Genomic DNA, 121,896 nt, shown 5'->3' on the forward strand with positions numbered 1-121,896 from the left:
CTCACAGCCATCGCTCGCTGCGGACGCAGGAGCGTGGCTGTGTTTTCCCTGGACAGGGCCCCATGCCAAATAGGGGCCCCGTATAGGGCCATCGACTGTACCACATTCAGGTAGAGACGGCGGCAATTGCCACCCGGCCCCCCGATATTAGGCAGCAACCAGCTTAGAGCGCCGGCCGCCGCCATAAGACGAGGAGCCAGGTTCCTGAAGTGGAACCGGAAATCCCAGCGACTGTCGAGGTCAAGCCCGAGGTACCTGATGTACGGCCTGACCTCCAGACTGTGGCCGCTGACCACGAGACGGGCTCCTGGCGGCGGCGCTCTACGGGGCCCATGAAAACACAGGACCTCCGTCTTGTCGAGCGCCACCTCGAGCCCCAATCTCCTTATTCTGCCGACAACTTGCGTCACACTGGCGGTAGCCAACCGGGCAGCCTCCCTATAGTCCTGGCCCCGAGAGGTGACCAGCGTGTCGTCCGCGTAACATACGACGCTGGTACCCCGGAGCAGAGCGCCCCGCAGATTCCAATCGTAGCCGATGTTCCACAGGACCGGACCCAGAACCGATCCCTGTGGAACACCGCGCTGCATCTCCCTCTCTACCATCGCGCCATTCCGCCCGATGCACACCACCTTCCGCTCTTGAAGGTAGGCCCCGATCACGTCCCTCAGGTAGGGAGGCACTCTATGATGTTTTAGTGCCTCCCTTATACACTCGAAGGGGAGGGTGTTGAAGGCATTTTTGATATCCAAGGATACCGCCAACAACACCCCCCCTTTGGCAACCACATTCTCCGAGAGGGCACGGACTTGCGCGATCGCATCTATTGTGGACCGGCCCTCTCGGAAACCAAACTGATTCGGGGAAAGATCGGGACCCACTTCGACCAGGTGCTTGACGAGGCGGCTTACTATAACCCTCTCAAATAGTTTGCCGACCTCGTCAAGGAGCACAATCGGGCGGAACGCCGAGGGAGAGATGGAATCTACGGGGCGTCCCTCCTTACGGAGCAGGACTACCCTGCCCGTTTTCCATTTTTTGGGAAATCGTCCCGACTCCATACACTCGTTAAAGAGGCTATGGAGTCGGTCCCCAAGGGCACCGAGGGCCAAGTAGAGAGCGAGGCCGGGAACACCATCGGGTCCCGGGGCGGTGTTTTTGCCCCGGAGCCTGTCCACGGCCGTGGAGAACTCCGCCGTCGTTATTACTGGCACCCCAGCATCTACGGGACCGCCGTCGTCTTGTTGGCGACCGCGCGGCCCCATTGGGGGGGGTGTGAACTCCGGCTGCTCTGGAAACAGAGCTGTCAACACCCCCTCCAATTGCTGGGGCTGGAGGCTCTCTGCCACGGGGGGCGTCCAGGGGCGTAGTTTGCCCCTTACGCTCCTGTATGGGCGCCCCCATGGATCTTTATTGAGAGTCTCCAGGAGTTCCTCCTTGGCTCTCTCTTTGGCCCTGCTGATGGCGAGCTGCAGCGTCTTCTTCTTCTGCGTGTATTGCGCGTGCAGCTCGGCTTCCATAGCGGCGTCGCGGCCCCGCCTGAGACGGCGGTGCCTAGTGTACAGGCGTCTAGCGGCCATGCTTTCAACTCGCAAGGCCGCTATCTCTTCCGACCACCAGTACACTTGACGTCTCGGTGGGGGTGGGCGGGCCCGGGGCATGGCCGCATCACAGATGCGGGCCATGGCTTCTCCGAGCCAATTAGCTTCCTCCTCTACCTCCACAGGCCTGGATGGAGATGATGACCAGGCCTGCACTATGGAAGCCTCCACCAGCAAGTCTCTATTGAGACGCTTCAGTGCCCATTTGGGGAACGTCGGAGCGTTTCTCTCCGGGCGCTCCGGGTGCGGAGCTCCGGACGGGGGGAGAATGTCGAACCTGATGTAACGATGGTCCGACAGGGTCTCCACCTCGTCCATCACCTGCCAGCTCTGCACCCGGCGTGCGATAGATGGAGTGGCAAGGGAGATATCCACTATGGATTCCCCCTGCCATCGCACGCAAGTGGCGACCGATCCCACATTTAAAACCGCGAGATCAGACGCCACCGCCCAATCCTCCAGGACCGCGCCTCGCGCACTAGTACTGGGGGAACCCCAAGCCATGGATTTGGCGTTGAGGTCCCCCATGACGAGCACTGAACGGGCCGAATGGACACTTATAACGGTGGCCAGCCCGTTCAGATACTGTTCGAATTCGGCGACGGTCCTGTTGGGAGAGAAGTACACTCCGACGACGACGATTTCCCCCCAACTCACACCGACAAATCCCCTGCCCCTGAAGAGGGGCAAACAGGGAGGGGAGGCAGAACTCCCCCCGACTCGAACGACGGCAGCTAGGCCGTCGGAGTCGCCGAACCAGTTATTTGAAGATGGAACCCTGTATGGTTCGGCGACTACCAACAGGTCTACGAGCCACTCAGCCGCACTCTGGAGGAGCAGGTCTTGTGCAGCGGCCGAGTGGTTCGTATTCGCCTGAAGGAGACGGAGGGGACGAGGAGCCATTTAGGTGGCCGTTTCTTCTCCCAACCCCTCGTAACTGTTCGATGTTACGGTGGCAGCAGCCGCGGGAGGTGCGGGTGCCGGCCCCTTCTTCGCTTTTTGCCTTCCCTGAGAGCAGTTCTTACTACCCAGCCAATGTTCCGCCGGTTTCCCTGCGTCGCGGCAGATCGCGCAATTTGGCGCCGCTGTACAGCCGACGGATTTATGGCCGGGCTTGCTACATCTGTAGCAGAGGCCACTGCGGTCCCCCTCGTGCGGGCACCTTGTTCTTACGTGCCCACTTTGTAGGCACTTATAGCATCGCAGTGGCCTCTGTTTCAGAAGCTCAACCGGGGCCGACACCCAACCAATGCGGATGCGGGCAGCCGTTGTGATCCTTTTTACTACAAGAACCGGGGCCCGCACCCAACATGTACCGAGACCCGAGGGGTTAATGCGGATCTCGCCTGCTTTAACTTCCCCGGGTGTACAGCCACCATCCCTTGCTACCGCCTCCGTAACATCTTCCAGGGTAACAGAGTCATCCAGGCCCATTATCCGCATTTCTGCAGTCTTTGTGGGCCTGGAGACCTGAACCCCGTTTTCTCTCAGCACTTCTCGGAGCTTGGCTGCCAAAGCATCCGCCTTATCCCCGCTCTGGGCGCCTGGGATCTCTAAGATCCTCGCCCCAGTCGCCGCAGATTTGAAGCGGACTTCTTCTATTCCCAGGGAGGGGAGGTCTATTTTAGATTTTGCCTCCCTGAGGATGGCGGCGTAGTTAGTTCCCGCCATTTCCGCTTCCGGAGGTAAGGCGAGGACTACTGCCGCGGAGCGGGGAGCTTTTAATTTGCTGGGGGAAGGTGCCCCCTTTTTCTTCTTTCCCTGGGTTCCCGAAGGGCCCGCCTTCTCTGGTAAGCCCTTGGTGCGCCCGTTCTTTTTGACCACGGTTGACCAAGTTTCCGTGGTGGAGGCGGGTTTTCGGGATCCAGATCCAGGACCTGTCTTTTTAAGGGGGGCAGCCTGCGATTGTACCGCCTTTTGCTCCTTCTTCTTTTTCTTCTTCGCCTTTGTCTTTGTTGTAGCTGAGGGCGGGGACGGATCATTTAGATCGGCGGTCCCTAGATCTTGCGTTGGGACCTCTTCGACTTCTCTTGCTACAACTAATGGCTGCATCACCTGTGGTTGTCTTGCCTCCCAGGCGTCAAACCGGAGTTGGATGACGCGTGCCACTTCGTCTGCTATTGTGCGCCTCAAATCTTCGTGCTCTATTGGGCTCGCTTGGTTCAACTGCGCCCGGGAGTACTGCTCGCATTCCGCCTTAATTTGGGCGACTTGGGCTTGAAGGTTCTCGACCTGTTTTCGGAGGGTTTGGACTTCTTCCTCAAGTCGAGAATTTTTTGCCCTGAGGTGCTCGGTTTCCTCGTTGGCCGTTCTTTTGGCGAGGACCGTAGCAGCCTCGCTGATAGACGCCGCCGCCTCCTTGAGGGCACTCACGAAGGTCCCTTTCAAGTTCTTGGACTTCGAGGCCACGCTGAGCACCACCTGAATATTTTTAAGGACTTGTCTATTCAGGGCCTCTACTGTGACGTCACTGGGGTTGGTGTTAGCCCCATCTAAAGTCACCTTGCTCAGCCTGGCCGCCCTCGCCTCCGCTAGAAGCTCTTTTTCAGCTTCTGTATGGAGCATCTGTTTTTGGGCTTCGACCAACGCCTTTTTGGCATTGGCCAGCCCTACGTAGTCCCCAGTTGTTGGGGGTCTACCTCTCCCTCTCCGCGCTGGTTTTGGCCGCATAGCCCGCGCTTCTTTGATCGGCGATCCCGCTTCTGAGCGAGCCGATTCCATACTACTCGATTCGGAATCCTCCGAATCCCTCACCTGCACTACCTGTTTAGTTGATTTCAAGTTTTCCATATTGTTCCCACGAGTGAGGGGGATAGGTTGCGTAGGCAGCGTGGCCCCCTGCTACTGCCTACGGTCTTGTACGCCGGGAGGGCGACAGGTACTCCCGGGTTTTACGCTAGCGACAGGTTTAACGCCCCTGCCACCACTAGGCACTCCCTCGGCACGTAGACCTTAGAGTGGACGAATTTTTTAAAGAGGTTGTCTCCTCGCGGCCCGGGCGGTAAAGCCAAGGCCCCCGTTCCTGACTAACTAGGCTGATAGACATGACACCAACACCTAGCGTCAGGGTTACGGTTTGCGATCGGTGGCACGAGTGTGCCTGCCCGGCTGCGCAGTGAAGCACCCACCGGGCCCGACCAGTCTCACTCCTTCGTGTCCCTCTAGCTAGTAGAGGGCATGAGGAGGAGGCAAGCTACGTCGCAGACGACGACGAACACACAACACTAATACATCGTCGTCGTAACATGCAAAGTAGACGACGACAGAGTTACCGATGAAAACCAGTGCAAGAACGACGACGACGATAACAAACACAGGACTATTTACAACATTGAACATTTGGACATCACAATATGTACAACGCAGAATGTACGTTTATGTACACGGGCATGTGCCAGAAGCAGCACACACCCCCTGCTGAACGGTTTGATCGGGCTCCGGTGTCCTCGGCTGAACCGAGGCTTAGGAGCTTCCGAACTACCGACTTCATTGGATGGACGCCGATGGTATTTGTCCATCCCCTACTCGCCGGGCTACTGGCCGACATAGTAGCCGTATCCCGAAGGAACGTCTACTATCCCGCCCGGGGCGTACCAGAACCAAACCATTGCTCGGCCACCGTTCCCCGCGGACGTATCCACGAGGATGGGGAAGCCTCCCAATGGCAGGCCCATACTAGGAGGTTGCCCGACCACACGCCCCAACCTAACCTAACCTAACCTAACCTAACCTAACCTAACCTAACCTAACCTAACCTAACCTAACCTAACCTAACCTAACCTAACCTAACCTAACCTAACCTTTTTTAACCTTTTTTTTTTTTTTTTTTTTTTTTTTTTTTTTTTTTTTTTTTTCGAGGGGAAAGGTTTCAGTACCGAAACGTCCGCCTTTATGAAGGGGAGCGGACGAATACTGTGGGACTGGACGAATCCGACCCACCAAAACCCCCGGTGTTCCTCCTTTACAACCGCGTGAAAGCGCCGTCATGCGGGTCCGCCGAAGCATTCGTCCGCATGCCGGCCGCGGGTCTCCACTGAAGGAGCCGCTCGGATGCGGGCGCGGGGACCACTCCGCGCCCACCCTCCTCTGATCACTCTCCTCCTTGGAGCTTAGGATGCCCCTACATCCGCCGCCCCGAGTGTCTAGGTTGGGACTTCGGGTGCAAGCACCCTCCGCCCCCCTCCACGCCGGGCGCAAGGCGGTGGAACAGCAACACCGCCTGCCGCCCGGTGCCCCGACACGGGTCGGGGACTCTCTCACAGACACACCAACAGCGACCAGATTCAGCCGTTGGTGGTCTGGCCACCGGGCCGCCTTAGGGAACGGCTCGTGGCTTACTCACTAGGGGTTGTTTAAACACACCCCAACAAACATACATACCCCGGGTCGCCATGCGTTCCCCGGGATCGCACCTTCTCTCACTCCGGACACAGCGGCGTCGCCACCACCGCGCCCGGGGGCTCCCCTTTTTAAGGGGGGGCAACACACACTCATCGGGCCTCAGCCCGGTGCTCATAAGGAGCCACTACACCGCTCTGCCGATCATCCTTGCGGACGCCAGGCAAGAGCGGAGCACAGGGAGCTCCAGTCGTGCGACGACTAGACAGCCCCTTCGCTGGCAGGCGGACACGTAGTGCCCTTCTCTGCAAGCGTCACATTGTTCCGCACAGTAGCGCGGTCTCTCTTGGCGCGACACTTCGCGTCCCACACGATGTGGTTCGTATGGTTGTAGCCATACTCCACACAATGGAGGCAGCGCGCCGCCGCAACACAGGAAGAGGCTTTATGCCTTCTCCGGCCGCAGCGGAAGCACCGGCCACCATAGTCCACCTTCATCGTGCACACACGCGCCACGTGGCCAGGCCGCAGGCAGCGGTAGCACTTAACAACACTGTCCCAAATGGGCGGCTTACCTCCATAAGTCCCGGTAACAGCACTATCCCGTATAACGGTAGGCGTTCCTTCACATGGGCCCGGGCGTCGAGCGCGACGCCGGGTCACTACCGTCCATTCACTCTCAGCGGGCACCCGAGCACCCGAGTCCTTCGAGGCCGCCGCGGCCGCCGAGGCGGGGGGGGACTCGTCGGCCGGGGAGCGGGCACGCCGCCTAGAAGTCTGCCTCTTCTTACGCGGCGCCCGCGGGGCGGGCTCCGATGCCGTCGCCCCGGCCGCCGCGTTGACCTTGCCCGGTGCCTGGCACGGAGCCTGGCACGGCGCCGTCGCGGCGGGCGCGAGTCCCGCCGCGTCGGTCGCGGTGCCGACCGCCGCGCCCGCCGAGCAGGCTCTCCTCTCTGAAGCGAGTCGCTCGAGCACCGCGAGGCGGGCATCAAGAGCGACCTCGATTCTTCTCGATAACACATCGTCCTCATAGTACGGGGGGTCGGGCGATAAGCAGGCCGCAACCCGGTGCGTGACGTCATCCGACGCTCGCTCCGGGGCCGCCATGCTACCACGCGACTCCACCTCACATAAACGCACTTTTATAGCGCGTTTCTTCCTCGCTATTTTCATCCCTATCGAGACTTTCTTTACGCTCGCAAAGAGATCTAAAATCCCTGTCATCAGTTCAGCCATACTTTCCGAAACATGAGTAACGGTTTCTGGCGCCGATGCATTCCTCTCGATGGTACTGGTTTCAGAGTCCATCCTACGCCAGACACTCATCACTTTGTCCTCACACAACTTCACCTCACTTATTACATGGTCTAGTAACGACTTATATGTCCCACTAACCTGTGTTTCCGTCCCTGCAGCTTGAAGCCGCTGCTCAACACTAGACAGGAGTCGCAGTTTGTCTAGGAGCTTACCTTCTTCCGATGCATCCATCTTAGTGGTTTTCACCAACACTCACTGTACACACAATAACTCTCGCGCCGTGAAACAGGTTAGAACCTGTTTACACGGCGTTATCTAACGTGACGTCACTACGGCGCCGCTAGTTAGGCGGGCGACGCGGTCCGGGGTCGGCGGTGCGCGCGGTCCCAGCGGCACACGGAGCAACGAAAACACGTCCGCTCGCCACCGCGTCTCGAACGCGACTCCAACCTAACCTAACCTAACCTAACCTAACCGGAGGTTTAATTTGTTCTCTCTGTATTAAATAGAATTGTTACAACGAAATTACATCGCCTTCTAAAGTTGCTAGTGGCGCCATCTTTTATGCAATAGTGCTATCCTACTGTATATTTATGTGCTTATGCCAAGTATTGCATTGGAAATGTGGTGGTGTGTTAGGGTGGTCTGTTATTGTTAGTGTACTCTCGAGGAAGGTGGGGGGGAGGGTTATGCGACCTTGGACTGACATTATTCTTAGTATTAGTATTATTATTATGAACGAATCTGTGCATATACATTAGACAGTGTGATGTGTTTCGTTTCGTTTCGTTTCGTTTCGTTTCGTTTCGTTTCGTTTCGTTTCGTTTCGTTTCGTTTCGTTTCGTTTCGTTTCGTTTCGTTTCGTTTCGTTTCGTTTCGTTTCGTTTCGTTTCGTTTCGTTTCGTTTCGTTTCGTTTCGTTTCGTTTCGTTTCGTTTCGTTTCGTTTCGTTTCGTTTCGTTTCGTTTCGTTTCGTTTCGTTTCGTTTCGTTTCGTTTCGTTTCGTTTCGTTTCGTTTCGTTTCGTTTCGTTTCGTTTCGTTTCGTTTCGTTTCGTTTCGTTTCGTTTCGTTTCGTTTCGTTTCGTTTCGTTTCGTTTCGTTTCGTTTCGTTTCGTTTCGTTTCGTTTCGTTTCGTTTCGTTTCGTTTCATTTCGTTTCGTTTCGTTTCGTTTCGTTTCGTTTCGTTTCGTTTCGTTTCGTTTCGTTTCGTTTCGTTTCATTTCGTTTCGTTTTGTTTTGTTTCGTTTCGTTTCGTTTCATTTCATTTCGTTTCATTTCATTTCATTTCATTTCATTTCATTTCATTTCGTTTCATTTCGTTTCATTTCGTTTCGTTTCGTTGCGTTTCGTTTCGTTTCGTTAGGTTTCGATTCGTTTCGTTTCTTTTCGTTTCGTTTCGTTTCGTTTCGTTTCGTTTCGTTCCGTTTCGTTCCGTTTCGTTCCGTTTCGTTCCGTTTCGTTCCGTTTCGTTCATTTCGTTCATTTCGTTCGTTTCGTTCCGTTTCGTTCCGTTTCGTTCCGTTTCGTTTCGTTTCGTTTCGTTTCGTTTCGTTTCGTTTCGTTTCGTTTCGTTTCGTTTCGTTTCGTTTCGTTTCGTTTCGTTTCATTTCGTTTCGTTTCGTTTCGTTTCGTTTCGTTTAGTTTCGTTTCGTTTCGTTTCGTTTCGTTCCGTTTCGTTTCGTTTCGTTTCGTTTCGTTTCGTTTCGTTTCGTTTCGTTTCGTTTCGTTTCGTTTCGTTTCGTTTCGTTTCGTTTCGTTTCGTTTCGTTTCGTTTCGTTTCGTTTCGTTTCGTTTCGTTTCGTTTCGTTTCGTTTCGTTTCGTTTCGTTTCGTTTCGTTTCGTTTCGTTTCGTTTCGTTTCGTTTCGTTTCGTTTCGTTTCGTTTCGTTTCGTTTCGTTTCGTTTCGTTTCGTTTCGTTTCGTTTCGTTTCGTTTCGTTTCGTTTCGTTTCGTTTCGTTTCGTTTCGTTTCGTTTCGTTTCGTTTCGTTTCGTTTCGTTTCGTTTCGTTTCGTTTCGTTTCGTTTCGTTTCTATGTAGGTAGTCAGTCAGTATACAGGTGAAATAATTGTACTATTCGTTTGTTCACTAATAAGTTTATTGGTAGTGTGCTACATTGTTTATGCATAACGCACTTACAGTCGACGCGACGTCGGGACGTAGACTGATTTTACACTTAACTTAAATCGACATATATATGTTAGTGGAGACGTAAACTCTGGAAGGGTCTCAAGTGTCCACAGAATATTACAAGTGTAGGCACACATTGTTTATAAGGACTATGTAGAATTTTGACAAATTATATTTTACATTATAAAACACGCTCTCTTTCATTAACGACGACAATCTTAACGGTCGGCCGACAAGCAGACCGTTCTAGTCGTCCTTCGCGACAATCTTCAACTAACCTATGTTGCGGACATGAAGACAAGCGAAGATGACGACAATACCGACGGCGCTGCATGCTACTGCTGACCACGACGTGAACACGACCGACAGTCCGCCCACAGTAGCCGCCAGCCCTCACCTACACCGTCCGCTCGGTCCAATGTGTCAACATCGAGTGTGGTAAGACGACAACAACTCCTACAACTGCAACTACAAGCCGCAGAAGAGCGCGCCTTAGTACAGACCAAACTGATTGAAGAGAGACTTGCAATAAGATCACAGGCGCTGGAAGACGAAGACGACTGCATCACGCCTAGCAGATATCCGTCCCGCGAATCGCTGCACCTGCCTACAACATCAGGTATGATACATCACGACAGTATGCCTCAGACCATGCCAATGGCCGTCAATAGTAATCCTCAGACACAGCCTGTCATACAAACCGTACCACAACACATTCCGCAATCGCCACATAACTGTTCATGTAAACTAGAGAATGATATGTCCAAACTCTTAGCCAGCTAGACATGCACAAAAGAGTTGCCTATGTACAGCGGTGAAGATTGGGCATTGTTCTATAGTCACAGTACAATTCGACAACATACTTATGGGATTATAGCGACGACGAAAATATTGCGAGATTATGACGCTGCCTAAAGGGTCGTGCACGTGACGCCTAGGGTTCATGATTTCTCGAGCTTTTCAATTTCTCGGGTCTCGAGAATTCTCGAGGTTAATTTCTCGGGTCTTCTCGGGTTGTCGAGAAATTTACATTTACGTACGTTTTCTCATATTATTTGGTTCCAATAATGTCAAAAAACTCAGTGGTTTCATTTGAGACGAAAACCACTGCATTTTTTGTTAAATATTAAATATAAAATTTAACTATAAAATTAATTATAAAATTTTTATTGAGTAGTTATATTTAAAAACATTATACATATTATGAATAAACAAATTTTTTTTTAAATACTGAAATATATTAATTTCCTGTAGGAAATTAATGTATATGAAATTAGCGTTTTGTCATACTGGCCACATTGATCTTAAATATCTCCTCTTTGGTATATCTCCTGTTGTTTTTCGAAAACCGTAATAAATATGCTTGGTTTTTTCTTTGGGTCACTCAACTTACAAAATGGAAAACTTAAAATATCGCGTCATTTACAAGTACATACGAGTTCCGCCATGGCACTAGTGCTGCAGAAACGGCTCGAAGGATTAATGATGTGTATCTTCAACAAAACATTTTTGGTTCCAACGTTTTCGTTCTGGAAATTTCGACCTGCAAAACAATCCCCGTACTGGAGTCCGAGGTTGGTAATGAAGAATTGAAGGCTATTGTGATAGCAGATCCATCGCAAACCACGTCCGAGTTAGTTGCAGGTTGCAGTGTTAGTGACAAAACTGTATTAATCCACTTGTAGCAAACTGGGAGGGTGAAAAAGCTTAAAAGATGGGTCCCTCATAAATTGAGTAGACAATTCGCGTTTCGATCGACAAACGCGTGTAGACTGCTGCGTTACATTAGTCAACCGGCATAATAATAAAGGGATTTTAAATCGAATCATTACCTGTGATGATGTGGATCTTGTATGATAATTGGAAACGCTCATCGCATGAAGGTACCAAATCCTGCCCCAAGCATTGACCCAAAAAAAGAGCGTTTAGTGGACTAGTTCCGGTGTTGTTCACTTCAGCTTTCTTAAATCTGGCCAGATAATTACGGCAGATGTGTGTTGTCAGCAATTGAGAAACCATAATGGAAGACAACCGATGTCAATCGCCGTAGGCTACTGCTGCTCAGGACAACGCTAGACCACACACTGCACAACTGACATTACCAAATTAGAAGAGATTCAATTGTAATGTCCGAGACTTTACAATTGCTCCCTGGACTTTGATCCAACAGATTACCATTTTTTTCGAAATTTGGATAACTGATTAGGAAAAAATTCAAATCCGATGGGGCAGTCCAAAGACAAAGATTTTATTGAATGTCCAAATGTTCCCGTTCAAATGTTTTTTTCAGTGACAATGAAGTGACCTATGAGATGGCAAAAGTGCATAAATAGAAATACAAGTTTGATTAAATAAACATGTAAAAAATACTTCAGGTTACTCCCTTACAAAACACCACTTTCATATGTTAGGACCTAATATTATTCAGACTTATATTTATAATGACAGCACCATTTTTGGCTGGTTATTTAGAAAAAATCTACCTTAAACTTATAAACAAAAATAGTTTCTGTAAGCCAAAAAAAAATTACATGAAAGAAAACCTTAATATCTTGAATTATTGCGCCGCCAAACGGCAAATTAATTTCTATATAGGTACTTGATTTCTCGAGTTCTCGACTTTTTCCCGGGAACAAAACCCAACGATTTCCCGGGAATTCTCGAGAGACTGACGGCTGGTGGACGACCATTCCAGTTTACGGGCTTGGATTACTTGATCCCATGCTGAAGTATACTAATATTATAAAGAGGAAAGATTTGTATTACTGTGTGTATGTTTACATGTATGTTTGTAATGGATAAACTCAGAAACTACTTTGCCGATTCTTAAAAAAAAAAAATTCTTTCACCATTAAAAAAAAAGCTACTTTCACGCTGAGTACCATAGGCTATATTTATTGCTAGAAAATATTGGGAATCCTTACTAAAACTTAAGTAACGTAACACAACGAGTAAAAAAAAAAATGCTATAATATAACTCTAACCGCCTATATTAATAGCCTATAATAATATAGTAACTGTTGGTGATAGAACAGAAGTATGTTCTACAATATTGAAGAACATATCAATAACTACTAAAAACTTGCTATATGTCCAACTATCATCGTTATGTTACAATAACCACTTTTTACATTTTAAAAGTTGATACAAATACCGATCAAAATTACACCATGTTATTCATACGTCTGTTTAAATCCTTATCTAAATAAATCCTATTGTTTTCAAAACTGTTCAACTTGTGTATATTACTTTTTGAATTGTTCAAATCGTCTACTCCATTCAATAGATATTACAAATTTAATAAAGTTACAGATATAGAAACAATAACGTCGCGTTGTACATGTTATTCATACGTATTTATTAATCCTTATCCAAATAATTTATTTTGTATTCAAAATTGTTTCAATACCTTTGTAAAAAAAAATATTCAAAATTGTTTCAATACGTTTATATTATGTATAATGTATAATATATGTGTATTTGCTTATACCGCGTAAATATTTAATGACCTAACCCAATAAAAGCCAAAGATTACGTAGCTTCAAAAAAAAAAAAAATCTTTCATATCCTTATAACTATCTTTATACGATACGTCAATAGCCACCTATATACGAACGGGCCGCGACACGTCAATAATAATACGACACGTCAATAACTGTCTTTATACGACACGTCAATAGCTGTCTTTATACGACACGTCAATAGCTGCCTTTATACGACACGTCAATAGCTGCCTTTATACGACACGTCAATAGCTATCTTTATACGACACGTCAATAGCTATCTTTATACGACACGTCAATAGCTGCCTTTATACGACACGTCAATAGCTGTCTTTATACGACACGTCAATAGCTGCCTTTATACGACACGTCAATAACTGTCTTTATACGACACGTCAATATGTCTTTATACGACACGTCAATAGCTGCCTTTATACGACACGTCAATAGCTGTCTTTATACGACACGTCAATACGACACGTAAAATCTTGTTCTTAATATATATTTACGCTAAAAATTAAACAGCTTCGTCAATTTAAGTAAATTACTTACAACCCATTTTCTTTATTTATATTTAATCAACAGCCTAAAATTCAGTTTCAGGCTTTGAAAATTGCGATATATCCATACACCCTTGCACCTACCCTTTCAATCCCCTTACATCCATTTTCTACATTATAAAGTACCCTATATCCATTCTCAGAGTCTAGATTACGTGTTCCAAATTTCATTTAAATCGGCTCAGTAGTTTTGGCATGTAAACGAGATCGAGAGTTATAATATTAGTGAGGGATTTAATAAATAAACCCAAAAAAGTCAATGAAAACGGTTTCATCATTCTAGTTTAAAAAATCATGAATTTATATAAAATCTTTGAGCCCCTATTTGATTTTACCCCCTTAAGGATAAAATTATTACAAACTTTGAATGTCATATTTATTCATATTTCATCACCAACCTGAAACGGCTTATATATTTTTACATAAAAACTTTCGGGATATTTAAAATTTTTACAAACTTATAATGGATATTTATTTATATTTAATCAACGGACTCAGTAAATATTTAGCTGAGCTTCAAGTTTTTTATCATTTATTAACACATATTTGGACATTATAAATATAAAATTTAAAAACTTTGTTTCATATTTATGTATATTTAATTAGCAGCCTCACAAATAAGTTTCAAGTTTTTACCACGTAAATATTTAATGACCTAACCCAATAAAAGTCAAATAAAAAAATTTCATCGTTTAGCTTCAAAAATGACGATTCTTCCATACAATCTTTTATTCTACCCTTTTTTCGCGTTTGTCAGAGTCTAGACTATCTGGCATTTAAATCGGGTAGTTTTGGCGTGAAAGCGCGCGATAATAGTTAATTCGCCACACATATATATATATATTTAGCGTTTTTATTGTTACCGCTATTATTTATGTTTATCTAGTGCCCACGGGAAAGAAGAAGGTGAAATGATGAGCAGATTGTTGTTATGTACATATTTATAATTACGAAATATTTACAATGGTATGTACAAGAAAGTGATTGTATGAATTGTGCCGCGCGATAATAGAGCCACATATATATATGTATGTATTTTATTTTATAACTATAAAAGAGAATTGTCCTGAGATTAATATTATTTTATAACTATAAAAGAGAATTCTCTTTCATAACAACAATACCATTTCATACAATAAGCATTTCATATACAAAACTTTTTGGCATTTTACATTTGAAACAGTAATTACAAAAAAAAAAGTATTTACATTTTGTATTTAAATACTTTTCTTAAACTACATCGTTAATTTGTACATTTATGTATGGATTTCACTAGACAGAAACACATTGAGTAGAATCTAAGCATTCAGCGTGCCGGTAAGTGCCGATGAGTAGAGCAATAAATCTTAGTGATTACTTGCACGCTAGTGACACTTTATTATCAAGATAATAGTAGAAAAGAAATAACAACTTAACCTTTATTCAAATAAACTTAGTGTAAACAAATATGAATCTTTATAATTTTAAATTCTTCCAATCATTCGGAACGCATCATAAGAAGAATGAGCAAGAAACTTACATATACTAACTTTTAATACATAGTCGGAAGTATTATTATTATTAAAATACAATAAAAGACATAAAAAGTAAATACATTATTTAATAATAATATATTTACTATTTATGTCTTCCTTTATTGTGTAAAAAAAAATATGGCCAAAGTGCTTGAATCCCATGTTAGAAATGTCGATATGTAAAAAAAAAATTTGTTCAATCACTTCATTCGTTCTTTTAATTTTTTTTCTCTTTTACCTTTCGTTTGGCCATCCAGTCAACAAATAGGTTAGTTTCTTGTTAATTTGTGATTAATGTGAATTTTCTTCTGGATACCGTGTACAGTGTATATTATTAAGTGATTATTTATTTCAGAAAACCAAAATGCAGAACGACGCGGGTGAATTCGTTGATTTGTATTGCCCAAGGAAATGGTAAGTTTTTAGGTTAGATCTGTTACACGTTTTTGAGTTTATTGTAATGGTATACCAAAATGTTAATGTAAATTGTTCGTGTAAATTTATTGCATAATGTCTGATTATTGGTTGTTCACGATGTTATTTTGATTACAAACAATATTACTGTGTGGTAGATGAACCTGCCTTACAGGCGTGCAGCCGTGCACACAAAAAAAAGTAATATGACAGTATTTACTTGATGTTCCTCTAAACAATAATATAATTTATTTATATATATCTTGTGGTACATTGCTGGATATAAAGGGGAATTAAGCTTGTCAGTTTGAATGTATAAAGAGGGTAAATTCTACAATGACTACGTGTATTAATAAAAATATATTCATCATATGAAAAATATTTTTCTAGATAGACGTTGCTATATGTTTGGACGGTTGTATGAATTAATGGTTTATATGTTTTTGTTATTACTCTGTGCTAAAACTATCTGAATCACTGCAACCTGTATAGATCAGTTAGTAGTCCTCAAAGTTACAAGGTCAGGGGCAAGGATTTAAAAATATTCTTAAAGGCTATGGTTTTTATCTCCTCAGGATAGAGGGTCTACTTTCCAAAGACGATATTTAGTTTATGCATGAAGGGACTACAACCACATATAATGTGTTGTAGTCCATTCATGCATTTCCTCTTCAACTTGGCAATTTTTTCAAACTTGGAATAATTTCAATAATGTTAGTGATGTTTCCTCTTTAATTTGTCAAAATCTGCATATGTTTGTTAAGAAAAGGCCTAAGACTGCCAAATGTTTATTAATTGTCATTTGTGTACAGCTCTGCGAGCAACCGTCTCATCCACGCCAAGGACCACGCGTCGGTACAGCTGGTGATCGCGGACGTGGACCCCGCCACGGGCCGCGCGGCCGACTCCTCCAAGATCTACGTGGTGTGCGGCGCCATCCGCCGGATGGGAGAGTCAGATGACTGCATCGTCAGGTTGACCAAGAAAGATGGCATACTGACTAAGTGAGTACTCACATCTCGTTGACAATATTTGTTACTATTACATCAAATAATAACAAAATAATTTGTTTTGATATATGTCTTAGGGTCGCTCTTTTGTATGTATGATAATTGAATGTTGCACTAACGGCTTACTCTGGTGGGGCACCAGTGGAGGTTGATAAGATGAGCAATGAGGTCAGGTCAGTCAGCCCATCGTGACAAATTCACTAAGAATTTATCACGATAGTTTCCAGGGGGAATCATGTGGAGGTCAACCTGACACGGTACATTGCTAGCAATAAGATCATCAGTCCACATTACTAACAATCACCTTTCCCGCCACTCTTTTGTTTATATTTCTACTTTACCAATCATTATCTTATAAAGAATGACACACACTATGGTATGGTTGTGGAATGTTATTCTGAAGTGTAATCAGTCATTGACTTTAATGCTTTCAGACCTGAAAGATCCAGGCGTGATATTAATATTGCCTTTATAGCTGTAGATAGATAAGTTGTATAACTAACAATTTACATCCCAACTTCATTAATATTAAAATAGTCTCTCTATTATTCACCTTAAGATAAATATATTCAATTTTCTTATATTAATTTAAAACATAAAAGTATATTTGAAAATAATAAGAATTAAATTATTTATCAATGAACATAACATACAAATGGAAGTAATATTTATTTAAATAAACTCAATAAAAGCAAATTTCCTTTTAGTAGTCATATTTTCTTATTCTACCACTAATTCAGAATGCAGACTCGTCACAAGAAGAATGAGCAAGAAACTTGGGTGTTGCTTTTTTTAACATACCAGCGAGTTCCAATACCACCACCTACGATATATCATTCTAGTGGTTATGTGGTACAGCACTCACAGATGACTCAAAATTTAATATATTAGAAATATATGTATATTATATTGTTTATTGCACTTTTAAATAGAGTAGAAAACTTAATTATATACAAAGTGGGCAAACATGGACTTATCTGTAAAAGGAATATCTCTCATCTGAAATAGTTAAGCAATTATATTCATATAGGACTCATTTGTTCTATTGTTTTATTATTTACTAGTGTCCCGCATATGCACATAACATTTTGTCACAACATCTTTTTAGTGTGACATTTATTTGGAATATATATTTATCTGTATATTGGCTCTCTCTGGTCACAACTTCTGCATTGTATTCTATATATTATTGAATGTAACACACTGCTTTTTGTTGTTTCAGGAACTATTGATTGGTTTAGTCATGTAAGCACTCCTATTTTTTAAGAGAAAAATAATAAAAAAAATACAAAATTTACTATTCGTTTTATTTCTAAATAGTTACACAAAATCTAATAATATGATAACATTAGTCTGTAGTCGAGGATCACTATTTGATGTATTCATTATATATGTTATGGATTCTATATAACTTGCTCTCAATTAATAATTTTTTTCAAATGATAGTTATAAGGCATGTACAGATTACAGCAATCCCATTCAACCGTTGACTGATACATCTGCTTGGTAAATAAATGTCCTTTTCAAAATACGACCACCATTCATTAAATTTTACAGTTTACATGAAAGTCCGACAGCAATTAAAATATCTTCTGATACGAGTTTAGCGTGCGGTCACTACTGCTAGGGGTTTTCTGTGTATGTTATGTATGTATTCATAATAAAATCTAACCATTTATATGAGTTGTCTGGCGCCCATAACACAAGCTCTGCTTAACGTAGGTCTAAATAATTGAATTCTCCAGGTACATTTTTTTTCAATATATTTCTATTGAACACATTTGGAATGTAGTGGTATTGTGGTATTACCTTTATAAATGAGAGTATAGCATGTCATTAGGGGGATATATCAATTGGTGCGTCCGCCGCAGCCCGGCCTGCCCCCCGGCGGCGGCCGGCAGATGGTCTTCTTCTTGCAGCCGAGCGCCGCCGTCACCAGACACATCAGCCACCACCACGCGCACCACGCCACCGCCCTCAACTGTCACCACCGACACCAACAGAAAACTAACATGACATTACGAGTAGGTACTGGGGGTTAAATCTGCCGGTAGACAGCATCGATCATAATAAAATGACTGGCTGCGTATAGGGGGCAACGGTCACCACTTGACAGATGGCAGGATAACGGCACTGTCCCGTTCCAAAGAGCACAAAATTAAAATGTTTTAATAAAAACAGACCTTTAATAGTCATTTAGGGATTTTATTTTTATAGGTCGTCTATTAGAATAGAATAGAATAGAAAATTATTTATTCAAGTAAACCTAATTTGAATTGCTCACATTATTGCTATTGCTCACTAGATGGCGTTATAAAAGTAGACGGCGCTATTTAGCTGTGCTTACTTTCAATAATATACGTATTCGTTAAAAATAGACCTTATGCATTATAGCTTTAAAGTCTATTTTAGGTTTTATTTAGGAAGTTATATTAACAGACCGATTTTGTCCAGTGCTCACTAGATGGCGTTGTAGAAAAAATAAATGGATACTATTAACATGTTCTTGCTTCATTTTGAACTTTTGCCTCAATTTTGAACAATTTACAAAATACGAGTACTATTAATTATAACACGAACGAGCTTCTCCATATCGGCGGATTCGGACGGATTTTTAATTTCTTTTTGCTATTGACAAACTGTTCTTGCTACGCTGTGACGGCGGGAAAGGCATTTGTTAGTAATGTGGACTAATAATTGTTAGCAATGTACCATGGCAGATTGACCTCCACGCGGTTCTCCTGGAAACCAGCGCGATAAATTCCTAGTGAACTTGCCATGATGTGCTAACTGATCTGACCTCATATTCATTTTATCATCCTCCACTGGTGCTCCGCCAGCGTAAACAGTTAGCGCAGAGGGGCACACCATTCCATTATCATCATTAAAAAAACAAAAAAATATGCTGTGGCATAGAGTTTTGTGTTGTGAATACATTTCATAGTATACATACCGTCATCATTGACAACCAAAGAATTCAGTAGTGTCAATCTGTGGTACTTTGTGAACCCAACACTTGAGTGTTGTGGTCACCAGTACTTGGGCTTGCAGCCGCCCGGACACCGCGGGGGACGACACGCACCCTTCCTCTTACAGGCCAGAGCACCCACCACCTACAAATGGTAATACAATAAAAACTAGGGGGAGGGGGTGGTTAGTAATTTGGACTAAAGATACCAGTTCTAGTAATGTCATGACAAGTTGGTCTCTATAGGATATCGCAGGAAATCATCTATACATATAAATACAATTGGACTGTCTGTTTATAATGTTGAAATAGCCGTTTTTTACTACATTTATACGCATATAAAAATGATTATTTTGGTGTATGTACACACCAAAATAACATTTTTTTCAATTTTGTACTGGCTAATCTCTGAAAAGGCGGGACCGATTTTGACGGGACTTTTTGGCAGGTAGATGATGTAAAAAAGAGTAACTTAGGCTACTTTTATTTTAGAAAAATATAATTAAATTCTACGCGAACGAAGTCACGAGAACAGCTTGTCTGTTAATATACATCGTCTCAATCTGCAACAGTGGTACATCGTTACCACCTACCTGCACCAAGATACAGATCAGCCACCACAGACCAGCTCGCGAGTACTTCATGTTGCCACACCAGCTCCGCGGCACCCGCTACATGTTGCTATTGTGTATTCCAACACTAACAATTTCCATTGTGTCACAGCCGAAAACTTCTTTTGTTCTGCTTGTGATCAACTGTCACGTCATACAGTTTTGTATTCGTCCGTTAGCCATATTTTATTATGTTTTCGGCCTGATTTCAGAACGAAGAGGTTGGTATTTACCTTTTGGCATGAAATTTCGAATATTTATTTAACATAGTGAGAGTTACGTATATTGGTATAATATAGTTGGTATTGTGTGACGCTGGACTGAGCACGTAGGTCAACAGATATAGAATAGAATAGAAAATCATTTATTCAAATAAATTAAGCACTTTTGAATAGTCATAACAATTTTATTAATCTACCGCTCATTCGGAAAGCTGTCTCATCACAAGAAGACGAGCAGGATACTTGTGTGTTGCTCTTTTAAATAATTCTTGTAAGTTCACATTTTACAATTCGAAATGTGTGAATACGAACTACCAACCAGCACTAATTTACTAGGCTCAAATATAAATATACAATAAGATTAAATCAGTCGTAGTGATAAGAACAGACCAGTCCCTACAAGCAGCACACGTTCACGAGTATGACGTATGAGCCAGCCATCACTGCGCTCGACCATATTTTAGGGAGCCCAATGACCCGTATATGTAAATAATAAAGAATTTATATAAATAGTTATTATATATGCACCTAGTAGTTTTAGCGGTGTGATATGCATGCAATGTTTGGGCTACGAAACGAGCGTACTGCGTCGATTAATTTCTAGGTAGTCGGTTCACTATAACGACGCGCAAGTAGTCATTTTAGATCTAATAAAGGAGCGGCATATCATAGTCTACTGTATCCGTTTACCATCAGATGGGCCGCATGCATGATTGCTACCATCGTAGTATAAAAATTACCATTTGCAATCGACCTTATCGTACATTACCATCTTCAAGAATCGATTCAATTTAATAATAATAATAATTTCTCACACTCTACGGTGTTAAAAATAAGACAACAAATTCAGAACGTAATGCATATAATAGTATGATATAGCTAGGTGTGCCCCCCGGCGGGGTGTGCGTGCGGGCAGCACAGTATCTGCACGGCGACGTAGTGCCGCAGGGAGCGCCAGTAGCCGCGGCACAGCGCGCACAGCGACCGCCCGCCGCCCCCCGCACCGCCCCCCGCACCCCCCGCGCCCCCCGCACCCCCCGCGTCCTGAGCGCCGTCCGCGCCGACCCCCCGCGGCCTACACTGTACGCTGCGGGCGCGCCGCGTCCCCGCGTGTGCAGCTCGCAGCCTCTTCGCTTGCGCGTACAACTGACAAACCATATTTTAAAAGAAAGTAAATTATATACAATTTACTGCACTTATAACTTAAAATAGCACACGATTATTAGAAATATTGTGTGGCAGGGGTATCTGATGTGGGGCTGTTCAAGTATTACGTAAGCAGATTTATCACAATTATTTACCCCCCATCCCCTGTTGTCAGCAAAAGTAAGCAAAGCTCTTACCCCCTCACCCATGCTTACGTAAACATCTCTCAATTAATGTTTTGTTTTTTTAACAAAGACAATGTGAGGGTTGCCATTCGTGTAAAAAAGTAAATTACGACCGATGACGTAATCATCATACAGACTCCCCCACCCATCCATGTCATCCAAAATAAGCAAAGAAAAGACCCCCCGCCCCCCTATAGTGCTTACGTAATACTTGAACGGCCCCTGTGTATGTAGCTAGTTTTTAATAAATAAAAAAACTAGCTATCCCCGCGCAACGTAATCGCCACAATTTTCCCATTTTTGCAACATTTCTCATTGATGATGCTCCGTCGATTAGTGTTGCCAGGTCTGATTTGATTTAAATCGGTACACGAGCTCAAAAAATTCTGTGGATTTAGTGTTGCTGATCGGGACAGTAAATAAACAAGGGGCTTTTGAGTCTGCGTTTAATTTGTTGCGTTTTAAACTACTAGTGCAAGTATAGTATTATATTAATTACCTAAATCAAATATGTATTTAAACTTACATAACAAGTAATCAGTCTTGTCTAGTCTAGTCTTAATCAGACATTTATCGGTACAAATCGGTTATCGGTTAGATCAGGTACAAATCGGGTCGCGTTCCCATACTCTTGAACATCGGGACGTCCCGCGCAAATGGGGACACCTGGCAACACTAGTCGTAATATAACTAGCTTACGAGTACATGCTTCCTCGACGAGTTACTCGTACCTCCGGTAAACCAGAGTAGCATAGATATCAAAAAGATATCTATTCATGATCCATAAGTAAATTATCAACTAATAGACAGCCAGTATTTATAAATGTGTTAATAAATTCAAAAATCATTTATTCATGTAGGATATTTTAGCTAAAAATTTTTATATTATGTATTTTTTCAACTCGTCCAGTTCGGTATATAGATCCAATTGAGAAGAACTGGCAAGAAACTCAATTGCATTATCTTTTTTTTAAGCTTTTTTAAATTTTATTTACAATGTATATTTATATAGGTGTCTATGTCTAACATTAAATTAAAATCCCGTACATGAACAACTATTGGCATGCACGCTCGTCATTCAAGTAATCGTTTAGTGAGTAATAGGCTTTGCTCAGTAAATATAACTTAACAGATGTTTTGAATTTATTTAAGAGTAATCCAATTGTGATTACTGTTGATACTTACATGAACAGGGTCGTCGAGGTCAAACGCGCAGTGTGACTCGCGACCACTGCCATCGGAGCCCTCCGCGCTTGGACCGTAATCTACCGCGCTGTCACACAGTCACTCAGATATTAGTTATATATTTACTATTAGTCCGCAAGCAAAGCATCTCACAGCAACTACTCCGTTTTACACCCAAAAGGTCATGAAATCAACTTTGACCGACAACAAAACAGCTTTGTATGTTTATTTGTACTTCAGACCTATTTACCTAAAATAGGTTTGGTACTATTCTATTACCTAAAATAGGTCTGATAAATTGAAAATTAGTCCAAGAGAAGGCGGTAGTAGGCTCTCTATGTAGGGGGCTCGCCATGTCGATTTCCAAAATTTATAGAGGTGTTGCGTTCACAATGACGCCGTCCATAAAAAGCGCCTCTGACTACCCCCATATAGGATAACTGTCGTGAAGGTCTATTTGTTATTTTGTAATAAATAAAAAGCTCTCGATCTGTGTCTATCTGACACGACATCTCCAATCGATCCCTCGTCCAATTCACACGTAGATCGACATTACGACGACCAGAGCCGAGGTTCGAACCCCTAGAGGTGCTCTCACATTAAAGTCAAATCCGTCAGGCAGCAGTTGGTCTTCAGGCGCTCCATAAATCTTTCCTCGGGTTCTGAGTACCACCTACACTCGCCTCCTATCGTCCGGTGAAGCTGTAAAGGCCAGCTACGTCCAACAGCATTAGAATGGTTCGAAAAAGAAAACTTAAATAAATGTGGAGTGAAACTTTGAACACGTTGTCTTTTCTACAATTTATGAGTACTCTTATAAGTGTTAGTGATGTTTCACCAGTATAAAACAATATCGTAACGTGATACCTGGTGTAATGTTGTACCACGTTGGGTCGGTGGTGCGGGGCAATGTCGAGGGCGTACGCCTGCGTCACGGCGCACAGCTCGGGCCGCGGTACGCTGCGAGGGCTCCACGGATCGCCCCTGCTCGCTAGGGTGCTCCGCTGATGGCCCACGCTCGTGCGGGCGCTTCGCTGGTGGCCTGCGCTCGTGCGGGGACTCCACGGTTCGCCCACCGCGCGCTCCACTAGCCGCGGCGCGGCTGTGTCACCGGCAGGCTTTTCCGTTGGTCCCTTAATGGAATTTAAAATTGGCGATTGCATGTCAATAATGACTAAATGTGTAAAACAAGATATGATTTAATATACCACCACTACACACCACCACAACTTGTACCAGAATTTATGCAATAAAATCTCATTTTGTCTCGTCTCGTCTCGTTTCATCTCATCTCAACTTGTTTCGTCTCGTCTCGTCTCATTTCATCTCATTATTTTTATTTGTAATTCTGAATAATTTGTTTAGACAACTACTGCATGCAACTGCATTTGATGGTAAGTGGTAATAGTCTCTTCTATGCATGGACGACATCGTATCAGCATGTCATCGTGGTAATTGCTTGCCATGCCTACCTACCAAGGTGTCATGCCTCAGAACTTACTCACTGCACAACAGTCTCACAATTTGGTCCTTCGAGCCGAAGAGAGAAGAGAGAAAAGAGAAGAGGAACGCACCTGCGGGGTGGTGACCCTGGCGTCGGTGGCGACCAGGTTGTCGGAGCGGGCGCGGGGGCGCGGCGCGGGGGAGCTGCGCGCGCGCGCCGCGAACAGGCGGTTCAACTCGTCCAGTTTTGTCATTATAATCTTATAGGTCTTGCATTCTTCTGCCTATAGAATAAATATCGAAAATACAACAAGACAAATGAACAACTGCCACTAATTTAGAGACGTAAATCATTACGTATGCACATTTCTGTTGAAGAGAAGAATCTGTGTCCTGTTCCATAATCTGAATGTAACCGGAAGGAAACTCCTCGCGAGACCACCGTGTGGGGACGAAGTCCCTGTCGATGGCGGTGCAACGGTAAAAGGTAAGGCATCATGTCGAATAATTCTTACGAACACAATCCATTGTATATCTTGTGGGAACGTCAACGTACTCTGTGCTTGTCCTTCCGCCTGGGGTCCCTGGTGCTGCGGCTGGAGGAGGAGACGTCGCTGGTGTCTGCGGTGGGCCGCCCCCGCTGTCCGGCCTCGAGCCTCTCACACAGCAGCGCCACCCGTGCCAGCTGTCGCTGCTGGTCTCTGAGCGCGCGCTCGCACTCCGCACGGAACGCGTGCATCGAGCTGGCGGAGTCCTTCGCCACGCGAGGAGACACATTCGTGCCGTCCAATGCGTTTGTACGTCTGGAAAATCGTAATAATAATAACCCTGGACAAATCACAACAGCATCTAGTCACAAGGTAAGCAGAGTTCGTGTTATGATATATGGGACACAGTGTATTTGTTGGTACCTGTGCAGGCGGCGCGTGCGCGGCACGTAGCTGTCGTCCGAGAGACCGGAGTCATGCGAGTGCCGCTTGTGGCGCCCCGCGCGGCGCGGACCACCGCCACCACCGCCGTCCACCACCAGCCGTCCGCTGTCGACACGCGTCCACATCAAAACATAAGGCACGCCAAATGCTTACAGTAACACCTGTTAACCTTTTTTTGACGTTGGGTACATCCCTGCCTGTAAATCTTAAGGGTCGGAAACGCGCACGTGACACCCCTGGTATTTCAGGTGTCCATATGTTACGGTAACCGTTTACGGTATACGGTTTACCATCAGATGAGTCGTATGCTTGTTGCCACCTACGTGGTATAAAAAAAAAGGTTGGACTTTCCTTCTCCGGCGGATCAGAGGAAAGATCAGACTTGCGCTACCTCTCCACCGCTTCCTTCCTCGTAGAAGAGGCTTATCGCCAGCCACGATCTTTCGCTACTTGTAACCTTAGCATCATACTGCTGATGTGATCAGATCCTTATGAATTCGCCACGAAGTGATGATCTGACATAATTGTACCCATCTGCGCTAACAGTTTACTCTGGCGGGGCATCAGTGGAGGATGACAGGATGAACATGAAGCCAGATCAGTTAGCCCAACGTGACAAATTCACTGGGAATTTATCATGTTGGTTTCCAAGGGGAACCGCGTGGAGGTTGACATTGCTAGCAATAGGATTGTTGGTCCACATCACTAACAATCCCCTTCTCCCAGTTTCATCCACTAAAATGTCTGTATTGTTACCGCATGTCGTGCCCGGAGCGCCGCGACAGCGAGGGCCTCACTCCGCGCATGAACCGGTCCAGGTCGATGACGTCCACGGCGCCCCCTCCCCCGCCCCCACCGCCGCCGCCGCCCCCTCCCCCCGCGGTCGTCTGCGACCAGGAGCCCGACGAGGAGCGCGGAGACATCGCGACTGCCCGCTACCTGCACACGACGCAACATGTATGTACGACCACTAGCTGAGCTTGCAGCTTTCTAGGTACTTGTATCTACAACTTTATAAGTTGTAAATCGGTTGGAATAAAACCAATAAATAATATTATGTATGTTTTAATCGGTGATGCCGTTTCTGAGCACGTCCAACCGTCACAAATACAGAGACAAAAATTCTAGCAATCATTGTTTTGGGTTCATCTTTTTCGTTTCTTTGGAATCAGACAACTGACAGAAATACAAACAATCATACTCATCAACCGTCGATCATATATGCCATGCCCATACTCGAGGTATGATCAGTATATTTAAAACTAGCTGTTCCCGCGACTTCGTCCGCGTGGAATTTAACTTTATTAGTCTAAAATAAAAGAATTTTTATAAAATAACAGTAGCCTAAGTCACTCCTACCTCTCTAGATACCATAGACTAAGGTCAGTCCACATAACGACTCCGCGTCGAATGTACATACACGTTACTAACAAGCCATACAGCACAGTATCAAATAAACTTACTAACGTTCAATAGATACTACAATTATTACACGTGTATACTCAATACCTACATACTACACCTCATCACATCATATATAACGCTACAGTGATGAGGTGATAACCATCGCGGTACAAGGCCGTATGTGTACTGACCATATAAAAATTTCAAATTTCTGAATTACACTAGTACTAGATATGCGATATATAGTACTGGTGTAATTAAGAAATTTGAAATTTTTTAAATTAGACTTTATTTCCACAGTTATAAAGTGGACTTTCCAAAATTTGTAATTTTTGAGTTAAGCCAGTATTATAGTAAGTGTGCGATGTTATCTGTGGTACTGACCGAGGGGTGTAGGTCCTGAGACGAGGACGTTGCGTTCGGTCGGGCTGCATCATCACGTGCTCTCCGCCACGCTCACCACACACATCAACACAGTCACTGACGCGGTTAATTTGACAACTGTGTCAATACGCATTTTTTTTAATATTCAGACAGATTTAATGTTTACATTGAGTATTTATGTAACATTAAAAACTATTCGATCTGAGGCAAGTCTATGTATAAATTTTAATAACAATCGTAGTACAACACTTTTGTAAATATGTTATTGTTATATTGTGGCTAAATCTATACATATACCTAAATAAAATTAGAGTGTCTGTTTGTAATATTGAAATAACCGTTTTTTACTATGCATATGAATATAAATACGTATATACACCAAATTACATTTTTACAATTTTTGTCTGTCTGTTTGTTCCGGCTAATCTCTGAAATGGCTGGACCGATTTTGACGGGCCTTTTATTAGCAGGTAGCTGATGGTGAAGGAGTAACTTAGGCTACTTTTATTTTAGAAACATATACTTAAATTCCACGCGGACGAAGTCGCGAGTATTTAATATATTTAATCGAACCAGGTGTTATTTTCCGGAAGTCCATTTCACTACTTGATAGATTTATATTTTGTTTAATTCCGCTACAATTAGCATGTATAAGACCACAAATATTCGGTGTGGAAACTTGACTACCGTTACGACCTTCTCTAGTGGAGATCAAACTCCGACCGTTTTTGAGTCTACACCCATACTGCTAACGACTGATTAATAGTAGAGAAGGTCGTAGAACGTCGTAACGTGTGCTGCCACTGGTAACCACGACGATGATGGCTTCATCGTGGTACAAAAGAAGAGGCGCACAAACAGGGTCAATAGGAATCATTGTGGCACTGCACTCACTGGGCCCGACTTTCTGCTGCGTGCTGCTACACCGACCACGACAATGTACCTGTCCAGTCTACATTACGCCACTAAGGAGCAGGACATTGTCGATTATATTCGTACCAAGAGTAACCTGACATTGAGGGTGACGCAGCTGAAGTCGAGTCACAACGCGAGTTTCAAAGCGTTTATGGCCCTGGTCCAAACGGATTTGCTGCCCACCTTCATGAAAGAGGACTACTGGCCGAAAGGTGTGGTGTATCGGCGCTACCGTGGCAAATTGCCGTCTTCAGTGCAGTGATCACACAGACAATTTCATTGTATTAGTTTTTAAATATTATATTATATGTATGTTAGTCTATAAGGTATTTATAATATGGGCTTAGTTGCCTGAAATAAATTAATAAATAAAGTAACGGTAGTCAAGTTTCCACACCGAATATTCGTAGTCTCACACATGCGTATTGTAGCGGAATTAAACAATATATAAACCCATCAAGTAGTAAAAATCCATCGCGAAACATACAGATAACAAAAAATGAAACTACAGAATGTTACGGCAAGTTATTTTAATTTCTATTTATTCAATAATTACTTTACATTAGTTCATGTTAGCGGCTAATTACGACCGACGCGCTGTTGCGTGCCTTATAGCGTACGAATTAAGGTTGAGAATCGGTCGGCACACGTGTTCGCTTCTAATAATTTTACATTAATTTTATTAATGTGATATTTATTTACATTATTCAAACATAATAATTGCATTGCTCATTACTAATAATATTTCTTAAGCTAAATTCACACTCGTCCGCTATTCATTCATTCACACGAATATCTCTAAATAATAAAAAAAAACGCTGTCCACATCTCTATGTACATTCGTTCTCACATCTATGATCTAAACCACTATGGATTTTAATATATTTCACTGGATTTTTATTTAACAGAACAATTGTATTTATAATAAAATATATGCATATTAGAGATAAATATATACATAATCAACATAGAAAGAGCCAGACCAATACAAACGATCATATTAATGTTTGTATCGTGCGGGAATCGAACTGCAACCATCACTGACGACAACATTCTTAACAATCAATAACATCAAATCCCCACAATTTCATTGTCAGATAACAAAACTTTAATTCTAATCGTATAAAGTAAACAAAACTTATATCACAACAATTTATATCGCCAATAACACAAAGAAGCTACTACTTCATTTAGTCGGTTTATATTCTGTGATGAAAATGCGCGCCAAAATATTTCTACCTAACCTAATCTGTATAAAGAGTAATAATTACTCTGTGTAGAGGTCAGTTCAGTGCAGTTTACGTTTATATGTATGAACTATTAGCTTTTACCCGCGGCTTCACTAGCATTGAATCCATTTTTTTTAATAAAAGTATCCTAAGTTCTTTCTAATAGCTCAAAGAACATGTGTACAAAATTTCATGATGATCGGTTTAGTAGTTTTTGCGTGAAAGAGTAACAAACATCCCTACTTCCACATTTATAACATTAGTAAGGATTTCTTTTACTGTCACAATAAGTGAACAGCTTTGGCATGTATACAGTTTTAAAACTCGTAAATATAATATATATATATAAATATATAAAACTCAAAGGTGACCAACTGACAGAGTGATCTATCAACGCACAGCCCAAACCACTGGACGGATCGGGCTGAAATTTGTCATGCAGGTAGATGTTATGACGTAGACATCCGCTAAGAAAGGATTTTGATAAATTCCACCAATAAGGGGATAAATTAACTCGAGTGAAGCCGCGGGCAAAAGCTACATAAATATATTCCAATTGAACTGACCTATACCACACAGAAGTAAATATATGAACTTTATTTTTTTTATTGTCATATTCAGAGACTTATGAGGCATGTATAAATTTAAAAAAAAATTGTACTGCGCTAGTCCCGAAATAAGCAACTTGTGTCACAAGCAATAAACAACAGATGGACAAACAATACATTATTACACATTTATTATATATTCCACTATGATGACAATCAATTAAAAACATTGGAAACTCATGAATAATTTTTAAATTATGCAAGATCGAACCGGCAGTCATCAGGTGTCCAGGCAGACTGTTAAACTACTACACCCTCAAGATTGCCAAAATAAATGTAATTATTACACATTATACAATTATGTAGGTATTTTATACCTGAAGTGGCAACACTAAATTTTGAAAACAATTTTAAATACACACAGCATGAAAAAACGAGAAATATTAATTCTTAGAGCTATCTAAATATAATTTATAATCATAATACAAGAAAATACTCATCGGTAAGTCGTAGAAAATCTAAAGCATTTATTCAAATCATATTTTCAGCCAATTACTAGCTTTTTTTCTATTTTTTCTAATGATGTTATCCGCAGCTGGGCTTTACAGCTTTACCGGATGATAGGGGGCGAGTGCAGATGGCACTCCAAACCAAAGGAAGGACTTATGGAGCAGTTTAAGGACAAATCCCGCCTGACGGATACGACTATACGACAGTCTGAGGGCACAACTAGGGGTTCGAACCTCGGCTCAGGTCGTCGTAATATAGATTCCCGTTAGAACTGGACGGGGGATCGATCGGAGGGGACTTATTAATTGACAGAATAGTTATATATTGTTTTAAACTTGACGCGGTCATTATTTATACGTATAATTAGTAAAAATCATGAGATCTTACCACGTTTTACATTTGCTGACTTTACCCGTGATCATGGTGGTTGGAACACTGCCGGAATATCGGGAACTAAGCAAGTAAATATAAAACGTGGTAAGATCACGTGATTTTTACTAATTATACGTTACAGAATAGTATTTCAAGCATGTAAATGTTCAAAGAGAACTATAACCATAAACATCTTATATATAAAATTCTCGTGTCACAGTTTTCGTTCCCATACTCCTCCGAAACGGCTTGACCGATCATGAAATTTTGTGAGCGTATTGATTAGGTCTGAGAATGGGCCAACATCTATTTTTCATCCCACTAAATGTTAGGGGTGGTCCACCCCTAATTTTTTTTTATTATAAGGCAAAACATAGTTTTCCGGGACAGCTAGTTTACATATATATTTAAGTACGCTATAATCTAACATGAATGAACAAAACTACTAAATGTGTTTAAAACTTTTATAAACTACTCAATGAGATTCACATATATATGTACAACGATTCGAATCCATTTGTATAATAGCAACTCGCCCCTTCTTCGGCCGGGTGTACATGTATTATATATATCAACCTTCCTCGTGAATCACTCTATCTATTAAAAAACTGCTTCAAAATCCGTTGCGTGGTTTTAAAGATTTAAGCATACATAGGACTGGACAGCGACAGCGACTTTGTTTTATACTATGTAATGATATACTAATAACAATTTGTCTGTTGGTTTGTACCATTTACTGGTATATTAAGTCTAAATTCACAGTATCATTATTACATAGTATAAAACAAAGTCGCTCTCGCTGTCTGTCCGTCCCTATGTATGCTTAAATTTTGAAGCGGTTTTTTTTAATAGATAGAGATTCAAGAAGATTTATGTATAATACATGTACACCCGCGTGAAGCCGGGGTGAGTAGCTAGTTTTCCTTATAAAAGTAAAAAATGGGTACACCAGTGAAATATTAACATAAAACAACTCATACGGTCAGTTTGTCTGTAACATAATATATTTATGTACACTAATAATTTGCATTTAATCTCAGTCGGTTTGGAGAGGCGGGGGTGGTGTTGTCCCGCTCTGTTACATTCATATCACAGTATACTGTCTCTTTCTATCATTGAATGGTATTCAAAGCTATAAGAATGAAACGACGACGACTGCAAATTGTACTCACAGTTTAGAAAGTTCCGGAATATTCAATCTTCGAGTTACTTAAATCATTTATTTACTAAAAACAGACTCGACAATGTTCCCCGCCTTGAAATTTGTAGAGTACTAAACTTAGCATACAACTAAATATTAAAATATGGCTTCTCGTATTTGTTACAAAAGGAGTTTCAATCTTATAACACGAATACGCAGGAACGTGTTCAGAACGCCGCCTCTCCGACCTCTCGACGTGACACATGTCTGGACATGTCGCGCGTGGCGTGTCACATGTTACATGTAGACGCGTTACATGTTCTGACATGTCACATGTGTCGTGCGACGCGTTACATGTCGTGACATGTCGCGTGCGGCGCTCCGTTGTCGCCGTCGGCGGTATGTCACTGGCTATTGGCGAGCTCGTCCATACGACATCTGAAAACAGCAAGAAATACATCACAACATTTTACACAACAAACATATTCACCCACAAAATAAGTATATTTTTTACTACAGCTATGGGGATTATTTCTTGTGGATGATAATGGAATGGTGCACTCGTCTGTGCTAACGGTATACGCTGGCGGGACACCAGTGGAGGATGATAAAATGAGCATGAGGTCAGGTCAGTTAAACCATCGTGGTAAATTCACCTTGAATTTATCACGATGGTTTCTTGGGAGCACCGCGCGGAGGTCAACGTAATATGGTACATTGCTAGCAATGGGGTTACGCGTCCACATTACTAACAATCCCCTTTCCCCCCAGCTATGGGGATGGACACAGTACCATGTCATTGGGATCATTATTTCTAGAAATCTGTTTTCATCGATAAATTTTTGTGTGTGTATATGGACTTCTCACCTGACAGCCATTTCAGCGACTTCTAGGCTCGGGTAGTCCAGCTCCTTCACCAAGCAAAGTACCGCCGATAGCAGGTTCGAGTTCTGCAAACGACATACAACAATCAATAAATAATTTTATTGTGTAATATGAAAATATTTGTAAGTATTTCGTTAATACAATAGTTCAAATTTCGTTATAATACGAATTTATTAAGACTTTTTCGCACTGCTATGACACAATGTCGTTTCTTTACCACCCCCCCCCCCACCCCCCCCCCCCCCCCCCCCCCCCCCCCCCCCCCCCCCCCCCCCCCCCCCCCCCCCCCCCCCCCCCCCCCCCCCCCCCCCCCCCCCCCCCCCCCCCCCCCCCCCCCCCCCCCCCCCCCCCCCCCCCCCCCCCCCCCCCCCCCCACACACAGTAGAGTGCGGCACCGACCCTGGCGACGGGGCGGCGCGTGAACCCGCGGTGGTCGGCCATCACGGCGGACGAGAACTCGCGCGGCTCGCGGCCCCCCCCGCCCCCTCCACCCCCCTCCCCCCCACACACAGTAGAGTGCGGCACCGACCCTGGCGACGGGGCGGCGCGTGAACCCGCGGTGGTCGGCCATCACGGCGGCCCCCCCCCCCCCCCTCCCCCCCCCCCCCCCCCCCCCCCACACAGTAGAGTGCGGCACCGACCCTGGCGACGGGGCGGCGCGTGAACCCGCGGTGGTCGGCCATCACGGCGGACGAGAACTCGCGCGGCTCGCGGCCCCCCGCCCCCCTCCCCCCACACACAGTAGAGTGCGGCACCGACCCTGGCGACGGGGCGGCGCGTGAACCCGCGGTGGTCGGCCATCACGGCGGACGAGAACTCGCGCGGCTCGCGGCCGCCCCCGGCGCCCCCGCCGCCCCCCACGCCCTCCCACTCGCAGCGCGGCACCTGCTGGTACGGCTCCGACCTGCAAACAACAAACAAACAGTCAACATTACAGTACAATGATCACCTGCACTTACAACACTTCCTCAGACACGTCAATACCTGTCTTTATACGACACGTCAATAGCTGTCTTTATATGACACGTCAATAGCTGTCTTTATATGACACGTCAATAGCTGTCTTTATATGACACGTCAATAGCTGTCTTTATATGACACGTCAATAGCTGTCTTTATATGACACGTCAATAGCTGTCTTTATATGACACGTCAATAGCTGTCTTTATATGACACGTCAATAGCTGTCTTTATACGACACGTCAATAGCTGTCTTTATACGACACGTCAATAGCTGTCTTTATACGACACGTCAATAGCTGTCTTTATACGACACGTCAATAGCTGTCTTTATACGACACGTCAATAGCTGTCTTTATATGACACGTCAATAGCTGTCTTTATATGACACGTCAATAGCTGTCTTTATACGACACGTCAATAATTGTCTTTATACGACACGTCACACGTACCCGTACACTTATCGACTGTTGATGCTACTGAACTTTGGTTGAACTTATTTATGACTGGAACCCACGCAGAAGTTATTTGAAGCCATCCTCTCTGTTAGAGGTCAATTAGGAGTTTTTTTAATTTCAATTGCGATTATTGATTTTATTGATTATTGACGATTGCGATTAACCGGGTCTATTAAGACCCGGTTAATAATTTAAATAATGTATATTAAACACGAAAGTTTAAAAATAACTATATGAAAATACCATCATGGTGTTCTTATTTTATGTCCACAAAATCAACTATGATTCAGCTGTTTGTGTATATATATGCAACGGTTCCCACTCACCATCAAGTGACCCAATTGTTTTACACTTTTAATTAAAAACAAACAAAGAACAAATGATGTCAGGCGCGTAATAGTAGACGTAGTGAGTGTGGTGAAGATTATGATAGTGGTGAGTGTGGTGGAGTGGTGATGGTGGCGGTGGTGATGGAGATGATGATGGCGGTGGTGTCGTGACCTGTCGCTCCGCTCGTAGTACTGCTCGTGGTAGTTCTGCGGCGACTGCACTCCGCGCTCGCTGCACGTGTCCCGGTCCCGACCACCTCCACTGCTGCCTCCACTGTAGCGACACTCGCCGTTGGAGTATGAGTATTCCTGACAAACACAGTAACTTTTTATTGCATACAGTACAATACATATTTACCTCTATATATGTATGTGTGAAGGGCGAACGTATCTACTAAAGTACTCTTCCAGGAACATTTTAATATCTCATAGGACAGTGTATTGACTGAAATGATGAACCACTAGTAACAACATTACTCCAATAAACTCTTCACAAGTAGCACAGAAACTATATCAAAATAATAATTACATTTAATAATGTCTAGTAAGACAAATTCAATATTGTGTACTAAGCACTGCCGTGTCTAAACTGTGTCACCCCACCTTACATTTTCCTATTGTTATTTAGTATATAAGATCAATATTTGTATGTACATATTGTCAGACTATCATCTGTAATATACATCGTATCATTTACCCGCAACATATAACAATAATAAAATAAGCTCAAGATTACAATCCATGATGGCGTAGTTAGAGACACTGTCAAAAGAAATATAAAAAAGAATAAGTAATGAAATGTTGTGGAGGTCGCAACATTTAACACAATATGATTTAACTCAAACATGTCAAGGAGCAAGCTGTCTAAGACGTTAGGTGTTCTGGTGTTATTACTTATATAAATGTATGCAACCTTTTTGCTACATTGTATTATATAAGTTTAAAAAAAAGAACACAGAACACTGATTTTAATTTTGTCATTCTGAGCTATATCAATGGAGGGAAAATACAAAATCCTTTACATTAGTACAAAATATTTGTTTTATTTTCACAAGAACAAAAGTACAGTACAAACACAAGCCTATATCTGAATCTCGGATTAATATAGTTTACTAGCTGTCCCGGCAAAACGTTGTTTTGCCACATAAATTAATAACGTTATAAAAAATCGGGGTTGGTGATAGAAGGGTGGAAATTTAGGGTTGTATGTATTTTTTAATGACACATAATAAGAAAATATAAATAAAAAAATAATGTTAGGCTTGGACAACCCTTATCACTTAGGGGTATGAAAAATAGATAGTAGCTGATTCTCAGACCTACTAAATATTCATATAAAATTTCATAAAAATCGGTCAAGCCGTTTCAGAGTAATATGCTAAACATTGTGACACGAGAATTTTATATATAAGATTATCGGTATATTTGTTACATTCAAAAGCAAAAAAAAATACATAACAAATATAATTTGTTTACTGAATTTTAAAACAACAATATCCCTGTTATTCTAAAGTTCAGTACATCACTCATTTAAGAATTACGTTGTAATATATTTAAAGAATTAATCAAATTAAAATATCTTCATTCATGTAGGTCTATTACAGACTCTTATGATACATCAAATCTACCATCAGTTCTGAATGCTAGCGAGCTGAGAAGGACTGACAATAAACTCAGCTCGTATTCTTTTCAAATAAATGTTGTACATGTTTACAATAATACAGATACATTTTTAAATTCAAATTTGGGAGAATAGAGTGACCACCAGCATATACTATTGCAATTTAGTCAAAAGCAAATAGTGTAATCAGTGTTCGTAACCCGAACAAAGCAGATCTACAATATGTATATGTACGTAATACTAGCAGTATGAACAGCATCATCATAATATTAATATTTTTATTGTTACTGGGTTATTATTAAGCGTTATATGTAGTCATACACCGCCACCAGGAGACCAACAACCTTACAAACTTACTTTCCAGAATAGTAAGCAAATCATGTTTGATATCACCGTCATCACTTGATGACATGATGTCTGTAGTGCTGGTAATATATAGGCAATGGTCACCATTTACCATCAGGTGGGCCGTCAAATTATTTTCCATTCCAATACGTATTTTTTTAAGATAATTATGTTAGTTTAAATAATAAAAGAATCATACACTTAGATTGTGGAATGAAATTCCTGCCGACGTTTTCTCACGAGACTACAGCATGGGGTTTTTCAAGAAGGGTATATTAAGGTTTCTTAAGGGTCGGCAACGCGCACGTGACACCCCTGGTGTTTCAGGCGTCCATAGGCTACGGTAACCATTTACCATCAGATGGGCCGTATGCTTGTTTGCCACCATCGTAGTATAAAAAAAATCATCCAAATGAGTTCACATAGAAGTGTTCAGAGATAACGCACTGAAATAAAGTTATTACTGAAACCTCTGCTTTTTTTTTTGGAATTGTATGGATATGTATGGAAGGTGTACATATACGTGTTGGGTTTTTTTGTATGTGTAAGTGTGTATATACCTTGACGCTGTGTTCGGAGAGCGAGTGCGGCAGAGCGGCCGCCGGCGACCGCAGCGCGGCCGGCTGCAACACACGCACGCTCACTACACGCTCACTACACGCTCACTACACACCACGCACCACGCACCACGCACTACACACTTAGCTCTACTCCATCACTGTCATATGTTTCACTTAGAATATACAATGAAACATTTGACAAATAACATAATACTGTACACATTGTATGAACGTTATCACGGTACGTACCGTGATAATCATATTTACTAGCTGTGCCCGAGTTTCGCCCGCAAATTTATAGCCTATATGTTATATATCTAAATATATATAACTCAAACGTGACTGACATAGTGATCTATCAACGCACAGCACAAACCACTGGACGGATCGGGCTGAAATTTGGCATCCAGGTAGATGTTATGACGTAGGCATCCGCTAAGAAAGGATTTTGATTAATTCTACCCACAAGGGAATAAAATAGGGGTTGAAAGTTTGTATGAAACTTTGTCAATTTTAAACCGATCGGGCTGAGACTTTGCATGCATAAAGCTACTATGACGTAGGCATCCCCTAAGAAAGAATTATGATAAATTCCACCCCTTAGGAGATAAAATAGGGGATGAAAGTTTGTATAAATTTTCTTAGATTCTCGACTGATTGAACTGAAATTAAAGATTGGAGCTACTATGATGAAGACGTTCGCTTAAATAGGATTTTGATGAATTCAACCCCCATGGCGTTAAAATAAGGGATGATACAGGATGTAAATGTATTAGTTTTATTACTTCTATTTTAGAAAAATAAAGTTAAATTCCACGCGGACGAAATCGCGGGAACACCTAGTTTTGATATATAAGCTACGTTTTATTAAAATCCATTTAGTAGTTTTGCGTGAAAGAGTAACAAACATTCATCCATCCATACTCACAAACTTTCGTGTTTATAATACAAGTAAGATTATTCATTTTTATATACTAACATTCTCAATGTTATAAATATAAATAGTACTGCATAAAGAGTGTACTAAGTTAATATAAATAGTCTTTTAGATATATTATAGCAACAAATAGATATATTAAAACAGACAATTGTTACATAGTTAGCCACTACTGACATAGTGATCTATCAACGCACAGCCCAAATCACTGGACGGATCGGGCTGAAATTTGGCATGCAGGTAGATGTTATGACGTAGGCATCCGCTAAGAAAGGATTTTGATTAATTCTACCCCCACGGGGAAATCTTCTTAGACTTTGTAGGCCCTAATTTTTTACAAACGCTAAACAAAAGTAAAGTCGCAAAAACTACACCTAATTAATAATAATACTTACGCGAGCGAAGCCGCGGCCAAAAGCTAGTCAAATATATAAATATGAACAATAGCAGAGAAAGCTTATATAAAGTTGAGTTAAATTTTAAAGTTATTATAAACTACTGTGTGTGCTGTGCCCGCGACTTCGTTCGCAAGGAATACAGGATGAATGACTAATTTATTTTACCCCCTTGAGGGTGAAATTTATACAAATTTTGAATATCATATTGAAAGTCAAAAGCTTAAAAAATAAGTTTTAGGCTTCTAGCTTTAAAAATTACGATACTTCCACAGAATCTCCCTTTTCAACCCCTTACAATCCTTTCTTAGCATTAAAAAGTAGCCTATGTCTTTTCTCAGGGTCTAGACTATCTGAATATCAAATTTTATTTAAATCGGTGCAGTAGTTTTGGCGTGAAAGCGAGACAGACAGACAGAGTTACTTTTACATTTATAATATTAGTAAGGATATTAATTCAATAGCCATGTACCATATTTAGCATTTATAAGAAAGAGAACATGTAAAATTATTTAGAAGAAGTACATACAGAAGTAAAACAGCAAGCAAAAAAAAAGAATTAGAGGAGGTATGATAGTGGCGCCGGTGTCTGAGAGGTTGAAGAGTAATCGTCTATCGTGGTATGGGCATGTAATGCGTAGGAATGAAGATCATATCCTAAGGACGATGTTACATATGAATGTGGATGGTTATAAGGGCAGAGGAAGGCCGAAAAAGAGATGGATGCACTGTGTGAAAGATGATATGGTAAGAAAGGAAGTAAATAACGAGATGACTGCGAACAGGGATGAATGGAAGAGAAAAACATATTACGACGACCACAAATAAATGGGATAAGGAAGAAGCAGATGATGATGATAGAAGTAAAAGAGCATACAGATATTGAAAATCACACGAAGATTGCAACGTGAATACAAAATTGTGATTCAAAATTAGATTTACTTTATTCCGTTTGTATTTGTGTGTATGAGAGAGTGTGTGTGTACAGTTGTTTGTGTAACTATGAATATGTGTTCATCATAGATGTCCAGAGTTATGCATACATAACGGTTTTTTTTCGGACTACCTTAATGCTGTTTTTTATTTATTTAACTCTTTATTACACCAGAAAGACAAACAATTTTATAAAGAACAAACAGATAATAAGTAATAAGGTACAAAAGTCGGTCTTATCGCTTAAGCAATCTCTTCCAGACAACCTTTGAGTAGAGGAGAGAAGACAGAAAGTGGTAGATGGCGCAAGAATGGACTAGAGAAATAAAAAAGCTGTTGTCCGTATCTGGCCTGTAGAGCTTCACCGGACGATAGCGGGCGTGTGCAGATGGCACTACGAACCAAAGGAAGGACTTATGGAGCGGCTGAAGGACAACTCCCGCCTGACGGATACGATTTTATTCTGAGGGCACCGCTATGTGTTCGAACCCCGACTCAGGCCGTTGTAATTTTAGGATCGATCGGAGAGGCAAGCCAGTTAAGAGGTTAAATGCGCGTAATAGAGTTTCTTTTACATTACAAGGTGTCCAGTTAGATGCGTGTATTATGTGTATCTCAAGAGAGAGAGAGAAAGAGAGAGAGAGAAAGAGAGAGAGAGAGAGAGGCAGAGAGTAAAATGTATACATTTATTATGGCTACATAATATAATGTAAATTGTAAATTGGACTATTATCCGCAATGAGCATCTCATCTGGGCCGTTGTGCGTGTAGAGCCGAGACTAGTGAAGTAGCCAGCCGAGATCCTCCCAAAAGCTTGAGGGTATATAGTGTGATGCAATGTATGTACGAAAACACGAAATCGACATGACAATGAACTCATTTTCACAAAATGATATGCTATTGACACGGTGCAATCTTAATGTGAGTTTAAACTTGGTGGTGACGGGGAAGCGATTGTTCGTAATGTGGACTAATGACCCCATTACTAGCAAAGCACCACGTCAGGTCGACCTCCACGCGGTTCCCCCTGGAAATCAGTGGAGGGTGATAAGATGAGCATGAAGTCAGATCAGTTAGCCCATCGTGATAAATTCACCAAGAATTTATCACGTTGAGCTAACTGACCTGACCTCATGCTCATCTTATCATCCTCCACTGGTGCCCCGCCGTAAACCGTTAGCGCAGGCGGGTGCACCATTACATTATCATACATAAAAAAAACTTGGCAGAGAGCACAGAATGTACCACACCGGTAGTGTGGTGTGTGTAGGTGCGGCTGGTACTCACGTCGTAGTGTGAGCGCGTCATGGCGGGGTGTTCGTACCGCTCGTCGTCCGCCGGGTGACCACCACCGCCGTTGGGAGCTATGCCAGCCCCGACGGCCACCATGCTGCCACTCATCGCGCGCCGCGTCGGAGACAACGGACACTGCACATTAAATATATTTACTTCATTTACACTATTAAAATTGATATGATAAATAGATATGGTCAACTGCAATATGAGTTCAGTTAGTAACAAATGAACATTAAAATGACCACACACATGAAAGCAAGCTTTGTATGTATTATATATACATCATATTTATTGTTTAACTTTAATAATTTTAAAAATAAAGTTAAATTCCACGCGGCCAAAGGCGCAGGTCAGTCTGTAAATTTTTTTGTAGAATGTAAAAAAACAGGGTCTCCTGTTTTTTTTTTGGACTACTCTAATACTGTCGGCCGCAGCTGGCCTTTACAACTTCACCGGACGATAGGGGGCGAGTGCAGATGGCACTCCAAACTAAGTAAGGACTTATGAAGCTGCTGAAGGACAGCTCCCGCCTGAGGGATACGACTTTAGTCTGAGGGCACCACTAGGGGTTCGAACCTTGGCTCAGGCCGTCGTAATTTCGATCCCCGTTTGAATTGGACGGGGGATCGATGGTGCGGCGAGGTGGGTGTACAATAGAGGGTGTGTGTGGTGGCTCACCTGCGGCACGTCTGCTCGGTCGGGGGGGTCTCCGGCGCCTCCCTCCGAGCTGTCGCTGGCCTGCACACACCGCACCACATATTATATATATATTATATTTATTATATACATGCAGTTAACCCTTATTAATATTATAAATGCGAAAGTAACTCTGTCTGTCTGTCTCGCTTTGACGTCAAAACTACTGAATCGATTCAAATGAAATTTAGTATACAGATAGTCTAGATCCTGAGAACCAACATAGGCTACTTTTTAAGACGAAAAAAGGGTTGTAATTGGTTGAAAGGGGAGATGCAAAGCTGTATGGATTTTTAGATTGTTGACTAAATGTAAATAAATATGACATTCAAAATTTGTATAAATTTCACCCTCAAGGGGGTAAAATAAAATCCCCTTTTTATTTTACCTCCTTGAGGGTGAAATTTGGAATGGAAGTAGTATGAAATGGAAAATACAATTTTCCAAATTTTATTCAACATCTCCTAAATATATTCATTTACAAAATTTAGTGTATCTGATTATCATTATTTAGATCGAAAGCATTCCGAACTGATGGGAGATTAAATATATTTTGACGAATAATATTCTTTATTAGTAGCGACCAGCATTGTTATGTACAATATGTTGGGTGATGGCGGTGACATTGGTGGCGAGGGTGGTGGTGGTGGTGGTACCTGTTCGTGCCTGTCCCTCGGCTGCTCCCGTTCCGGACTGGAGGAACACGAACTGCGGCGACACTCCGCGTAAGACTCCTGCACACAAACACACCCCCGTTATACACTTGACGGCCGGTTTAGCACACTTTACTTCGGTCACAGGTTCGATTCCTCGCACGGTACAAACATTTGTATTCATGAGTAAGAACGTTCGTATCTGGATATTTTGTAAGTATTTAGAAAAAATATGTATATAAGTATTTCTTTCGGTTGTCTAGTACCCATAACACGAGCTCTGTTTAACTTACTAGATGGCGCTGTGTAAATAGTCCAGGGCTAGTATTCATATTAATTACATAATGTACCTGAGACATTGTACATACTATCCAGGTATAGATAAAAAGTTTTAATCAAAAAACTTGATCTTCATAGGTAAAGACTAAAATGTCTTTATACTAAACTTAAAACACAAATATATAGGTACGTGTGGGCACACTACTGTAGTTCAGATACAAATAGTGTGAGAACGGAAACTGCATCTCAGAGATCATTAATTTCATCATCATCATCATCATCGCAGCCCGGAAGACGTCCACTGCTGGACATAGGCCTCCCTCAAAGATCTCCACTACGATCGATCCTGCGCTGCTCGCATCCAATGCCTTCCAGCGATCTTGACCAGATCGTCGGTCCACCTTGCTGGAGGCCTTCCCACGCTGCGTCTTCCGGTCCGTGGTCGCCACTCGAGGACTTTATTAGCCCAACGGCCATCTGTCCTACGAGCTATGTGCCCTGCCCATTGCCACTTCAAAGTCGCAATTCTTCGGGCTATGTCGGTCACTCTGGTTCTTCTGCGGATCTTAATTTAATTGACCATAATTTGATTTTGCTACACCTTCATCAGTATTGCCTGCATGTCAATAATGATGAGGTCGATGATGTAGATGATATTGTCGATGATGATGATATTGGTGATGATGATGATATTGGTGATGATAGTGACGATGAGGTCGATAATGATGATCACCCTGAGCACAGACTGGCGGCCTCACCTGCTGCGGATATCCCTCGTCGTCTGAGTCCGGTATGTGAGCGCCGCGCCGCATCGCCTCCTGCACCTGCAACCGACACAACAACACAGTTACACACGCATGGTTAACAGTCTTCTGATGTACTACTACCACTTGCAACCAGAAGGTCGTGTGTTCGAATCTGGTTGATGATGAAACATATTCGATAAAGATGCCATTCAAAAAATGTTTCTTCAGATAGTGCTGAAAAGATAATTCGGTCACTGATGAATTATTTATTGTAGGGTGTTTTATGGGACGAGTATTTATTTACAGTACACAAAATAGCCTAAATTTCAAAGATATAAAAAAATGAAATTACGCTGTTGAACTAATCGCTTTTGACACGTGCGCGCTTATTTTTTTTAATTTATTTATTTAACTTTAATACAAAAAACAATGTGTCCATATGACGGACTTAATACCACGTGGCGTTGCCTACCAGGCAACCATGAGTGGTGCAGAGAAAGATTGTTGGCGGTGCACTAATGTAAATGAAAAATGTAAAAAAAAGATATATAAATATAAAGCAAACTATTTTAAATATAAATTTCAATAAAAAAACAAATAAACATACATAAATATTACTTATAATATATTTACCTCCTCTGCTTGGACGGACACATTGTCGAGTTTCTCGAGATTGGGCAGATTTCTGAGTACGGTCATTCTGTATCTGAAAATATAATAGAAATAGAAATAATCTTTATTCAAATAAATTAATTACACGCACTTTTGAATAGTCATATATTGATTCTACTCACTCATTAGGAATGCAGACTCATCACAAGAAGAATGAGCGAGAAACTTGCTCTTTTGAATAGATGTTTTTTTACATAAATAATTACACAATAACAAGTAAGAGGCATGCGATAATCAACATAGAAATCACTACGCACTTATTATTAGTGTAATCAGATAATATTGTCAGTGCTATGGATTTAAAGTTTTTCTATAAATAAAACCATTATTATCGTTAACGAACTCTTCAATTTTATAGTAAGCTTTTTTACAAAAGAATAATAAAATATAATATAATAAAAAGAATATAATATAATATAATAGAAAGAAATATCTATACAATATTATGTTTTTAAAATTTAGTTTTAACCGTTTCTTACTACATGCATATGAATATAAATACGGTACATATACCAAAATAACATTTTTTACAATTTTTGTCTGTCTGTCTGTCTGTTTCTCTGAAATGGCTGGACCGATTTTGACGGGACTTTTATTGGCAGGTAGCTGATGTAATAATGAGTAACTTAGGCTACTTTTATTTCAGAAAAATTATTTTATTTTAGATAAATAAAGTTAAATTCCACGCGGACGAAGTCGCGTGTACGGCTAGTAAAATATAAGTGTCCCATTTTGATTACTCATTAATTCATACGGATTTATTATATTTTTAGTAAAATTATACATTATGGGGTAGTAATGGTGATGACTCACTGCGGGTGGTGGGTGCAGGGGTTCTCGTCGAGCCAGAGACTGGTGAGGTCTGGCAGGCGGCGCAGGTGGCGGATCTCGCGGAGGTCGCGGATCTCGTTCTTGCGGATGTACAGCTCGCGCAGCCGCCGACACGCCGCGAAGTCGCACAGCGTGCGGATCTTGTTTATACTGACAATATACATGCACATCATTAGAGTAGTTACGGGTTCTAATCTCGCACAAAATAACAACTATAATATAACAATCTATATTAATGTAACAATTACGAAAGTGTGTCTGACTGTCTGTATAGATATAGATACATCTATATAAATAAAATTCCAATATTTGTTTGTAATATTGAAATAACCATTTTTACTACATGTATATGAATACAAATACGGTACATACACCAAAATAACATTTATTTCAATTTTTGTCTGTCTGTCTGTTTGTTCCGGCTAATCTCTGAAATGGCTTGGCTGGACTTATTTTGACGGGACTTCTTTGGGCAGTTTATTCTTTACACAACGGATTTTGGAGCGGTTATTTTTAAATAGACAGAGTGATTCAAGAGGAAGGTTAATGTATGTGTACAAAGCCGGGGCAAGTAGCTAGTTTAGAATATAAAAATATCTAGAATGTTAAAAAACCTATGATAAGGCTGGCAACCCTGAGATTAATCAACACATGCCATTAGAAGGAACGGGGAATTTCTGGTCGCTTGTTTTTGGTCGGTGTATTTTTTTAGTTGAGTAATATAATTAGGTAGGCCTCTAAATAGATTTAGCCCAGGGCCCCACAAATTCACGATCCGCCCCTGGACACGATGCCCATACGTAACGGTCAAACGAACGTGATTGGGTAACGGACGCGCACGCTCGCCGCTGATTGGGCAATTTTGGCGCGCTACGCTCTAATTGGCCTTCGCGTCCTTGCTATTTGCTGTAATTTTGGAAACTACTATTTAGCAGACAAGAACAATTAAGCATTTCTGAATAGATGTCGGTTACTGAGCTCGTAAAATTAGACTTTGTTTTTTTATTACTCAACTTCCACACTTAGTTGTAAATGGACAAGTTTTTAACCTAATTTCGTGGTATAATTATCAATGACACACAGTCTTTCTGAAACTCCTCAGAAACGACTCATTGACGCAAAAGGAAAGAGACAAACTGGAAGCCTTTGAAATGTGGTGTTGGAGAAGAATGGAAAGAATTAGCTGGAAAGATAAAATAAGGAATGAAGAAGTGCCCGAAAGGGTTAAAGAAAAAAGACAGATCATAGATATTATTGAGAATAGGCGGGGAAAAATGTTGGGGCACTTGATACGACACGACGAACTAATTAATAAAATTATTGAAGAAAAATAGATGGAAAGAGAGGAAAGGGAAGACCAAGACACAGCTATATCAAGCAAGTTAAAGAAAAAGTTGGAGTCGTGTCGTATCAACAATGTATGACAAAAAAATAACATAGGCTATATTTATTACTAGAAAAAATTAGGGATACCTACTAATACTTCAATAAAGTAATCCGGGCAATGAAGAAAAATATTGTGCACTGAATAATACAATAATAAAAAAAACGCATGTAAATATGTATTAGCGGCTAAACCAAAGCAGCCTTAAGCCTCACTTTAAACAATTTCTTATATATAATAAAACACATTATTTCATGCAAATGGTTAATATTCTTTTATAGTTTATTATGGTTGACAAAAAAGTAACATAGGCTACATTTATTACTAGAAAAATTAAGAATACCTACTAAAACTAATAAGGGATTATTAGTAGTGGACTGATACTCTTATTGCTAGCAATATACCATGTCAGGTTGACCTCCATGCGGTTCCATCTGGAAACTATCTTTGATAAATTCTTGGTGAATTTGTTACGATGGGCTAACTGGCGACCTCATGCTCATCTTATCATCTCCAACGTAAACTATTAGCGCAGGCGGATGCACCATTCCATTATCATCATAAAAAAACCGTTCACCATCATCATCATCTGCTTGTTCCTTATCCCATTTATTTGTGGTCCTCGTAATATGTTTTTCTCTTCCATTAATCTCTGTTCGCAGTCATCTCGTTATTTACTTCCTTTCTTACCATATCATCTTTCACACAGTCCATCCATCTCTTTTTCTGCCTTAACCATCCACATTCTGCCTAGATATATAAAATAATAATTGCATTTAATAATGTATAAGACAAATTCAATATTGTCCACATCTCTGTGTCAACACCTTTTTTCCTACTTTTATTTAGTATATAAGATCATTATTTTTATGTACACATTGTCAGTTTATAATCATCTGTAAAATACATCGTCTCGACCAACAACATCGTATTATTCAACCGCAACAAACACCTTCTTTAAAATATTATCTTCATTCCTACGCAGACGATTACTCTTCAACCTCTCTGACACCGGCGCCATTTTCATACTTCCTCTAATGTATTCATTCTTTATTTTATTCATTTTTGTCACACCACACAAAAAAAACCGTTCATCATCAGTATTATAAAAATACCATCGACAGTATACTGTATAATGTCTCTACTACAGGCACTGGTTCGTTTGTCACGTACCTACACGTGTAATTAGGGTACGCACGCACGCACGCACGTCGTGCACGTCGCGCACGCGCAGCCACCTAACACGGCACCATATATAGTGGTACACCAACGGAACACCACACCGGTGGCTATTACACGTGTCAAATTGTTAAGTTATTTATTCAAATAGCATAGTAATAGTATAGTCTTCACAATTTTAATTACAAGATATTTTTTATCTGTATAATAAAGTATGTATATGTTACATATTTTATTATATGCATGATTATTCTCTGTTGTACAAGTTCTTGACTCACTATCAGCATGTCTATACTTCAATTCAAATTAAATCATTTAATAATGTAGGACATTTTAGCCGCTTGTGAACGTAATATTTTTTCTTTACCATCCAGTTTATACAGATTCATTTGAGAAAAACTGTTAAGAAACTCAACTGAATTTCCTTTTTATTACATCGTGATATATGTGTTGTGTTAGTTATTTAGAGTCCACAGTTATTTATTTATTGACAACTCCCGCCTGACGGATACGACGCCAGTCTGAGGGCACCGCTAGGGGTTCGAATCTCGGCTCAGGCCGTCGTAATATCGATCCCCATTTGAATTGGACGGGGGATCGATCGGAGTGGGGAATAACATCGTACTACAAACAAGTCTTGAATGGAATAGAAATAATCTTTATTCAAATAAACTCATTACAAGCACTTTTGAATAGTCATATTTTGATTCTACTCACTCATTCGGAACGCAGACTCATCACAAGAAGAATGAGCGAGAAACTTGTGTTTATCTTTTGAATAGATGTTTTTTTTACATAAATTTTTTAATTTATGATAGCAGTTGGCCGGCGGTTTGTTTTGCATCATTATGATAACTTGATTTTAATTTTTGTATCTATAGTATAGTAGTATTTATATTGATATATATATATATATATATTTGTATTTTTTTTTACTGATAATCAATGTCTGATAATGATTCAAGAAATCATCTTTACACACTCATTATTAGTGTGTTCAGCAACGAACTCTAGTGCGCGCCGTAACCTGAATAGCCACATTGTAACTCAGCACCATGGAGAATATTGTCAGTCGAATACCATTGATGCGATTTAAAGTTTTTCTATACCTTCCAATGTAACTTACCTGGTTATATTCTGTTACGGAACGATCGCACTGACAGGCGGGGTGGTGGTGTAGCCATTTATCTACGCAGTGGTTTTAATTATAGTTTATAGCTCACCCCACTAGGCAGCGCAATTTATTCGTGGCGGTTGATATCAGGGGTATTGGGATCGTTCTTGGTGTTGTTTATTGTCCTCCTTCCATAGAAAAAAGACTGTTATGGCGGAACACACACATCACATTATTATGGGTGATTTTAATACTGACTTGCTTCGGGACACTTATAGATCTCGTAAATTGCGTGTATCGTGGAATCTATCTCGTATTTCATAACATACAATAGACTCTCCTGATACTTGGTTGGATCACAACAAATCGATTGAAGCACGCATCGAGAATTCTCCAGATATATATTTACATTTGTTTAGTTTTAAACCAAAACCGGACTGCTTCGTACGTAACTTTTCGAGAGTTGATAACTCTACAGGATGCGATTGACGCCGATTAGTCACATGTGCTGTCTGCCTCTTCTATTAACGACAATATCATAATTTAACAATTATTTGTCATGGACAAACAGACCTTGTTATGTTAAGAGACAACCAGCTCCCTGGTTAACTATGGAATACGTAATACGTGACCGTGCCTTTAGGACTTTCAAGAATAGGGACCGTTGTGTGAGAAATTTCAAAATTGCTCGGAACCGCTGTAACTATATGGTAAGAGCTGCCAAACGCCGATATATCCACACGAATATTAAAAAAATGGAATATATTGGGCTGTGCAAACAGTCTAATGATTTTCCTTCGTAGTGTCATTAAACGACTTAAACAAGCATTTTTTATATTTTTGTGTTAGTTCAAAAATCAACTACATTAGCCGAGATACTGTAATAAATCCTGTGTGTGTGTACTGATGTGAAGTCCGCAAGATAATATCCTCTATCAAATCCAATAGTATTGGTTTTGATGATGTGAGTAGGATTATGATTATTCTCTTACTTGAACATTTGCTTCCTATCATTTATCATCAATTTCTCTTTACTTTTCCAGTTTCCCACATCCTGGCTCAAAGCTTTTGTTCTCCCTCTTCCAAAAATATCGTCACCACAACTTTTTAAAGATGGCCTATCTCTATTTTGCCTTTCCTCTCCAAATTATAAGCTGTAGTCCACCGGCAATTATCTGGCTTTATCTCCATAAACAAACTATTAAGCACCTATCAATCAGGTTTTCGCCCTGGACACAGCACTACTACTGCTCTATTGAAAGTCACTGAGGATGTAAGGGATGGAATGGAAATCTAAATTAACTGTTATTGTAAGGACTTTTAGCTTTTAACATCGTTGACCATGATATCTTACTCGCTAGCTTTCTCATCTTAGATTTCATCATCAGTTGTTAAATGGTTTGCCCGATCTTCGTGGACGTCAAGGCGATTCGTGTCAATCAGTCACTATCGGATTGGTGCGAGCTGGAGTTCCCCAAGGCAGGACTCGATCTATCTTTATTGAGATACTAAAAATCTTAAATGCTCTTACCATTTGTACCGGATGATCTTCAGTTATATTCGTCTGTTGTGTCTGACCTTGATGATGATGATGATGAATATTGATCTTGAACATATTCGTAATTTGGTCTTCGGTTTATATAATCTAAGTGGGGAAGTTCTAATAGCAATCAACATCAACAAAATTTCTCCATTTACCTCCGTTCTTTTCAACAATCAACCAATCATATACATTAATCAAGAATCTTGGTTTGCTAATTTTCACTCTTAGCTGGAATAACACATGAGATAAAGTCACTCTTACACTACGTAACTTATACAGACTAAAAAAAAATTTCCTTCCTGTAAGTACCAAAATCCTCCTTGTCCAATCCTTATCTCCCCACCCTTGATTATGCTGATGTGTGCTGTTCTGTAACGTTGATCTTCTAAATAAATTGGATCGTCTTCTGAATAATTCTATCCGTTTCATCTTTAATTTGCTATTCTCATGTCTCTTCTTTTCGTTCTCAGCTTAAAGTCTATCCGTTATCGTCGTAATATACCTATCAGCCGCTATATTCAATTCTATACGATCCTAATTATCCTGAATACATTGTAATAAATTTCATTTCCATGGGGACAACACCAATCGCTCTACGAACTTCGAAAATTCTTACTTCATATCCCGGCTCATGATGAAATGGGCTATCAAACTCTGGAATGACTTACCTCTTGATATCAAGACCGCCACGAGTAAAATTTCGTTTAAAAATGAAATTGTTGGAACATTATTTAAATTTGTAACTTTTTTTTACTGTCTTTCTACCTTTTAACATCTTTCTGATATTTTAGTCTCTCTATATTTATATATATATATTTTCTTACTGTGCGGCTCTAGTTTTAAATATTATCAGATAATTATGTATTTATTTATATATAATATTTATATATATGTTTATATTTATATTTATGTATGTTTATTATTATTATTAATTTTGATTGAAATTTATATTTAAAATATTTTGCTTTATATTTATATATATCTTTTTTTTTTTGACATTACTTATTTATATTAGTGCACCGCCAACAATCTTTCTCTGCACCACTCATGGTTGACTGGTAGATAACGCCGCATGGTGTTAAGTCCGCCATATGTACACATTGTTTTTGTGCATTAAAGTTAAATAAATAAAAATAAAATAAATAAATAATTACACAATAACAAGTAAGAGGCATGCGATAATCAACATAGAAATCGCTACGCACTCATTATTAGTGTAATCAGATAATATTGTCTTATGGATTTAAAGTTTTTCTATAAAAACATTATTATCGTTAACGAATTCTTCAATTTTATAGTAAGCTTTTTTGCAAAGGAAGTGTTTATAATGAAAAAAAAGGTAATAATAAATACAAAATAAACTAAAAATTGTGTAGTCATACTCGTAATGTTAAATAGTTATTGTATCTATAGGTATAACAAATCGATGAGACGAGCGAGGACCGATATATATCTCATTGTTTATTACCCGAGTGCTCGTATACTCCTGGGTAATAAACAGTATGTTACTGTAACAATATCATAATTTACTATCTGTCCTGGCAAAGATTGTTATGCCATATAAATTAATATCGCTATTCAAGAATAGGGGTTGGTGAAAATTTAGGGTTGTATGTATTTCTTAATGACACATAAAAAAAAATTGTCGAAAGAATGAAAAATACTTTTTTATACGTGTTATAAAAAATCCTTAACATAGGGGTATAAAAATGTACTATAAACACAGGTTTTAGATTTTAGGTAGTGAGTTTTGATGAAATTTTATAAAATTTTATCAAAATCGGTCAAGCCGTTTTGGAGAAGTATAAACACGAAACCTGTGACACAAGAACTTTACATATATATATTAGATAGATCCAGACATTTACATATCTCTCGGATTAGCTATATATGGATATATATCAGTTAACTAGGGGATATAATAGGGAAGAAAGTTTGTATGAAACTTTGACGTAGGTATGCCCTAAGAAAGGATTTTGATAAATTCCACCCCTAAGAGGATAAATTAATGCGAGCGAAGCCGGGGGCAAAAGCTAGTTGTTTATATTTTTGTTTATCCTCTACTATCATGATACTGTAATAAATCTGTGTGTGTGTATGTGTCGTGCCGCGTGTCGGCGCGGTGTGGCGTGCCGTATGCCATTAATCAATTTCCATTTTCCACGCTACCGGCGTGACTCCACTGATGGACGGAGGCTACAATATTATAATTATAGATAAATTCAAATTCAAGAATTTGTACTGGCTCTTGGGTAGAAACTACAACCTCTCAGTAGATAATAAGTTAATTCTCTATGTGTGTGTGTGTGTGTGGTGACAGGTGGACCGACGATCTGGTCAAGATCGCTGGAAGGCATTGGATGCGAGCAGCGCAGGACCGATCGTCGTGGAGATCTTTCAGCTGTGGTGGACGTCTTCCGGGCTGCGATGATGATGATGATGATGAAGGTAGCCATCAAACTAATTTGGATCTACGGCATATAACTGTGGGGAAGTCCTAATAGCTCCAACATTAAAATTCTCCAACGGTCCCAGAACGCCATCGTAGCATTATGCTGAGTTGGCTGCCTTTTCACTTTTGCGGCACATAAAGTCACCTACATTTCTTTTATTAATTCGTGTTGTTTCTGTATCTCATGTATGTTATGTGTCTGTAATTGTGAATAAAGAATTTATCTATCTATCTATCTATCTACATACTAAAGTCATGGGGCGGGAGTTATCCTTCAGCCGCTCTATAACCCCTTCCGTGAGTTTGGAGTGCCATCTGCACTCGCCCGCTAAGGTTCGGTAAATGATGAAATGGGTACTAGACAACTGATGCAGCTGTGAGGCTGTAAAGATCAGCTGCTAAAAATGTCTGTTGGCTAACAGACTTTTTAATATTTTATTTGTTTTGATAAACAGTTAAATTCCATGCGGCTAGTTTTAAATATTTAGTGGTTTGAGAAACAAAATAAATCTGTATGTTTGTTAGTCATTCACGCAATAACTACTGAACGGAATTTGGTGAAACTTTACAGTAATAGAATAAAATAGAATAGAAAATCATTTATTCAAATAAACTTCATTTCAGCACTTTCGAATAGTCATAGTCTTATCCCAAGAAGAACGAACAAGAAACTTGTGTGTTGCTCTTTTAAATAGTTATTGTACTTTTACATTTCCAATTTGAAGCGTACGAATACGAACCACCAGGGGGAAAGGGGATTGTTAGTAATGTGGACTGATGATCTTATTGCTAGCAATGTACCATGTCAGGTTGACCTCCACGCGGTTCCATCTGGAAACCATCGTGATAAATTCTTGGTGAATTTGTCACGATAGGCTAACTGACCTGACTTCATTCTCATCTTATCATCCTCCACTGGTGCCCCGCCAGCGTAAACCGATAGCGCAGGCGGGTGCACCATTACATTATCATTTATAAAAAAAAAAAATACGAACCACCAACTACCACAACAATTTATTGACTTTACATATTAATACATAGCTATATATAATATACATCAGACTAACATATAGGCTATAAATTTCCTGCAGATTCCAGCGCGGACACAGCTAGCAGTCATAATGATCAGTACAGATCAGTGACTATCAAACTGCAAATTGTTGCGTGATGCATTCCTGCAGGCGTCTCTACCTAGTGATATATTGTTGTTCTGGACATTAGTGATACACGCTGAGCTGTACACTCTGTGTGTGTGTGTGTGTGTGTGGTGACAGTACACGTCGCGCCCACACCCCACACCCCTCAGCGGTGGGGATGATAACGTGTAGGTATAGGTGCGCCGCAATGCAGCACAAGACGGGTCACGACCTCCGGTAGTGTAACCTGGCGGGAAGCCTTCCAACCTTCACACTCACACTGTCACATTCGATATTGTATCTTCACACAACACATTATAGTTGAACATCACCTGAGCAATTTTTTGTTAGACGGGGTAGGGACTAGGAACTGTTGGTGTAGTATCTTTAGGGGTCCCCATAGCAATGTTCTTGCTCTTTAGAAACCAACGTTAATAACAATAACTTAAGACAAATCACACGGCGCAATTTAGTCCCCAAACTAAGTATTATGGGTACCAGACAACTGATAGAAATATATAACTCAAAGGTGACTGACATAGTGATCTATCAACGCACAGCCCAAACCACTGGACGGATCGGACTAAAATTTGGATGCAGGTAGATGTTATGACGTAGGCATCCGCTAAGAAAGGATTTTGATTAATTCTACCCCCAAGGGGATAAAATAGGGGATGAAAGTTACAGTTACATAAAAAACCATCCAGTTATATAAAAATTAGAACACATATAATGATAAAAATCTCAGGACAATTCACACAGCGCCATCTAAACCCAAGTTAAGCTAGCTAAAGCTTGTGTTATGGGTACTAGATAACTGATACATATACATAGATATTTCGTTTTGTAAATACATAGAAAACACCCAGACCGATACAAACAATCATACTCATGAATACAAATGTGCCGTGCGAGGAATCGAACCCGCTACTATTGGACGTAAAACTGTGTGCTAAACCACTAGACCACCGAGGTGGTCGTGTTACACACAACGTATAGATCATTACCTGAAGGCCAGTACTTCAACATTGGGCATCCGTCTGAGTAAACTGACGTCTCCAAGTTCCGCACCCCTGCAACAAACACATATAATACTATTAGCGACAAGAGCGTCGTGGATTAGTGGTTTAAAACACCTACAAACACCGAAAGGATTTGAGTTCAATTTGAATTGAGTTCAAGGGAGTTGTTAGTAATGTGGACTGATGACCCATTGCTAGCAATGTACCATGTCAGGATGACCTTCACGCGGTTCATACCTGGAAACCATCGTGATAAATTCACCATGAATTTATCACGATGTGCTAACTGACCTGACCTCATGTCCATCTTATCATGCTCCACTGGTGCCCCGCCAGCGTAAACCGTTAGTGAAGGCGGGTGCATGAAATGAAATAAAATGAAATGAAATGAAATTTATTTATTTGTTATAAAAGTAGTACATAATAGATGGTATGGTTATTTATGTTATATAGATCTCACTTTTAATCTTTACAGACATGCAAATACATATTTGAATTAATCTATTATTATTCTTTTATACAATTCAATTAAATTACATCTTATACATTTATTATTATTATAGAAATAATAAAATTATGTCAATTTCGTATTGTCAATATATTGCACCATTACATTAACATCCCTTAAATAAAATATTTATGCTACATACTTATAAATACGTGTAATAAAAAATGACAATAACTTATAATAAAGTAAACATTAATTTTATTTTGTATTTTTATTGTTTGCATTTTTCATATAAAATGCATTTACAATGTTAATATATGCTAACATATGAACATAGTGTCTCTAGATCAGTCATTTCCAAAATGGTCTATATCTACCCCCAGGGGTCTATGACAAACTGCAAGGGGTCTACGACAGCGGTCATTTTGTTTTTACACTAAACTTTACTACAGTTAGAAATTTACAAAAAAACAAAACCAGGTAAGAATGGGGGGTCTACCCAAAACTGAAAAATATGGCAAGGGGTCTACGACACAAGTTTGGGACCCTCTGCTCTAGATCATGTTCCACATAGCAATTGTAAGTAGCTTTGACGTAGTCTAGTGTTTTGAGTAGTCATGCTCACTAAAATGTCCAGACTTGTGGCGGCGTGGTGGGCCGGGTCATTGGGCTCCCTAAAATATGGTCGAGCGCAGTGATGGCTGGCTCATCCGTCATACTCGTGAACGGGTGCTGCTTGTAGGGACTGGTCTGCTCTAATCACTATGACTGATTTCCTCTTATTAATTGTTTAACCAGTTGGTTATATATTCAATATTATTTCTATTTGAGTATTTAATAGAATTAGTGCTAATTGGTGGTTTGTATTCACACACTTAAACTTAAAACTGTAAAGTAATAATAAAATTATTTAAAAGAGCAACACGCAAGTTTCTTGCTCGTTCTTCTTGTGATGAGACAGCTTTCCGAACGAGCGGTAGATTAAAAAATGTAATGACTATTCAAAAGTGCTTCAATGTAAGTTTATTTGAATAAATGATTTTCTATTCTATTCTATTCTATTCTACATTGGCCACGGGTCCGTCTTGGTCTCTCATTGAAACAATCGACAGTTGACACACGTGCGCCGGCCGCATGTGTCGGATCACGCGACCCACCCACGCATGTCATTTATTTACTAACTAGCTATTCGCCCCGGCTTCGCACGGGTGTACATGTATTATAGATATAAACCTTCCTCTTGAATCACTCTATCTATTAAAAGAAACCGCTTCAAAATCCGTTGCGTAGTTTTAAAGATTTAAGCATACATAGGGACGGACAGACAGCGACTTTGTTTTATACTATGTAATAATAATGATACATGGATACAACTATATTCACGTAGCGTATGTCCTTTCTCAGGTTCTAGACTATATGTGTACCAAATTTCATTAAATCGGTTCAGTAGTTTTGGCGTGAAAGCGAGACAAACAGACAGACAGACAGAGATATTTTCGCATTTATAATATTAATAAGACCTACATGAATTAAGATATTTTGAATTTGAATTTGAACATGTTCAGTGTGCATTGTTATTCTCGATGTAAATGATGCCAAGTGGCAGCTCGCATACTGTACAAGATTTCACTTTCGCGCAGTCAACGACCCGCCAAGGATGCTTCGATGGATGAATCACTTTTTGACATTGAAACTAGTGTCAACCGACATTACAAAGTGTAATTCTTTTTTTCTTTTAAAATTTACGTACTTTTGTACAATCTAAATAGGCCGTTCAAGTATTACATAAGCACTATGGGAGCGGTGGTCTTTGCTTGGTTATTTCGGATGACATGGAAGGTAGGGGTTTTTTTTATGGATGATAATGGAATGATGCACCCGCCTGCGCTAACGGCTTACGCTGGCGGGGCACCAGTGGAGGATGATAAGATGAGCATGAGGTTAGGTCAGTTAGCCCATCGTGACAAATTCACCAGGAATTTATCACGATGGTTTCCAGGGGGAACCGCGTGGAGGTCAACCTGACATGGTACACTGCTAGTAATGGGGTCATGAGTCCTTCCCCCCTAGGGGTAGGGTTGCCATTAGTGTAAAAAAGTAAATATTGTCTTTGCATGGTACATTGCTAGCAATAAGACGATCAGTCCACATTACTAACAGTCCCCTTTCCCCCCTAGGGGGTAGGGTTGCCATTAGTGTAAAAAAGTAAATATTGTCTTTGCAAAAATAAAACAATACATTAATTGAAAAATGTTTACGTAAGCGTTGGGGGAGGGGGTGAGACCGTTGCTTACTTTTGTTGACTTGGGGGATGGAGAGGTAAATAATTGTAATACGTCTCCTTAAATAGAAAAATGTCAGTATTCAAATTGCACATTTTTACGAGACAAGCAAAGTTTTTTAAATTTATTTAAATTATTTTTTTCCTTTAAAATTTTAAATTTACACACAAGTATTGTATATCATTTTAAAAGTATTTAGATAATGATTAAAATGGCGTGGTTCATTTAATTGACTTATATACAAGGAGGCAATTCTAGGTTCTAATTTTTTATATAGAGGTAATTCTAACTTCTAATTTTGAGAAATCCATTTTTCTATTTAATCGACGATGTCAGTCCTAGTGTACCCAAAAACTATAACATCAGTCAGTTCAGTTAGTCCATCGTCGCAAATTGACCAGGAATTAATAATAGTTTCAAGATGAAAATATTTATTCAAATAAACTAATATTGAAGCACTTTTGTATAGTCATCACTTCTTTTTTTTTTAACTTACCGCTCTTGCGGAAAGCTGTCTCCTTACAAGAAGGACGAGCAAGACACTTGCGTGTTGCTTTTATAAATAATTTATTTGTAACTTTAAATTTTTAAGTTGAAATGTGTGAATACAAACTACCAACTAGCACTTATGCAATAGACTCAAAATATTAAATTCGACAGCCTCCGTGGTCTAGTGGTTTAGTACACCGGTTTAATATCCGATGGTCGTGGGTTCGATTCCTCACACCGTACAAATATTTGTATTCATGAGTATGTTTGTTTGTATCGATCTGGGTGTTTTCTATGTATAATGTGTATGTATTTAGGAAAAAAAAATATCTATATACTTGTATCAGTTATCTAGTACCCGTAACACAAGCTTTAGCTAGCTTAACTTGGGACTAGATGGCGCTGTGTGAATTGTCCTGAGATTATTATTATTATTTTCAAAATTGCATATTTTTCTTTTTAGTTTTAATGGAGATCTTTGGGGGGGGAGGCCTTTGTTCAACAGTGGACGTCTCCCGGGCTGAGATGATGATGATGATGACGATGTACCATTGAAGAAAATGTCCGTTCACCCAAGTATGAAGTGGCGAAAGGGCACTAATTATTTAGAAGCTTCTCTTGGCAGTATTACCTAACTAACGTATGTAGATTTTTAATTAAATTATTTCTTTGGTATTCTATGACACAAGGGGGTCGCCAGAATATTTTAACCCGCAAAGGGGTCGCGAAATCAAAAAGATTGAAAAACACTGGAGTAGTAGATGAAGTTCTACCATTCGCCATGTCTAGCTGCACCTCATAACAAAGTGATATACAGATTGTGATAGTAGTACGGTCCCTACATTACTTACGTTTGTATGTTTCATCATAATAACTTTCGTTTTTTGGCAGCGTCGCCGCCCGCGGGGGAGGGGTGACAGCAGCGAGGGCCGGGAGGGGGGCGCGGCGGGCCGCTACACAATCAAATCATACCGTACCTACGCCAACGTCCAAATTATGAACTTTTACTTTCCAGTTTGAAATGCGCGAGAGTGATAAACACAGACACTTAAATATACATTTATGAGAAATATACACACATATATACATACATACAGCCGAAGACGACTGTTGCGAAATGATACCTGAATTAAATAGATTTCTACTTAAGTACCATATATAAATATGTGTACTAGCTACTCGCCCTGGCTTCTCACGGGTGTACATGTATTATACATGTAAACCTTCCTCTAGAATCACTCTATCTATTAAAAAATCCGCTTCAAAATCCGTTGCTTAGTTTTAAAGATTTAAGCATACATAGGGACAGACAGACAGTGAGAGTGACTTTAGTTTTATACTATGTAATGATACACATACAGCCGAAGACGACTGTCGCGAAGTGATACTTGAACTAAATAGATTTTTACTTAAGTACCATGATATTTTTTTTTCGGACTACTCTAATGCTGTTGTCCGCAGCTGGGCTTTACAGCTTACACCGGACGATAGGGAGCGAGTGCAGATGGCATTCCAAACCAAAGGAAGGACTTATGGAGCGGCTGAAGGACAACTCCCGCCTGACGGATACGACGCCAGTCTGAGGGCACCGCTAGGGATTCGAACCTCGGCTCAGGCCGTCGTAATTTCGATCCCCGTTTGACTTGGACGGGGGATCCATTATTATGTCATCCACTAATGTATGTTCGTTGACACGCCCCGAGTATATGCAGAAGAGATTAACTACATATAAAACCATTCAGCATAATAACAGAGGGGGAATACGGTTAATTAACTGACATATAAAACCATGTCAGCATACCTAACGGGGTTCCACCTGGAAAGCATCGTGATAAATTCCTGGTGAATTTGCCACGTTGTACTAACTGACCTCATCTCATACTCATCTTATCCTCTCTTAGCACCATTCCATTATCATATATAAAAAAAAACAATGTACCTGACATGTCATGTCACGTTGACCTCCAGCAGTTCCCCTGGAAAGCATCGTGATACATTCCTGGTGAATTTGCCACGTTGTACTAACTGACCTCATCTCATACTCATCTTATCCTCTCTTAGCACCATTCCATTATCATATATAAAAAAAAAACAATGTACCTGACATAGTACCATGTCACGTTGACCTCCTAGCAGTTCCCCCTGGAAAGCATCGTGATACATTCCTGGTGAATTTGCCACGTTGTACTAACTGACCTCATCTCATACTCATCTTATCCTCTCTTAGCACCATTCCATTATCATATATAAAAAAAAACAATGTACCTGACATAGTACCATGTCAGGTTGACCTCTAAGCAGTTCCCCCTGGAAACCATCGTGATACATTCCTGGTGAATTTGTCACGATGACAATTAGCCTGTCCTGAGCTCATGCTCATCTTATCATCCTCCACTGGTGCCCCGCCAGCTTAAAACGTGACTGTACCTAAAATTCAATTCAAATTTATCACGATGGGCAAACTGTCTGAGGCTCATGTTCATCTTATCATGCTCCACTGGTGCCCCGCCAGCGTATACCATTAGCGCAGGCGGGTGATCTATTCCATTAGGTATTTAACAGTTATAAAAAAAACTAGCTGTGCCCGTGACTTCACCTGCGTGAAATTTATAGCTTATAATATTTCAGATTGCTATTGCAAACTCATTAAAATTCATTCAGCCGTTTTTACATGAGATGATGAGACTAACAATGAAATGAAATGAAATGCAATTACCAGTATTTTGTTTCATGAACATTCATTTCATTTCATGAACTACTAACCTGGACGGATGTATGAGTGTTACTCACAAACTTTCGCTTTCTTTTAACAATTTTTTCTTTCTTTTCTTACTTTCTTTCATTATATTAGGGTAATTTTTTTATTGACTTACTAGTTCAGTAATGTATCATTAAAAAAATTACTCGATGGTTTAGTAGACAATGTATTCATATTGATAAACAGGCCAAGCCCTGGGGCGTGTCGGCTTGTAACATCGCTCCATCTACTCTACCTTCCACAGTATTTTATACCTTCTAAATATAAAACTAGAGTCGAAAATCCAGTCACAAGTATATACGACCTTCTCACTGCCAATTCTGACTAATCATAATTTCGCGAAAAAGCAATTTCAGTTGTAAAAGCTTTTGAATACAGTCCAATTTTGATGTTGACAATGCAAAAGATTACCGTCTTCGCAGGAATAGGGGGCCCTGTGTTCAATGAATCCGACAATTTGTGGTATGGCGTCATGGCGTGACAATGGGGCAGCGACCCGTGCCGCTGGTGCCGGGTACCGGCCACCGGGTAATGGGTACACCACGCCGTTACAACCCATTACGCGGGTATTCTAGTAGTAGTGTAGAGGCATGAATTCCGCCCGATTTTTGAAACGCTGTACAAAGGAAACAATAAACATTTTTACTATATTTTTTTTATCATTTGTTTATTGATGCTTTATTAATACATTAGGGTCGGTAACGCGCACGTGACATCCCTGGTGTGTCAGGCGCCATTTACCATCAGATGGGCCGTATGCTTGTTTACCACCATAGTAGTATAAAAAAGAAAACATTAATCAAAGAAAAAATTTAAATTGACAGGGTTATCAGCAGTCAAAGAGGGGGTCCAAAAACTGAAACTCCAACGGAGGAAATAGAAGTAGAAAATCATTTATTCAAATAAACTTACATTGAAGCACTTTTGAATAGTCATTATATTTTTTTTTAATCTACCGCTCATTCGGAAAGCTGTCTCATCACAAGAAGAACAAGCAAGAAACTTGTGTGTTGCTCTTTTAAATAATTTATTCTTAAATGAGGGTGGTGATTTGAAAAATAAAAAACAATCGAATTCTTAATTATTATAGAAGCCTCTATCGCATGAACCTTGGTGTTGGCGACATACCTCTTTTTATAGCTATTTCTATTTTTAAACCATATATTTTTTATTATATTGTTTTGCTACATTGTGTCATATATTCTACCACTAAATACATCACTATAAGTTTGGTAAGTTATTTTATTAATTAATATATATCCCTAATTCACTTGCCAGTCGTAATATTGGTCCTCGCTATAATTCTCAGCTAATATGAAATATTTTATACTTGGAAAAGTTAAAAACAAATGTTTCTAAAAATTATTAATTTTATTAATAAGTACACACAGCAATAAAGTCTTATTAAAATAGAAGAAGTCAGAAGGCGAGTCAGAAGTGTCGACATTATTAATTCCTGCAGCCACAATTAGAATTGCTAACACGAAATAACACTAACAAAAATGTAATCGACGAACAAACATTAGACCGGCATGTCCAATTCACACGAACCCAGATAGTGTTAGTCCGTGACATCAGCTGTTCACCGTCGGTCCAGTTCTTCAGTTCACACAGTTCAGACACATGGTGGGTGCAGTCGACGCGGCGGTGCTCGCGTGCGGCACGCGACCACTTACTCCATTACACCTCGTTATAAAACCATTTGGAAGGTATCCACTGAGCTTCTAATTTATTAATAGACTCGTATGGTGATAGACTAATGTACTAACTAATATTCAATTTGCCAGGCCGGCTAATGTAAATAAGTTCTGTAGGTGTGCTATGTACACAGACATACAGTAATAATACGAGTACGATCAAATTACATCGCGTTGCACGGCGCACCTACTGTACGTAGCTCCCCAGTCTGGTATATGATGTAGCAATGTATTATCTGATGTAGAATGACATACTGAATATATATAACTCAAAGGTGACTGACTGACTGATATAGTGATCTATCAACGCACAGCCCAAGCCACTAGACGGATCGGGCTGAAATTTGGCATGCAGGTAGATGTTATCACGTAGGCATCCGCTAAGAAAGGATTTTGATTAATTCTATTCCCAAGGGGATAAAATAGGGGATGAAAGTTTGTATGAAACTTTGTCAATTTTAAACCGATCGGGCTGAGACTGCATGCATAAAGCTACTATGACGTAGGCATACCCTAAGAGAGAATTTTGATAAATTCCACCCCTAAGGGGATAAATTAATGCGAGCGAAGCCGCCGGCAAAAGCTAGTTCACGTATAATACACATTAATAAATACAACGCACCGGGGAACAGAGCCCGCACTCGTCATGCGAAACAATGTGCTGATGCGGCGCGGGTCATCATCATTACCATAATGGAGTTGAAAGCGTGAAGTTGTACGAGTGGAGTAATAGATTTGAACGTTCAGTTGGACGCTGTATTAGGTAATGACTTTGTCAATACATTGTAATTTGCGGTAAAGCCACTTGTACTGGCGGCTGAAAGAGTTATTTTATGGATTTGTATTTTATATTGTACTGGCTTTTGCCCGCGGCTTCACTCGCTCTTAGGGGATGCCTACGTCATAGTAGCTTTATGCATGCAAAGTCTCAGCCCGGTTGGTTTAAAATTGACAAAGTTTCATACAAACTTTCATCCCCTATTATATCCCCTTGGGGGTAGAAATAATCAAAATCCTCTCTTAGCCTATACCTACGTCATAACATCTACCTGCATGCCAAATTTCAGCCCGATCCGTCCAGTGGTTTGGGCTGTGCGTTGATAGATCACTATGTCAGTGAGTCAGTCACCTTTGAGTTATATATATTAAGATAATTAGTTATTTTTGTTTCAAATATTTTAAAACCGAAATTAGTCAAATCGGATTTAATTGTTTAGTTTTGCGGCTACAGTAACCAGCCAGCAGATGGGCCTATACATGTTTGCCACCGACGTAATCTTATAAAGAAATCTGCCTTGAACTTGGTGGTACACTAAAACATTAATGGCCGGACTATCAGCAGCGGCCGTGATCCATCGATTACTATGATATTATATGGCTCTATATTCGTCCTGTAATGAAGTGCCTACTACCTCTACAGCTGACGTGTCTCATAACGACTCATCAATATCATCGCATTGACGTCATCATATCATAAACAAAACGTGATAGGACACCAGGGACGACTAATTTACATTACACTACTGCAATGTGTATTTTATGTATAGCCCCTCCGATCGATCCCTCGTCCAATTCAAACGGGGATCGATATTACGACGGCCTGAGCCGAGGTTCGAACCCCTAGCGGTGCTCTCAGATTAACGTTGTATCCGTCAGGCGCGAGTTGTCCTTCATCCGCTCCATAAGTCCTTCCTTTGGTTTTTTTTTATGTGTATGATAATGTAATGGTGCACCCGGTTTACGCTGGCGGGGCACCAGTTAGAGAAGGATGAACATGAAGTTAGATCAAAAAGCTATATATAGTTTTCCCCCTTCCTTTTTTATCGTCATTACTCGCTCCCTATCGTCCGGTGAAAATGTAAAGGCTGCGGACAACAGCATTAGAGTAGTCCGGAAAAGGAAAAAAGCTATATATAGTAGTTAATATTTATTTTATCGAATTAAGTGTTATTTTAAGGAAGTCTATTTCATTGTTTGATGTATTTTAATTACTATTTATACACTAGCGATCCGACCGAAATCTGTAATATCTTCGAATATATTCATTTAAATTACATGCTGTAAAGCGCCACATTGATCTACATATATTAAATGGACAATATATTTAATGTACCTAATTGGATAAAAATTAATGCTGTATTGCTTAAAATCACATCGTAAATAAGGCATTTTTCCCGTAAAATGTAAAGGATAAAAAATGGTTATTATGGGTTATCCTTAAGAGATAGACATATGCTATCGCGGACTTCTCAATTGGATCCATATACTGAACAAATTAAAATTAAAATGTAAAAAATTTGTGGTTCATAAGCGGCTAAAATGTCCTACATGAATAAATGATTTTTGAATGTGTATTTAAGGAAGTCCACTTCATTACTTGATATATTTTCGTTATTATTTATCTAATAGCATGTGTGAGACCACAAATATTCCATCGTTACTGAAAACGTTACGACCTTCCTTATTGGTGATCAAATTCCGATAGTTATTGAGTATAATTTAGTTTATGGTAATTATAATTTAGAATATACATTCATTTTCCTTGGAATGAATAAACAAAATAAATAATTATACTATGTACTTTAAAATTTCTTTTAACTAAAGAAAACTTTGTAGTCAGAAAGTGATATGAAATAGACAATGTGTTTATTTTTTTTTCAAATGAGACTATTCCATCATTGTCTTGCCATTGTTTGTGGTCGGCAGTATGTCATTTTCTTCCACTGATCTCTATCGGCCGTCATATCTGATCACATACGTCTTCAAAGTTTTATTCAACATCTTTCACACAATCCATCCATCTTTTCTTAGGGCGTTCATATTATACACTTTCCTTAAGACTTTATTGCCCAACGGCCATCTGTTCCCCTGCCCATATCACTCTTCTTTTATTCATATCATCTTTCACACAATCCATCCATCTCTTGTCCCCTCCCTTTCCATTTTTTTTACACTTTCCATAAGACAATTCACACAGCGCCATCTACTTTTTTTTTCTCAAGACAATTCACACATGTAGACCCAAGTTAAGTAGCTAAAGCTTGTGTTACGGGTACTAGATAACTGATATATTTTTTTTGTAAATACATACATAATATACATAAAAAACACCCAGACCGATACAAACAGTCATACTCATGAACACAAATGTTTGTGCCGTGCGAGGAATCGAACCCGCAACCATCGGTGTGCTAGACCGCTAGACCACCGAGGCCGTTAATAATATAGTATTAACTAGCTGTTTTCGCGACTTCGTTCGCGTGGAATTCAACAAAATGTTAATTAGAGAATTTTTCTAAAATAAATGTGGCGTAAGTTACTCCTTATTACATCACCTGCCAATGAAAATCCCGTCAAAATCGGTCCAGCCATTTCAGAGATTAGCGGAAACAAACAGACAGACAGACAAAAATTGTAAAAAATGTTATTTTAGTGTTTCTACTGTATTTATATTCATATGCATGTAGTAAAAAACGGTTATTTCAATATTACAAACAGATATTCCAATTTTATTTATATGTATAGATGGTTCATTGCAGGTCGATCAATTATTTGTCACGTGTAAGAAATAGTTGCTACCACTTGGCATCTGCCCAGCCGGCACGACCCACATCTGTGAAGTGATTCAACTGGATACAACCAACCAACAGCTATTATTATGTAGTTCATTGTCCGACATAATAAACAACACCATCCATCGTTACATCTCTAAATTACAGCGCACAGAGGTCGGTGGTCTAGCGGTTAAGCACACTTTACTTCTCATGGTCGCAGGTTTGATTTCTTTGATGGTACAAGCACACAAATTCAAATTCAAAAATCATTTATCATATTAGCCGCTTATGAACGTCAAATTTTTACATTCCAATTTTTTTTTTTCCTACCGTCAACATGTGTTGATATCAGTTATTTTTATGGATGACTAGCTGTTCCCGCGACATCGTCCGCGTGGAATTTAACTTTCATTTTCTAAAATAACAGTAGCCCAAGTTACTCCTTATTACATCAGCTATCTGCCAAAAAAAGTACCGTCAAAATCGGTCCAGCCATTTCAGAGATTAGCCGGACCAAACAGAGAGACAGACAAAAATTGTAAAAAAAATTATTTTGGTGTATGTACCGTATTTATATTCATATGCATGTAGTAAAAAACGGTTATTTCAATATTACAAACAGACACTACAATTTTATTTATATGTATAGATAATATTGTAGTAATCATCATTGCGACACATAAAGCCACCTCCATTTTTTATTTTGTAACATTATATTTCTGTATTATTTAATTTGTAAACTTTATTTCTATTTATAAAACGTATCTCATGTATGCTATGTGTTTGTAATTGTTGAATAAAACATTTATCTATCTATATATCTATGTATGTATCTATATATCTATGTATGTATCTATATATCTATGTATCTATTGCAAATGGCACCTCGTCTCATTCTAAACGGTATTGTTTTGTACTATTTATGCTGCCATTGTGTCGGTAGCGAATCGAAATTAATTAGCGTGATGCAGACCTCACGCCACGCAACTGACACGGTATACAGACAGACAGACAGACAGATATTATAGCTATACGATTTAAGGTAAAATGCTAAAGTTGTATGTTCAAAATCTACCCTGTACCATCGTAAGCACAGACTATTATATCAGAGTCCGTTAGATTCTGCTGCCGTGCTGGGAAAATAGGGGATGAAAGTTTGGATGAAAGTTTGTGTGAAACTTTGTCAATTTTAAACCAAATGGGCTGAGACTTTGCATGCATAAAGCTACAACAACGTGGGCATCCTCTAAGAAAGGATTTTGATAAATTCCATCCATAAGGGGATAAATTAACGCGAGCCAAGCCGCAGGCAAAAGCTAGTTATTATATAAAATTACATCTGTAGCATAATTCTCTAAGTGCGTCAGTCACAGTGAGTCAGTGGCGGACTGAAAGTGGCACGGCGGTGCGGTGCCATGACTTCATCCATTAACGGTAAATAAGTCTGATACGGATCATTGCTCTGTATTCAGTCATTTGTTGACATCACGTTTCACGTTCCAGGCCCCCTACAGAACCTGCCGTGAACATATATATATATATATATATATAACTAGCTGTATTTTAACGCGCGGATTTTAACTTTATTTCTCTAAAATAAAAGTAGCCTAAGTTACTCCTTATTACATCAGCCACCTGCCAAAATAAGTCCCGTCAAAATCGGTCCAGCCATTTCGGAGATTAGCCGGAACAAACAGACAGACAGACAGACAGACAAAAATTGTAAAAAAAAAAATATTTTGGTGTATGTACCGTATTTATACAGGGTGTAACGGAAAGGGATCGGATACAGTTAGTTATTTAAAACCCTTTGTGGATATTTTCTGATCAAATATAATACTTTAAACAATATTAAAGTAGTAAAGAATCTTATTTCGTTGTATGTACTTACAGTATTTATATTCATATGCATGTAGTAAAAAATGGTTATTTCAATATTACAAACAGACACTCCAATTTTATTTATATGTATAGATGTATATATTTGAGAGCCGGCTTCGTTTGAACTCTAATTACTTCAACGTCACCGACAACTACGTGACAATGTGATAAATGATTGTGAGGACATACGACCGGAAAATTATAGAGATACTGTTTGCACAGTGGCTTGTTTGTACCGGTCCACGATATGGGGGTAATCAATTACCATTACCATCATGTTGGGGGAAGAAATTTGTTAGTAATGTTTACTATGTGGGCTTTCGAATTGGATACTGTACGTTGTGTTTATCCACTGTAAGTAAAGTGGCCTAAATCCCATCGTTTCGTTTAGCTCCCATCGATCATCCCATCGTTTAGTTTTTTTAACATCTACTGAATATATGTCATTTAATTTCATTTCATTGCTAGCAATAGACCGAGTCGACTTGGACATTATTTTTTTTATTTAAACTCTTTATTGCACCAGACAAAGAAAACACACAAAATGATATAATACATAAACTGATACAAAAGGCGGTCTTATCGCTAAGCAATCTCTTCCAGAGTACCAGTAGAGAAAGTAACATTAAGATAAGAAAATGGTAGGTGGTGCACATAATGAACATAAATATACATTTGTACATAAATATATCTATATATTATTGTTAGGGAAAAGACGATAGAAGACCCCAGATTGGTTAGTTAGGTTAGACTTACTGACAAGTCTAACCTAACCACCATGTCAGGTTGACCTCCACGCGGTTCCCCCTGGAAACCACCGTGATAAATTCTTGGTGAATTTGTCACGATGGGCTAACTGACCTGACCTCATGCTCATCTTATCGTCCCGCCAGCGTAACCCGTTAGCGCAGTCGGGTCCACCATTCCATTATCATCCTTAAAAAAAACTAACCAATCTAGTAACTAACGATTCCATTGCTAGCATGAACCGTGTCGGTTTGGATACTGTACATTATGTTTATCCACAATCAATTAATTAGAGAGCATCGTGACCTAGTCCTGACTTAAGACAAAAGTTGAAATCTGGCTGACAACAAAAATCATTTAGCCAATTTATAATTTTAATTCAGCGGTGATACCAATACCGGATGGACTGTGTGAAAGATGATATAGTAAGAAAGGGAGTAAATAACGAGATGACTGCGAACAGGGATGAATGAAAGAGAAAAACATATTACGACGACCACAAATAAATGGGATGAGGAAGAAGCAGATGATGATGATGATGATGATGATGATGATGATGATGATGATGATGATGATAGTGATACTAATACCGGTAACATACTGGTGGTGGTATGTTACCGGTATTAGTATCACTAATAATTTATTTAGTGTAAATATGAGCATGTGAGCTGCACCTGCTTCTTACAACCCCATTTGGGATTACTATTGTGACAGTATCAATATCCAAGACATGAAATTCTCGTGTCACAATGGCTCACACGGCTTAACCGATTCTTATGAAACTGTGTTTATTTAATAGATCTGAGAATAGAAAGTAAACTAGGTATTTGTTATACCCCTAAGTGATAAGGATTGTCCACCCAAAAATATTTTTGTACATTTTTAGTGATTCGGCATTAAAAATACATACAATACAAAATTTTCACCATTGCCTCTATTTTCAACAACCATATCAGGATCTTCGCCTGCTTCTTCCTTATCCCATTTAATAGCCATATTAGTACTTCACTAATTGTCTACTCTCGGCGATCGATAACTGACAAGGAAAAATATTTACCACCCAACCAAGTGGGCACAAGCCAGCTAGTAATAATACTTATTGTACTTAAGGCTGAAGATGACAACAAAGAAATACAACACTCCGTATCCCGTTATCGTCACCCGTCAAGCGAAGCCTCCAACACAACAATAGCTCTGCGACTGCAACGAGCCTGATGTGGATACAGTTAGTGCATTCTTTGAGCGATCCCACGGCTAAACTGTGCATGACTCACAGATTGCCAAACTGAAGAGGAAACGCCACTACACATCCTATGTGGTTGTAGCCCTCTCATGCACAAACGAAATATCTCCTTTGGAAAGTTTACACTCTTTCCTGAGGAGATAGAAACCATCGCTCCTAAGAATAATCTTCAATTCTTGTCCCTGACGGGTCTAGGTAGCGAACTTTGAAAAGGGCGAGCACAATATATCTATGTAGATCGCAGTGCTACAGGTCCATGCACCTGACAATGGCCCAAACAACCCATTAAATGGCTTACAGATGATCGTGATCTTTTCTTTATATTACTATGGAGGCAAACAAGCATAGGGCCCCTATGACGGTAAACGGTTACCGTACCCTATGGGGTTTTTCAAGAAGGGTATATTAAGGTTTCTTAAGGGTCGACAACGAGCACGTAACACCCCTGGTGTCTCAAGCGTCCATAGGCTACGGTAACCATTTACCATTAGATGGGCCGTATGCTTGTTTGCAACAACAGTAGCATAAAAAATGCAGCAATTGCTGGTTATAAAATTTAAAAGTAAAAATCAAGAAAAAACGGTCTATAACTCAGAGGGGGCAGTGAGTCCACCCTCTCTGTTATTCTAATATACATAAAAGGAGAGTAAGCTCAGATATCGGCCGATAGGGAGCAGTGGAAAATGAATACTGATTGCGGAGCGCCATCCCAGACTATGACCCATCCATTGACCTGTCCTTTGTGCCCAACATCATGCACAAAGGAAGAGCGCAAAAGTTATCGTAACATTCTGGGAAAAATATATTTAGTTGCCATTGAAACGAAAGAATAAGCACAAATAATGAGATAAACATAAAGCAATGACGACCCGTGATACCACTCATGTGTTGCTATTCCAGAGTCATGTCTCTTATCCTATAATTTCAATGCCTACTAATCTGTGACATTGGGTGTGTTGTCATCTGTGACATAAACTAGTGGTAACATATTGCAATCCTACTACCATAGGGTTGCCAAGCGCAGATCTAAAAAACAAGGATTGAAAGTTCTAAAAACCAGGACTATCCAGTTTAAAAACAGAACGCAGTGATAGTGTTGCAATAGTTATAATATGTAGTAAAATTCAAGTAATTAATATAATCAGGTTTTTAATAAAAAGTATTTGACAAAATTATACTGTTGAAAATCAATAATTAAGAGGCGCGCGTATTTTAAAAACCCAGGACGCTAACACATAACTATTCAGGACTTCGTAGGACACTTCAAAAACTAGGACATGTCCTGAGAAAACAGGACGGTTGGCAACTCTATACTACCATCACGAATAAGTGTTTATAAACGACCGTCATTTATGATGTAATAATGACGAATATCATAGCTCTCGACCTTGGTCCACGGCTCAGTGCATACCCAAATATTACTTTATGGTACACTATAAAACAAATGACCGAGTACCGCCCGGCGCCGGCCCTACCCACAGCACGAGACAAGACGAGTGCAGCCCGATACATTACTTCAAAGAAAAAGGTTATACCTTCTTAACAGGCCAACAACGTGCAATTCCCCTGGTGTTGCGGGTGATCATGGGCTGCGGTAATCACTTGCCACCAGGGGGGCTGCAAGCTAGTTTACTTTAAAAAAAATCCGCCGATAGTGACTACTTTATGGCAAAGTAAGTTTAAAGAAAGTAGCAGGCATATTTGATTGATTTTTTGTTTGTGACCTTAGAATCGATATCGAAAATTAATCTACAATTTTATATTCGATCCATGCCTACTTTTGGCACTGGCTACTGGCACTGGCAACAATAACCATACCTCTTTGACATTGGTCTACTGTTTCGTATACCACTCGCTGTGTACAATTTAATTAATATTTACATAAATAAAGTGTTCAGTGTTAATTAATCGTTCCTGATTAATGATTAACATTAGCTGGCAACAAAATATTAATACCTACAATGTTGTTTTCCATTTGTAGTGTATGTGGTAACACTAGCAGTTTACTATCTGTGGTCTCGCGCCGAGCGTACACGAGCCGCGGTGCGCAAGAGGAGAAACATTCCACGCGCAGGCGCCGCGGAGTAAAGACGTGGGATTGTGGCTAACGAGACGATATTATGTCGATAACAACTTACACACCAGGAGATATTACTTAATAGTATCAAATACTTAAATATTGTAAAACGGAATACTGTATTTTATGTGTACGTTAAAATACTGTCTAAAATAATATATATATGTACCTATTTAGTAAGTAGATGTTTGCAGACTGACTGACTTTATTTGCTCTTTTTTTTCGTCTGTTGTTTATATTGTATTTTTTACATTGGACTGAATAAAATATTTTCTTTCTTTCAGACAAACCCCGACAGGAATTTTGCGGGATAGTAGTATTAAAAAAATTGAAAAATAAAGCTTAACAAATAAATGAACACTACACTCGTGTTTCGCCACAACTAATTCTCAGACTCACTTTATGATCATGCTCCACAGATGTAAGCGTGGGCCGGAGTGTCATTCTATAATCTATTTAAAAAATATACCCATTCATAATTCGTAAATCTCTCATGCAAAGCTAGCGTAAACCGTAAGCGTAGGCGGGAGCTTTTTTTTTCGGACTACTCTAATGCTGTTTTCAGCAGCTGGCTATTACTCACCGGACGATAAGGGGCGAGTGCAGATGGCACTCCAAACTAAAGGAAGGAGTTACGGAGCGGGTGAAGGACAACTCCCTCCTGACGGATACGACTTTAGTCTGAGAGCACCGCTAGGGGTTCGAACCTCGGCTCAGGCCGTCGTAATTTCAATCTCTGCTTGAATTTGACGGAGAATAAGTCGGAATCGGAGGGGGTAGGTCATTCCATCACTTATCCCTAAAACAAATACTAAATACCCACATGACATGTGTAATTTAACAATTATTGTCAAACAAATTTGTGCCCTATTTAAACATCCAACAATATTCCTTTTCAAACGGGCGGTGTTTATCTTCCATTATCATCAAAACTCTGTGGTCTGCACTGGCATTATGCATTCCATGAAGGCGTTACATGGCATGTGATTCACGTATAGCAATCTGATTGTGGTGTACGGCAGAGGTGACAAACTTCACTTTGTATATAAAATGGCCGTATATAAAATTTATAAAAGGTAGGCGAGCCAGATTCTAATAAAAACAATGTACTGAATTATTATACCATTTTATTTATTTAATTATATAGTATACTAGCTGACCCCGCAAACAATGTTTTGCCATATAAATTAAAATCACTATTAAATAATAGTTGATGGCACGATGGGGAAAAATTGAGGTTGTATGTATTTTTTAATGTCACATTAAGTATAAAAAAATTATCCAAATATAAAATAAAATATTAGGGGTGGACAACCCTCATAACTTAGGGGTATGAAAAATATATAGTAGCAGACTCTCAGACCTACTGAATATGCATATAAAATTTCATAAAAATCGGTCCACCCGCTTCGAAAGAAGGTGAACATAGTGACACGAGAATTTTATATATAAGATAATATATGCTTGTTAAATAAATATGGGATTGCGGGCCTTATTAACATATGCCGGCCCGGGGGCCGGATGCGATCCACGGGCCGTATGTTTGACATGACTGCTGTATGGGAAATAGCATGCGCATTACATTCGCCATACTGCACGCCCACGACGTTGTTGTACACCTTATATGGTGACAATGAGCTGATATAGCCTACGACGATGGTTGTGGTACGTTCGAGTGGGTGCGCGTGCGCAGCCACTGGACGTACGCATTGTATACTCAAGGGTATTGGGTTTGTTTCATTATTTTTGCAATTGTCTTATTTGTAGTTTGATCCGTCTTCTACTGTCACAGCCTAAGTAATGGAAGAAAGAAAGAAAGAAAGAAAATGAGATGCTCTTTTGGACGTGTATTGTTTTAATAATTTGATTGTTAATTTAATTGTTGTTGTAGTGTATTTATATATTAGTTTTATACTTTGTAGGTAATAAGATATTTGTATATAATAAGGTGGCGGGTAGAAATTAAGAGTAAAGAGTTTGTTAACGGCATTCCGAAATATAACAACTAATTGAATTGGGTGCGTTATTATTTATCTCCGTATATTACAGTTGTCATATCTAATTTGATCTAAAATAATAATAAGTTGATAAGTATAACCATTACATAGTATAAAATAGTCGCTGTTGTCGCGGTGTCTGTCCCTATGTGTGCTTAAATCTTTCAAACTACGCAGCGGATTTTGGAGCGGTTTTGTTTTAAAAGATAGAGTGATTCAAGAGGAAGGTTTATATGTATAATACATGTACACCCGGGCGAAGAAGGGGCGACTAGTAAATACTATAATATAGCATTTACTAGTTACTCGCCCCTTCTTCATGTATTTATTATACATATAAACATTCCTCTTGAATCACTCTATCTATAGTGTCTTTTTAATGGATGATAATGTAATGATGCACCCGCCTGCGTTAACGGTCTACGCTGGCGGGGCACCAGAGGAGTATGATGAGATGAGAATGAGGTCAGGTCAGTCATCCATAGTGACAGGTTCACCAGTAATTTATCATGATGATTTCCCGGGGAAACTGTGCGAAGGTCAATCCGGCATGGTAAATTGTGAGCAATGGGGTCAGCGGTTCACATTACTAACACGTGGACAATAATCGTGATAATCCATTCCATTACAAATATTGAAAAATAGGTTAGATTTTACTAGTTTCGTCCCACATTAATTTTATCAATCAAATTAATAAAATGTATGAGAAGGGTGCAACACTGATGTAGGTCATCAGAGTAACATTGTCAATCAATACATACATGCAATTCACATAACACTAATATGTATTGGATTCAAGTTCAATGAGACAATGCTCCATTGTTTGTTACAGCATTTGATTAGTACCCTGTTCATGGCTGTATGAGATTGCATGAGATCATCTTTACTTTAAATAAAATGGTAGGAAGTCAATACAGTACTTTATATATAGTACTAGCTGTCCCGGAAAACGTTGCTTTGCCTTAAAATAAAAAACAAATTTAGGGGTGGACTACCCCTAACATTTAGGTGGATGAAAAATAGATGTTGGCCGATTCTCATACCTACTCAATACGCTCACAAAATTTCATGAGAATCGGTCAAGCCGTGTCGGAGGAGTATGGGAACGAAAACTGTGACACGAGAATTTTATATATAAGATATACGCAAAAATAAGTTTCAACAATGACGAATTTACATAAAATAAATTATCCCCTAATTTATTTAACCCCCTTAAGGGTAAAGTTTTTAAAAACTTTGTATGTCACACTGTCATAATTTTATTTATATTTAATTAGCAGCCTCACAAATAATTTTCAAGCTTCTAGCTTCAAAAATGATGATTCTTCCATACAATCTTTCAACCCCTTACACCTTACCTTACCTTTTTTTCGCATTAAAAAGTAGCCTAACTCCTTTCTCAGAGTCTAGACTATCTGTGTACCAAATTTAATTTAAATCAGTTCAGCAGTTTTGGCGTGAAAGCGAGACAGACAGAGAGACAGAGTTACTTTCGCATTTATAATATTAGTATGTAATATTATATTATCTGTGATATTAGTAAGGAAGTAAAGATTGTATGGAAGTGTCGTCATTTTTGAAGCTAAAACGATGAAACTTTTTCATTTGGCTTTTATTGGGTTAGGTCATTAAATATTTTTTTCATAATTTGGTCAAGGTACGCGTTACGCGGGCGAAGTCCCGGATCCAGCTAGTATATATATAAATATACTAGCAGACACGGCACCACATTGCCGTGGCTAGGGTTCTTGTATGTTATTGCGACTATAAATTGAGATGTAAGCTATCCTATCTTTCAAGTTGGATCAAATTGCACACAATATGCAAATCAAATTTGCAATCCGTTTAGGAGTCCATCGCGGACAAACAACGTGACACAGAATATATAACAATATATAGTAAAGTATAGTTATACAAAACCAGTATGGAAGGTTTCCATTTATTTTTCTACTTGTCTGTTAGTGTTTAACATAGAAACAGCTACACTTATTATGCTGAATATTATTACATAATATTTTAATCTACATATGGCTTATAGACTACAGAAACTTGAAATAAATATTTCACAGGACGTTGCATTTGTATTTTTTTTTTACAAATTAATACAGTAGAGTCACTACTTGACCAAAGATGGAGTAAAAAAAATATCAACAACTATTTATGTGCTGGGCACCATTCTTACAGTCTAAATAAGTATATATAACTCAAAGGTGACTGACATAGTGATCTATCAACGCACAGCTCAAACCACTGGACGGATCGGGCTGAAATTTGGCATGCAGGTAAATGTTATGACGTAGGCATCCGCTAAGAAAGGATTTTGATTAATTCTACCCCCAAGGGTATAAAATAGGGGATGAAAGTTTATATGAAACTTTGTCAATTTTAAACCGATCGGGCTGAGACTTTGCATGCATAAAGCTACTATGACGTAGGCATCTCCTAAGAAAAGATTTTGATAAATTCCACCCCTAAGGGGATAAATTAACGCGAGCGAAGCCGCAGGCAAAAGCTAGTCACATATAAGAGAAAGATTTAGATGATTATTTACATATCAGCTTTATATAATAATTTCTCTTGGATTTAATTTCTCTTGGACTGATATGTTTGTTGTTCTTTTAGTAGGCCTTACAACTACCTAAGGATGAAAAGAAGTTGTGATATACTTTATCACCACACACAAACATAGTTGCATAATACATGCATACATACTACATTTAAACAGTTGCAAAAAAATTCAGCTAGGTACAACTAGGTTTGTCTTGGATTAGGTTCTATCAGACTAGTTACTAATAGACTAATATTGGTTTTGTGTTTTAGTTGGATTTTACAACTTCCTGAAGATGAAGAGGAGTGGTGATGGTGGTGGTGGATATACACTTTTTTACTCAATAACAACATCATCAATCTAGGTGAACAATCTAAGAAACACAGGCCTTCCAGTAATAAGTTAAAATTTTAGCTATCACTAAACAGTAGCCAAAATCTATTTATGCTATAAAAATGACTTTAGAATATGTTTGCTAGAGGAATATTGCAATGTTAAAGTTGTTGTATTATTGAAATAAAAAATGGTTTAAATATATTGTACACAGAAATGTATATAAAGGTAAACAAAACAAAATCTATTTTCTTAGTGACATTCCAAATTTAAATTTCATAATTTTATTTTTAAATGTAATTATATGGCTATTTGTGATCGCAAACAGAATAAAACTAATACAAATAAATTACCTTAATAATGTATACAGCTACCTAATTTAGTATGATAATGTATGTGAGAGGTCCTTTGTTGCCCTTACTTGTGTGCATTCACAAACAAAGCTTAATAATATATGTAAAGTTTCAAGAAAAAATACATTGTTATATTTATTTAATAATAAAAATGGATTAACTACTAATACACAGATAAATAAAATGTTAATCATAAAACACAATCTCATAAATATACAACTTAACAATTAACATTTGGTTCAAGTTCTCAATATTCAATACCAGAATTTTTAATATTTGAGATTATAATTTTGAAATAATATTTGAATAATAATTTTAATTAGATTGTTACCAAGAATTTGACTGTAATAAACTCTTAATAAGAATCTAATTAGAATCTTTTTACATGATTAAAATTCTATTTTACTATCTACTTTTTAAGTAATCATCCATAAATACTGAAAAATTCTGAATTGTTTTTAAAAATACAACACATGGCTTGTGTAGGAAACGCTCGTAATATATGTTTATTCCTTTGCCTACAGAATATTAAAAAAAAACTAATATTTGAATACAATACTCTCAGACAAAAACTCGCTTTTCACACGGGAAGTGAACAAAAAAAATACAGCACGAACGCAGTTAATAGGGTAACGAACGACGAGCTGTACGCATCCATTCCATTCGAACTCTATTATTTACGCTACGACCCTAATTCTAGTGCATTACAAATCACCACTAAAGTCCGTTTCACATATTCAAATATGCGTTCTACGCTGCCTGCGTTTCCTACAGATGGTAAATATTTTAAGAAACACTCACCAGCAGTTCAGTTTCTTTATAGATGACAAATCCGACTGTTTCGATCGAGCGATCACCATCTCCTCAGTAAGACGTGCCATGGTATATATTTGTCACTGCACTACACTACACTGCAATTTTACAGAAGTAAATATTATAAAGATGAACACTGTAGATTTATATCGGAGCTGCGAGAAGGCTGACCATCGTGGAACCGACACACGTCAAAAACAAAGAGAGCACCAGCAGAAACTGACACAAGTTGTTGAAGTTGAAATGAAAGCAGACTAGATACAGATTAGGTATCACACAGATAGTATAATTACGATTTTTTCCTATTTACGAAATGTCAAACTGCCGCCTTTAAATGTCAATGTCAATTGTGTCAGGTGTCGTACAGTCACTATTGTCAATCCAACAAATAAAAAAATGTCAACAATGTTTATGTGACTCCTATTTTCTCAAATAATTCAAAATTCTGTTCTTAAAAATGGATTCCAATGACACCACTGACGATAAGGACAGTGGGCCAGAGGTCCAGATCAACTTTCCAAATTCTGTGATGAGCAGAATCGAAGAATTGATGGGGGGAACTGAACAGTTCGACAACACTGAAGTATGACTTACATTATTTACTCAAGATTTAACATATTTCATGCCTGTTCTGACACAAATTAACTAATACACTGTATTAATAATACTATTGGTGTTACTGGTACAACATACTAACTTCTCTCGCAGTTTAATGATTGAAAAATAACATACCAAAAATATATTTTCAAGTATTGTATTGTATCTAATTAATATTATATATTTAAAATATATAATATGCCTTAATTATCTAGTTGTCGTTACTCGATAAAATATCTTATTTTAATATTATAAACACGTAAATTTGTGAGTATGAATGGATGTATGTTGCTCTTTAATTCAAAAACTACTGAATGGATTTTGATGAAACTTTACAGTAATATATCTTATACATCAGAATAACATACACTATTGTATTGGGCTTAGGCCTGTAATAATAGTTGCGTAAATAAATAAATATATAAATAATAAATAAACATAGGTTATATATTTCACATGAATAAAACAGCATCAAATATAGCAGAACTTACTATGATATGTTGCAGTTTGATGCAGTAGCGTACATCAATCGAGTGTTCCCCACTGAGCAATCCCTCTCCGGGGTGGAGAGTGCCGCTGCTCGCTGTGAGTTCCGCCTCTCTGGAGTGGAACAAGACATTAGGCGGCTAGTGCGGGCGCAAGCTGAACAGAGAGAGGCCGGCCAGCAGGCTTTGCTTGATGCCCAGAGGTGTATTGCTGAGTTGGCTCTGCAGGTATTATTAATTTATTATAACAAGTATGTAACAAGTAACAATTTGATCTATATACTGAACTGGAAGGTAGGGGAAATATTAAAATTATAATGTAAAAATTTGACATTCATAAGCGGCTAAAATGTCCTACATGAATAAATGATTTTTGAATTTGAATTTGAATAAGGTAAAACTATATATTTGGTTGCTAGAGATGTTTAGATGTTTTAGATTTGTTTTTGATGTACCTAATTTTAGTCGACATCACAGAAGACCGAAGAGCTGGCAGCTACCTTGGACAAAGAATTAGTCTAGCTATTCAAAGAGGAAATGCTGCCAGTATCTTCGGAACCTTGCCTAAAGGGACCCCTTTTAATAATATATTTTAGTCATCATATTATATATTTTTTTAAGCTTTTTAATTTTAGGTTCTTAGTTGTAAATATAATTTATAGTAATTATATATTTCCTTCTATTTTTTATACATTTCTTCTTTTAAGTACTTTTTTTTTAATCTAAATTTATTTTCAGGTTTTTGTTTTTGAACAAGACAACCCTTTCTAAGTGTAACAAAAGTTTTATAAAAAAAATATATATTAAACATACTGAATTGAAGCATTTTTGGGTTTGTTTTTAAAAATATCTGGGTTTGTTTTTAATGTCAAGTATATCAGCAAAGATATGTTTAATTTTCAGGTAGCAGATATAAATAAAAAAGCGGAGCGCAGTGAGAGCATGGTGAGGGAGATAACCTCAGAGATCAAGCAGCTGGACTGTGCCAAGTCAAACCTGACGGCCGCCATCACAGCGCTTAACCACCTGCACATGCTGGTGGGCGGGGTGGACACGCTGAAGACCATGACCGACAGCCGCCAGTACAAGGAGATAGTGCTGCCCATGCAGGCCATTATGGAGGTGACGTTACACACACACTATGTTACTCACACTGTCTTTTTCTTTGTACCTTTGTATGACCAATATAATTGTGTATCTACTTATTTTATTTTTGTTTTTTGTTTATCAAAAATACAAATGTTATCTAATATAATAGTGTGTGTGTGTATGTGTGGGTGCAGGTGTTGCAGCACTTCTCGTGCTACCGTGAGATCCCCGAGCTGTGTGCGCTGCGTGAGCGCGTGCAGGCCACCCGGGCTCTGCTCGCCGCGCAGATACTCGCAGACTTCAACCAGGCCTTCACAGGTCGGTCCACACACACCCGCACTACTCCATACTACCACCCAATTCAATTCAATTCAAAATACCTCTATCCATGTAGGTCTATTACAGACTTATGATATGTCAAATCTACCGTCAGTTCGGAATGATTTCGAGATGAGAACTGACAAGAAACTCAGCTCGTATTCTTTTCAAATACAGATTCAATTTTAAATACAAATTTGGGAGAATAAAGTGACCACCAGCATATGCTACTGCTAAAGCAAATAGTCTAATCACTCCGTAACCCGAACAGACCTGTCCCCACAACGGGCACCCGTTCACGAGTATGACGAATGAGCCAGCCATCATTGAACTCAACCATATAAGTATTAATAAATTCACACACCGTCATCTAGTCCCAAGCTAAGGTGGCCTGCGTTATGTATACTAGACAACTGACAAATACTTAATACATTTTTTATAATATAATTTACTATATGTAAATTAAATTAAATCTGTAAATATATTTAATACTAGCTGTGCCCGCGACTTCGCCCGCGTGTTTTAGTGACCTTCACCAAATATAGAAAAAATATTTAATAATCTAACTCAAAGAAGGTTCGTCATTTTTAAGCTATAACTAGAAATCTTTTTTAGATTTCTAGTTATAGCTTTAAAAATGACGATTTTCTGTACAAACTTTCATCCCCTATTTTTACCCCCTTAACAACAATTTTACAAACTTAGTCATATTTATTTATAGTATTTAATGAACAGCCTGAAAAGTAAGTTTCATTATTCTAGTTTTAAAAATGACGATACTTCCATACAACCTTTCAACTCTTTATTCACATTAAAAAGTAGCCTTCCTTTCCCAGGGTCTAGATTATCTGTGTACCAAATTTCATTTAAATTGGTTCAGTAGTTTTGGCGTAAAAGCGAGACAGACAGACAGAGTTACTTTCGCATTTATTGGAATAAGGATTTATATATTTAGAATTTTATTTAATATTAAACATAGACACCTATATAAATATACATTGTAAATAAACTGGCTTTAAAAAAAAGTAATTCAATTGAGTTTCTTGCCAGTTCTTCTCAATTGGATCTACATACTGAACTGGATGGTGGGGAACAAATTATAATATAAAAAATGTAACATTCATAAGAGGCTTAAAAGACCTACATTAATAAATGATTTTTGAATTTTAATTTGAATTTATAATGTACATAAAGTAACAATTTGTCTGTCTGTGTTCAATTTGTTTGGCAGCGGGCAGCAAGGGCATGGTGTCTCACAAGACGCTGGCGGAGGCCTGCGGCGTGGTCGACATCCTGGAGCCCAAGGTGAAGCAGGACCTACTCAAGTGGTTCATAGACATGCAACTGCAGGTAATAATGACATTTATTGGAGGAATCTGTATGTTTATATGTACTAATCTCAGGAACAAACATACAGATATTTATTTATTAAAAGAAAATCATGATTAGACTATACACATGTTGAAGCAATTTATAAAATACTAGCTACTCGCCCTGGCTTTGCCCGGGTGTACATGTTTCTAAATATATATAACTCAAAGGTGACTGACATAGTGATCTATCAACGCACAGTCCAAACCACTGGACGGATCGGACTGAAATTTGGCATGCAGGTAGATATTATGACGTAGGCATCCGCTAAGAAAGGATTTTGATTAATTCTACCCTCACAGGGATAAAATAGGGGATGACAGTTTGTATGAAACTTTGTCAATTTTAAACCGATCGGAAGGAGATTTTGCATGCATAAAGCAACTATAGCTTAGGCATCCCCATAGAAAGGATTTTGATAAATTCCACCCTTAAGGGGATAAATTAACGCGAGCGAAGCCGCGGGCAAAAGCTAGTTATACATATAAACCTTTCTCAAAAATCACTATGTAATAGATAAAAATCCGCTTCAAAATCCGTTGCGTAGTTTTAAAATAATTAAAAAAACAAATGAAGAAAAAACTATGTTAATGGTGCGGCGCTAGGATAATGTTATGTGTGTGTGTGTATGTGTGGTGCAGGAGTACCGGCACCTGTTCTCCGCGGAGCAGGAGAGCGCGTGGCTGTCGCACGTGGAGCGGCGCTACGCGTGGCTCAAGAGACACCTGCTGTCCTTCGAGGAGTCCCTCGGGAGCCTGTTCCCGGCCGCGTGGCGCCTCAGCGAGCGGGTCGCGCACCGCTTCGCGCAGGTACCGCCCGCACTCGCACCCCACCCACTCCACGTGCCAACTACCACTATACGGCAACCCTTCCGGTCGCTCCCCCGGCCGATTCAAACGCGGATCGAAATTACAACAGTCTGAGCCGAGGTTCGAACCCTTACCACTGCCCTCAGATCAAAATCGTATTGGTAAGGTAGGAGTTTGCCTTCGGCACCTCCATGAGTCCTTCTGCGGATTGCAAAATTAGATTATACATTTTTATCATAATTGAATAAAAAACTAATAATTTTAAATTACATCTATAGGTCACTGGTTCGAATCCGGCTCGAAGGACCAATGAATAAGTTCGAGAATTATCAGTGAAATTCCCGTGTATTTCCCACAATATTTGAATCTATACATATAAGTAAAATTGGAGTGTCTGTTTATAATATTGAAATAACCAGTTTTTACTATATTCAAATGAATGTAAATACGGTACATATACCAAAATATTTTTTTTTGTCTGTTATTTTATCTGACAAATTTTATCTGTCGTAGTCGGTATAAACAGACAGAAGTCTGTTTATTCTGGCTAATCTCTGAAATGGCTGGACCGATTTTGACCTACCGATTTTGCAAAAAAAAATGATAACGACCTCAAATCAATATTGAAACATTAGTGACGAATGAAAATTGTATGATATGAAATGATCGGAGAATTTCATGTCATTGTCGGTTCGATGACAGAATCATGCTCTCGCTCTTTCACTTGATTCCTTCATTTCCCAGTTGAATACTTCCCACTCGAGTTGGCAGAATTCAACTCGAGTTAACTCGAATTCACCGCACCTCGAGTTAACTCGAGTTGACACATCTCTAGATAGTTTCAATTGGGACCCTCAATGGCAGCTTTTTGACCTCACGGTACCTATTTGTTCACTGAGTTGTTCATTACGTAGCTATCAGATAAGTTGAGATGAGTTTGTACACGTTGGTTCGTTGGTTGTGCGCCGCAGATGACCCGGTCGGACCTGAGTTCGTTGCTGTCGTCTCGCCGCGCGGAGGTGGACGTGAAGCTGCTGCTGTACGCCATACAGAAGACCTACAACTTCGAGCTGCTGCTCCACAAGAGGTTCACAGGTGACCACACACCACACACCACATACCGCGCGTACATGTTTGACGATGATGTATATACATATAAATACAGAAATAGTAGTGCGCCATTACAGGTGACGAGCTATGGGTTTCTCAATGGTTTGTACGAAGATCATTTTGTTTTCGGCGATAAATGATTTTAGGGTTACCAACTGAAAAAAATCATAAAATGCAACACTATCACAATTTTTGAAATTAGCGAAATCTCAACTATTCATTTGTAATTTGAAATAGTCACTTTTAATCTTAATTTCATTTAGTGAGATATCATTATTTATTAACATATCTCTCACATGTTATTGCATGTATTTAATTGTATTTCTTCCCAGCTCTTCTCAATTGAATTTACATACTGTACTGTAAAGAATATAATAAAAAAAATTGACGTTCATAAGCGGCTAAAATGTTTTAAATGAGTATATGATTTTTGATTTGATATTATTCGCAGGCACGGATCTGGAGACTACCAACTTGGAGAGCACCACAGATAATCAGATCGACTTCGACGCCGACGTCACGGAGGTCAGCAATGGTCATAATAGAATAGAATAGTCATTTTTTGACTCGCACAATAATGACATAAAAAAAACAAACAGAGTATGCAGCTTACATTTTAGAAATTAAACCTTGTTAATACTTTCTTGTAGCTATATTTACTTTTAAATGTTTCTGTCCACTGTTCCTCTTTTGTTTTTTCATTGCAATTGATCTTTTCACAATATACGGAAGCAAATTATTTTCATTTATCCACAATTACCTAGTTATATTGTATTACAATAAATATATAACTACTAAGAAATTCATTTGTGGATCAAAGTAAAAAGCAATTTACAATTTATTAAAGAATAGAATAGAAAATCATTTATTCAAATAAACTTACATTGAAGCACGTTTGAATAGTCATTACATTTTTTTTTAATCTACCGCTCATTCGGAAAGCTGTCTCATCGCAAGAAGAACGAGCAAGAAACTTGCGTGTTGCTCTTTTAAATAATTTTATTGTTAATTTACATTTTTAAGTTGAAGTGTGTGAATATAAACTACTGATTAGCACTAATTCAATTAAATACTCAAATAGAAAAAATATTAAATATATAACCAACTGGTTAAGCAACTAAATAAGAGGAAATCAGTCGTAGTGATTAGAACTGACCAGTCCCTACAAGCAGCACTCGTTCACGAGTATGACGGATGAAAATTAATTACCAGTTATGGCAATTAAAGTCCTCGGTGTGTATGTTGTCAGCAGGAGTCGGGGGGCGGAGCGCCGGCCGCCAGCTCGGGCTCCGCGTGGGTGGGGCTGATCGGCGGGTGCTTCGAGCCGTACCTCTCTCTCTACATACACTCGCTGGACGCCAACCTGCGCTCCTTCATGGACAGGTTCCTGCAGGTCTGTATATTACGCACGAGGCCGGGAGCGGAGCGCCGGCCGCCTGCTCGGGCTCCGGGAGGTCTGTATCTCTTTTGTCACTGCAATTATATACAAATCAACAGACGAAGAGATTGTAATTGTCCTATATACATCTCCCACGCGGAGTCTAATCTAAAGAAGATATGATATCTTAGTATTTTATATTTGTGCAGAAGAGGATTGTTAATAATACAGACTATATTCTGTTTTGTAGTCTCAGAGACTAAATTGACAGGTAAATGTCAAATTTTCAAACAATGTTACCACCTACAGCGGAGTAGTGGTGTACCTGCGATACCGATTTATTGAATCGTATAAAAATACGATTCAATAAATATAAAAATATTCTCAACACATGTTTTATACAGTAGTAATATAAGAAGTACAATACAATAATTTACACATTAAAAAAACAGAGTCAATGTGGACCACAACTCAGCATAATGCTGGCAACATAGTATCCAGCGCTGATTTTCAGTTGGCCCTACAGTACGCACATATATTACAATTAAAAATATACGTGTACAAAACAATTATAAAACAGATATTATACAATTAAAAAAATATATCTAAGATAAAAAAGTATATAAATAATAAAGAGGAAAATTATAATAATCGTAAAACATTATATATGTAATAGCTTTAAATTAAAAAAAAAGATTTTTTTAAATTTTCTATTACCCATAAATAACGAGATGACTGCGAACAGGGATAAATGGAAGAGAAAAACATATTACGACGACCAGAAATAAATGGGATGAGGAAGAAGCTGACGGTGATGTTCTAGTACCTACAAATTCAAATTCAAAATATCTCTCAACGAAACTCAACTCGTTTTTTTTAATGTTGTACATATTTACAATAATACTATTTAATTTAAATTCAAATTTGGGAGAATAGTTGACCATCAGCATATGCTATATAAAAATAAATCAAAAAATCTAATCAGTGTTCGCAACCTGAACAGACCAGTCCCCACAAGCAGCACCACTAGCTTTACAACTAGCTTTCCTTACCAGACGGCGCTGTGTGGATTATCCGGGATGTTCTGTTAATATTATTGATGTGTATGTTTGCAGGAGGCTCGTGCGACGGACGGCGAAGCCGGTGGTGCCGGTGGTGGCAGTGGTGGTGGTGGTGGCGGTGGTGGCGGTGGTGGCGGCGGTGGCGGCGCTGTGATCGCGAGCTGCGCGGACCTGTTCGTGTTCTACAAGCGATGCCTGGTGCAGTGCGCGCGACTCACCACCGGGGAGCCCATGCTCGGTGACTACCACACACTACTGTTTATATATATAAAAAACCCAGTGATATTCCGTATAATCGAAAATCCGGATAACCGATTTCAAAGCAAATCAAACAATATTAAATTGTTTCATTATGCAATGGTTTTTACTTGGGTAATCTTATATATAAAATTCTTGTGTCACAATGTTACCATACTCCTCTGAAACGGTTTGATCGAGTTTTATGAAATTTTATATGCATATTCATTAGGTCTGAGAATCGGCTACTATCTATTTTTCATAACCCTAAGTAATAGGGTTGTCCACTCCTAACATTTTTTTTTTGGGCAAATTTTTTTATTTATATTTTTTTAACATGTGCCATTAAAAAATACATACAACCCTATATTTTCACCCTTCTATCACCAACCTCTACTTTTTTACAGCGGTATTACTTTACATGGCAAAACAACGTTTGCCGGGACAGATAGTATAATATATAAAAAAAACACTATAATGATAAATAATGAATTACGTAATACATATGTAATTTAAAATTTTGGTTAGAAATAACTTGTTATTGACCTTTGACGGGAACATGATCGAATACGAAGCTTTGATACAAAATAGTACTTTCAGAATTCCACTACCCTCTATTCTCTACATTTGCCAAGCGTATGCCACTGTTTTCCCATCCGTACATATATAAGTATGTAAATAAGAAATGCGCAATTACAAAATTGTCCATGCATCAAGTCAAAAAAACGATAAAATGCACACACACACACACACACACACACACACACAAGCTAGCTAAAGCTTGTGTTATGGATACCAGATAACTGATACAAATACAGTTTTTTTTTCTTAAATACATGTTATACTTAGAAAATACCTAGACCGATACAAACAATCATACTCATTAATACAAATGTTTGTGCCGTGCGAAGAATCGAACCCGCGACCATCGGACGGAAAGCGGTGAGCTAGACCGCTAGACCACCGAGGTCGTCAAATTTATTTATTTATTTAACACTTATTTAGTGACGTGTTGCCTCCCTTGTGGCGAGCAGTAGCCTCCATCCCCGTACCCTATGATTTGTTTGCACCATACCTCCACATAGCTAACAGTACTCGTCCGCGTGCCCCGTCCAGAGCTGGCGGGGGTGTTCCAGAAGTACCTCCGCGAGTACGCGTCGTCTGTGCTGCAGGCGGCGCTGCCGCAGCGCGGTGTGGCGAGCGTGGCGAGCATGGCCAGTGTGGCGAGCGTGGCCGGCGTGGTGGGCACCGTGCCCAGCCTGGTCACCAACCTGCACACGCTGCTCAAGGACGACGCCGCCGCCACCGCCAGGTGACGCCGCATTATACACATACATACAAAAGAAACTGAATATTTGTGTTTTCTTTCAAAAGAAAAGGATATATATTTTTACGGTTATTATCTCAGATAGGGTCATCAGAAATGAAATGAAATGAATATTTATTGCTTAAAATGGGTTTTTCAGGTCTTTAGAACTAGTTTCACACATTTTGTCATTACTTACATGCAACAGACAAAACAAATGTCAAGTTTAGTTATTTTTAGTTAATCAATATTAAGTACGTACATTATTTATTATATGAGTATGTCAACTTCGTATTAATGAAATATTTATAAATTATACATGTCAATGTTTTTAATTAAGTAAGTACTCCTGAACACTGTAGTAAGATTTGCTGATTAGCCATCTATGTAGTTCTTTCTTGAATTTGTTTCGACAAATTGACAATTTCTCTTGGCAATTTATTATATATTTTAATCGCCATGGCGTGACAGTTACCTCCAGAGACATAGTCATGTGTCATCGTCGTTGAGCACCACATAACATAACCATACTTTTATTCTACCGCTCATTCGGAAAGCAGACTCATCACAAGAAGAATGAGTATAAGATTATTACTGATTCTATTACTCTTTTAAATGAATATTGTTCAACATTACTTATTAAAGATTTTTTAAAAATATAAACTGCTATTTGGTAGTTTTAGCTTAGGTTTTTTTGAATAAAGAATTGTCTTAAATTCAAAATATCTTTATTCATGTAGGTCTATTACAGACTCTTATGATACATCAAATCTACCGGCAGTTCGGAATGATTTCGAGATGAGAAGAAGTGACAAGAAACTTAGTTCATCTTCTTTTCAAATAAATGTTGTACATGTTTACAATAATACAGATTAATTTAAGTTCAAATTTAGGAGAATAGAGTGACCACCAGCATATGCTATTGCAAAAGCAAAAAGTCTAATCAGTGTTCGTAACCTGAACAGACCAGTCTTTCTATTTTATTCTAATTAATAAAGTCAGTTTAATATTGTTATGTCACAACATCAGGTACTCAAAGCAGGAGATAGCGAAGATCACCAGCGTGATCACCACGTCGGAGTACTGTCTGGAGACCACCATCCACCTGGAGCAGAAGCTCAAGGAGAAGGTGGCCCCCGGGCTCGCAGACAAGATAGACCTCGTGCCTGAACAGGACCTCTTCCACAAGATGATCACCAACTGTATTCAGGTATTTTGTTTTATTTTTATTAAGGGTTTTTGGACCTGTTAATGTCAGGTGCTTGGACCTGTAGCACTGCGACCTACATAGATCTATTGTGCTGGCCCTTTTTCAGAGTTCGCTACCTAGACCCGTCAGGGACAAGAATTGAACTGGATTATCTGTAAGAGATGGCTTTTAATGATAAGCCGGCCTTTTGTTAACATGTTTATATTAAGTTCTTTTTTAGTAAATATTTTTTTCTGTCTGTACGTATGTACATTTAGGTAGATTTATTCCATTACGTCATTCAATCATTTGGAAGGTTGATTTTTGCGTTTCAACACAATTAAATTTAACATCTAGTACCAATAACATAAACCCTTCGCGTGTGACCAGATGGCGCTGTGTGAATTGTCGTAGGATATTTTTTTTATAGCACAGAGGACGAACTAGTTTGAGGCTCTAGTCTGAGGCTTGATGGTAAGTGCAGAGCACCCGCAACACCAGGGGTATTGCGTGTGCGTTGTCGGCCTGTTGTTGACAATTCACACAGCGCTATCTAGTCCCGCGGAAAGCAGAGCTTGTGTTATGGGTACTAGACAACTGATATAAATATACGGATACTTTTGTTTTGTAAATACATACATAATATACATAGAAAACATTCAGACCGATACAAACAATCATATTAATTAACACACATGTTTGTACCGTGCGAGGAATCGAACCCGCGACCATCGGAAGTAAACCGCTAGACCACCTAAAAAGGTTATTATTGTGATATGATTGCAGATGCTGGTGCAGGACCTGGAGGCGTGCTGCTGGCCGGCGCTGCAGGCGATGACTCGGATCTCGTGGCAGCAGCTGGCGGCGGTGGGCGACCAGAGCTCGTACGTCACACAGCTGGTGATGCATCTCAAGAACGCAGTGCCCACCCTTCGCGACAGCCTCGCCTCCTCCAGGAAGTACTTCACGCAGCTCTGCATACGATTCGCCAACTCCTTCATACCCAAGTTCATCCAGAACATCTACAAGTGCAAGCCCATCTCGACCGTGGGCTCCGAGCAGTTGCTGCTGGACACGCACATGTTGAAGACAGCGCTGCTGGAGCTGCCCTCCATAGGTATTGTTTAATTCTTCTGTAAATATACTTTCTATATATTTGTCACTAGATGGCGCTGTTTATTTGCTACAACGTGCAATGGTTTTGCTTTTAGGTTACTTATAAACTGTGGTTGTTTGTTAAATATTAGGTTTTACACAGGTAAAACCTAATATTTAACAAACAACCACATCCACAACGCCTGTGTACATGTTGTTGTAGTTACGGTCCTATTACACTTTCTCTGCTTGTTCTTTGCTATATCTGTACATGTAAATAAAATTGGAGTGTCTGTTTGTGATATTGAAATAACCGTTTTTTACTACATGCAAATACGGTACATACACTAAAATAACATTTTTTACAATTTTTGCCTGCCTGTCTGTCTGTTCCGGCTAATCTCTGAAATGGCTGAACCTATTTTGACGGAACTTTTATAGGTATATTGAATAATAATAATAATCTCAGGACAATTCACACAGCGCCATCTAGACCCAAGTTAAGCTAGCTAAAACTTGTGTTATGGGTACTAGATAACTGATACAGATACATAGATAATTTTTATTTCGTAAATCATACTCATAAATACAAATGTTTGTGCCGTGCGAGGATCGAACCCGCGACCATCGGACGTTAAGCGGTGTGCTAGACCACTAGACCACCCGAGGTCGTCAAAAAGGATATAATTTAATTATGAGTGAAATATTTCATTCACTCACTCGTTCATTCGCTCATTCATTTGTATATTCCTTAGGTTCCGAGGTGAAGCGGCCTGCACCAGCCATGTACACGAAAGTGGTGATAAAACTGATGACCAAAGCGGAGATGATCCTCAAACTGGTGATGGCGCCGCTGGACGGCAACCCTGAGGGTTTCGTGAGCCAGTTCGTGCAGCTGCTGCCGGAGAGTACCCTCGCGGAGTTCCACAAGGTCCTCGACATGAAAGGCGCCAAGTTATCGAAGACTCAGCTTAGCTCATTAGATTCACTGTTCAAGGAGACCACCAAATCAAACAATAGTAATATTAATAAGTAATACGATTTAGATTCTGTTCGGACTTCAATTGTGACTAACATTAGTCTGTACGTGAGTCGAAAATATTAATTGAAAAAATGATGTTTAGGTTTCAAGATACTCATCTTCATCCTCGCCTCTTCCCGTTACTCGGGGTCGGCTTTTCTAATCCTTTCCCGCCATATATTGCGCTGGTAAGCATCGTCATTTGACAGGTCCAACTCCTTCAAGTCCCTTAGGACATTTTTTTTTATGGATGATAATGGAATTGTGAACCCGCCTGTGCTAACGGTTTACGCTGGCGGGGCACTAGTGAAGGATGATAAGATGAGCATAAGGTCAGGTCAGTTAGCACATCGTGATCAATTCACAATTTATCACGATGGTTTCTGGTGGGAACTGCGTGGAGGTCAACCTGACATGGTACATTGCTAGCAATGGGGTTATCAATGCACATTACTAAAAATCCCCTTTCCCCCTCCCTTTGGACATTTGTCAACCAGGTAGTTGGTGGCCTGCCGCGTCCTCTTTTAGTTGTAGCCATGGAATGGCACTTTCTCACAATGTGGTTTTCAGGTTTACGCAGAATATGTCCATACCACCTAAGTCTACATTGGTCTACAGGTACCATTCCGAAGCTGCCCCTTACATGCTCGTTTCGGATTTTATCTCTAAGCGTAATTAGATTTCAAGATAGTGGCGGAAATAAAAAATTGTTACCAGCCTGGCGGCTGAAATAAGTAAAACAACTTCTGTTTCACCTACTTCAGCCTGTTAGCTGTCATATTCTGTCTTCAGGCTGTTACATAAACTTAGTACACTCTCCCCCTGCCGGAAGTCACGTTAAAGTTACTTTTTGAAGTCCAATAGATATGTTCCTACTTTGAAGATTCTCATCATTCCATTATTTAAACATGTATAATTAAAAACAAAAGAATGTGTTTGTTCTAAGTGCAATTAAGTATTGGATACAGCATAGAAAAAATATTTATATGAAAATGTTTCTTTTGACTATATGTTTATGAAATCAAATCAACTAATAATATTTTAATTACATTCATATAATATTGTATAAATATTTTCTCTGTGCTAATGTGTTTTTCGTTGGCGTTAACTACATCATAGTATTATGTATTTATTGTCGTATTTTTTTATGAAGAAATAAATTTTATATTAAATTAATATGGTTTTATTTAAAAAATAATCACATCTACACAAAATTAGAAATAAATAAAAGAGTGAATTTGTATCTGTTTATAATTTCAAATACAAATCACAATATGCATATAAGAGAAAATACAGTTATTTATCTAAAAAATATTAAACAAATTGTCTATCTGGAATGTTTGTTTGTTTTTGCTAATCTCTAATTGAAACAGCTGGAGTGATTTTGAGGGGCCTTTCACTCGCAAATAGTTAATGTTATAAAAAGTAACTTAGGCTACTTTTGTATTAGAAATGATACTTTTTAATCGAATAAATTTAAATTCTGGTCGGGTAACAGCTAGTACGAGATAATTTTGCAGTCTCAAGAACTAACTTTCCCTCTTTCTTTCTTTCTTTCTTTCTAAAGGACTGCTCCATACCTACATCTTAATCTGACACTGGGAGATACGTAACTTAATATAAGATTTGATAGATAATACCAGTTTCTTAATCATGTATCATCATCATCATCATCTCTTCAGTATTGTAAATAATTATTAACAGTATAGATTGCGTAAAATATTTTTTTAAATACTTTACAGAGAGAATATAATCACTACGCTTTTAGCAATCCTCTAATTTATATGACAATTGAACATTATTTTAATTTTGTTGTTCTTAATAATTAAATTAACGAAAAAGTATCCTTATAAGACTGTTTGGACTGAAAGGAAACAAAATCTTTGTTGTTTTGCTCATGTGATAAGGTGATAGGGCGGAATTGCTGAATGTTTTGTGTTTATATTTTGCCTTCCTGTTTTAAAAAGTCAAACTGTAAACAAACATGGCGACTACAAAACGTCAAAAACGTCAGTCATCAAACAAGATCGACGTCGGCTTCGCGTGCCGTGTCGCGGTTTATCGCATAATTTATTAAAATGGTATACTTTCCTATTCGAAAGTGTTATCATGTAGCTAAAGTATGTCTTTTGTTAATACTAGTGGTGTCTTTGTTAGCTTTATTTGAACATTATCGCGGCGGTAAGCGAACTACGGAGGCGCAATTTTCAGATCCAATTGAAGCTGAATATGAAAGGGAGATATTGGAAGACGAGGCTCGTATTATACCAGGACTTGGAGAGGGAGGTGTAGCCGCACACCTGCTGGGGGAGGACAAGCGGCTCGGTGAAGAGTCTGAAAAGAAACTGGCCATAAATGTCCACTTGAGCGAGAGGATTGCATACAACAGAACTCTGAAAGGTACGCATCTTCCCAGTGTACCTCAGTGTAAAATAACTAAAGAAATAGTATGTAATATATTCTTTACATGCAGCGCAAATAATACTTAGGCACAAGTTCGGTTGAATAATGTTTAAGTTATCTTATCATAGTTACTTACCGGTTTTAAATTTTCTTAAAATCCTTATTAATTTTGCAAATAGAGGTTTGAAAAATACCTTATTTATTTGATTGCTGTATTAATTGTATCCCATTCCTATGGAATGTACATAAAAGTAAAAACTAAACAAACATTTTGTCCTCAAAAATATTCCTTCCACTCAGAAAATGAAAATAATAACATATTTATCAGAGTATTGAGAGTTTTAACTCTACAAAAGTAACAGTATTTATTTATTTACTCTTCATTACATAGTATAAAATAAATATACTATGTAATGAAGTTCATATGTATGCTTAAATCTTTAAAACTACACAACAGGTTTTGAAGTGGTATTTTTTTAATAGATAAAGTGATTCAAGAGGGAGTTTTATATATATATTACTTGTACACCCGTGTGAAGCCAGGGCCAGTAGCCGGTAGTTCTAAATAAATATCAAATATATCATTTATAAATTGAGAGAAAAATTAATGAATAAGATTTTTTTCAAAACTTAGTATGTTAGAAAACTATTAATAACCAGTTCTTCTCAATTGGATCTATATACTGAATTGGACGGTAGGGAAAAAATTAAAAATAATAATGTAAAAATTTTCTGTACATAACTTTTATTTTAGAAAAAATAAAAGTTAAATTCCATGCAGACAATGTGGAATTTAACTTTTTTTTTCTTTTTCCAAAATAAAAGTAGCCTAAGTTACTCCTTATTGAATCAGCTACCTGCCAAAAAAAGTCCCGTCATAATCGGTCCAAACATTTCAGAGTTTAACCAACCAGTCAACCAGTTCAAACAGACAGATAAAAATTGTAAAATATGTAATTTTGGTGTGTGTACCATATTTATATTCATATGCATGTACTAAAAACGATTATTTCAATATTACAAACAGACATTCTGTTGGAAACTCCAACAAAAATGAGTGTTAAAACTTCTTTCATAATTTACTCATAATATTCAAATATACAACGCTGTGTCCCCTATATTACGATTGTAATGTGTTATGTGCTTCAATAATTTTAATAAATATATATAATTACGATTTAATTTATAATTTGGAGTTTTTATAATTATTTACAATGCACGTCGTTGAGATTCACACACATTCCGATTTTATTTATATGTATAGATGTATAGATTACTAAAATATTAATTATTGTAACATTGACTAATGTCATTATCTGATAAACAGCAATATGTTATCTGGTGTGCTGCTGATATTACACACATATAGGTCACCACGTTATCAGTATTGATTCATGTATGCAGTCCTCAGTTAAGCATAGATCACAATATACACACCCATAAGTAACCTTCATACACACCCTACCTATCGATACCTATCGAGTCCCCTTAACGATCGATCCCCTATCCAATTCAAACGGGGATCGATATCACGATGGCCTGAAATGAAATGAAATTAAATAATTTATTTGCGAAATATTGGTACAGTACTATAATTAATACGATGCCACATGAAATCCATTGATCAGCAATATTTAACCTGAGCCGAAGTTCGAACCCCTAGCTCAGACTGGCGTCGTATCCGTCAGGCGGAGTTGTCCTTCAGCCGCTCCATAAGTCCTTCCTTTAGTTTGTAGTGTTATCTGCACTCGCCCCCTATCGTCCGGTGAAACTGTAAAGGCTACCTGCGGACAACAGCATTAAAGTAGTCCAAAAAAAAACACTTATAGTTCTAGTCAACATAAAATATGACTTATCGAAATATATATAACTCAAAGGTGACTGACTGACATAGTGATCTATCAACGCACAGCCCAAAACCATTGGACGGATCGGGCTGAAATGTGGCATGCAGGTAGATGTTATGACGTAGGCATCCGCTAAGAAAGGATTTTGATTAATTCTACCCCCAAGGGGATAAAATAGGGGTTGAAAGTTTGTATGAAACTTTGTCAATTCTAAACCGATCGGGCTGAGACTTTGCATGCATAAATCTACTATGACGTAGGCATCCGCTAAGAAAGGATTTTGATAAATTCCACCAATAAGGGGATAAATTAACGCGAGCGAACCCGCGGGATAAGCTAGTTTAAATATATTTTCCCCAGAATGTTGCGGTGACTTTTGCGCTGCTGTCCCATTTGCATGAAATTAAAAGAAATATTTATTCATCATAATTATCTATCTGTCACTTTATCCAAATTTCTTACAAGCAATTAAAATTAAATTTACCCTCCAAATTATCCCGCCTCTTTTTCGGCAAACTGATTTATTAAATAATTTTTCGTCTTCATTATAACTATTTCATTAATATTTATTAATGTACTATTAGGCTAAAAATCAATTTTAAATTACAAGTAAGGACGGAGTTACGGAGAAAAGGAACGGCGAGATATTTTTATTGGCCCGATTCTAATGGTGACTATTTAAAGTCAAAAGAGTGAATCAACTAACAAATGACGTTCATATATTTTTATTATTATTAACTAAAAATATTTAAGGCTAATTGTACAAATTAGCGTTAAATATTTTTAGTTAATATATTTTTCATTTAGTTCAGCCTATTTTCAAAAAACAACTACTTACAATACAATATTTAAAAATGGAGTTTGACTTTTTGCATTTAGACCACTGTTAAACTAGGGGCATCGCAGGTCTAACTTCAGACAAGAGACGAATCACGGTTTAGAGATAAACTTCGTTTTGTAATAAGGAATACTTTAGTCAATGGTTTATTACTAGGGCTAAACCAGGTTTATCTTTTTGTAATAAGACAGATTGTGTTTTTTTACTGTTGTCATTTGTGAAATAGAAAAAAAATTGGGAAGTTAATTTTGCATACGGACGTTGAGGGGGCCGTGTATTTGGCTCGGCAGATACGGCGGTAGCTACGCCCCTGACTCGTAGTTTGTGTTCGCAGCTTCACTATACAATTCGCGCTCGACCTTGTCAGGATTTTATTGCCGAAATGAGTAATTGATGAATATCAAACAATTGTACAGTTGTGAAAATAATACAATGTGAATATAAGAACAGGTACATTACCTACGTACATACGTGGCGGTTCACAGTCATATATGGAATCACTAGATTTTTTAAAAATAATAATATAATAATATTAATCTATACATCTATATGTATCTATATGTATGTTTACAATAATACAGATTCATTTATAAATTCAAATTTGGGAGAATGAATGAATGAGTGATTTCGATTCAGTTAATTAATCATACTAAGATTTTAAACGCAAAAGTTTGTGGGTATGGTTGGATGGGTGTTTGTTATTTTTACACGCAAAAACTGATTAACGGGTTTTGATGAGACTTTACAGTAATATAGTTTATACATCAGAATATCACATAGACTATAATTAAAATTACGATAAATGCCAAGTAAGTGTGATACAGACGAAGTTGTGTGATAAGAAAGAAAGAAGCTAGTCTATACATCAATACATATAAATAAAATGGGAGTGTCTGTTACTGTAACCGTTTTTTACTACATGCATATGAATGTAAATACGGTACATACACCAAAATAACATTTTTGTCATTTTTGTCTGTCTGTCTGTTTGTTCCGGTTAATCTCTGAAATGACTGGACCGATTTTGACGGGTCTTTTTTTAGGTAGCTGATGTTATAAGGAGTAACTTAGGCTACTTTTATATAAGAAAAATATTGTTAAATTTCACGCGGACGAATTCGCGGGAACAGCTAGTATACAATAAAACCTTTGCTTAAAAAATTACTAACCCATAAATATAATCAACAACAGTGTCTGTTTGCGTGCAGACTACCGAAACCCGGCATGTCAGCGCGTGGTGTACGACGCGGAGCTGCCCTCCGCCTCGGTGGTGATCATCTTCCACAACGAGCCGTACTCGGTGGTGGTGCGCACCATCTGGAGCGTGGTGAACAGCGCGCGCAGGGACCAGCCCTGGTACAAGCAGGCCAACTTCGTCGACAGGGAAACTGGAAACACCATGAATTTGGGTAACTTAATAGTCATAGTAATATCCCTGGCCTGGGGGAAAGGGGATTGTTAGTAATGTGGACTGATGATCTTATTGCCAGCAATGTACCACGTCAGGTTAACATCCACGCGGTTCCATCTGGAAACCATCGTGATAAATCCTTTTTGAATTTGTTACGATGGGCTAACTGACCTGACCTCATGCTCATCCTATCATCCTCCACTTGTGCATCGCCAGAGTAAACCGTTAGCACATGCGTGTGTACCATTACATTATCATCCATAAAAAAATACCCCTGGCCAATTCACACAACGCCATCTAGTCCCAAGCTAAGCAGAGCTTGTGTTATGGGTACTAGACGACTGATGTAAATACTCACTAGAGTCAGTTTAACTTGTATGTCTACGTGAAACTGGATCTTATGATTATTCTCGAAGGACCATCAATTGGGGTAAATGAAAATTGTATTCCATGGGACAAGGAAATGCAACTTTCTATGGGTGAAAGATTTTATTTTTATATAATTGAAATGCAAATAAACCTAGTTAATGGTACGTGGCAAATCCGTCTATATATATGAACAGCACCACGGACATCATGTAACGCTCTAGGCACCACTCATGCGTTAGAAATGCATGAAATATTCTATCCGTATTCCAAGCTGCTCATCGGCTAAAATAGGTGAGACTGGTGTGAACTCTTACGATTTTGTATGATGCACCTTCTTGTTTTACTTAGAGGAAATCCTCATTAAGACTCGTCAGCCCGGAGGAGGCTAACTAAAAACTTCAAGATGTCCCTCATCCAACGCAATATGCGCGGAGTCGCGGGATCGATGTTTGTCCGACACAACTTCAACGATGGCCCGACTCTAGCAGGTGGCCCCATCTTTGCTGGTTCCCTTATAGAATCTACTACTTCTCCTTTCTTCCCTGGGGAAAACTTGTAATATATACCTGAGCAAAAATTTAAAAAATCTAAACTGTTTTCTTCTTAATATCACTTTTGAAACCACTTCTTTGTCGTTCCATTTTGAAATAGATAATTGGTTCTCACCCAGGTTACCCCGGCCAAGACCCGAACTCACCGTTGGTGTACCTGAAGGAGATCATCCTAGTTGACGATAACTCCACACTGCCCGAGCTGAAGGGCAAACTGAGTCATTACGTACGGACGAGACTACCACCGGATTTGATCAGGATAATACGTTTACCAGATCGGTAAGTTTACGGTTAAACGAGCATGCGGCTCACCTGGTGGTAACTGATTACCGCCGCCCATGAGCACCTGCAACACCCCATGGTGTTGCGGGTGCTTATTGGGAATTCAGGGGAATTGTCAGTACGTTGTCGGCCTTAAAAAGGAATAAGCTTAAAAATTCTTAAAGGTTTCAATATCGTATCGGTTCGGAAATACCATTGCTAGAAGGTGATTCCACAATGTGGTTGTGCGTTGTTTCTTATATTTCTTCTTTGAGTAATAATAAATGAAAATATTAGAGAGATTGTGGACGTGCAGTGCAGAGCTCTGTGACAGAAGTGTATAAAACAAATTGTATATAAAGAACATCATATTTTAAACATGGATAAAAGAATATATAAAAGCTGCCAGTGATTCTCATTGTAGGTCTAACAATTGGAACTGTTATTTTGCTCAAGTACATTTCGTTAGTTGATGGATTCGTATTAATTTTGTCCACACCATGACTCCTGTATTGGTATTCTATTGGACTTAATCGACTCTTCACTCAAGGCTTATCTATGTAAAATCTAAAGTTACTCCTGAGCTATCGAGTTTACCTATATATCTAAAAAAATCACTAGTGTCTGTTTTACCTTCATCCCGCTCTCGTGTGGCACTGCAGTCGTTATCGAGTTTTAACACATTCACGCCGGGGCCGACTTTGATGTTTTTTGCTGCGTGCAGCGCTCTAATTGATGCTACGCTTCATCTTCGTCCAATGAGACAATTTAGCGCGGGCCACCGGTGGTACGCGCCGTCCAATTATACAAACTACCGCGGGCCATCGGTGGTACGCGCCGTCCAATTATACAAACTAGCGCGGGCCACCGGTGGTACGTGCCGCCAGATAAGACAATTTACTGCGTACCGCCGGTGCTACGCACCGTCCAACGAGACAGTCTAGCGCGGGCCACCGGCCGCCCGCGCTGGCGTGAGCGTGAACTCCTATGTCCAATCTCACTGCGTATTCCGCTTTTGAATTCGTATGTGATACAAAATAGCTCTAATGGTCTGAACGCCGAGTTGTATTCAAGATCTTATTGATGACTCGTTTATACGCAAAACATCTCGTAATCTGTGGAGATGATTGTTAATAAGGATGATGATAACGCTTTTAGTAGTGGTGGTTAGACCTCTGCACTGAATATTTGTGGTGTCTCACATAGTACTGATAGCGGAGTTAAACCAATTAATACTAATCCATTAACTTATGATTGAATTCTTATCCCCTAATCTTCGTTTCCTTCTACGTTACGTTATCTTATCATGTCTCGTTCCACGAAACAGCTGTGTATGTATTATTGAATGAATTTGAAAGTATTCATTCGACCAATGGTACTATATATGTACTTAAAGAAATAGGAGGCAATTTTGGTATTGTATATGAATATAAGGAAATAGGAGACGGTTGTAGAAACTATAAGTATTATACTACTAGGTGGAGCCGTGGTCTAATGCACCAGGCGCTGGACATTGTTTAGACTCTTCTCCTGACTGTACATTTTATCAACTCTAAGACAAATTGAATGCAGGACTGAGTTATGATTCTCAAGTATAATGTTTATAATGGTTTATTTTTAAAAGGTAAAAAGTCAATTAAGAGACGTGAAAATTTTTCAAAGCTAACACATTTTGGTTATCTTTACATAGTATAAAATAGAGTTGTTTCCGCTGTCTGTTCGCTTAGATCGTTGAAACTACGCAACGGATTTTAATCCAGTTTTTAGCAATAGATAGAGTGATTGACACCTGACAGCCGGTACGGGTAGCTAGGATATAATAAAATATGACAAACATCATTAAATAACCTTTTTTTTTATGTATTCGTAAATGATCAGATCAAAGTCAAAAATACAATCAGAATACTAGTATTTGCCTTAGGGTTGGGCTTACCCAAGCAAGATTAGCGGGCAGCAAAACTGCCACGAGCGATGTGTTAATATTCCTCGACGCGCACTGCGAAGCCAACGTCGATTGGCTGAGGCCTCTGCTGCAGAGGATCAAGCGGAAAAGAACGGCCGTCCTCACACCGATCATAGACATGGTGCAGCAAGACACATTTGAGTATGATACAGGAATAAGCGTTGTCGACTTCGAGGTGATTGTAGTAGATTTTGCTGTTGATACAGTTCCCATAGCAAGAAATTGTTTATTAACAGGTTTAGTTAATTTGTTAATGAATTATATATTACTTAAAAGGTTTGTATTATTTTGTTTAATTCTGCTACTAATAGCATGTGTCAGACCGCAAACATTAAGTTACGTAGCATTACCACCTCTACCAAGCGTTATCGCCTTCTACACTAGTTATCAAATTGGATCTACACCCATATAGCGACATGTGTTTCGCCTCTAAACAAGACATCAATAGGCAATGAATAGAGTTTGGATATAGTTTGGAAGCCTAATGTTGACTGTTCGACTACCACACTTGTTCATTTTACTATTTTCTATAAGACAACTAATATTATCAATTGAATTATTGTTTTATGTATATGTTGTTTTTTATGTTTAGTAACTGTGTGACGTAAAAAATACAAGAACATTTAGTTAAAATCAAAATAATTTATTCATATAAGATATTTTAGATTCTTCAATTAAGTTAAGTTCATTTTTTATTCTTTTCATTTATTCATATATTTTCACTTTGTTAAAAAGTTTAAGCATAAATATATCAAAACAATCTTAATAAAGCATTTGGTCTGCATATTCAATAAAACTTATGACTTAATAATTCTTTATCGACATTATAATCATAATTAATTCAGTTACCTCGATGTTATAACGGTTTGTTGCTCTGGGAATTGTTTCATTCAATTCAATTTTCTCACAACCGGCCGTACTCGACTTTTATTAATAGTAAATGTCTTCGCTCGTCTTATTAGTGTTAATAACGTATAAATTTATGCTAATTTATCGCAATTAAAGTGAAATGCTTTGGATTAGTGCTAAGCATTTGATTTTATTGATTACACTACTCCAAACGATTTTATGGCGATTTCACTTTAATTGTTGTAGATATACTCAAACTAATAGTTTTATAGTAAAGTAACTTTAATATTTTAAAGTAGTTTAATAAATTAAAGTGGTTGTATGTAATATTAAAATAATGGAGTACCTCAGGGCAGCATTTTGCAACCATATGATAATAATTTCTGAAATTTATTAATTTGCTGGTAATTGGGTACTGTTTTTTTAATTGAAATTTTACTAAGTATGTAGTAATATTATGTTTCTATATAGTTATAATAAGTTTAGAGGGGTTCATTAATTTAACACTCATTGTACGAGTATTTAATCAACTAATTGTTCGATAAAATTGGATTAACTGTATTTTTAGTTTATTAAAATCATTATGTTCATATTCATCCAATACCCTACTAATAATCAAAATAGAATGATCTTTTTTCTTATTTCATTCGTATGTTTCACTAATATATGATTACACCTTCATGTAATATTGATTGAAAATCTTAAAACATTATTGCAGGTGTTTCGTGGAAATGAGTTGATAAGAAATAATGTATTCATGTGTGATTGAGTAATTCATAATTACATTGCATAAGGTCCAAATTTATAACAACAAACTTAAATATATGTCAAACTTGCTAAATGACAGTAACAACATTTATTTAAAAGAGAAATACGCAAGTTTTTGTTCGTCTTGTGATGAGTCTGCTTTCCGAATAAGCGATGGAATAAAACAATATTTTATGACAGTTCAAAAGTGTTTATATTAAGTTTATTTGAATAAAGATTATGTGTTTTTATAAAAACGATGATATTCTCGTTTATACAACCAGTATGTTTGAAGCAATGTAATTAACTGCATTCATTAGGGTTTATTTCAATATGGGCTGCGTCTTAGAATTGAGTAAGTACTTGGTTAACAGCATGGGCCTTACTCGTGCCCGGCTGGCCGGCGCGCGGTACGCCGTCGGCGACGTGCTGGTGTTCTTGGACGCGCACTGCGAGGGTCAGACCGACTGGCTCAGGCCCCTCCTCGACAGGATCAAGCACGAGCCACACGCGGTCGTCGTGCCCATTATAGACGTCATCGGCTCCTCTGACTTCTACTACAGCGTTCAGGATCCCACAGTGTTCCAGGTTGCTTATGTGTTGCTTAAGTTTTGTCCGTTTGAGTTGCTTTTCTGTGTCGTGAACTTGACTTGTGTTTTGTCTGAAGGCTTTTTCGAAGGATTTGGTTTGTAGTCACATTTTGTTTTGGTTTGTTTTATTGCACATACTATTTTCTCTGGATGTTCGCGTATTTGTCTGTTAGTCTTGATAGTCCTAATTTCAACATCTAAACAATGTTTCAATATTAGTTGACACACTGACTATGTTTTGTTATGAAATGTAATTAATTGTTACAGTACCTTTATAGTCATAGATAGTCGTAGTTAGTTGATTACCGATAAAGTTATATCATAATATTTCAAATTTGTTATTTCACGTCTATTATATACATATATATCATGGTCTTTATCGACCCCTTTAATAAAGAATAGATTACAATGAATTAATATCCATTTACTTAAGTTAAATGCACCTTTTCGAATAGTGATAACATTTCCACTGTTAATAATGTATACTCACACGTAGTTGGATACGTTTTTGTAGGTTACCTAGACATCCATGAATTAGAGTTATGAAAACAATAGTTGAATTAGAGCTATAATCAATTCATTGCCTGCAAACACCTCTTTCACAGTATTTGTTGTAATTTGTATTTTGTTTTGCATTGGAATTAGCGCTTTGATCTGCTTCGTTTCTTTGTTTGATATTTTCATCTTTTACTTTTTTATTGTCTTTATTTTTCATTGTCACTGTATTTACGCAATTTCTAAGTTTTTTTGTTACTTATTCAGGTTTTATTCTTAAATTCTTATTTACTGTTACTGCATCACCGTGTCTTAGATTTATATTATCACCATATTATCTATAGGCTTTTATTTTTTGCATTTTCTACTTTTATCACATTTGATGCACGTAAGGTTCTGCATTGCGAGACAAACAGGTCCTCCAGGTCATTTTTGTTTCTTCTTCATTGTTGTTATTATGAATTATGATTGGACTGATCCTTGCTTTAAAATTGTAATACTTTGGGAGATTCCTGCACTTGTACACACTCGAGCAAGGCACATTATACTGCATACACTGTACTGATACTTTCTTTTTCAGGCTTTTAGGGAATAAAATAATTTGCCAAATAATTTAAATTCTCGAGTATTTGAACGTTTGCATTATTATCATGAAGTAGTAATATTTTTTTGTATAACGTTGATTATAGAAGTATAATATTAAAGAATAGATTTTTACGATACGGTAAAATATTTCCTGTGATTTATATTTTAAATGACATATTTTTCCGTTATTCCAATTCTTTTTCGTAAAATCACAGCCATTATTTACATGTAATATATGTATTGGTGACGCCGCGGAAAGTTCGAGAAGAATTTTATAGAAAGAACCAAATCAACATCAATTGTCTATATTTGGAGATCTATTTTCAAAATGACTAATATTATTTTTAAGATACATTAAAAGGTCAGGTAAAAAATTGAGAACACTAAAATGGAGGTAAAAGGATGTTTTTATTAAAGCTTTTATATTTTTTGTAGTGAGTGCATCGCTTTGAATGTATTGTTCCCTCAATGAGACTACAATAATTTAATTAAAGAACGTTGATCTTTAATAAGTCATACAACTAAATACAAATTTAAAATCCCTACTAAAAGTGTGCAAAGCAATTTTAAAATAGCTTTGGCAACCCCAATTGCAGGCAGGGTCTCATAAAAGCGCGTATGCGAGGCGCTCGCGCAGCCAGAGGCGACGTCCTCATATTCTTGGACGCGCACTGCGAAGCGAACGCTGACTGGCTGCGGCCGTTGCTGCAGAGGATCAGACATAAGAGAGACGCGGTCCTGACGCCGCTCATTGACGTCATAGACCAAACCACGTTCAATGTAGACGCGGCAGAGTACTTCCAGGTCCTGTACGTTTACGCACGCATTAATATCTAGAATATTCAATAAGGATTCTAATTTTAATTGCATGAAGACTAACTGTTTAGGAAACACAGATATGGAGTTAGGATGTATGTATCTTGCGTCGTGTCAATATGGGAGCATCTAGGATCGATCCCCGTTCAATTAAATTTACGACGGCCTTAGCCGAGGTTTATTGGGTGTTATTTTATCCCCATGGGGGTTTAATTCATCAAAATTCTATTTAAGCGAACGTCTTCGCCATAGTAGCTCCAATCTTTAATTTCAGTTCAATCAGTGGAAAATTTAATAAGATTTATACAAACTTTCATCCCCTATTTTATCCCCTAAGGGGTGGAATTTATCAAAATCCTTTCGTAGGGGATGCCTACGTCATAGTAGATTTATGCATGCAAAGTCTCAGCCCGATCGGTTTAAAATTGTCAAAGTTTCATACAAACTTTCACCCCCCTATTTTATCCCCTTGGAGGTAGAATTAATCAAAATCCTTTCTTAGCGGATGCCTACGTCATAACATCTACCTGTATGCCAAATTTCAGTCCGATCCGTCACTATATCAGTCAGTCACCTTTGAGTTATATATATTTAGATTACCCTTAAATAATTCAAAACATCTATTAAATCATATTTACTGAGCGAAGCCTATTACTCACTAAACGATTACTTGAATGACGAGCGTGCTTGGCAATAGTTGTTCATGCACTGAATTTTCATTTAATGTTAGACAATATTAGACATAGACACCTATATAAATATACATTGTAAATAAACTGGCTTTAAAAAAAAGTAATTCAATTGAGTTTCTTGCCAGTTCTTCTCAATTGGATCTACATACCGAACTGGACGATGGGAAAAAAATTAAAATTATTATATAATGTAAAAAACTTTACGTTCATAAGCGGCTAAAATGTCCTACATGAATAAATGATTATTGAATTTGAATACAACAATAATAATGAATTTTAGTTTATATTACTAGCCTATATGAGGCAGGTTTAGTAGTAACACGTTCATCATCATCATCTGCTTCTTCCTTATCCCATTTATTTGTGGTCGTCGTAATATGTTGTTCTCTTACATTCATCCCTGTTCGCAGTCATCGCGTTATTTACTTCCTTTCTTACCATATCATCTTTCACACAGTCCATCCATCTCTTTTTCGGCCTTCCTCTGCCCTTATAACCATCCACATCCTTAAAATATTATCTTCATTCCTACGCATTATTAGAAGATTTAAATGTCATATAAAGCACTTGCTTTGCAAAATAGCTTACTATAAAATTGAAGAATTCGTTAACGACAATAATGTTTTTATAGAAAATTTTAAATCCATAGCACTGACAATATTATTTGATTACACTAATAATGAGTGCGTAGCGATTTCTATGTTGATTATCGCATGCCTCTTACTTCTTATATTGTAATTATTTATATAAAAAAACATCTATTAAAAAGAGCAACACACAAGTTTCTTGCTCATTCTTCTTGTGATGAATCTGCATTCCGAATGAGTGGTAGAATCTAAATATGACTATTCAAAAGTGCTTGTAATGAGTTTATTTGAATAAAGATTATTTCTATTTCTATTAGTATAGTAGTAATACGTTTAGTATACAGATTAAAATAATTAGATCGTTTATCTCCAAAAATATCTATGTTTTTAAATCTCATACTGCAGATTATATTAACGACTAATAATTAACAACAGTAACGGAAGAGTTTAGTAGTTAATATGCATGAAACCACTAACTGATTCGTAGGATATGTGTAACGCCATATATGTATAAATGTGTAACTATGTCACTATACTAATATAGGCAATAAATTTATTCACCTTTGAGTTATATATATTTAGATATAAAACAGACTTTGATGTCCCAAAATGGCGACAATATTATATAGTTACATAGGTGTACTAATTATATGTTTATATATTGTATAAGACAATACAATTCTCAGACGTTTCTTTGTTGTTGCTCTCAATTTTTCAATTTTTCTTTCGTAATATTGTATGCTACGTTTCGGCATAGTAACACTACACTTGGACAAAATATATAATTAAAATGAAAAGTGACTTGTGCTCGTTGCCGCGCACGATAAAAGAAAAACCCGCGGAAGGACTTATGGAGCGGCTGAAGGCAAACTCCTGCCCGACGGATACGACTTTAGTCTGAGGGCACCACTAGGGGTTCGAAAGGGTTAAATGTAGGCTGGCGGTGATTTATAAGGAAAATCGACAATTTCGGGTTACCCTCTAAATGTGGGAATGTTGCCAGTAGGATAAAAGGACTACATTGTTAATTTGTATCTTCGAATGAAGCGAATTTATATAATAGTGATCGAACTTCACTTGCAAGTTCGTTTGATCGCCTATTATATGCTCGTATGTTATTAATTGACAGTAAATTTCTTTCTTGCGAACCATTAAAGTCAGTATAAAAACCATTTATTCCGTGCTCATAATTACCTTACCCGCGTATTGTTTTTTATACTGGTACTACTATTATATGCGTGCGGCAGATCTAAGTATCTTTGCATAGTACTAGCTGTCCCGGCTAACGTTGTTTTGCCATATAAATTAATAACCCTACAAAAAAATAGGGGTTGGCGATAGAAGGGTGCAAATTTAGGATTGTATGTGTATTTAATGACATATAGTAAAAGAAAATGTTGAAAAAATAAAAAAATATATTGTGGTCAACAAAAAATATTTTATCAAAACAATAAAAATAAACATTTGGGTGTAATAAGGGGTATTTAGTAAGGAATATTAGGTATCCTCATAAATCTATTCTCAGACCTACTGAATACAAATATAAAATTTCATCAAAATCGGACAAGCCGTTTCGGAGGAGTATAAACACGTAACCTGTGATACGAAAACGATTTCTTCAAAGCAAATACAATTTGGTTATCTTTATCATTACATAGTATAAAACAGTCGCTGTCGCTATCTGTACCTATGTATGCTTAAATCTTTAAAACTACGCAACAGATTTTGAAGCGGTTTTTTTAATAGATAGAGTGATTCAAGAGGAAGGTTTATATATATAATACATGTACACCCGGGCGAAGCCGGGGTGGGTAGCTTGTAATTAATAATAGTGGATTTTTTTTAAAAATAGCAGTCTGACAGAATACTTTATTCTCTCTCTTACTTCTTCTTAGCACTAATTTATTTATTACTAACTAGCTACTCGTCCCGACTTCGTCCATGTATTATACATATAAGCCTTTTTTTTTCCTTTTGAAGCCTTCCTCTTGAATCACTCTATCTATTAAAAAACCGCTTCAAAATCCGTTGCGTAATTTTAAAGATTTAAGCATACATAGGGACGGACAGACAGCTACAGCGACTTTATTTTATACTATCTAATGATGACTTCCACCCCTAAGAGGATAAATTAACTCGAGCGAACCCGCCGGCAAAAGCTAGTTTTTAGCTTTTGCCGGCGGGTTCGCTCGCGTCAATTTATCCCCTTATTGGTGGAATTTATCAAAATCCTTTCTTAGGGGATGCCTACGTCATAGTAGCTTTATGCATGCAAAGTCTCAGCCCGATCGATTTGAAATTGACAAAGTTTCATACATACTTTCAATCCCTATTTTATCCCCTTGGGGGTAGAATTAATCAAAATCCAATCTTAGCGGATGCCTACGTCATAACATCTACCTGCATGCCAAATTTCAGCCCGATCCGTCCAGTGGTTTGGGCTGTGCGTTGATAGATCACTATGTCAGTCACGTTTGAGTTATATATATTTAGATATTAAGTAGACAACCAGTTGTTACATGACTCGACTCGTCACACCGACTGTAGTTGTAGGCGACACGTAAATATAAAAAAAACTAATTGTAAATGTATATACGCGCGTTATGGCGGACGTAGGTGCGAGCGAGCGCGACTGCAGCGCCTCTCGCGTTTTTCTTGCAGTACTAATCGGCCGCGGGAGGGGGGGATTGTTAGTAATGTGGAGTAATGATCCTATTGCTAGCAATGTACCATGTCAGGTCGACCTCCACGCGGTTCCCCCTGGAAACCATCGTGATACATTCCCGGTGAATTTGTCACGATGGGCTAACTGATCTGACTTCATGTTCATCTTATCATCCACCACTGGTGCCCCGCCAGCGTAAACCGCTAGCGCAGGCGGCAGCACCATTCCATTATCATCCTTTAAAAAAAAAAAAATAGCACCTCCGCAACGAGAATAAACAAAACAAATCTATTTATTTCTTTTACATCCTCAACAGTAGTGATATGTATTACAATAATGCTTGTAGTTTATGTTCTAGTGGTATATATTTGTAGAAATTTCCAGAACAATATAAGCTAATGCATGCCGTAACACACCGCTTTGCTTCCTACGGTCGCGGGTTCGTTTCCTCGCACGGTACAAACATTTGTATTCATGAGTATGATTGTTTGTATCTGTCTGGGTGTTTTATATGTATATTATGTATGTATTAAAAAAACTAAATATTTAAGTACTAGTTGACTCGCGCAACTTCGTCTGCGTTTCATTTCACCATCTTTTGCAATATTTTTCATTGCAGCTCCGCTCCTATTGGTCGTAGCGTAATGTTATATAGCTTAAAGCCTTCATCGACAAATGGACTATCTATACATATAAATAAAATTGGAGCATCTGTTTGTAATATTGAAATAACCGTTTTTTACTACATGCATATGAATATAAATACAGTACATACACCAAAATAACATTTTTTACAATTTTTGTGTGTCTGTATGTGTGTTCCAGCTAATCTCTGAAATGGCTGGACCGATTTTGACGGGACTTTTTTAGGCAGGTAGCTGATGTAATGAGGAGTAATTTAGGCCACTTGTGTTTTAGAAAAATTAAATTACATTCCTCGCGGACGAAGTCGCGGAAACGGCTAATTGTTAAATATAAGTTTAGATATAGTATTGAAATAGTCTTTATGTCCAGGTGGGAGGGTTCACATTCATGGGACACTTCACGTGGATCGAGGTGCCCGAACGGGAGAAGAAGCGGCGCGGCTCAGACATATCGCCCACATGGTCTGTACCATAATGTATATACTATAATAGCTGTACCGGCAAACGTTGTTTTGCATTCAATAAAAAAAAACATTTAGGGGTGGACTACCCCGAACATTTAGGGGGATGAAAAATAGATGTTGGCCGATTCTCAGACCTACTCAATACGCTCACAAAATTTCATGAGAATCGGTCGAGCCGTTTCGGAGGAGTACGGGAACGAAAACTGTGACACGAGAATTTTATATATAAGACTATATATATTTTTTTATGTATATCCAAACATTAATATAAGTTGTTTATATTAGTCTGGGTGTTTTTTATAATAATAATAATCTCAGGATAATTCACACAGCGCCATCTAGACCCAAATTAAGCTAGCTAAAGCTTGTGTTATGGGTACTACTCAACTGATACAAATATATAGATTTTTTTTTAAATACATACATATTATACATAGAAAACGCCCGGACCGATACAAACAATCATACTCATGAATACAAATGTTTGTGCCGTGCGAGGAATCGAACCCGTGACCATCGGACGTAAAGCGGTGAGCTAGGCCGCTAGACCACCGAGGTCGTCATATTTATGTATTCATTCATCATCAGCCCACTGCAGTCCACTGCTGGACATAGGCCTCTCCCAAAGCACGCCACTGGGCACGATCTTCAGCCCTTCTCATCCTTTTTATGTATATTATGTTTTATTTATATCACAAGCTCTGTCAAGTATCAAGCGTTTTCGGAGGAGTTGTGTGACAAACACTGTGACGAGGAGTTCATGTCCACATGTTTGATACTAGGTCCCCGACGATGGCTGGTGGTCTGTTCGCGATGAGCCGCACGTACTACTGGGAGCTGGGCGCCTACGACGAGCAGATGGCCGGCTGGGGGGGCGAGAACCTCGAGATCTCCTTCAGGATATGGCAGTGTACGTACATACACACACACATACACTCACTCACTCACCACCCACCCACTCACTCACTCACACACTCATTCACCCACTCACTCACACACTCACTCACACACTCACACACTCACTCACCCACCCACTCACTCACTCACCCACCCACTCACTCACTGCCACACACACCTCTATAACTAACACTAGTTGTTTCATACGACTTCGACACGTGAACTTAAACTAAATACAATTTCTAAAATAATACTAGCCTAAGACTAACTTAGCTATCTGAGTGCGATAGTCCCGTCAATAACGGGTCAGCTGTTTCAGAGATTAGCAAGAACAAACAGACGAATAGGCAAAAATTTGTTTAATTAATTATTGAATTTGTATTGTTAGTAGTTAATGAGTGACAGCCTCGGTGGCTTAGCAGTTTAACGCACCGGTTTTTTCTGCTGGACGCAGGTTCGATTCCTCGCACAGTACAAACATTTGAACTAATCAGTACGAATGTTTTTATCGGTCTGGATGTTATCTATGTATATTCTGTATGTATTTATAATATATATATTTAAATACTAGTATCCGTTGTCTAGTACCCATAACACAAGCTCTACTTAGCTTAGGACTAGATGGCGCTGTGTTAATTGTCTTAAGTTATTATTATCTAAATCATATATGTGTATATTTATTCCTGCAGGCGGTGGTACACTGGAGACAATACCGTGTTCCCGCGTGGGCCACGTGTTCCGCAGCTTCCACCCATACGGCCTGCCCGCTCACACAGACACGCACGGTCAGTGGTAATACAATAGGTTTTTTATATAGTACGATGGTGATCACGCATACGGCACACCTGATGTAAGTTTATCGTTACCAATACTCAATATTTATTACAGGCACAGATATTATAATCTATACATCTATACATATAAATAAAATTGTAGTGTCTGTTTGTAACATTGAAATAACCGTTTTTTACTACATGCATATGAATATAAATACGGTACATACACCAAAAAATTATTTTTAATAATTTTTGATTGTCTGTCCGTCGGTCTGTTTGTTCCGGCTAATCTCTGAAATGGCTGGACCGATTTTGAAATAAAATGAAATTTATTTGCGTATTATACAGTTAGATATTCGGTAATATGTCCAGTATCTATAGTATTCCTAGTATCTGTAGTGGGAAGTTCGTCACTTTGTTTCACTAATATTGTGAAACCTATTATTAACTATACTATTGATTTGTACTTTCTGTTGTTATGTATTGTGTATGCTGTTGGTAAATAAATATTTAAACTCTCTACTACATCAGTTGCTGAAAACGAATAAAAATGTTTAATTACAATAACTGACACAAAATACGGTCTTATGACTCGGTTTATTTGTTATTAAAGTTAATAAAATATTATTACATTGTACAGGAATTAACACTGCGCGTATGGCCGACGTGTGGATGGACGAGTACGCGGAGCTGTTCTACCTGCACCGGCCCGACCTCAGGGTCAGTTACTATTTATATTAAATAATAATAAACATTTATTCAGCATTAGCTACTCGCCCCGGCTTCGCCCGGGTGTACATGTATTATATATATAAACCTTCCTCTTGAATCACTCTATCTATTAAAAAAAACCGCTTCAAAATCCGTTGCGTAGTTTTAAAGATTTAAGCATACATAGGGACGGACAGACAGCGACAGCGACTTTATTTTATACTAGCTTTTCCCCGCGGCTTCGCTCGAGTTAATTTATCCCCTTAGGGGTGAAATTTATCAAAATCCTTTCTTAGGGGATGCCTACGTCATAGTAGCTTTATGCATGCATAGTTTCAGCCCGATCGTTTTAAAATTGACAAAGTTTTGTACAAACTTTCATCCCCTATTTTATCCCATTGGGGGTAGAATTAATCAAAATCCTTTCTTAGCGGATGCCTACGTCATAACATCTACCTGCATGCCAAATTTCAGTCCGATCCGTCCAGTGGTTTGGGCTGTGCGTTGATAGATCCCTATGTCAGTCACCTTTGAGTTATATATATTTAGATTATATAATGATAACTATTTGTATTTACATAAACATCACTTGTGGATCTGATATCCGTAGTCTTATTAATGTATATTAGCGACGGTTACCATTTACCACCCGGGGTACCGTCACCTAGCTTGCCATTTCTATTACAAAAAGAAATAACTCGCGTATTACAGAAGAATCCGAAGATCGGCGACGTGACCCACCGGAAGGTGCTGCGCGAGAAGCTGCACTGCAAGAGCTTCCAGTGGTACCTGGACAACGTGTACCCGGAGAAGTTCGTGCCGGTGCGGCACGTGTACGGGTACGGGCGGGTCGCCAACCCGGAGTCGAACCTGTGCCTGGACACGCTGCAGCGCGAGTCGGGCGCGGCGCTGGGCGTGTACGGCTGCCACTCCCGGCTCCACGCCACGCAGTACTTCGCGCTCTCGCTCCACGGACAGCTGCGCACCGAGGAGGACTGCGCAGAGCTGCAGTTCGTGCGGTCAGTGTACGCAGACACACACACACACACATACACACACTTCTGCGCTTATGGAAGGAGCTTGGCTGGCTATTCTAGTAGTCTCGGCTCTACACTTACAACGGTCCAGATGATAGGCTCATAAGGATGAGTCCACATTACATTATTAAGAATTCGAGCCGAGTTCCTTGTCAGTTCTCATCTCGAAATCATTACGAACTGACTGTAGATTTGATTGCATACAAGTCTGTACTACCCACATAGATTTGATGAAATTGTTATACCTATGTAACATTTGTTAATGAAATTGTTATACCTATGTAACATTTCTTCATGAAATTGTTACCTATATATAATAATTGCAGGGACGAGGACGCGGCGGAGGTGGGGCGGCGCGTGCTGATGGTGAACTGTCACGGCAAGCAGCGCGGGCAGGTCAGTGTTCACAGCTTACACACGGTCACTTGATTAATTAAAGTATTAATGTGAATTGAGTGGTAGAAAGTGAAAAGTAAAGAGTCAGGGAGAACCTATCAGGAGGTGGTACTTGACTGACCTTTTTTATCTTATATTCTACATACATATTTAAATTTTGACTTTTGTTAAAAATTGTGAATGATGTGCGACATACTAAGTTACAAGAATTTCGTTTAGGAATTTTTTTTAAGGAATAATGTACTTGTCATGGCCAAGGGATCTTTAATAACTGGGCTGTGTTGTGGAATTAAATAAAGAGAGTGTGACGACGCGTCCTTGAAGTCGCTCGTGGTGGCATTGTCAGTGGCAAGTGGTGTCGCCGACTTATAGCCTAGTGACAGTACTAAAGAAAGTTATAAAGATAAACGAATATGTACATAAATTTGTAAAGATATACTCAAAATAGTGTAGACTTTTTTTTGGACTATTCCAATGCTTTTAGCCGTGGCTGGCCTTTATATAGCTTCACCACTCGAAAGAGAGCGAGCGCAGATGGCATTCCGATTATCTATAGTTTTATCGATATAGGAAAAGGACCAGAACTTCCCATTTATATTTTTGATGTAGTTTGTACTAAATTATTTTTGTACGGAGATTCGTAGCGGCGGGATGGGTGATCTAATTTTTTGAACATCTCGATGCGAAATGTTAACTATATGTAATGTGGTCCGCAGAAGTGGAAGTACCTCCCGAGCGGACAGCTGCAGCACGAGGAGTCGCGGCTGTGCCTGAGTGCGGGCCGCGAGCCGGGCGACGACGTGCGGGCCGCGGCCTGCGGGCCCGGCGACGACCAGGCCTGGAGGATAGACTACACCCTCCACAACCACTTCCACGCGGCAGGTGATGCACAGCCCAGCGAACAAGAGCTGCGGCTGCAGAAGCTGCGCGGACAGCGTCGCATCTCCCGCTCGCTGCTGTCGGCGCGTGATGACGGCGACGGTGACGGTGACGGTGATGACGGCGACGGTGACGTCCGCCGTCACCATCACCGCGGCCGCCGGCCGTCCCGCGAGCGGCGCCGCAGGAACAAGTTCGTCCTGCAGCTGGTGCGCACGCTCATGAACGGCTCCGAGCAACACCTGGAGGCGGAGCTGGGCTGCAGGCACCGCCGCCTGTACCCCAACGACACCTTCGTCAGGGACCTGGTCACCATCCTCAACGAGCGGAACGTCAAGGTATAGTACCAATAATATTTACTGATCAGGTTTCTTAAGGATCGACAACGCGGTCATGACACCCTTTTACCCCGCCAGAGGAATGATGAGATATATATAGCCCATGACTTGTGACACGGGTGTAGGTTTAAAAGGCCCTTTTAGAATGCATTAACACTCACCTTCACTACTTGCAGCTTCCCCCCAGGCCCAACTAAGACCGGGATAAACCCATTTCTAATACAATTCACTTTAGTATCCAAAACACAACCGGCACGCTCTGCGCTCGTCGACTGAATGCCGCGACTCACCCAACGAAAAAGGATTATTCAACTACCGACCTCCGTATTTATAGACCGAAGTCAGTGTAGTAGTTCGGTATATAAATACTAGATGGCGCTATTTACAATATTTGTAATAATCTTTACATTGGGTATTTCATTAGTACTAAACACAAACTACCTTCTTTTAATATCTTTTTAAAATATCGGATTTTTCTACAATATTGATATGAACTCTAGCACGTGCGCAGCCGGGGTGAAATGCTAGTGTAACGATATAATAAAAACTATTATAAAGTAAAAAATACTATTATAAAATACTTAAGTTATCTTAAATGTATTTTACTAACGGTTATTTTTTATTTCTATTGCTTGTATAGTATTTTAATATGAGTATGATATTGCCGGCAGGTGATAAACAACGGGCGCGTGTTCGAGCGGAACAAGGTGACGGAGTTGTCTCGTGCCGACGGTCACCATCACCACCCGGCCCGACCACCACACACACACGCCGAGTGGCCGCCGAACAAACACCAGCGCGGAAGGTCCGAGCAGACCACCACCGCCGCCAACCTGCAGCCGCCGCTACCACCCGCCACCGGGGACACCAGCCGGATCATCATCGAGGACTTCGTCGAGGTCAGCACCACCACACAGACCACCACCAAGGTAACCATGCTGTACATGCATTATCTCAGCTCGGAAGACGTCCACTGCTGGGCATAGGCCTCCCCCAAAGATTTCCACGACGATCGGTCCTGCGCTGCTCGCATCCAATGCCTGCCAGCGATCTTGACCAGATTGTCGGTCCACCTTGCTGGAGGCCTTCCCACGCTGCGTCTTCCGGTCCGTGGTCGCCACTCGAGGACTTTACTGCCCCAACGGCCATCTGTCCTACGAGCTATGTGCCCTGCCCATTGCCACTTCAGAGTCGCATTCTTCGGGCTATGTCGGTCACTCTGGTTCTCCTCATTTCTGATATGATCACGCAGTGAAACTGTATCTGTAGTGAGCTGTGCATACAATACATAAATATATAACTCAGGACAACTCTCACAGCGCCATCTAGTTCCAAACTAAGCAAAGATTTTACATTTTTTTCTGCAAATATGAATATGGAATGTTGCACCCGCCTGCGCTAACGGTTTACGCTGGCGGGTCACCAGTGGACCTCCACTGTACAGGATGAACACGTGTAAGTTTGTATAAAAGACCAAAACATTGTGTTGAGTGTACATGTTAGACAGAGGTCTAACAATTTGTTACGACTGTAACTGTAATACTAGAGTTAAGAACTTTACTAACAATAGATTCGGAAAAAAAAACTAAAAAATGGGCCACTGATGCCAAAATAAACATATTGTTATTATTATAACTTATATTAAACTAACTACTCGTCCCGGCTTCGCGCGGGTTTACATGTACATGTATATATAAACCTTCCTCTTGAATCTATCTATTTAAAAAAACACTTCAAAATCCATTGCGTAGTTTTAAAGATTTAAGCATGCGTAGGGACGGACAGACAGCGACAGCAACTTTGTTTTATACTATGTAATGATACACACATTCTGACTCTGATTCTGATATTATTTGAAGCCCTGAGGGTCCTAAACCTTAAAGGGTCGTGTACACCCTCTTAAATGCTAATATATATATACACGAGGTTTTTTTTATGTCGATCCATGACGTTGAGTAAACCTCTAGAAGAAAGAAGAAAAGAAAGAAAGAAAAACATTTATTGTCAACCATTTTTACATATACATTTGACAATTATACACTTTACACACATTTACACACACTCTAGGTCCCGACACCTTAACATAACGGCCCTGCATTAATAAGGATACTTTATTTTGATTTGTTTACTCATGGAATGAGTAGTCATGCTCACTAAAATGTCCAGACATGTGGCGGCGTGGTGGGCCGGGTCATTGGGCTCCCTAAAATATGGTCGAGCGCAGTGATGGCTGGCTCATCCGTCATACTCGTGAACGAGTGCTGCTTGTAGGGACTGATCTGCTCTTATCACTACGACTGACTCAATCCTATTGTATTATTTTATTTTAATATATTAGTGCTGGTTGGTAGTTTGTATTCACACGTTTCGATTTGTAAAATGTGAACTTACAAGGATTATTTAAAAGAGCAACACACAAGTTTCTTGCTCGTTCTTCTTGTGATGAGACAGCATTCCGAACGAGTGGTAGATAAAAAAAAATTGTTATAACTATTCAAAAGTGCTTAAATTAAGTTTATTTGAATAAATGATTTTCTATTCCAGCGGCCAGGAAAGAAACACAAACGCAAGCGCCAGCGCTCACCCCCTTCACCCCCACCAGGCCCGACCTCCCCGCGGCCGACACCCGCGGACGACACGCGCGACGTGCTGATGGCACTCCTCAACAAACAGCAGGAGGATACCAGGGGCAACAACGGGTGAGTTATACCAGCATTCTGACGCGGAGAGTCAATGATTTTTTTATACCACAACTACCAAACCCGGCCACGCGTTGCTGTGTCTAAGGTTCTTGAATAAAATATTATTGTGACTATAAATTGTGATGTAAGCTATCCTATCTTTCAAGTTGGATCAAATTACACACAATGTGCAAATCAAATTTGCAATCGGTTCAGTAGTTTAGGAGTCCATCGCGGACAAACAACGTGACACGTAATTTTTATATATAATAGTTGTTCATGCACTTGATTTTCATTTAATATTAGACTTAGACATATATAAATATATACATTGTAAATAAACTGGCTTTTAAAATATAAGTAATTCAATTGAGTTTCTTGCCAGTTCTTCTCAATTGGATCTATATACTGAACTGGATGGTAGGGAAAAAATTAAAATTATAATATAAAAAAACTTGACGTTCATAAGCGGCTAAAATGTCCTACATGAATAAATGATTTTTGAATTTTTAAAAATAAAAATTATCTATTTTTTATACGCCTAAGAAATTTTAATTTATTTTAACATATTTTTTTATTATTTATTATTATGATTTGGCGTTAAAAAATACATACAACCCTAAATTTTCCCTCTTAAAGCATCAACCCCTATTTTTTATCAGTTTATTTATATGCCAGTGTATATATATTATGAATGCAGGTATCCGTCGGAAGTGGAAGATGTGCCGATGGTGAGCGAACCGCGGGAGCGAGACGGAGATAGAGACAGGGCTGCGAGTGAGCGGGACGGAGACAGCGAGCGGGACGACGCCGATGAACACTGGCCCATTGGTAAGTACGCACTCATAGCACGTACTCGTCTCATCATTTTTTTTATGGATGATAATGTAATGGTGCACCCGCCTGCGCTAACGGTATACGCCGGGGCACCAGTGGAGGATGATAAGATGAGCATGAGGTCAGATCAGTTGCTCCATCGTGGAAATTGACCAGGAATTTATAACGATGGTTTCTAGGGAACCATGTGGAGATCTTGTATTGGTACATTGCTAGTAATAGGGTCATGAGTCCACATTATTAACAATGCTCATCCTCCTGCCTCGCCTATTGCAGTCGCTAAGCTAAGTGAGCTTGCGATCTCAGTTCGGCGGTAGTCTAGCGGTTTTGCTAATAGAAATAGAAAATAATGTGTATCTCGAATATGTTTAGGAGAATCTCGATTCCGTCGCAACAACAGTCTAATTCAGCCGCTGCGGAGAGACTCACACCCTCACCCTCACCCTCACCAGCATCAGCACCAGCACCAGCATGCTCGCGAGCACACGCGGCCACATATAGATGATAGCAGAGAGAACGATGTGCGGCAGGTAATACTAATATTATAAACTAGCTGTACCCGCGGCGTCGTCCGCGTCCACGTGGAATTTACGACGTTGTGTGAGTGAGTACAGTATCACCGCTCTCACTCACACAACGCCATCTAATACCAAGAAATAGAAATAATCTTTATTCAAATAAACTCATTACAAGCACTTTTGAATAGTCATATTTTGATTCTACCACTCATTCGGAATGCAGATTCATCACAAGAAGAATGAGCAAGAAACTTGTGTGTTGCTCTTTTTAATAGATGGCTTTTTATATAAATAATTACAGTATAACAAGTAAGAGGCATGCGATAACCAATATAGAAATCGCTATGCAGTCATTATTAGTGCAAACACATAATATTGTCAGTGTTATGGATTTTTAAATTTTTCAATAAAAACATTATTATCGTTAACGAATTCTTCAATTTTATAGTAAGCTTTAAGAAATAATCTTTATTCAAAACTTAATATCAGCACTTTTTAATTGTCATATTTTATTATTGTAACGTTCATTTAGAACGCTAACTTATCACAAGAAGAACGAGCAAGAAACTTGCGTAAATAATTAAATAAATAAATGTTGATCAGCAGTAGTAGTAATCAGGGATGTTAAGGAGCTCCGTAACCGCAAACGAAACTATCGGATATCCGATATAGAACAATATCCGTAACCGTAAACGAAACTATCGGATATCCGATATAGAACAATATCCGTAACCGTAAACGAAACTATCGGATATCCGATATAGATGATATAAAAAATATTTCGGATAATAACATCGGATAGGGGCGGAGTCTAATTGAGACACGTTATGTAAATAATATATTAGCTATTTGTATTTTACTTTTGAAATTCCTTATAAAATTAAAATCCGCAACAGAAATTATCCGAAACAAAATTTCATATCCGCATCCGCATTCGGTATAATAATCAATACTATATCCGAAACCTATCCGTATCCGATATTTCATATCCATAACATCCCAGTTCATGATTGGCGTACATGATGTTGCACAGTAAGTCATTACATCTACTACATTCTCGCATCTTCCCTTTACTTTACTTTATCTTCGCTGGTAAGCATCGTCACTTGACAGGCCGAAATTTGAAATTTTCTGATCATCTGAAAGACGCCATTCTTTCAGTCCTCCACAGTGCTGTTTTCTAGAAACTTCTCACCAAGCACAACCACATTGTGGAATCACCTTCTAGCAATGGTATTTCCGAACGGATACGATATTGAAACCTTCAAGAAAAGAGCTTATTCCTTTTTAAAAGGCCGACAACATACTTGCAATTCCCCTGGTGTTGGGGCTGCTCATGGGCGGCGGTAATCACTTACCATCAGGTGAAACGCATGCTCGTTTGTCCCCTGTGCTGTAAAAAAACTTATGTTGCTATGGACATTAGTTAGCCAAGTAGTAGGTGGCCTGCCTTATCCTCTTTTCATTGTAGCCTTGGAAAGTCACTTATTACAACGTGGATTTCAGGTTTACGCAGACTATGTCCATATCACCTTAATGTATATTCTTTTTTCTTTAAATATTGCAGAATTACTTACAGTCTGAGGACACAAATACAAAGACACGCACGTTGCCGGTTGGCGAACATGTTGACCAACTTGTTGGCGAACAAACTGTTCCGCCGCCGGTGAGGGTGGTGATGCGGAGTAACCTCACGTTCCACTTGGATGACGAGTTCTTCACGTCGCGGAGACGACCCGCTGACGATGTCAAGTGAGTTATGATATGAGAACACTCTCCTTTAGAGATTGTCAGTTATGTGGATTCATGACTCCATAGCAATGAGGTCTTTTGGATGATGATGTAATGGTGCATCCGCCTGCGCTAACGGTATATACTGGTGGGACACCAGTGGAGGATGATAAGATGAGCATCAAGTTTTTCCAGGGGGAACCTATGTCATCATCTGCTTCAAGATATTTTAGTTTCTGGCTTGTGGTACGGTGGTGAAACTCAGCAGCTGGTATTAATCCGAACAATTCCTCAGAACACTCCCCGTGATATATGCGGTAGAAAATGCACAGAGATGCAATATCTCGCCGCAGAGCCAATGGGTCGAGTCTGTCACATAGACGTTGATTACCAATGATTCTGGCTCGGTTCCGAATCTGGTCAAATGGAAGTAGCTGGTATTGTGGTGCTCCCGTCCAGAGATGAGAACAGTATTCCATATGCGGCCGGATCTGCGCCTTGTATAATAGCAAGCGATGGACCGCCGTGAAATACCGTCTCACTCTACTGAGCAGTGACTCACAATGACTGTAGTGATAATAAGATTTTATGATTAAAATTACCTATTGTTGTTTTCCAGTGACATTATCGGTGAGCTGGCCATACCCACCAATATATCTCACACGTGGGTAAAACCTCGAGCCTCCACAGCCGACCTGACTGACACTCGACAGTTTATGAATGACGTCAAAACTGATGACAGTCGAGAGGTGATCAGCACCGGACGCGGCGTGATGCAGAACAGTGTCGATGACGGATCCAGTGCATCCGATGATTATAGTGATCAGTGATACGTGGTAACTAATGGATTTGTATTGTCAAATATGTCGTGTCGTGTCGTGACGTTGTTACTAGTTTTCACATTTATACATTATGTTAGAGATGTGTTAACTCGTAATAAGTCGAAGTCAGGTCAGTTAGCCTATCAGGATATCACCCCCAGGAGTTTCCAGGGCGATTGTTAGCGAGGGGCTCTTTCATCCCCATTACTAACAATCCCCTCCCCCTCTTCTAAAGCAGCAAGCTTGCTTTTTAAGCTGTTGTAGTGTGACATATATAAATTTGGTTACATTAAAAATTTTATTGGGAACTAGCTTTTGCCCGCGGCTTCGCTCGCGTTAATTTATCCCCTTAGTGATCTAAGCGAACAGATTGCGGAAGCAACTTCATTTATATGAAATATTACGAGCTAAGGAAAAACCAAGAACGTAAACATTCGACCTAAAACAGTATATATTTTAACATGCCTTGACTAGTACCTATGGTGTTATTTTATATTGGACTGGAGAGATCCTATTTTACTATTATTATTATTATTTTCTCTTTGTACAGATTATCATTACATAGTATAAAACAAAGTCGCTGTCGTTATCGCTGTCTGTCCGTCCCTATGTATGCTTAAATCTTTAAACTACGCAACTGATTTTGAAGCAGTTTTTTTAACAGATAGAGTGATTCTATAGGAAGGTTTATATGTATAATACATGTACACCTATGCGAAGCCGGGGCGACTAACTAGTTATTTTATATTAAACTTTTGGTGCTCACAAGTGTACTTAACTCTAATGAAATATTATGAACTATAATTTTGTTTTAAACTATTCTGCATACTATTTAACACGTCAAAGACCGCATGCCCACCGGTGGGTCACTCCGCAACAATACCGACCCACGTGCCCACGGGTGGGCACACAACAAGTTCTACCCGGGGACCGCTTGTACACCTGTGGCCATGATTTAAATTTCAATTCATGTACACCAGTTCATACGCTGGGCCCTCGTAGAGATACTGCATATAGTGGACTTAGTTAATTTGATATAGCCTCACGTAATTATCAATAAAAAATTACCGGACTCTATATGAGAAATAAGATTTCTCACATAGGGTCCGGCATTTTTTTCAATGCGGTCTTCAACGTGTTAACGGTGTACGTATATATAGATATATATACTGGGTTGGTTAGTATCCGGCTCGAAGGACCAAAAATGGGCAGTTAGATTATATATATGAGGGATGCAGTTTAATAATTATATTTGTTACTAGCTGCA

General features: G+C 39.1%; 5 protein-coding genes across 7 annotated transcripts; 3 read left to right on the forward strand and 2 right to left on the reverse strand.

Annotated features, from left to right (window-relative positions):
- Nucleotides 1-15,115: 15,115 nt before the first annotated feature.
- Nucleotides 15,116-17,621, forward strand: LOC131852255 (small ribosomal subunit protein eS21). 2 transcript variants are annotated; one of them, XM_059202907.1, is made up of 4 exons: nt 15,116-15,168; nt 15,256-15,314; nt 16,127-16,318; nt 17,547-17,621. In XM_059202907.1, the coding sequence occupies exons 2-4, from the start codon at nt 15,265-15,267 to the stop codon at nt 17,554-17,556; spliced, it is 252 nt and encodes an 83-aa protein (XP_059058890.1). In that variant the 5' UTR covers nt 15,116-15,168; nt 15,256-15,264; the 3' UTR covers nt 17,557-17,621. The 2 variants fall into 2 exon arrangements, with proteins under 2 accessions (XP_059058890.1, XP_059058891.1); XM_059202908.1 differs by lacking the exon at nt 17,547-17,621 and having other exon boundaries at nt 16,127-16,322.
- A 3,382-nt stretch (nt 17,622-21,003) lies between these two features.
- Nucleotides 21,004-24,932, reverse strand: LOC131852185 (uncharacterized). Its single transcript, XM_059202828.1, has 6 exons — nt 24,928-24,932; nt 24,640-24,886; nt 24,215-24,367; nt 23,508-23,773; nt 22,641-22,728; nt 21,004-21,270 (listed from the first exon to the last, which is right to left on the reverse strand). The coding sequence occupies exons 1-6, from the start codon at nt 24,930-24,932 to the stop codon at nt 21,004-21,006; spliced, it is 1,026 nt and encodes a 341-aa protein (XP_059058811.1).
- A 6,916-nt stretch (nt 24,933-31,848) lies between these two features.
- Nucleotides 31,849-77,420, reverse strand: LOC131852239 (uncharacterized). Its single transcript, XM_059202885.1, has 13 exons — nt 77,153-77,420; nt 53,930-53,995; nt 44,097-44,264; nt 43,245-43,317; nt 42,624-42,689; nt 41,590-41,667; nt 40,916-40,975; nt 40,229-40,369; nt 36,677-36,739; nt 34,323-34,459; nt 33,163-33,307; nt 32,386-32,468; nt 31,849-31,956 (listed from the first exon to the last, which is right to left on the reverse strand). The coding sequence occupies exons 1-13, from the start codon at nt 77,230-77,232 to the stop codon at nt 31,923-31,925; spliced, it is 1,194 nt and encodes a 397-aa protein (XP_059058868.1). The 5' UTR covers nt 77,233-77,420; the 3' UTR covers nt 31,849-31,922.
- A 124-nt stretch (nt 77,421-77,544) lies between these two features.
- On the forward strand, nt 77,545-90,657 carry LOC131852247 (vacuolar protein sorting-associated protein 53 homolog). 2 transcript variants are annotated; one of them, XM_059202898.1, is made up of 14 exons: nt 77,545-77,747; nt 78,268-78,474; nt 79,150-79,368; nt 79,530-79,653; nt 80,885-81,003; nt 81,666-81,833; nt 82,805-82,928; nt 83,395-83,468; nt 84,193-84,336; nt 85,437-85,620; nt 86,736-86,931; nt 87,955-88,135; nt 88,901-89,231; nt 89,965-90,657. In XM_059202898.1, the coding sequence occupies exons 1-14, from the start codon at nt 77,622-77,624 to the stop codon at nt 90,243-90,245; spliced, it is 2,478 nt and encodes an 825-aa protein (XP_059058881.1). In that variant the 5' UTR covers nt 77,545-77,621; the 3' UTR covers nt 90,246-90,657. The 2 variants fall into 2 exon arrangements, with proteins under 2 accessions (XP_059058881.1, XP_059058882.1); XM_059202899.1 differs by having other exon boundaries at nt 84,196-84,336.
- A 1,611-nt stretch (nt 90,658-92,268) lies between these two features.
- LOC131852186 (uncharacterized) lies at nt 92,269-121,178 on the forward strand. Its single transcript, XM_059202829.1, has 17 exons — nt 92,269-92,630; nt 96,527-96,727; nt 97,769-97,928; nt 101,844-102,057; nt 108,914-109,005; nt 109,790-109,917; nt 110,594-110,689; nt 111,321-111,400; nt 112,103-112,410; nt 112,755-112,824; nt 113,541-114,041; nt 114,713-114,940; nt 116,586-116,740; nt 117,423-117,553; nt 117,932-118,089; nt 119,645-119,829; nt 120,428-121,178. Exons 1-17 carry the CDS (start codon nt 92,309-92,311, stop codon nt 120,636-120,638), a joined length of 3,240 nt encoding a protein of 1,079 aa, XP_059058812.1. The 5' UTR covers nt 92,269-92,308; the 3' UTR covers nt 120,639-121,178.
- The last annotated feature ends 718 nt before the right edge of the window (nt 121,179-121,896 follow it).

This window comes from Achroia grisella, unplaced genomic scaffold (assembly GCF_030625045.1).
Source record: "Achroia grisella isolate CSIRO2021 unplaced genomic scaffold, CSIRO_AGI_Agris_v1 utg841, whole genome shotgun sequence".
NCBI classification, from domain to species: Eukaryota; Metazoa; Arthropoda; class Insecta; order Lepidoptera; family Pyralidae; genus Achroia; species Achroia grisella.

Bases quoted from the DNA above. Each gene is read 5' to 3' on its own strand.
- LOC131852185 (XM_059202828.1), bottom strand. The intron at 24,368-24,639 runs GTACGTTGACGT...TTTATTCTATAG, and splicing joins GGCGGAAGGACAAGCACAGA to GCAGAAGAATGCAAGACCTA. The intron at 23,774-24,214 runs GTGCGTTCCTCT...AATTCCATTAAG, and splicing joins CCAGGGTCACCACCCCGCAG to GGACCAACGGAAAAGCCTGC.
- LOC131852247 (XM_059202898.1), top strand. From the start codon at position 77,622: ATGGATTCCAATGACACCACTGACGATAAGGACAGTGGGCCAGAGGTC. The intron at 81,004-81,665 runs GTAATAATGACA...TGTGTGGTGCAG, and splicing joins TCATAGACATGCAACTGCAG to GAGTACCGGCACCTGTTCTC. The intron at 83,469-84,192 runs GTCAGCAATGGT...GTATGTTGTCAG, and splicing joins TCGACGCCGACGTCACGGAG to CAGGAGTCGGGGGGCGGAGC.
- LOC131852255 (XM_059202907.1), top strand. From the start codon at position 15,265: ATGCAGAACGACGCGGGTGAATTCGTTGATTTGTATTGCCCAAGGAAA. The intron at 15,315-16,126 runs GTAAGTTTTTAG...ATTTGTGTACAG, and splicing joins TTGTATTGCCCAAGGAAATG to CTCTGCGAGCAACCGTCTCA.
- LOC131852186 (XM_059202829.1), top strand. From the start codon at position 92,309: ATGGTATACTTTCCTATTCGAAAGTGTTATCATGTAGCTAAAGTATGT. The intron at 97,929-101,843 runs GTAAGTTTACGG...CTTGGTTAACAG, and splicing joins ATAATACGTTTACCAGATCG to CATGGGCCTTACTCGTGCCC. The intron at 117,554-117,931 runs GTAAGTACGCAC...GAATATGTTTAG, and splicing joins CGATGAACACTGGCCCATTG to GAGAATCTCGATTCCGTCGC.
- LOC131852239 (XM_059202885.1), bottom strand. From the start codon at position 77,232: ATGGCACGTCTTACTGAGGAGATGGTGATCGCTCGATCGAAACAGTCG. The intron at 36,740-40,228 runs GTGAGTACCAGC...CGTGTGTTGCAG, and splicing joins TGACGCGCTCACACTACGAC to CCGGCCGCGCTGCGGTCGCC. The intron at 34,460-36,676 runs GTATATACACAC...TGTGTTTGTCAG, and splicing joins TCTCCGAACACAGCGTCAAG to GAATACTCATACTCCAACGG.